Source organism: Bos indicus, chromosome 4 (assembly GCF_029378745.1).
Source record: "Bos indicus isolate NIAB-ARS_2022 breed Sahiwal x Tharparkar chromosome 4, NIAB-ARS_B.indTharparkar_mat_pri_1.0, whole genome shotgun sequence".
NCBI classification, from domain to species: domain Eukaryota; kingdom Metazoa; phylum Chordata; class Mammalia; order Artiodactyla; family Bovidae; genus Bos; species Bos indicus.
The window spans coordinates 73,637,627-73,781,805 of NC_091763.1; the positions used below are offsets into that span (position 1 = coordinate 73,637,627).

General features: G+C 37.1%; 1 protein-coding gene across 1 annotated transcript; it reads left to right on the forward strand.

Annotated features, from left to right (window-relative positions):
- The first annotated feature begins 14,831 nt into the window (after positions 1-14,831).
- ZNF804B (zinc finger protein 804B) lies at positions 14,832-118,858 on the forward strand. The gene is made up of 4 exons (XM_070787128.1): positions 14,832-14,897; positions 15,388-15,531; positions 107,349-107,479; positions 115,195-118,858. The coding sequence occupies exons 1-4, from the start codon at positions 14,832-14,834 to the stop codon at positions 118,856-118,858; spliced, it is 4,005 nt and encodes a 1,334-aa protein (XP_070643229.1).
- Positions 118,859-144,179: the final 25,321 nt, after the last annotated feature.

Below are 144,179 nucleotides of genomic sequence, written 5' to 3' on the forward strand. Positions count from 1 at the left end.
CATAGTACATCACTCAGCTGGGAAGATAACTTCATCTCTTCCCTATTGGGGGGAAAAATACTTTTTATTGAATTTTGTGGACCCATTCTTTATACATTGTTTAGGTTTCAGTTATGGGAAGTTAGGCTCCCCTTCCCCAACAGAGCCAGCATTTTTTAGTTCAGTCCTCATGGACCACCTTCCACCCAACTCCGGTCAAATCTCCATTCCCAATCCAGACACTTCTTGTTCTCATGAGCCAGATGTCTGTCTTCAGCTGTCACAGTGTACTGCATTCAAATCTAATGCCATGTTTTTGTCTTTCCTGTTAAACTCTATAAAAACAAAATGGAACAAAACAAAATTGAGAAAGTATAAACAAATAGCAGTATACAGCCGGTACTATGCGAAGCATTTCATTTGATTTGTTTTCACAATCAATGTCACAGTCCTATGAGTTGTTACTGTTATCAAGCACTCCTGATTTGAGTGAAGACACAGATAAAGATGAAATTTCTGGGTGCCCCTCATGAAGAATAGACCTTTGATTTAAACTCAGTCCATCTGATTCAGAACTATATTCCTAACCACGAGGACATATCACCTTATCTATTTTTAATGGACTTCCCTGGTGGTTCAGATGATAAAGAATCTGCCTGTGGAGTGGGAGACCTGGGTTCAGTCCCTGGGTTAGGAAGATCCCCTGGAGAAGGTAACAGCTACCCACTCAAGTATTCTGGCCTGGAGAATTCCATGGATAGGGAGCATGATTCTTACTAATTAATTTCAAAACTTAGAACTCCTAGACACCCTTCCTCCTGGCATATTTTCATTTTGGCCACTGCTTCAGCATTTAACACTATAGTTGGAGACCTGGGTTCAATCCCTGGGTGAGGAAGATCCTCTGGAGAAGGAAATAACAACCCACTCCAGTACTCTTCCCTGGAAAATCCCATGGACAGACAAGCCTGGTAGACTGCAGTCCATGGGATCGCAAAGAGTCGGACACGACTGAGTGACTTCACTTTCTTTTCACTTTTCAGCGTTTAACACTATAGTTGTTGTTGTTTTTTTAAATCTATAGCTATAGATGATAAGTATGTAGGTAGGTTGGTAGGTAGGTCAGTAAACAGATAGATAATGTGACTGCTGAGTGATACCTAGAAGGGTATTGAATGTGAACGTGTTAGTGACTCCATTGTGTCTGGCTCTGCCACCTCATGAACTGTAGCCAGCCATGCTCTTCCGTCATGGAATTTTTCAGGCAAGAATACTGGAGTGGGTTGCCGTTCCCTTCTCCAGGGCATCTTCTTGACCCTGGGATGGAACTCAAGTCTTTGCATTACAGACAAATTCTTTAATGTCTGCTCCACCAAGAATGATTTTAGGTCATTTTTATGTTTGAACTTATTTAATCATTATACTCATTATGGGAAGGTGACATTATTATCCTTGCTGTACAGAGTTTCCCTGATAGCTCAGTTGGTAAAGAATCCAACTTCAGTGCAGGACCTCAGTTTGATTCCTGGGTCTGGAAGATCTGCTGGAGAAAGGATAGGCTATCCACTCCAGTATTCTTGGGTTTCCCTTGTGGCTCATCTGGTAAAGAATCCACCTGCAATACAGGAGACCTGGGTTCAGTCCTTGTTTCGGGAACATTGCCTGGAATGGATAAAGGCTATACCACTCCAGTATTCTTGCTTGGAGAATTCCATGGACTAGTCTGCTGGGTCACCAAGAGTCAGGCACGACTGAATGACTTTCACTTTTTCACTGTTGAAAACCATGGAGTTTGCAAGCAGTTGATCAAGGATTCAGAGTCTTACCCTGATCCTGTTCCTCCCTAGATGGGCATCAAAGTGCCTGCTTATGGTATTTGGGCACACAATAGACCAAGAGGACTGCTCCTTTGTGAGTGTTTGCTGCTACCCCTATGGAGTGCCCTAAGGGTATTTAGAAGTTTAAGGGCATTGTCATTTCTTATCAGTGAAATTTGTATTTTTTAATACTATAATGACTTTTTTTCCTACTAAAGGGTTTATATGCATCCCTGCCATCACTGCAGCTGGCACAGAAGAGAGATTTGCTGAGGAATGGCCACTACTGAGAACATAGATTCCAGCCCAGAGTTGTAATAGGATATTCAGACAGCAGTCAGTCAAGATTTTCCAGGGCATAATGAGTGGAGGGGGAAATTATATATATATATATGAATCAATTAAAAAAATAACTTAATTATGCTTTAGTGTTCAAAGTGAATTCAGACTTTGTGTAAACACTCTGAAACACGAGCAGACAGTCCAAGAGAGATGTCCAGGGAAAATAATCACAAGGAGAACACTGAGGAACAATATGGGCAGAATCATAATTCCTGTGTTAACTATTGCTCAGAAATGACACCAGCTGTAATAGGAGTCAGAGAATAGGAATTCATCCTCTCTCTAAAGTGTGTATGACTTCCTGTTTATCAATACGTAGAGTAAAATCTATATTACTCTCATTGCAAAATGTGAGTTTATTCATTCTCAGCAATATTTTATGTCACCTTCTTAAACTCCAGAATTAGATCATCAACTGCCATTTATGTTTTGTATGTAAGAGTGGAATGCAAGACAACTAATTTAGTCTTTTTGTAAAATTCTCTTAATAGGTTTATTCTGCTCTGGTATGTAGGCACCTTATAAAGAATCAAGTTATTTCCCTTCTTTGAAAATACATAGCACTTAAAATCCCCACCATGTGACTGTATATTCCTTTCTACTGTCACTTGCAATTTGTGAATTAATTCTATCCCTTCGGGTGGTCTGAGAGCCTCTTGAAAATAGGAGTAATGTGTTATTATTACCTTGCACAGTAGAATAACACAGCAAATAATCCAAACGTTTATAATATAACTAAATCTCCGCCATATGCTAAATTGCTTCAAGGGCAACACAGGAGTTAAAAAAAATCATTTTAGAAATAAATTCTTTTTTCTTCTGCTTTTCCTTCCTTTTTATCTAAGATATCCCTCCAATATTAGAAAAGAAGGTAGCTTCTCCCTTTCTAAAGCCAGTTTTAGTACTGGCTCAGTTCAGTGTTCAATCCACTGAAACTATCTATAACTAACAATCTATAGACTAGCAAAGCTCTTAATAGTTTTTTAAACCTTAGGAAAATAAAAGGAGGAAGAAGTCCTCTACTGAGAGTGATTCTATCTCCTTCTGTAAGAAGTAACAAAGTATTTTATTTCTGGCATTTCAGGAGTAAGAACATACTTTCTAAATAAGTTCTTAGATTTTGATTGTGTTAAGAAGAGAAAGAGTATATATTAGTATCTAATATATCAGCTTAAATACTATATACTCATTTATATATGTTAAGTTTCAGAGATGCAAAAGCTCATCCTTTAGATCAATCTCCTCTTCCAAGAAAGAAAATAGACTTCATAGAATTTGTGGCTCTGCTGTTTTTCTCAGAAGTTGAAGTCAAGGAGTTGAATTAGTCCAGATCTACTATTTATCATTCTACATCAATCTGGGCAAAACCAAAGAACTTCTGGATTAAATATCTTTTAATTAGAAAAGAATTTCTGAAGTCCCATGCGTGCCTACAAGATGATTCTAACTTTCTTTTCCACTTCTTTTACAATAGACCCACAATTTCTGGTCTGTGTAGCTGACTTTCTTTTTAGTCTAGCTCTACACAGTGAGAACACACACAATAGATTATGACACAGCTATATGGCTTATTGAATTGGTGCTCATGTTAACAATAAGTACAGATGCTCCAACTGCTCAAGCAACTGTGAAAATCTGTTTCAACTCTTCACCAAAGTCTAGATAGGCTGTACTATGGGTTCTGCTATTGTGACACATATTAACTTTTACTCCAGTTTTCAGCTCATCAGACTTTGACTTCAATTGACAATTGTATTTGTTTTCAATAAAGCAAAAGTGTGTCTATAAAACTGGTATGCACAATTTCTTTTAAGGATTTGTAAAGTCAGTGACCCAAGTTTTACAAAGTTCTATGAGAATAATAATAGATAAAATATGTGACAAATATTTCTTCCAAAATATCTGAAAGCAGACCCAAGCTTTTGTACATCAGTTCATGATCTTAAAATGAATATAATGTAGTTTAGAGCATTTCCTTTAGTCCATATGAATGACTTCCTCTCAAAGAAAACTAGCATTCTAATAGACTTTCCTCACTTTTGAGACATTTTTCCCAGCTTGAAGTTAATATTTCAAGATTTGAGACACCGAGCTTTTGTATAGCATACTTCTTTCACAATTGCTAGTTTTCTCTAAGTTTGAAAGTAAATTACCTATTAGAATTTCAATAGATAGAAACTTGCAGCAGCCAGTTTGAAACAATGAAGTGCCTTTGTGAGCACAATCACTTTTTAAACATTTCTGGTTATAGAACAAGTAAACCAAATGTAGCTGACTTTTTATCAAACAAGATAGCAAACATTCAGAAAAACAGAGGGAAAGTCCTTGGAGTTTTGGCATTTATCTGGCTCGTATGTCCTTTTTTAAAAGCAAAGACTTTGGCTTTATATTATTTTAGCCCATCATTTTAGGAGTTGCTAAGCCTATTTTAGTGAAAGGGGATGGGAAACAGGGCTTTTTAGAAATGTACAGATTGATTCCAGAACCACCTGAGAAGGCCTTAGAACAGGAATTTATTTGACAATAACCTGGATCTTTTTGAAGGGAACTTGTTTGCAGTTAATTCTCAAGCAAAAGTGAAACAATGTCTAGGTCAACATCACTTAATGACCATTTCTCCCCTAGACAGCTGTTGCAGATGTTGAATTTTTAAAAAATGATTTGTAATTGAGCCGGTGTCACTAGCAACTTTCCAGAAAACTTAGTTACCTGACAGTTTTCATTGATTTCTCCTATATTAGAAAATGAAATGTCAGACACTATTAATTGCATTTTTACAATAAGTAGTTACAGCAGGAGTAATGGCTAAATGAAAGTATTTCCTGTCTAATGCACAATAGTTTATTAATTTCAATGTATTCTATTTAGATGAATGTAATATGTCTATATTCATTACAGTTATACATATCTGTGGGCTGAATTGATGTGGTAGTAATTACTACATTTATAAATGGGGCACTATTGTCATTCTGGAGGAAGAAAATACATTTTATTACCATATTTTACACACCTGCATAATAGACACATTCCAAAATCTTTCTTTTGAATGTATAAATTTCACCCTTTGAATTTCCAGTGTATCTAATGATTGTAAATACGATCTGTCAGTAGTTCTGCTTTGCTCAAGGGTTGCTGAGGGTCTCTCTCTCTCTCATGAAAAATAACAGAACAGAACTGGGGATTTCAAGATATCTCCATAAAGAGGAGCTCTCTTTGTCATCTGGTCCACCTGGAACTCAGACATGTACATTACATAACAAGAATTATTTTTATACCATCCATTGTTCTTCCTGAGTTCAGTGAAGGTAGGACTATCAAAATGTGATTTCATTGTACATTTTTATTTTTTTAAGTAATAGGCAATTTATTATAATTTTCTTTATTTTTGGCTTTGCTGGGTCTTCATTGTTGCACAGACTTTTCTCTAGTTGTGATGAACATGGGCTACTCTGTAATTGCCATGCATAGGCTTCTCATTGTGGTGGCTTCTCTCATTGAGTAGCATGGGCTCTAGGGCATGCAGGCTTCAGTACTCTAGGGCATGTGGGCTCGGTAGTTGCGGCTCCCAGGCTCTGGAGCACTGGAATAGGCTGAGTAGCTGTGGCACGCAGGCTTGGTTGCTCCGCAGCATGTGGGATCTTGCCAGATCAGGGGTCCCACCCATGTCTCCTGCACTGGTAGGTGGATTCTTTACCATGAACCACCAAGGCTTTAGGCTCATAGAAATATAGATCAGAAAGTACAGAGACTACCCATATACTCTGTTCTAATTTTATACATAGTTTCCCTTAGTATTAACATTTTACATTAGTGTGTTAGATGAACCTGTTACAGTTGATGAACTGATATCAATGTGTTATTATTAGCTAAAGTCTATGGAGAAGGACCTAGATAGCATATTCAAAAGCAGAGACATTACTTTGCCAACAAAGGTCCGTCTAGTCAAGGCTATGGTTTTTCCTGTGGTCATGTATGGATGTGAGAGTTGGACTGTGAAGAAGGATGAGCGCCGAAGAATTGATGCTTTTGAACTGTGGTGTTGGAGAAGACTCTTGAGAGTCCCTTGGACTGCAAGGAGATCCAACCAGTCCATTCTGAAGGAGATCATCCCTGGGATTTCTTTGGAGGGAATGATGCTAAAGCTGAAACTCCAGTACTTAGGCCACCTCATGCGAAGATCTGACTCATTGGAAAAGACCCTGATGCCAGGAGGGATTGGGGTCAGGAGGAGAAGGGGACACCAGAGGATGGGATGGCTGGATGGCATCACTGACTCGATGGATGTGAGTCTGAGTGAAATCCAGGAGTTGGTGATGCACAGGGAGGCCTGGCGTGCTGCAATTCATGGGGTCGCAAAGAGTCGGACACGACTGAGCGACTGAACTGAACTGATGGAGAAGGAAATGGCAACCCACTCCAGTACTCTTGCCTTGAAAATCCCATGGATGGAGGAGCTTGGTGCAGACTACTATCCATGGGGTCGCAAAGAGTCAGGCATGACTGAGCAACTTCACTTCACTTCATAGGTCACATTAGGGTTCACTCTTTAAAGCATACAATTATATGGGTTTTGATATCACCATACTCATTTCAGACTTTCTGGTTCTCTCCCTTTTGACAAAAAGTTAGAAGGACATTAAATGTATTTATTCCTTCACTTACTACATATATTCATTCATGAATTCGTTAATGGGTTTTGATAGGCATGAACTCTAGGCCAAGGACTGCTATTTAATAGATTCAACCTTGTTTCTGACCTTGGGCAAATTTACACATATTTTCATGCACCCTCTTTTTCCACCCCACCTTAGAATATTGCCTATTTTTACTGGTGAGGGCTGATGTTCTCTGTAAGAGACTGGTAGTCCTTGCATCTTCATGGGCTCATACTACATGGTGTCCAGTTAAATCTCATTGGTTTACATGTGTTTTACTATTTCAGAGATTGCTAGAAATACTCTGGAAACCAGTTCATAACCCTTATGAACTTGTGCAATGCAGTATCTGTAAGCGATATGGAAATTATACCTGCCCCCTTTTTTTCCTTTATGTCAGACATTCACAAGTAATAGAGCAATAGCTACTCTTATGATTATTTTAGGGTGCAACTGGAACTGCATTATATGCTTATGTGTTTTTCTAATAGAAGAATTGTATATTAATTTATACTGAGAAAGATGAAGTTGGTAGTATAGAATACTGATGAACAAAATATGTGCTTTTCAAAAATAATCTCTGTTCAGATGCAGCCATTAGGAATCTTCTCCAAAATAAGTAAGCAGTTATATAAGCAAGTTTTAAATATTTAATTGTTGTTTCATGAATATAAAGGCAATCATCACTCTGGCATCTTGCCAGTGAGTTAGAAATGTGTCATTCTTTCCAAATTAGAAATGATACTAAGATGTACCCAAAGCATGCTACCCGGTGACAAGTTCATATATTTAATATGGTTGTCTTCTGATCAGCTTGAATGAATCACTAATAACAGAGGAAAGCTCTTTTTTTTAAAATCCAGGATGTGGCTGATGTTATATTTACCTGGCCATTGATGGAAAGGTCTAAATTTAGTTATGTCCAGTTTCAGTCTGGGAAACCAATACTTGATTCTTAAGAAATTGTAAGGAGAACTATTGGTTATGGTAAAATGAGAAGAGCATTGGAAATCAGTAATCTATAGATCTGATTATGAATCTGTATGCAGTTGCCACCCAGTATTACTTTAGGATAATTCTTTAGTAGGCTCCGTAGGATCTATAGTTTTTAAAAGGATTGTTCCAAAAGTTCCATATGTTTAGAATCATACTCATCTATTTATTCTGCCATAGGTTCAACAGTTTAATTCCCTATGATATGATTTAACATTGCCAAGGTAAGCCAAGCTATCTGTTACATAGTAGGAAGTTATACTTCTTATCATTAATTTAATTTATTCAACAAATACTGAGTATTTTCTAAGTAACAGGTAACAAACTAGATACAATACAAGACCATTTTTTAATAAAATAAGCCAGTCACATATTTAGGGAAATCAATATTAGTAATATTAATGTTAGGGCATCCAATGCTCATTTGCCTATTTGTGGAATTTCTAAACAGTCCAAATGTTAAAAAGAAATTGTGAGATAAAAACACCCTGAAAATTCTATTCAAATAAACCAGGTTTGAATTTACTATCAGGGATTGTGCTTTCATATGAGATGGTGGGTTGAAGAGGATAAGGACTCCTATCACTTGCTCATATTTTCATCAGAAAATGAAAGTTACTTTGTAGACTTGTAGGAGAATGGTATGATATTTTTAAAAAATTAATGTCACATGAATACAGTGATACACACAAAAGACAGACACATACACACACAAAATGTCCAAAAACATCAAGTACCCACTTTTAGCATATACTCTAGTAAGTGCTTCATGAAACTGATCTCATTTTATACTCTCAACAATCCTACAAGCTACTCATTATTCCCCTTAATTTCTAATACTGATAAAACTAAAAACTTAAGAATTTAAACTTTTAAGAAAGAGGCTGAGATCCAAGTTAGTCAGTCTTCAAGGATTATTTTTCCCTGTCACAAACATAAAATAAACACATAAAGAAAACTGCCTAAAGCAAGTGTTTCATTACCCAAACTGTTACAGAGATCCAGGAAGACAGTGGGGACCTAGAGAGGGTTTTCAATCAGCGTTAGTCACTTGGTCAGAGGAGGAGGAAAATTCACTGTCTTTGAAACAGGATTTTATTCGTGGCCAGTGTAACAGAACAAATTAGAGAATATTAAAATTCTTAAAGCAGTCTCTTACACATAACAGTGAAAGGTCAAATATGAAACTTTCATGGAAAGAATATGAATTCAATCCTCAAAGCTCCAATACCATCAAGGAGATACTAAGAAGAGCAGTTGATTCCTTCTTTTCCTTTTCAATAATCAGGACACATATGTACATCCAGTAGAAACAGGACTGCCACTTTGTTCTTTCCTAGTGCCTGTCTCAGCTTCAAGAGCTTTATAGATTTTAAAAATTATAATCAGTCCTCTGACTCTTTCTGGGACCTAGGGGTTCTGTATCATTTCAAATCTACTAAAACAGGTAGCAGAGGTACCTCAGAATTAGGCAGCATCTAGATACAGGCTAAGTAATTAGGGCAGCCATGAGCCTGGTGATTAATAGCTCTGAAGTCAGATGGATCTGAGTCTGAATCCTGTCCCTGCTCATCAACATTGAGTGAATTTCTAGATGTGTTTTTGGCTTGCCTTCTTTATATGGGATAAGAAGAGATGATATTTTATAAAGTTGCTGTGAAGACTAAAAGAGTCAACAAGTGTGAAGTGCTTGACAGTTTTCTGTTTATCAAAAAGAGGTTTTAGAGTGTAAGCATCATCATTACAATAATAAGAATAATTTGGTAGAAAGCACTCATGTTTCTAACTAAATGCTTTATGCTAGTCAGAACACTTGCCACCTTACAGGCATCCCTGTTATATGTATGAATATGAAATTCTTGGTGTGAAAAAGTGTATTTTCTCTCATTGCACCCAAAATATGAGTTATGAAAAGTAATTAATTACTACAAAATTCTTACTGAATTGTAACATAAATGCCTACTGGCAATGCATACTGTTTTAAAATGACTTATTCAGATAACTCATATTAAATTTATGATACTTTTTCAACATTTAATGAATCATTGAGAATGTTTAACAAGTTTTCTTTTATTTAATAAATGTTATTTTTTTATTGAATAAGCTTCCAGTCTCCTCTTCTAGGCAGTCTTTGAGAAGGGAGCTTTTTATGACTAGCAAATCAATGATGGAACTTTACATCATATGTTATATATCTACTGTATTACTATGAATTTTATTCATTTTTATTTTTAAAAATACTGATACTGAGAATAGGTGGGTATTTTTGCTCCTTTCATATTTAATCCATACCTGCAATTGCACTCATCTCACACGCTAGTAAAGTAATGCTCAAAATTCTCCAAGCCAGGCTTCAGCAATACGTGAACCGTGAACTTGCAGATGTTCAAGCTGGTTTTAGAAAAGGCAGAGGAACCAGAGATCAAATTGCCAACATCCGCTGGATCATGGAAAAAGCAAGAGAGTTCCAGAAAAACATCTATTTCTGCTTTATTGACTATGCCAAAGCCTTTGACTATGTGGATCACAATACACTGTGGAAAGTTCTAAAAGAGATGGGAATACCAGACCACCTGACCTGCCTCTCGAGAAACCTATATGCAGGTCAGGAAGCAACAGTTAGAACTGGACATGGAACAACAGACTGGTTCCAAATAGGAAAAGAAGTATGTCAAGGCTGTATATTGTCACTCTGCTTATTTAACTTATATGCAGAGTACATCATGAGAAACGCTGGGCTGGAAGAAACACAAGCTGGAATCAAGATTGCTGGGAGAAATATCAATAACCTCAGATATGCAGATGACACCACCCTTATGGCAGAAAGTGAAGAGGAACTAAAGACCCACTTGATGAAAGTGAAAGAGGAGAGTGAAAAAGTTGGCCTAAAGCTCAACATTCAGAAAACAAAGATCATGGCATGTGGTCCCATCACTTCACAGGAAATAGATGGGGAAACAGTGACAGACTTTATTTTTTGGGGCTCCAAAATCACTGCAGATGGTGACTGCAGCCATGAAATTAAAAGACGCTTATTCCTTGGAAGGAAAGTTATGACCAACCTAGATAGCATATTCAAAAACAGAGACATAACTTTGCCAACAAAGGTCTGTCTAGTCAAGGCTATGGTTTTTCCAGTAGTCATGTATGGATGTGAGAGTTGGACTGTGAAGAAAGCTGAGCACCAAAGAATTGATGCTTTTGAACTGTGGTATTGGAGAAGACTCTTGAGAGTTCCTTGGACTGCAAGGAGATCCAACAAGTCCATTCTAAGGGAGATCAGTCTTGGGTGTTCTTTGGAAGGAATGATGCTAAAGCTGAAACTCCAATACTTTGGCCACCTCATGCAAAGAGTTGACTCATTGGAAAAGACCCTGATGCTGGGAGGAACTGGGGGCAGGAGAAGAAGGGGACGACAGAGAAAGAGATGGCTGGATGGCATCACCAACTCGACGGACATGAGTTTGAGTGAACTCCAGGATTTGGTTATGGACAGGGAGGCCTGGTGTGCTGCGATTCATGGGATCGCAAAGAGTCGGACACGACTGAGTGACTGAACTGAACTTAACTGTGAATATGTTTAAGACTGTGTAATTATTTCAGATAGTAAATCTCACCTTAATTTGCCTTCAGGGGTATTTGACCAGCAAAAATATCTTGTCATTCAACAAAGAAGGCAAGGAATGCCAAGAATTTGCAGCATATCTAACGCTATGTGTGAAAAAGAGAGGAAAAAGACTCTGACATTTTCTTCAATTATTCTTAACTAGTGTGAACTAGGTACATTCTATAACAGCTTATGATTATTACTGTATTGCAATTTACAGTGTTCATCTCTTCACATGTAATTCTTCCACTTTGCTGCTGTTTTTGTTTAGGTGCTGAGTTATGTCTGAATCTTTTGTGACCCTGTGAAGTGTAGCCCACCAGGCTTCTCTGTCCATGGGATTTCCCAGGCAAGAATACTGGAGTTGGTTGCCACTTCCTTCTCCAGGGGATCTTTCCAAACCAGGGATCGAATGAACACGTCCTGCATTGCAGGTGGATCTTTTACCACTGAGATATCGGTTGTTGTTCAGTCGCTCAGTTGTGTCCGACTCTTTGAGATTCCACGGTCTTTAGCATACCAAGCTTCCCTGTCCTTCACGATCACCTGGGGTTTGCTTAAACTCATGTCCATTGAGTTGATGATGCCACTAGGGAAGCCTGTAATTCTCCCATGCTACACTGTTAAAGTCTGAAGAAAGACTTATTAAGAAATTAACTGTTAAAGTTGCCTAATAAGAGATTCTTGCCTGTACAAGTGCTTGATAATAGCAGGATGAAAGTATGGTTAGACAAGTGGAAAAATGAGTGGATGACAGCATGATACAATGGAAAATGCACCCCTGCTTTAATGTTACCTGATTTTATTAAAATCATTAAATTACTAAGTATTTGTTGCCTGTTCTGCTATTAATAAATTGCAAGATTAAATTACATGATGGCTTCTCTACTAGTCTGAGACCTTACGCTCCAGCCTGCTGGCACATATACGACTGGACCAACTCAGCTTCATCTCCATAGTCTACTTTCACACATCAGAACTGGTCTACTTTATTCCAAGCAATGCCATGAACGACTAGATTGTGGTTCTTTTGCTGAAAGTCAGCTCTTGCTCTATTCTCAGTTTCAAGTTTTGCCAAAAATCCTTAAGAAATCTTCTTTTTTTTCTTTTTTTTCCTTTTCTTTTTCCTGCTATGCCTACCCAACTCTTGGATTGTAGTCTCCTCTGCCTGAGACTCTCAGGTTTTTTCCCATTTCTATTCCTAGTCTCTGCTCTTGGGCTTATGCGTTTACTTCTGGCTTTGAAGGACAAACTGTATTGTGAACCCTGTATAGTTTGCTAATTTATCCACTTATGTATCCTTCCTCTTTTAATCAGGGGACTAGGATATGCCATGGGGAATATCAATAGTCTCTTAGAGGGAAGAGATATATCAGCCCCATATCCTGACAAGAAAAATTAAGCAAGAAACAGGGTATTTAATTTAGTCAGATGGCTTTGTAAAATGTGAATATTTATAGGGAATGATATAGACTAAAATATTGGTAGAACTCTCATAACTTTTTTCATTGAGAGCCATGTAATATCATAATTAAAGGGTGTTTTAGAAATAAAAGATGTTTAGATATAGATGTTGAGACTAACTGGAAAAGCTCTACTCTGGCCATGGAGCTATTGTCATAAAATCCTCTGTGTAATACATAATCTGGAATAATATGAAAATACATCTTTAATGACAAATTCACCCTGAATTCTCAGTTGCTACCCCTACTGCAACTCCAGTTAATGAAGCTGAGGCAGAGTTGCTTAATGTCCAAGCACATGGTCAATTTTCTGAGGCTGTGTCATTGTAGAGTAAGAACTATGGGTAAACCAACGTAGACCCTCTTTCCAATCCAATTGCTAAAATTATACTGAGAAAGACCGTAATTTTTAGTGAGAGAGACTGGATGAAAAAATAATTATTTCCCCTGATTCTAAGTCTACTACTAAATAGTAGCCTACTACTACTGCTCCCACAGTTATTAAGTAACTGTATGATCTCAATTCCTTCAACAACTGGTTTTTTGGTCTTAAAATTGGTGTCCACATTCTTGTTTCTGAATATATCCTATCAAGTAGCTTTGATATGCCCCATTAACCTAGAATGTAACCAGATTTTTACTTCAACTCTCTTAGCTAGGCACTCTAGATATTTAGTCTAATTTGCTCTTTATGAATGTACTAATGCCCTTCCTGCTTCTTGCCATATTGGGACTTGAATCACTATGTTCCCATATCTAGATTAATTGCCTCATCAGTTCATCCAACCCTGTGAGAATCTGCCCAGATTGCTTTTTTGTCTGGGCGATGATACCACTATGATTTAAACTTATGGCCCAGTTTCTTTTCATAGAAGGTTAGTCATTTTGGAGAAACAAAGCTAAAATCCATTCTTTATTTTGTTCACCCATTCTTTATGCATATTTATTTGGCGTTCTTTATGTGCCAGCCATTCTTTCATCTAGGCACTGGGATAATAGAGCAGAACTTGCAGGATGGTAAGAGGCATGAATATGTAAGCCATCATTATCCATTAATTTATGTCATGCATATTAAGTAAGGACCTATTCTGGGCTAGATAATATGTTTGGTACTGTTGACACAAAAATGAATAAAACAGTTCTTGCCTTTAAAAGATTTATGGGAACCATAGACATGAAAACAATTTTTTTAATATCATATGGCATGTCTGATGATAAAATTAAAGAGGGTAATATGGGAACATATGCATTTGTCACTACTATTCTATAGGCAATGAGCGAATTCAAGAGGATTTTAAGTGGGGGAATTATGTGGCCAGAATTCTGTTTGAGATAGAGCATAGTTAAAATTGTAAACACTTAACTAATGGGAATTTACTATATAGCTCAGGGAGCTCTCTATTCAATGCTCTCTGTTGACCTAAATAGGAAGGAAACCCAAAAAAGAGGGGATATATATATACATATAGCTGATTCACGTTGCTGTACAATAGAAACTAACAACATTTTAAAAATAGCAATTATACCCCAATGAAAATTAATTAAAAATAACTTTGAAAATTGTAACACACTCATTAGCAATCCTAGCAGGAGCTAATGTTTGTGGAAGAAGCTTAGGCCGAAGTTAGAGGTTTTGGATAAATAAGGCTCTAACTGTGGTATAACATGAGTTTGAGTGAACTCTGGGCGTTGGTGATGGACAGGGAGGCCTGGCGTGCTGTGATTCGTGGGGTCACAAAGAGTTGGATACGACTGAGTGACTGAACTAAACTGAACTATGGTATGAAAGGGATCACCCTGGGAGAGTGTGTGGATTGGATAAATTTGTTGACTGAGGATGGAATTGTGTGGAATACAAAAATATAAGGGGTAATATCAAAGAAAGAAATGTCTGTGAAAAAAACAAAGTAGGCATGATCATAGATGTGTTTGGTAATAAGAAACATAATGGAGGCTTTCTCCTCCCTGAAATACCATGGAAAAGGATTCCAAGAGGGTCCAAGAACTGGGTGTTGAGAAAAGGCTCTCACCAGTTATCAAGGTGGGGAATGCATAATGTAAAGAGAGAATAGTAATCCCAACACTTAAGATCTCAGGTAGGCTAAAGTACATGAAGCAGTAGGTGAATAATACAAAAGAATGCAATCAATGCCCGATAAAATATGATAGTAGAGAGGTCACAGTTTCGGGATGGGTCACTGGATAGGTAGAGGACATAGTGGTGATATTATAGTTAGATGGGTCAGCAGTACCACACCCGGAAACAGGTGGCAGGAAGACAAAGAGTAATGACCATACTGAAGCTGAGGGCTCAGCTCCTTTAGGATAAGTCACTATATGTTCATTGATAATTTAGTATTAGGCCAGGCTGAAAGTTGCTTCCATTGTGCCATAGAGTTCTTAAATGTAACGAGGCTAACCATTTCCTTTGAGTCACAGTAAAATTAAATTACCAACTTGATTAATATGAGATCTGGTTATGCTATTAGAAATATAACCAACATTTTTACCTTTTTTTTTTTTTTCCAAAGGATTTTCCAGAAAAGGAGAAGTCCACAGCAAAGGCCCTGGAAGATGTAAAGGCGAACTTTTACTGTGAGTTATGTGACAAGCAGTACCACAAACACCAGGAGTTTGACAATCATATTAATTCCTATGACCATGCTCATAAGCAGGTAAGTTGAAGTGGGAAATAACCTTCGTATTCCTGGATTTCTACTTTCAGAATACAACGTATGTAACTGGCCTTATTTATCCTCATCTAAGTTCCTGAGATGTTATACCATTTTTTTTTCCTCAAAAGTTGTGTTTTTTTGTTTAAATATTAAGTGAAATACTTTTTCCTAGAAAGAATATAGGATCCAATAGTAGACTGACATTTATTTTAGGATTATATGTGTGAGGAAACCAGGACTCAGTAAAAATAAGGCGAGATTCAAAACCACCTAGCTACTTAGTGGCAGATCTAGAATATTGGACAAGTATTAGGATAAGATGTAGCATAGAATATTTTTGAGTTCCAAGGTATAGGGAATACTAAGTTTTGGGAGAAAATTTTTTCAAGAGAATGTTATATTTTTCGCAAGAATATCCTTTTAGGAAAATCAAAGTGATTACTTAATAAATGAACCATTGCAGACAAGCTAACGAAGACAATCTCAGACAAAGGCAAAGTTGGGGGGTAATGGAAGATATATAAATATATAAATAAAATCAGTGTTGACATTCTACACAAAATTCTAAGATTATCTTTTTCCATTTGTCTGTTAAAGAGCAGGTTATTGTTCTTATCTGTTAAATTTTATCATTGCTGCATGATATATGAGGATATTAGCACTTTAGGAATTATAGGTATCAAACACCACTAAGAAAGAAATCCCATATGGCCATAGAATTATTGCTAAAAGCTGCACAATCCTAATATCATGGAATATATGGATAAATCATGTATAATCTAGACCTATAATATTTATTCAGAGTGAAAAGCAATAAATATTTTGAATAACATCACTAATATGTATTGAGTACATATAAAATATATGGCTTTTACAGTTTCTATTAATATCCTTAAAGCTAGAGCATGAGTATATAATTGACTGGATGTCTCTGACAAGAACAAGAACAACAGGAATCATTGTTCAGGATTGAGATTTCCAAATCTTAATGTGCGTAATCATCACTTTGGAATCTGTTAATAATGCAGATATCTAGATTCTCCTTTAGCTATTCTAACTCAGTAGTTCTAAGATAGGGCTCAGGAACTTACATTTTAAAGTGATACAAAATATAATTTTTCAAATGTATATATAAAAATGAAGTATGTGACTACCATCCAACTCCAACAACAATCTGTCTTGTTTCATTCATAGTACCACAATTTACTCCTCACACCTGCCACCACCTTGGATTATTTTGAAGCACGCTCCAGATATCGTATCATTTCATGTGAAAATATTTCAAGATGTTTAATTATGCTTAGACAACATAGCCATCATCATACCTAAAGTTAACAGTGTCTTGGTATAGGTCATTTGTCTCATAAATGATTTGTAAGTTTGGATTTGTTGAAATCCAAATGTGTCACAATTTTAGCTGATACATAAGTTTCTTTTAATATTTATTTAAACTATGGGTTTTCCACTCCCCCTTTAAATTGTGCCCCTTGCAGTTTGTTTGTTGAAAAATTGGATTGTTTCACACATTTGAGATTTTGCTGAATATGAATCAGTGTTGTCTTTTCACATTTTTTCTGTCTTCTGTATTTCCTTTAAACTGATTGTTACAGATAAAACCTGTCAAATGCTGGTTCCTTAGCAAAAAACAGAGTAGAGAGTGTGTTGTATCTTTCCATAAGGAAGTATATGAGATCAAGTTTTCTTTCTTTCTATGACTTGCCGTTTATGAGTGGGTTTAGGTACAATTGCCTTGATCGTTAATTACCCCACCTACAGTTTGCTTAAATCTATTACTTCATTTGGAGCTGTAAAATGATTATATTATCTCTGTGTCTTTTATTAGATAAAATATGTCTATAAAGACAAATTTCCCGAAAGTATCACCCGAAGTGAATTTTATGTAGGAGTGCTTCAGGCTGCATTTTAAGAAAAAATTTATTCTGGAGGTTTGGAGAAATCTCCAAAAGTGACCATGGAAGGTCTCATGGGACAGTGATATTTGATCTGTGTTTTAGATATATACAAGTAAATATGGAAAAAGAGATTCAAGATGGGATAGCATTCTTGATAGTGGAAACACAAGGAGCTAAGGTGAGGAAATGGAGGAGTACAAGGCCTCTTTTGTAGAAAGTATTGGACTCCAGGAGGGTGAATTGTCCACACTTGATCTGCCTTCTACAGCCTGCCTTTCACTCTGGAATTCTGCCTCATCAGTTCCCTTTTTTATCACTTTCCTTAATTTTATTTCTATTGTCTTTCTCACATTTTGATAAAACAACCCTTCCTCAATCCTTATATTCCATCTATTTCCCCATTTCTGCTTTTGTTTTTTTGTGTGTTTTTTTAGGCTTCCTAGCTTTCTAACATTCCTAGGCATGCTCCTTGTTCAAGCAGTGATTGAGTTTCCATTATTTATTTTTGTGCTGATTATAGAGAGTGGAAAAAATGATCCCTAATTTCAGGAGGCCTATTATCTTGCCTGGAAAATTCCATGGACAGAGTAGTTTAGTAGGTTACAGTCCATGCAGTGGCAAAGATTCAATATTAGAGAAATTATTATCTAGGATACTAAGAGAACATATAAAAATTATTTAGCAATGACGAGTTGACAAATGAAATAGAAATCCTAAAAATGAATTAGAAGTTAGCCATGTTAACCAACTACGAATGGAAAGTTACCTTTATGGTAGAAAGGCATGGGGGCAGTTATAAAGCATGACCCACACATAAAGAAGCTGCAAAAGGATACATTGTGATCACTAAAGTCATCATCAGTGTCTTGGGGACTTTAAAAATCTTTGAAGCTCTCCTTCATCCCTCCCATTCTTCTCTTGCAATAGACCTCATTCTCCGTCTTCCCTTTGCATTCTCTTTTCACCATCTATGTTAATCTCACTCCTGATTCTTTGCTAGCGCCTTCTAACTGGACTCCCTGCTTCTAGTATTTTCCATGTTCTACACTGACCTATCCATTTCCAGCCAGATTGATCTTCCCAAACTCTCACATTTATACAATCACTCCCCTTGGAAATCTTCAATGACTGCTGGCTGACATTTTGTAAAAGTATGAATTACTTAGTTTGTCATTCAAGATACCCACGGTTTGGCTCTGGCATCTATTTCCAGATTTATCTCCTTCAAACCCAGAATTTTCCTAGTTTCTTAAAAAATTCATTATGCTTTTCCACCTGCTCATATTGGCTCATAATCTTCCCTCTGTCTGGGATCCCCTCCTGTCTTATGGCTGTATTTCAACATATGCTTCAGTAGATTTAATACACAGATTGATGACTTACATTTTGATATGAAAAAAGCTGAGATCTCATGGTAAGCGGACTTATCAACATTTTCTAAATTCCTTTTGATCAAAGGATCATTAATATTGTGCAGAATTTTGTACTTGCTGCCCACTTTGGGTAACACTGAAATAATTAAATTTACCACAGACCTTGTAAGATTACTTTCCTAGATCAATATTGAAATACTTCCATCTAAAGATTTATTTTGGCCCAAAATATTTTGAAAATTACCTGAACTCTAAATGAAGCTGAGTTTACAATTTGCCTTTTAAATGAAACAATTTTAGATACAGAAAATAGGAAGTATGCACTAAAGTAAAATATACAAAAACTTTTTTTTTTGTTTTCAAATTCCAAAGCTAAATATGTCTATTTGGTTCTTGCTTCACTAACAGCTCTTCTTGATTGTGATGCTGATTATAATAACGGTAGTAGGGTTTTGGATGGGAGTATTTTCTAGCCTAACAGGAACAGTTGCCTTAATTTTATGTTCCATGGGGATTCAGAGTAAATATCTGGCCTCTTCTGTTGACAGGGTAACCCTCTCTACTTTCCTCTTCTCATTTATAATTACTCAGGATCCTGCAGTTTAATAAGTGATTTCTAAAGCATTTATGTTACCTTGTATCTAAATAGCAGTCCTATGTGTTTAATTCACTTTATTGCAAATATCATATTATTCACAGATTTATTGTAATTATAGAGAAGTAAGTTAACACTTATGATTATACAGTGGAAGGGACAAATAGATTTAAAGGACTAGATCTGATAGACAGAATGCTTGATGAACTATGGACAGATGTTCATGACATTGTACAGGAGACAGGGATCAAGACTAACCCCAGGAAAAAGAAATGCAAAAAAGCAAAATGGCTGTCTGCAGAGGCCTTAAAAAATAGCTGAGAAAAGAAGAGAAGCAAAGGAGAAAAGGATAGATATATCCATTTGAATGCAGAGTTCCAAAGAATAGCAAGGAGACATAAGAAAGACTTCCTCAGTGATCAATGCCAAGAAATAGAGGAAAACAATAGAATGGAAAAGACTAGAGATCTCTTCAAGAAAATTAGAGATACCAAGGGAAAACATTTCATGCAAAGATGGGCTCTAAAGGACAGAAATGGTATGCACCTGACAGACACAGAAGATATTAAGAAGAGGTGGCAAGAATACACAGATCAGATCAGATCAGATCATTCGCTCAGTTATGTCCGACTCTTTGCGATCCCATGAATCGCAGAACGCCAGGCTTCCCTGTCCATCACCAACTCCCGGGGTTCACTGAGACTCACGTCCATCGAGTCAGTGATGCCATCCAGCCCTCTCATCCTCTGTCGTCCCCTTCTCCTCCTGCCCCCAATCCCTCCCAGCATCAGAGTCTTTTCCAATGAGTCAACTCTTCACATGAGGTGGCCAAAGTACTGGAGTTTCAGCTTTAGCATCATTCCTTCCAAAGAAATCCCAGGGCTGATCTCCTTCAGAATGGACTGGTTGGATCTCCTTGCAGTCCAAGGGACTCTCAAGAGTGTTCTCCAACACCACAGTTCAAACGCATCAATTATTCAGCATTCATCTTTTTTATAATCCAACTCTCACATCCATACATGATCACAGGAAAAACCATAGCCTTGATTAGACGAACCTTTGTTGGCAAAGTAATGTCTCTGCTTTTGAATATGCTATCTAGGTTGGTCATAACTTTCCTTCCAAGGAGTAAGTGTCTTTTAATTTCATGGCTGCAGTCACCATCTGTAGTGATTTTGGAGCCCAGAAAAATAAAGTCTGACACTGTTTCCACTGTATCCCCATCTATTTCCCATGAAGTGGTGGGACCAGATGCCATGATCTTCGTTTTCTGAATGTTGAGCTTTAAGCCGACTTTTTCACTCTCCACTTTTACTTTCATCAAGAGGCTTTTTAGTTCCTCTTCACTTTCTGCCATCTTTACAAAAAAGATCTTCAGACACCAGTTAATGACAATGGTGTGATCACTCACCTAGAGCCACATTCTGGAATGTGAAGTGGGTCTTAGGAAGCACCACTACAAACAAAGCGAGTGGAGGTGATGGAATCCCAGTTGAGCTATTTCATATCCTGAAAGATGATGCTGTGAAAGTGCTGCACTCAATATGCCAGCAAATCTGGAAAACTCAGCAGTGGCCACAGGACTGGAAAAGGTCAATTTTCATTCCAATCCCAAAGAAAGGCAATGCCAAAGAATGCTCAAACTACCGCATAATTGCCCTCATCTCACACGCTAGTAAAGAAATGCTCAAAATTATCCAAGTCAGGCTTCAGCAATATGTGAACCATGAACTTGCAGATGTTCAAGCTGGTTTTAGAAAAGGCAGAGGAACCAGAGATCAAATTGCCAACATCTGCTGGATCATGGAAAAAGCAAGAGAATTCCAGAAAAACATCTATTTCTGCTTTACTGACTATGCCAAAGCTTTGATTATGTGGGTCACAATAAACTGTGGAAAATTCTGAAAGAGATGGGATTACCAGACCACCTGACCTGCCTCTTGAGAAACCTGTGTGCAGGTCAGGAAGCAACAGTGAGAACTGGACATGGAACAACACACTGGTTCAAAATTGGGAAAGGAGTATGTCAAGGCTGTATATTGTCACCCTGCTTATTTAACTTATATACAGAGTACATCATGAGAAATGGTGGGCTGGGTGAAGCACAAGCTGGAATAAAGATTGTCACGAGAAATATCAATAACCTCAGATATGCAGATGACACCACCCTTATGGCAGAAAGTGAAGAACTATGGAGCCTCTTGATAAAAGTGAAAGAGGAGAGTGAAAAAGTTGGCTTAAACATTAACATTCAGAAAACTAAGATCATGGCATTTGGTCCCATCACTTCATGGCAAATAGATGGGGAAACAGTGGAAACAATGAGATAATTTATTTGGGGGGGGGGGGGCTCCAAAATCACTGCAGATGGTGATTGCAGCCCTGAAATTAAAAGATGCTTACTCCTTGAAAGGAAAGTTATGACCAACCTTGCCAGCATATTAAAAAAGCAGAGACATTACTTTGCCAACAAAGGTCTGTCTAGTCAAGGCTATGGTTTTTCCAGTAGTTATGTATGGATGTGAGAGTTGGACTATAAAAAAGATGAATGCTGAATAATTGATGCGTTTGAACTGTGGTGTTGGAGAACACTCTTGAGAGTCCCTTGGACTGCAAGGAGATCCAACCATTCAGTCCTCAAGGAGATCAGTCCTGGGTATTCATTGGAAGGACTGATGTTGAAGCTGAAACTCCAATACTTTGGCCATCTGATTCGAAGAGCTGACTCATTTGAAAAGACCCTGATGCTGGGAAAGATTGAGGGCAGGAGGAAAAGTGGACAATGGGGAATGAGATGGTTGGATGGCATCATGGATTCAATGGACATGAATTTGGGTAGGCTCCAGGCATTGGTGATGGACAGGGAGGCCTGGCGTACTGCAGGTCATGGGGTGGCAAAGAGCCGGGCACAAGTGAGTGACTGAACTGAACTGAACTGAACTGAATTGAAGTTAACACATAACTTTTATGAATGAAGTAAAATAATCTGGGACTCATAGCTTTGAACTAATTCCACTGGACATTTAATAATGTTTTCTGCTGCCGCTGCTGTTGCTACTAAGTCTCTTCAATCGTGTCCGACTCTGTGTGACCCCATAGATGGCAGCCCACCAGGCTCCTCCATCCCTGGGATTCTCCAGGCAAGAACACTGGAGTGGGTTGCTATTTCCTTCCCCAATGAATGAAAGTGAAGAGTGAAAGTGAAGTCACTCAGTCACGTCTGACTCTTAGCGCCCCCATGGACTGCAGCGTAGGAGGCTCCTCTGTCCAGGGGATTTTCCAGGCAAGAGTACTGGAATGGGTTGCCTTTGCCTTCTCCAAATAATGTTTTCTATAATTTAATAAAAATTGAGATATGCTTCTTTTAGAAAAAGCTTATCAATAATTACAAAGCTATTTTTTTTCAATTTCAACAATAAAAAATGAATTTCTAGATTTGACAATCATGTTCTACATGTAACTCAAGTTTTTAGAAATAATGATTTTTTTAGCTATTGCCTTGAACTTCTTAAAATTTTGTGTGAAATACTGGGCATTAATACTAAAGCAATTTGAATGTGTATACAAATTACTATTGCTTGGATAAAGAAAATATTGTAACTATTAATATAACTACCATGTCAATAACACTTAATTCCTTCTGAGACTATCAAGTTATAATCTTTTTTTCGGGACTGTTAGCTGCAAATGCATAATACTGAAACAAATAATACACATTCTCAGAAGGAATACAAGTTTCTTCTGCCCCAGAGACATTCTGACTCATCTCAGTTTAGAAAACACAAATGAGCCGAATCTCCGTACAATTAACCCATAAATATATCTTCAGTAATAAAAAACAAATCCACTTTTAGATCCTCCACATGTGACATTTAATCCTACTAATCTTCATTTGCTTCTCAATAGGATTTATTTTCACTCAGGAGTAGCTGTTCACTTCTCAAGCTTGGATTTGAACTCCAACTGATTCATTCTTAAATTACTGTCTCAGATTTTCCTCCATCTTTACTTGCTGCAGATAAAATAAGCAAAACAAAATTATCTCTTTTTATCTTGACTCCAAGTGGAAAAGATTCTCAAAGATGCTAAATGAATTCGATTTAATTACCCTTGCATTGTTCCTATAATTTGATTTATGTTTTATCCAAATACTGCTCAATGATGCATTTCATTATATCATATTTAAACTACTACTCATCTTATATGGCAACAGCATTTCAAAGTATATTTTATTTGTATGGTTTGTAAGATTAAAGAAGAAATACAAATTATAGTGTCTAGAATGAACACTCTCAGAACCATAAATGTTGGTAAAACAAAATCATACTTATTTCCTGCTGTATTTTGCATTCTATAACCTGAGGTTTCTTGTAGATTTTAAATTCCTATATCTGATCCACACCCCTCTCACCCAAGAATTACCCACCAGTAATTGGAAACTCTATTAGCAAAGAAGTATAAAAGAACCAAGACTGATCTTATAATAGCTTCTGGATCATAATACTGGTTTCACCCTAGTTAGAGGCTTTTTAATCTTAAGATTACCTCCTAACTGAAAAATCAATTTAAAAATCTATGTTCTGGCTTTGTTTTTCAGATGTGCTAAGTGATTTCTTGCCTTAGTGCATTTGTCATATCTCTTTCTTCCATAAATTTTCTTTCAGATGATTTTCAAATTTCTGATTCCTCTCTTCATTTGAACCTTAGCTCCGTGTCATCTATTATGCATGGTCTTTCTTTTACATTCTAACTTGGGTAGTCAGTTGCCAGTTTTCCAAATTCCAGTACCTTATTGGTATTGTCTATGGGTTGGAATCAACTTATTCTGGCTCTCCAGAGCCAACCGTCTAATATTTAAGAATTTTGTGAACTGGTTCTTAAACCATTGGTAGCTTGAAATTATCCATGTTAGGAGATCCACAAACATACAAATAGGGCTTTATATATTTCATTTGATTTTTCCTTAGACTTGATATACCAGCACACCATTGTTTAATACTCTTTTAAAAAGAAAAAAAATTTTGCCTTTTGAAATTTTTGCCCCTTACCCTGTTCCCTGCCATTAACTTCACAAAGAGAAGAACGAGACATCATTGTCTCTATTGGCTATGTATCCCCGTACTTCTGGAATTAGAGCAGGTCTAGCACATAGGAACCCACTCCAGTGTTCTTGCCTGGAAAATCCCAGGGACGGGGGAGCCTGGTGGGCTGCCGTCTATGGGGTCACACAGAGTCGGACACGACTGAAGCGACTTAGCAGCAGCAGCAGCAGCACATAGGAAAGACTTAATAAAAATTTTTTAATGAATGAGTAGTTGAATAAGTGAGTTTCTAGAATTTATCATGCTACTCGGTCCTATATCAATATATTCACACATCATTGATTAATCACAGCTTCTTTTTTCTGCTGATTTTATTGAAATATAATTGTTGTACATCAATGTGTAAGTTTTAGGTTACAGCATGATTTGATTTACATATACTATGAAATGATAACCACAATAGATGGTATTGAGCTTTTTACTAAGTTATATGAGTTCTTCATATATGTTAGATATTAATCCCTTATCAGAAAGATAACTTGAAAATGTTTTTCCCATTTCATCGGTTATCTTTTCACTTTGTTATTGATTAGGATTTCTACTTGGGCACTGTAGGTATGAACTCAGTCTGCCAAGTCCAAGTGCTGGCTGTTTTAAGACCCTCCACCTCACTTCTCTGTCATAATAAGATTCCCAGTGGTCGAGCCCTACAGATTCCCTTGCAATTTGGGGCAAGATCAAGGAACGGGCTCCCACAAAGTGACACACAGTGTTGGGGGTAGGGGTTGGCTGTCCACCCTGGATTGTCCTTGCTCACCGGAGAACCTGAAGACTGAGGGGAGACCCTTCCACGTGGTAAGTGCTGGCCTCCTAGGGAAGGGACAGTAATATCCATGAGTAACTGCTTCTCTCACCTTGCAATTCAGCATCATGGTCTCCATGGTGCAAGGGGTGCTTTAGCCTCACCTCTTTATTCTAGGATTTTCTCAGTGATGTCTTGTTCTTGGATGGTTATTAGCTGTTCTCACCAGAGGGAACAAAGTCAGGAATGACCTATGTCACTATCTTTGTGATGTTACCCTTAATCACTCCTTAGGTAAGTAACGTGAATGTAGTGAGCAACATCACAAGTTCTTTATAATTGTTAAGAAAAGGCTGTCATGAAAATCCATTTTTACAATTTTAGAAAATGCTTGGACCTATATTAATGTTGGGCACGACTGTGTGACTTCACTTTCAATTTTCACTTTCATGCATTGGAGAAGGAAATGGCAACCCACTCCAGTGTTCTTGCCTGGAGAATCCCAGGGACGGGGGAGCCTGGTGGGATGCCTTCTATGGGGTCACACAGAGTCGGACATGACTGAAGTGACTTAGCAGCAGCAGCAGTGTTCTGCTGTAAGACTTTTAGACTTTACTCTGTGGGAAATTACTAGTCTCCATGGGCTTTTAAGTAAGCAAATGATAGTATCAGATTAGTGATTTAGAAGAAAAAACCTAAAAGCAGTTTAAGGATCAGAAGGTAAGAGAGCTCAGTTCTGCAGTCAGAAGGGAGCCTAAGAGAGATGACTCAAGTATTTACAGCAGTGACAAGGAGAGGAAGGGAGAAGGGTACATCTAGAACGTTGTCCATGGCTTGCAGTATGTGAACACATGATCTTATATCACTTGTGATCAGATAAATAAAAATTTGGAGAGTTTTCAAAATGTCAAATAGGAAAATAGAATTTTACTACCCACTGTTGACATGATGTAAGACACTAGAAACTGTAAAACATTACTGGGGGGATATAAATTGTTTCAGTCTTTGATGTTCAGCTTTGGATTATTTATCAAAAGACTTAAAATGTGAATTTTTCCTATTAACATTTCCATCTTGCATATATTCTAGAAGAATAATCGCATTAATGCCAAAGACTTATACACAAGGATATATAAAATAGAAAAATACCAAAAGTAATCTAAACATAGAGTGAAAAGAGAATAACTAAATTATGATACACATAAACCAAAGTTCTGTGTACAATTTAAAATCATTTTGGATCTATATTTTATATAAAATTAATTCTTAAAAGGAATGCTTGGATACTTGTTCATATTAAAAAATTAAGGAATACATAAATACGAAACACTGAGTAATAGTACTTAATTGCAATTTGGTCCATAAGTTTCTAAATGCTTATTATCAAATCATAAACTTTGTATAAAAGATAGACATAAAATATGATTATATTACACATATTAATCTGCCTCATATGTTTTTGTTTATATCTTATCAATCCATAGGACTTATATTTTATTGTGTTAATTCAGTGCTCAGAATTTATGTCATTGTGACTTGTAAATATTTTTAATTTGATCTGCATAAGGTACTATGCTTACTTTATGATCATATTTTCTTTCTTTTACACTTATTTTATTGCTGGAGTTAGAAACTGCCTTATTCTTATATGTGCTTCATTATTTAAAGTTGCTGCCTATTTCTAATTCATCTCTGACCTATCTACCATAAATAAGAAAAAAGTATCATTACAAAATATCAGATAAATGAAATACTAGGTCAATCAGTCCTAGTCCAGCCCCTCCCCTTTCGGACGAAGTCCTCTGTCTTTCTGCTCCAGTGTTACCAGGTTGCTCTCCAGATCTGCACAGATCTTCTTTCAGGATTTATCTTTGTCACCATCCTATGAATGCTTTTATTTCTCTCCTAGATTGCTTTTATTTCTCTCCTAGATTATATTCCTTGTTTCCTTGATCTCATGACTTTCTATATCATATTTCCTCTTTTGGTGGAATCTATTCTGCAGAAGCTTCCTAAGCGCATACTTACAAGGTAAAATTTTACGGCCCTTGTCTATCAGTAAATATAAATGTGTTTATTCTACACTTACATTTTATTTATTTTTCAACTGGCTTTTAGCCTTTAGTGTTGCTCCTGAAAAGTTATATGTCCTTTGGGATCCTAATTCTTCCTTTCAGAAACTTATAGACTCTACTCTTCCTCATTTCATTTTACGGAGAAGGCAATGGCACCCCACTGTAGTACTCTTGCCTAGAAAATCCCATGGATGGAGGAGCCTGGTAGGCTGCAGTCCATGGGGTTGCCAGGAGTTGGACACGACTGAGCAACTTCACTTTCACTTTTCACTTTCATGCATTGGAGAAGGAAATGGCAACCCACTCCAGTGTTCTTGCCTGGAGAATTCCAGGGACAGGGGAGCCTGGTGGGCTGCCGTCTATGGGGTCGCACAGAGTCGGACACGACTGAAGCGACTTAGCAGCAACAGCAGCAGCATTTCATTTTATATCAAACATTTTCATAGTGCCTGCTAGGAGGTACCAGTTCAGTTCAGTTCAGGCACTCAGTCGTGTCCGACTCTGTGACCACATGGACTACAGCATGCTAGGACTCCCTGTCCATTACCAACTCCCGGAGTTTACTCAAACTCATGTCCATTCAGTTGGTGATGCTATCCAACCATTTCATCCTTTGTCGTCCCCTTCTCCTCCTGCCTTCAACCTTTCCCAGCATCAAGGTCTCTAAAATGAGTCTGTTCTTCACATCAAGTGGCCAAAGTATTGGAGTTTCAGCTTCAGCATCAGTCTTTCCAATGAATATTCAAGACTGATTTCCTTTAGGATGGATGGTTTGATCTCCTTGCAGTCCAAGGGACTCTCAAGAGTCTTCTCCAAGACCACAGTTCAAAAGCATCAATTCTTTGGTGCTCAGCTCTCTTTATAGTCCAGCTCTCACACCCATAAATGCTACTGGAAAAACTATAGCTTTGACTAGACAGACCTTTGTTGGCAAAGTAATGTCTCTGCTTTTTAAAATGCTATCTATGTTGGTCATAACTTTTCTTCCAAGTAGCAAGCACCTTTTAATTTCATGGCTACAGTCACCATCTGCAGTGATTTTGGAGCCCAAGAAAATAAAGTCTGACACTGTTCCCACTGTTTCCCCATCTACTTGCCATGAAGAGATGGGACCAGATGCCATGATCTTAGTTTTCTGAATGTTGAGCTTTAAGCCAACTTTTTCACTCTCCTCTTTCACTTTCATCAAGAGGTTCTTTAGTTCTTTTTCGCTTTCTGCCATAAGGGTGGTATCATCTGCATATCTGAGGTTATTGATATTTCTCCCAGCAATCTTGATTCCAGCCTGTGCTTCATCCATCCCAGCATTTCTCATGAGGTACTCTGCATATAAGTTAAATAAGCAGGGTGACAATGAGGTACTCTGCATATAAGTTAAATAAGCAGGGTGACAATATACAGCCTCGACATACTCCTTTCCCAATTTTGAACCAGTCTGTTGTTCCATGTCCAGTTCTAACTGTTGCTTCCTGACCTGCATACAGGTTTCTCAACAGGCAGGTCAGGTGGTCTGGTATTCCCAGCTCTTTCAGAATTTTCCACAGCTTATTGTGATCCACACAGTCAAAGGTTTTGGCATAGTCAATACAGCAGAAATAGATGTTTTTCTGGAACTCTCTTGCCTTTTTGATGATCCAGCAGATGTTGGCAATTTGATCTCTGGTTCCTCTGCATTTTCTAAAACCAGCTTGAACATCTGGAAGTTCATGGTTCATGTATTGCTGAAGCCTGGCTTAAAGAATTTTTTTTTTTTTTTGGCTTAAAGAATTTTGAGCATTACTTTATCAGTGTGTGAAATGAGTAAAATTGTGCAGTAGTTTGAGCATTCTTTGGCATTGCCTTTCTTTGGGATTGTATTGAATACTGACCTTTTCCAGTCCTGTGGCCACTGCTGAGTTTTCCAAATTTGCTGGCATGTTGAGTGCAGCACTTTCACAGCATCATCTTTTAGGATTTGAAATAGCTCAACTGGAATTTCATCCCTCCACTAGCTTTGTTTGTAATGAAGCTTTCTAAGGCCCATTTGACTTCACATTCCAGGATGTCTGGCTCCAAGTGAATGATCACACCATCATCGTGAAGGTCTTTTTTATATAGTTCTTCTGTGTTTTCTTGACACCTCTTCTTAATATCTTCTGTGTCTATTAGATCCATACAATTTCTGTCCTTTATTTTGCCCATCTTTGCATGAAATGTTCCTTTGGTATCTCTAATTTTCTTGAAGAGATCTTTAGTCCTTCCCATTCTATTATTTTTGTCTATTTCTTTGCACTGATTGCTAAGGAATGCTTTCTTATCTCTCCTTTCCATTCTTTGGAACTTTGCATTCAAATGGGTATATCTTTCCTTGTCTCCATTGCCTTTCAGTTCTCTTCTTTTCACAGCTATTTGTAAGGCCTCCTCAGACAACATTTTGCCATTTTGCATTTCTTTTTCATTAAGATGGTCTTGATCACTGCCTCCTATACAATGTCATGAACCTCCATCCATAGTTCTTCAGGCACTCTATCAGATCTAATCCCTTGAATCTATTTGTCACTTCCACTCTATATTCATAGTTTAGGTCATACCTAAATGGTCTAGTGGTTTTCCCTACTTTCTTCAATTTCACTATGCATTTGGCAATAAGGAGTTCATGATCTGAGCCACAGTCAGCTCCCAGTCTTGTTTTTGCTGACTGTATAGAGCTTCTCCATCTTTGGCTGCAAAGAATATAATCAATCTGATTGTGGTATTGACCATATGGTAATATCCATGTGTAAAGTCTTCTCTTGTGTTGTTGGAAGAGGGTGTTTGCTATGACCAGTGCATCGTCTTGTAAAACTCAATAGCCTTTGCCTTGCTTCATTCTTACTCCAAGGCCAAATTTGCCTGTTACTCCAGGTGTTTCTTGATTTCCTACTTTTGCATTCCAGTGCCCTATAATGAAAAGTACATCTTTTTTGGGTGTTAGTTCTAGATGGTCATGTAGGTCTTCATCAGTTCAGTTCAGTTCACTCACTAAGTCATGTCCGACTCTTTGCGACCCCATGAATCGCAGCACACCAGGCCTCCCTGTCCATCACCAACTCTCGGAGTTCACTCAGACTCATGTCCATCAAGTCAGTATGCCATCCAGCCATCTCATCCTCGATCATCCCCTTTTCCTCCTGCCCCTAATCCCTCCCAGCATCAGAGTCTTTTCCAATGAGTCGACTCTTTGCATGAGGTGGCCAAAGTACTGGAGTTTCAGCCTTAGCATCAGTCCTTCCAATGAACAGCCAGGACTGATTTCCTTTAGGATGGACTGGTTGGATCTCCTTGCCGTCCAAAGGACTCTCAGGAGTCTTCTCCAACACCACAGTTCAAAAGGATCAGTTCTTCAATGCTCAGCTTTCTTCACAGTCCAACTCTCACATCCATACATGACTACTGGAAAAACCATAGCCTTGACTAGACAGACCTTTGTTGGCAAAGTAATGTCTCTGCTTTTGAATATACTATCTAGGTTGGTCATAACTTTCCTTCCAAGGAGTAAGCATCTTTTAATTTCATGGCTGCAATCACTATCTGCAGTGATTTTGGAGCCCCAAAAAATAAAGTCTGCCACTGTTTCCAATGTTTCCCCATCTATTTCCCATGAAGTGATGGGACCAGATGCCATGATCTTCATTTTCTGAATGTTGAGTTTTAAGCCAACTTTTTCACTCTCCTCTTTCACTTTCAAGAGGCTCTTTAGTTCCTCTTCACTTTCTGCCATAAGGGTGGTGTCATCTGCATATCTGAGGTTATTGATATTTCTCCCAGCAGTCTTGATTCCAGCTTGTGCTTCTTCCAGCCTAGCATTTCTCATGATATACTCTGCATATAAGTTAAATAAGCAAGGTGACAATACACAGCCTTGACATACTCCTTTTTCTATTTGGAACCAGTCTGTTGTTCCATGTCCAGTTCTAACTGTTGCTTCCTGACCTGCATACAGGTTTCTCAACAGGCAGGTCAGGTGGTCTGGTATTCCCATCTCTTTCAGAATTTTCCACAGTTTATTGTGATCCACACAGTCAAAGGCTTTGGCATAGTCAATAAAGCAGAAATAGATGTTTTTCTGGAACTCTCTTGCTTTTTCTATGATCCATCAGATGTTGGCAATTTGATCTCTGGTTCCTCTGCCTTTTCTAAAACCAGCTTGAACATCTGCAAGTTCATAGTTCACGTATTGCTAAAGTCTGGATTGGAGAATTTTGAGCATTTCTTTACTAGCGTGTGATGTGAGTGCAATTGTGCAGTAGTATGAGCATTCTTTGGCATTGCCTTTCTTTGAGATTGGAATGAAAACTGACCTTTTCCAGTCCTGTGGCCACTGCTGAGTTTTCCAAATTTGCTGGCATATTGAGTGCAGCACTTTCACAGCATCATCTTTCAGGATTTGAAATAGGTCTTCATAGAACCATTCAATTTCAGCTTCTTCAGCATTATTGTTTGGGGCATAGACTTGGATTACTGTGATATTGAATGGTTTGCCTTGGAAACGAACAGAGATCATTCCGCCACTTTTGAGATTGTATCCGAGCACTGCATTTCAAACTCTTGTTGACTATGGTGGCTACTCCATTTCTTCTAAGGGATTCTTGCCCCCAGTATTAGATATAAGGGTCATCTGAATTAAATTCACCCATTCCAGTCCATTTTAGTTCACTGATTCCTAGAATGTCCATATTCACTCTTGCTGTTTCCTGTCTGACCACTTCCAATTTTCCTTGATTCATGTACCTAACATTCCAGGTTCCTATGTAATATTACTCTTTACAGTATTAGACTTTATTTCCATCACCAGTCACAGAATCAGATATTCCTAAACCTAGATTTCTAGCTGGTTTTCTCTCTCAAGAGAGTAGGCCTGCTCAGAACAGGATATCTGTCAGAACAGGATAGGAGCCTGGTGGCTCATTTATTCTTGTGTACTTTAGCCAGTTCTCTGGTTTTTAGTCCCAGTCTCTGCTTTTCCACTTCTACTTTCATAGCAGGGGTTTGTTAGATTAATGTCAACTTATCCTCATCTCAGCAGTCTGGTCTGCCTTGATGCACATCTTCTTTCCCCTCCCTGCCTGCCTCTGTCCCTTCCACCCTCTTCTTCTCTGCCTCCCTCTTACTCTCCTTCCCTCCCTCTCTCTCTCATTCTCTTTCTTTCCATGTACCCCACTATCTCCTTTATTTCTTAGTAAAACTGAACCAATGCTATGTTCCTCAGAGAGGTACTGTGACAATTAAATTTAAAAATGCACAACAACCCCTAACCCATGTCTAGCATAAGTACACAGTAGAGCTGATGGAGGCGTATTTTATTAGGTATGCTTTCCCAGGGAAATTCATACTGTCTTCATGTCTGGCTCTTTTTGACCCCATGGACTGTAGCCCACCAGGCTCCTCTGTCCATTGGATTTTCCAGGCAAGAATACTGGAGTGGGTTGCCCTTTTCTTCACCAGGGATCTTCTCAGCCCAGTGATTGAACTCATATCTCCTGCACCTACTGCATTGGTAGGAAGATTCTTTACCACTGAGCCACCTGGGAAGCCCTCATCAAAGGGAGGCTAGAGGGTGATTTTTTAAGAATAATGTATGAGAAATTTTTTCATCAAATGGAAAGTAAACTGAAAAAAAACCTCGAATGTATCTTTTATCTCTGAAGTTATATAACTTTGTGGTTAAATACAACTTTCTCTCATTTAATTTAATCTTGAGCCTGGACTAGGCAGTGAGAAAAAAATAGTAATTTGCTACTGCTCTTCAGTCCCTAGAGCCATAACATCTACTGGCCTTTTACTTCATGAACATAATTTAGCAACTTCACTTGGGTGTAGGTCAGATTTCAGACAGCATGAAAAACTGTATGGCAGAGTCTTGGTTCTAAAACATGCATATGCTTTTTGTGTTTGCAGATCTATAGGTTCCATTTTCCTAGCTTAATTTTTAGTTTTTTCAGCTTCCATTATAGCTTCCTGACACAATATTCCAGCATATTATGACAGCTCCATACTAAGTGAGTATTGCATGAAATTAATTCTGCAGTGTTTAATGATAGCATCTATTATCTCATTGTTCAAAATTTACAAGTGACAATATTATTCTTTTTACCTCCTGAGTGGTACTATATTTTGAATATCTGGTTCTAGATGAGATTCTCCATACAACAATATAAATTAACTGCTGGTAATTTAGGTAATAAAATAATACCCAGTATAATAAAATAGCTAAAATATTCCAGAGGTGTAGGTCAGGCCTGAGCTCACTGCAAACATATGTTAATGATAAAGCCAGAGGATAGAAAGAGGAGCAATACTTTATATGTAAATCATTTTTAATTCATTGTTTTTATCCTATAGTCATGTAATTCTACCAGGCATACATGGCAATCATTCAGTAATTCACTATTTTAGGCATTTGTTCAAAAATCATTTGTGCTGTGTATATAGAACTGTGTGTTCTATAAATATAAAAATAAATAAGCACCTCTAATTTCTAGTTCATTATATATGGAACTTGGAATTTGTCACTCCTATCCACATAACCAGGAAAAAAATTGAACAACCTGAAAATCAGCAACATTTCTTTGATCCATCAGAGAACTAAGATTCCGGGGAAAATTGCTCCACTCAAAACTGGAGAGATAGATGAGTGGATACAGGAATCACAACTTGTTGAAGTATAGGAATTCAGAAGGAATACCAGAATGAGTAGCCATTCCCTTCTCGAGGGGGGTCTTTCTGATCCAGGGATTAAACCCGAGTCTCCTGCATTGCAGGGGAATTTATTTTACTGTCTGAGCCACCAGGGAAACCCAAGGAATCGGTAGCAGGGTAGGAAAAAATAAACTATAGTTGAGGAAATGCCAGAAGCTCAAAGTAGAAGAGTTTGAATTAAAACTCTAGTGGGGAGGGTGCAACCTTAGGTAGACCATCATGAGTTTATGCATTTTACCTTTGGAAGCTCTATTTTATAGTGAAGATGGGGTGGGGGGATTCCCTTGTGCTTTTGGCAGAGGTAGAGGAAAGGTAGCCATTTAAAAATGTCAGAGAATTCTGGTGTTCTTAACAGGATTTGTCCTCAAGAAAAGCTGTTTTACCAGAGCCTAACCAACATTGGAGGAGAAGGCAATGGCACCCCACTCCAGTACTCTTGCCTGGGAAATCCCATAGATGGAGGAGCCTGGTGGACTGCAGTCCATGGGGTCGCGAAGAGTCGGACACGACTGAGTGACTTCACTTTCACGCATTGGAGAAGGAAATGGCAACCCACTCCAGTATTCTTGCCTGGAGAATCCCAGAGACTTGGGAGCCTGGTGGGCTGCTGTCTATGGGGTTGCACAGAGTCGGACACGACTGACGTGACTTAGCAGCAGCAACCAACATTGGAAATAGAAATACCCATCTCTGTCTCTAACCTTCCTCTCTCAACCAGTGGTGGTGTGGAGGGGGATAGCCAGCCCTGAGAAGCATTTATGAAGGTTATAGCCCAGGGGATCACTAGAGACTGAGACATAATTAGAGGACTACAGAACTCCTTGTCTTTTCCCACCAAGCTTTTACCATCACATCAGTAGGGCTCCTACAAAATAATAGAAGAATACATCAGAAAGAATATATTTCTAACCTTACTTAAGAAGTCTCTAAGAAAACCTGAAGTGTGACAGAGGAAATAAAAACATGTATATCAGATGAAATTTAGCTCCTTATAGCTGCAGTTGTACCAAACAGTAAAGACAACCAAACTACTTGCCAAATAACTGCAAAACCTTACTCTAAAGATCTGTTTGTTTCTGTTCCATTTACCCAGTACGGTATGTCTGGCTTTCAAGAAAATAATTGCAAGACATACTAAAAAACAAAAAGCACAATTTGAAGAAACAGATCCAAAATCAGCACAAGACTCAAATATGCAAAGTTGTTGGAGTTCTAAGATTAGGAATTTAAATTAGGAATTTAAAGCAACTATGATTATTTTGCTAATGATTCTAATGGTAACAGTGGATACATAAAGACAGGTGAGTAATGAAAGCAGATACGGCTAAGGAAATAATCAGTGAGCTTGGGAAAAAATGCTAATAGAAGCTCCCAAAACTGAATGGGAAAAAGAAAAAAATGAAAAGGAGAAGACAGAGTATCCAAGACTCAATGGACAATTACAGAAGGAATAATTACAGAAGAAAAAAAAACAAGATGTTTGAAGTAATCATGACTGAGAATTTCCCAAAATTAATTACAGACAATAAACTAAAGATTCAGGTAGCTCAGAAATACCAAAATGCTCAACAGATACATATATATTTATGTCTCAGCAGTAAAGGTTCCACCCAATGCAGGAAGTAGGGTTCAATCCCTGGGTTGGGAAGATTCTCTGGGCAAGGAAATGACAACCTACTTCAGTATTCTTGCCTGGGAAATCCCATGGACAGAAGAGCCTTGTAGTATGTAGTCATTGGAGTCACAAAAGAGTTGGACATGACTTAGGACTAAACAACAACACATATCCAGGCATATCATATTCAAACTGCATAAATTTAAGAACAAAGAGAGAACCTTGAAAGAAGCCATTGGTCAGTGGAAAACACCTTAGATATAGAGAAGCAAGGATAAGAATTACACTACATCTCTCCTTAGAAACCATGCAATCAGGAAGAACAGAGTGAAATATTAAAGTTGAAAGAAAAAAAAAAAATGCCAGTTTAGAATCTGTGTTCAGTAAAACTGTCCTTTAAAAGTGGTGGCTAAGTAAACACTTTCTCAGGCAAAGAAAAATTGAGGGAATTTGTTGCCAGTAGATTTAGCTTATAAGAAGTGTTAAATGTGTCAGAAAGAAGGAAAATATATGTCAGAAATTCCATTTATATAATGAAAGGAAGAGCATTCAAGAAGAGATAATGAAAAATCAAAGAAATAATGAAGGTAAAATAAACCATATTTTCTTATTCTTGTTTTAACAAATAACTATTCAAAATAATAATAGTATCAACCATGTAGTCAATAATTAAGGCTTATGGATAAGAGCCATGAATGACAGCAGGAAAGAACTGGAAATAAGTGACAGGAGGGAGGAGTTGGAAATATTGTGCTATAAGATAATTGCACTACCCAGGAAGTAGCTAGAGTGTTATCTGAAAGACTTGGATTTCTTGTAAATATTTTTTTTTATAGACTCAAGGGAAACTGCTAAAAGAAGTTAAAGAAGTATAACTGATATGCTAAGAAAGGAAAAAAAATAGAATCCCAATTAAAACTAGAAAAGGCAGAAAAAGAGTTAAAACCAAAAAATAAGAACAATAAGAGCAGTTAATAGAAAAGAGTCACAAGTATGATAGATATTAATCCAACTATATCAATAATCACTTTAAATGTTAATGTTCTGAATTTATCAATTAAAAGACAGAGACTGTCAGTGTTCATTAAAAAAGAAAAAAAAAGAGAGACCCAAATATATTTTGTTTGAAAGAAACCCACTTTAAATAGGAAGACAGATTAAAAGTGATGGAGAAGTATATGCCTTGATAACACTAATCAAAAGAAAGTTTGAGTAACTATGTTAATTTTAGACAAAGCTGCCATTAAAGAAAGGAAAATTATCAGATAAAAAGACAGGCATTACATAACAATAAAGAGGTCAAAACATAAGTGAAAGTGAAAGTCACTCAGTCGTGTCTGAAGTCTGACTCTCTATGACCTCATGGACTATACAGTCCATGAAATTCTCCCGGCCAGAATACTGGAGTGGGTAGTCTTTCCCTTCTCCAGGGGATCTTCCCAACCCAGGGATTGAACCCAGGTGTCCCACATTGCAAGCAGATTCTTTAATTCTCTACCAGCTGAGACACCAGGGAAGCCCAAGAATACTGGAGAAAATAACCTATTCCTTCTCCAGTGGATCTTTCTGACTCAGGAATCGAACCAGGGTCGCCTGCATTTCAGGCATATTCTTTACCAGCTGGGCCACAAGGGAAGCCCCAAACCATCAAAGACATAATAATACTTGATGTGTGTGTGCCTAACAACAAAGCATCAAAATACATGAGCCAGAATCTGACAGAACTACAAAGAGAAACTGATAACCCACTACTAACACTTTTAGTGTTTCTATTAGTAATTGATATATCAAACAGGGAGAAAATCCATAAACACATGGCTGAACTGAATCCTGACAGGTCCAAGTGTCATCTATACACTACTTCGTCCAACAGCATGAAAATGCATACTCCTCACAAGCTCACATGGAACATTCACCAAGATATTCTAGTCATAAAACACAACTTATATTAAAAAAATAGAAATCACACAAAATATGCTCTCAGATAAAAATGAAATTAAGCTAGAAATCAATAATGGAAAGATACTGGAACCTCCCCCCAAAATAATTGGAGGCTAAAGCTATTTCTAAATAAATTGAATCAAAGAAGAAAGTCTCAATGAAAAAAATTTAAATATTTTGACATGTTCAAATAAAAGGTAATTTATCAAGATTTGTGGGCTGCAATCAAAACAGAGCCTAGAAAAAATTATAGAATTGAATGTTATTTTAGAAGATCTAAAATCAACAATTTAAGCTTTTACCTTAGGAAACTACAGAAAAGAGCAAATTAATTTCAAAGTAAATGAAAATTAGAGCAAACCAATGAAATTAAAAACAGGAAAGCAATAAATTTAATAAAACCTAAAGTCAAGGCTATGGTTTTTCCTGTGGTCATGTATGGATGTGAGAGTTGGACTGTGAAGAAGGCTGAGTGCCGAAGAACTGATGCTTTTGAACTGTGGTGTTGGAGAAGACTCTTGAGAGTCCCTTGGACTGCAAGGAGATCCAACCAGTCCATTCTGAAGGAGATCAGCCCTGGAATTTCTTTGGAAGGAATGATGCTAAAGCTGAAACTACAGTACTTTGGCCACCTCATGAGAAGAGTTGACTCATTGGAGAAGACTCTGATGCTGGGAGGGATTGGGGGCAGGAGGAGAAGGGGACGGCAGAGGATGAGATGGCTGGATGGCATCACCGACTCGATGGACATGAGGCTGGGTGAACTCCAGGAGTTGTTGATGGACAGGGAGGCCTGGCATGCTGTGATTTATGGGGTCGCAAAGAGTCGGACACAACTGAGTGACTGAACTGAACTGAACTGAAAGCTGGTTCTTGAAAAAAAGATCAATCAAATTGGTGCACCTCCAGCCAGGCTAACTGAAAAAAAGAGAGAGCCTAGACACAAATTACTAATATTAAAAATGAAATATCAAAATAATATTAAAAATTAAACAGGAAACATCTCTACTGATCTCATGGACTTTGAAAGGATAATAAAGGAGTATTATGAACAACTATATGCCTATAAAATTGATAACTTTTTTCTTTCTTAAAATATTTTTCACCAATTCTGATTCTTTGAGCAATAGTAGCAATGGCTTTCATAAAGTTAATTCAGTGGGAGAACCAAAGAAATTATGCCAGGGTATAAATATATGTGGACTTCCCTGGTCGTTCACCTGGTAAAGAATCAGCCTGCAATGGAGGAGACCTCAGTTTGATTCATGGGTTGGGAAGATCCCCTGGAGGAGGGCATGGCAACCCACTCCAGTATTGTCCAGAGAATCCCCAGGGACAGAGTACCTGGAGGGCGATAGTCCGTGGGGTCGCAAAAAGTTGGACATGACTTAGTCGGAGTGACTAAGCATAGCACACATAAATATATGTGATTGTATGAGTTGCTCAGAAATTAATTCTGAGCAGAACAGTAAGTGCATAGTGAAGTTTTCTTTCAATAGCCATAAATTTGAGGTGTTTTTGTTAAGTATGAACATAGTCATTTCATTTGCAGACTAAAGACATACCCCTATGCTTTGGTTCTGTGAGAGAAACAAACTCAAGTTCATCTCAGTGTGGAAATGGGCTTCTGTTTGAGGACTAGTTTGGAGGAACACTGAAAAACATAGCCAAGATTTTTCTTAAGAGGTAGTTTTATATCTATTCTGGTGCAGAGAGTAAAATTCTCAATATTTTATAAGTGAGTTTGACTCAATTTTAGACAGAAAACTTTTAGAAATGAAGTCTGAACAACTTGTAAAAAAGTGAACTATATTTTCAATGTAGTAATAAAGTCATCTCAGTCAATAGCCATTAAAATTTTTAGCTCAGTGATATAGCTTTCTGACTTATACCCCAAGATGAACTATGAAATGCATACCTAGTTAATATAATGAGCTTGTTATCAAAGTGGAGTTATTAAATACAAGCCAATTAATGGTTAAAGTATATAAACTTGCATTTACTCCTTTTGATTGAAATTATGATTCTGTAGTAGATTTTCCCCCTTTTCTTTCTTTTTTTTAAATTTTTTAATTGTGGTAAAAAATCTTTTGTTTTGTAATAATCAACTAAATGGGAAGAATTATATTGAATTGACTTTGAGTAAAATAGCTTTTCATACTTTTCATGGGGTTTTCAAGGCAAGAACACTGAAGTGGTTTGCCATTCCCTTCTTCAGTGGACCCTGCTTTGTCAGAACTCTCCATCTTGGGTGGCCCTACATGGTATGGCTCATAGTTTCATTGAGTTAGACAAGGCTGCATCCCTGTGATCAGTTCAGTTAGTTTTCAGCGATTGTGGTTTTCATTCTGTTTGCCCTCTGATGAAAGAAGAGAGTGAAAAAGTTGGCTTTAATTTCAATATTGAAAAACCTAAGATCATAGCATCTAGTCCCAACACTTCATGGCAGATAGCTGGGGAAACAATGGAAACAGTGACAGACTTTATTTTCTTGGGCTTCAAAATCACTGCAGATGGTGACTTCAGCCATGAAATTTAAAAAATGCTTGCTCCTTGGAAGAAAAGCTCTGACCACCTAGACAGCATATTAAAAAGCAGAGACATTACTTTGCTGACAAAGGCCCATCTAGTCAAAGCTATGGTTTTTCCAGTAGTCATGCATGGATGTGAGTGAGAGTTGGATCATAAAGAAAGCTGAGCACTGAAGAATTAATGCTTTTGCACTGTGGTGTTAGAGAACATTCTTGAGAGTCCCTTGGACTGCAAGGAGATCAAACCAGTCAATCCTACAGGAGATCAGTCCTGAATATTCATTGGAAGGATGATGCCGCAACTCCAATACTTTGGCCACCTGATGTGAAGAACTGACTCATTAGAGAAGACCATGATGCTGGGAAAGATTGAAGGCAGGAGAAGAAGGGGACGACAGCAGATGAGATGGTTGGATGGCATAACTGACTTGATGGACATGAGTTTGAGCAAGTTCCAGGAGTTGGTGATGGACAGGGAGACCTGGCATGCTGCAGTCCATGGGGTTGGAAAGAGTCGGACACGACTGAATGAAAGAAATGAACTGAACCAAACTGAAAAAAACTCTTGCAATCAGACTAGGTTCTAACCCAAGATATAATAATCTACTCAGCCTCTTTGAGCTGTAATGATACCTACTTCATAGAATTAAAAAAAATCATAATAAAATTGCTGAATGCAGTTCTTGATCCAAATAAATGCTACTTGTATAAAGACACTCTTAAAATTATGTGTATAGTAGAATTTTTATCTTGCTCTTTTCTATTGAGAGTTTCAGTTTTAAATCTCGTAGAATATCATCAAATGACAAACCTAAAAATTAAAAATATAATCAAATTCTTATTCCAGAGGAATATCAAAGAATTTGAATCTTAAAGACTTTTGAGGTATAAAAGCTTCATGAGCATTAACAGATAGTAGTTTATTGAGCATTCATTTCTTATACCATATCCAAATCCTCTTCATAAATTCAAAAGCTAAAGGGAAATAAACAAAATGAGATTTTTTTTTCCCCACAAAGTAATGGTGATAAATATGGCCTTGATCTATAATAAAGTCTGAATGATCTTCAGACTTTATGGAAGTCCATATGTTCAATGCATCATTAAAGAAACTGAAATCAATTTGAGATTCAATTTTGAATAAGCTAATGTGTATAAAATTTGAAGTGTAAAAGTTGCCCTTTGCAAGAAAGTATTCTGAATCCAGACATATGACTTAAAAAAATAATTTAATTGATCATAATACTAAGAGTCATGGTCACCTATTCTTCAAAACAGTTTTTTTTTTTTTTATGATTATGGATGACAAAGTTATTCTTCTTATACAGGAAAAACTTGATGACCACCTTAATTTGGGCCAACATTATTATTTTGAAGAACTGAACAATTGGCAAAACTGAAATAAATTTGCTTTCTTTTTAAATTTTTTTCTGAACTAATTACAAAATATTAACTTTATTGGCTATATAAAATGGTCTTCTTATCACTTTCCATAATGTGTACTCAGAACAAATGTTTAGTAATAGGTACTAAATGAATATTTGTTTAAAACCTAAAATTTTAAAATATTTTTAATCAAAGCTACCTTCGAAAGTCACTTTCATTCTGAGTAATTATTTGAGAACCACATATGTATTCTTAAAGTTCATTGCCAAGTTTATGTAGCTCCTTAAATACAAATAAAATTGTAATGTATGTAAGGCTAAGTGCCTTTGCTAATGACTGTAATGGGTAAATTCTTCCTACTCTTATAGTCAACCTTCAAATTCAATTCAACAAACATTTGTTTAGCCCCTGCTATTTGCCAATACCTGCCCAAATTGATTCATGAGGAAAATCTGAGGAAGACATGTTGCCAGTCTTCAGGAAGTAGATATATGCGTAGTAAACAACTATCCAGATTTTATTTTTGAAACTGGTGAACAGAAACTGTGAGGTGCCTAGAAAAGTAAGATGAGGAGAGTAAGACAGATATCCACATATTCTAATATGCTAAGTGGAGTATTATGACAGATACAAAATTTTCCGTGGAGACTGAAAGAAGGGAGGAGAAGTCAATATGCAGTTCAATGTCTGTGTGTGCTCAGTCACGTCTGACTCTGTGACCCCATGGACTGTAACCCATCAGACTCCTCTGTCCATGGAATTTTCCAGACAAGAATACTGGAGTGGGTATCTTCCCAACACAGGAATCAAACCTGTGTCTCCTGTGTCTGCAGATGATTTTCTTACCACCGCGCCCCCTGGCAAGCCCAATAATGTATAGCAAAGGTCCATTCACACAGGGAAAATTGGTTCCCTCTCAAGATTAACAGTGGAACATTCCAGTTTATCTGCAGTACATGCGGCATTCAACTGTTCACTTAGTATTATTAGAAATGTTTATTTTATTGTATTCATTTTTTTGCAAGCTATAAGGCTTTTAGGATCCTAGACTGTCATGAGATTTGAATTTATACTTATTTTATATATTTATTATATATAATGAATTCATTAATTATAAGTGAATTATATATATGTGTGTGTGTATATATATATATATAAGCACGTATAATTTTAAATTTCAGAGTTGGTGCTATTATACAAGGAAATAAGCATGGCTTATGTTAGTAAATCATATCTCACGATATAATTTTTGGATTTCCATTGAAGTGTTCTGATGAGTAAGTTTAGAATCCTGCAATCTTATTTTTAGGGTTAGGATACTGTTTTCCAATTAATTAAAATTGGATTCAAATTTTAAAATTCAAATCTGTTTTTCAGACTTTATATGCCAAATATCAGGAAGGATTTTAACATTGTGAAGGATATAAAGGTAATGTGGAAAGTGGGCAAACGGCCTGGCCAGAGGCTAAAATTATGACTCCGCCACTAATGAGCCATGAGAATTTGGGAAAGTCACATAGCTTCTCTTAGTTACAGTTCTTCGTCTGAAAACTATGATAATAATACCTGTCTCCCCTATCCCACAGGGAAAGAGTAATTGTGAAAAAGCTTAGGAGGGTTCTAAAAATATAAGGTATTATGTAAACCTGAATAACAATAAAATTTATAACTCAATATTTGTGTAGAGCTAGTAATTTTCAAAATATATTCTTAAAATCCTAGCTGGCTAGTAGAAAACGTGCTTACAGCTGACTCAGGAGTATGGAAGAGGCTGACACGGTGAAAAGGCCTTGCTTTCACAGTCAGAAGACAGGGCGGTTCCCTGGCTCATTCACTTTTTGACTTCATTATTTCAGCCAAGTCTTTTAAGCTTCTGTGTCCTCAGATGTGAAGCTGGGCTTGCAGACTGGCCCCATCCATCTGAGAAAGTTGATGTGATGATGATGATGAATTAAGATGATGTGTGTTAAAGTACTCCATCAACTCTGAAACAAAAACAGACTTTATTTTTCTCATCTTAACTTTCAAAACAAGTCTAGCTGCATAATATCTTAACTTGAGGCAGGAACTACAGAGATGAGAGCAGTCCAGAAAAGCTGGGATGAGGTAGTTAGTAGATCCTGGGCCCAACTCAGATCTGCCGAATTTTAGGTTCAAAGCCGGGGATGTTCCAGAGAAGCTGGACCACAGGCACTGCCTGTCATGAAGTTGTCAACTATTTCAGTTATTCAATGCATGCTGACTGCTGCCAGCACTAAGCTATGAGATTCAGAAAAAAGTATGTACTAATGATAGGCAGTTTCTACTCTCAAAGCACTTACAAGTCCTGGCAGATAAATAATAAATAAACATAAAACTATGATAAAAAATAAATTCTTTAAATCACTTGTCAGGAGTCACAAAGAATATAAATTAATTGGCAAATGATATTAATAAGGCTGACTCAAAACAAGGCTCTTTTTTCCCCCCAAATTATGAGCAAACTGACCTGAGTATATTTATCTATAAAGTGGGAGATCCAAGTTGGGGAAGGTGAAGTTTAAGAGGATGAGGGTAGTGGTAATAATCAAACAAAAAGTTGTCAGTAGTCAAAATGGGATTGGATCAAAGCATGAACAAAGGAGATTGGAAAGGAGGAGAGGAGCAGAACACTGAGAACCAAAGCATTAGTAGAAGACTGTTTATAACAATGCATATTTGACATGTAGAAGAGAAGGATGAAGAAACTTAAATCTTAGCATCTTGACTTTCACTGCATTTTACCGAGCATACATGCCTAAATCATAAAACTAGAAGTTTTCCACACATAAAGTTATGATCAATTCCTGGGTCATAACTCATTTTCAGATCATAAAATCATTTCAGTGGGCTGCAAATGAAATGTTCAAAATAAAATTGTATATTCAAAAATAGAATTAAAAAAATATCAGAATACATTTTGTAAGGGTAACTCAAGCAATTTTATTGCTGTTCAATGCAGCAATTTAATTGAACAGTTTAATTGCTGTCAAACATATATGTATGGGTATCTGGGATCATGATATAAAATAGATTGTTTTTCTGTGGAGTATAATAAAAAAAAATTCAAAGGCCACTGAACTGCAGGATCTCTATGAATGGAATAAAAATGTTGCCAAAAGGCAAATAGAGCTGGGATATAGTTTGCTGATATAGATCACTGGGCTAGAGACTGTGATGCCCTGCCTTTCTGTAGTGATTGCCAGGAAGCCAGAGCACAAATACAGAAAGAAAGTAATGATGTTGATCTAAGGTTAGAAATTAGGCCCAGTGGAAGCAAAATCGTTAGTGACGATATCCTGCTGGTTGTTGTGTCCTGGTCTAAGGTGGCAGAACTGAGCTTCTAGACTAGTATAGGGTAATCATCTATTTTAAACAACTTTAGCTGTTAGAAAATAGCTTTTCCTTTGAACCTCAAGTCTACCTTCTTTTAAAGTCTACCTGTACTATCTATAGTTCTCTCTTCTGGTGCCACACTATAAATCTAATCACTTCTGTACAATAAGGATTTTTATGTATTTGAAAACAGAACCTGTCATTCGGATCAATTTGTGTCTAAATGTAGGGGCTCAATCTGAAAGCCTCAGAGGCTCTGATATTCAGAATGGCAGGTACAAGTTGGCTGAAGTTCTAAGCATGGTAAGGGGCTGGTCTATATAGGACAGAGTCCGGTGGATTTGAAGATTCCCAAAGTGAATGGAATATGTACATGGATCAGTAGAGGCCAGAATGTAAAATTAAATGCATATCATGAAATGAAACTGAAGCCACAGCATCATTATCTGAACCCTTCCCTCTCTTTGAAGAGGTCCTGGGTGGAGAGATGACATAGTGCTCCAGAGGTCAGAAGTGTGACCCTTTTATATCCTAAGTCCTCCTAGTTCTTCAGCTTTTTCTCAAATCATAGTTTTTCAGCCCTTCTCACATTCTCAGAACAACATAGCACTTTAACTTTTCTAAATCCTATTCTCAACCTTATTCTTTCTACAGCACGTCAAGTGTCTGTTACTGGCTGATTTATTATGTGTGTGAACATGTAAGGTATTTATCAGTTGAATTTCAAATTAAGCTATTGAAAAGTATTGAGCTATGTAAGCTTTTATTTTTTTAATGACTTATTCTGTGTTTGGCATTATTGGTAGCCCATCTAGTCATAGGGGCTCCTTAACACAGATCAGTTTATTTATACCTAGAGACACAATGACATGAATAGATGTTTTGCTAATACTTTTACTAAGCTTTTAACAATATGGAATTTCTTGATACACGTGGAATTTAACTGACTGACTTTTTATTCCAATGGTTTCAGAACTATTATTGAAAATATTCAAAGTTTTATGGATATCACTTTCAATATATATGATTTCTTTTTATTCATGAGTATTCAATATTGGGCAAGCACATTCTCACATTGGTAAATCAGATCTAAATTCTAAATTAAAATAAATACTTCTCCATCCTTACAACTGTAAATTATTCATTAAACAGGGATGAAATAACAGTTCATTAAGTATTATAAATATGTTGAATAAGCTATTCTGGTTTCCAATTACTAATATGTTTAAAAAGGTTCCCTTTTATCTTATATATCATCATAATCAAACTATCATTTTACAAGTAGAAAACAGTTCTTTAGAAACTGGGTTCTTTTAATAATTTTCTAAAGTCATTTTGCTTGTGAGTATTGACAGAACCTGACATTTATTTCTAGTTTGAAAATAATTTTTATCTTCCTCCAGTTTTTATGAGGTATTTTTGAAGTACTTTTAGAAAGAATATGTCTATAGATCCCCTCATGATTATGTGAGCTTTGCCTGTACTTGTTTATACAAAGCCTATGATGGGGTGAAAGGCCTTTCCCCTCTCTTCTTTTTCTATAAAAAGTGTGTTTTGTGCCACTGGCATTGTCTTGTGGTTACTTTTTTAACTGAAAACTCAGTATGTAGTGGACCATGTATCTCGTCCCTCCCTAAATAACCTCTGCTATTTATAAGTTAGAAATGAATTTTCTCTTTGCTGACCTCTTGCTTGATTTATAATTGACATGGTTCTTATATTTTCTGCTTATACCCGTATTTCATATTAGGTACATCTCTATTTTATTTTGATACATCTCAGCTTTATTTTATTTTGGTACATCTCAGGTTTATTTTTTACTTTACCTTAGATTTTTTTCTCATTCATATTCATCTTCAATGCTCTCCTCCAAATATTATTATTAAAACATAGTCTCAAACCTTGGGGGCAGAGCATAATTTCTTACTCAGCACTTAAAATTTTCCTATTAAATTTTAATCTAAAATTACTTTATCCACTGGTTAGTAAGATGATAAGACTTCAGTATTTCAGAATGGGCTTAGTACATTGCTTTAAAGACATGATAGACTCAACTTATTTTAGCCCATTTGTAGTTGTGATTTAGTCTTTATTTAGATTTAATTACTCTTCCAAACTGTACAGTTTCTGTCACAGATGCCCACAGTGCCCCATCCTCATCATTCAGAATTTCCAATGTTCCCTGAATTTCTCTCAACTGTCAATACCTATCTCTCAACCTGAATTGTTTATTTCCATTTCTCTACCTGAAACAACAGAAACCCAATCTTACGTATAAAAGAGACTGTGCTAACACTGACCCATCCCCAGGAATCCCAAACAAATGACTCTCCTGAGTATAAATATCCCAGTCCCTTTCTCTACTTACAGGAGAATTCCCAGGCATGGGTTTCATCTCTTTCCCAGTACAGGTGTCCCCTGCCTTTTGAAAGTTTACATTGCATCACTTTGCTTTTCTGAATCACTTATATTTGTATCTGTTTTCTGCTAACTGAAAGAAATCAAAAGAGGTTTTTTTGCTTTTGTTAAAAAAAAAATATGTAAAGGAAAAATAGTGTTTAGCATTGTTTCACTGTGAGCACTTAATAAAGGCCCTGTGCACCCCAAGCATCAGAATGGCGCCACCAGGCTTCTTCCTTGGGAACTGCACTCAGCATTTAAGCCTGCACACCTTTGAACTCTGCCTGTGGGCATCTATGCTTTATCTTAGTCTTATATCCATTGGGCTTCTCTGATGGCACAGTTGGTAAAGAATCTGCCTATAAACTACCCTGGGTCAGGAAGATTCCCTGGAGAAGGGAATGGATACCCACTCCAGTATTCTATCCTGAAGAATTCCATGGACAGAGATGCCTGGCGAGCTACATACAGGCAATGGCATCTCAAAGAGTCAGACTCGACTGAATGACTAACACTTTCACTTTTTACTTGCATCCATTAGCAAGGTGTGTCCTAAGATCACGCTTTAAACCATTTTAACGTACAAGAGTTTTCATAGGAACAGACTAGTTTCAGATACAGGGGGAAACCTGTACTTTCTCTGAAATGAAGCTTCAGCTGCTCACTAGATCAACGGTTAAATAGCGTCAGTCAGTCAGTCAGTTCAGTTGCTCAGTGTTCGACTCTTTGTGACCCCATGAACTGCAGCACGCCAGGCCTCCCTGTCAATTACCAACTCCCAGAATTTACCCAAACTCAGGTCCATTAAGTCAGTGATGCCATCCAACCATCTCATCCTCTGTCCTTCCCTTCTCCTCCTGCCCTCAATCTTTCCCAGCATCAGGGTCTTTTCATATGAGTCAGTTCTTCACATAAGGTGGCCAAAGTACTAGAGTTTCAGCTTCAACATCAGTCCTTCCAATGAACACCCAGGACTGATCTCCTTTAGGATGGACTGATTGGATCTCCTTGCAGTCCATGGGACTCTCAAGAGTCTTCTCCAACACCACAGTTCAAAAGCATCAATTCTTCGGCACTCAGCTTTCTTTACAGTTCAACTCGTACATTCATACATGACCACTGGAAAAACCATAGCCTTGACTAGATGGACATACCCTTTATTTATTGGCTTTCTTCTCTCTCTACCACTATACTTATTCCCTGCCAGTTTTCCTGGCTCTCCTAAATACAGTGCTTGCCTTCTAATCCTTGTCTTGGCATCTCCTTCAGCATTTTCTTGCAGTCACAGTTCCCTCATCTGTAAAGGAGTAAATTTGGGTAGAAGTATTGTACAGAGCCTAACGTACTAGTACATGCTCTAAAGTCATTGCATCTAGTTAAAATAAGTTTTATAATCTCTTGCTTCTAAGTATTCTCTCCTAGATATAACTCTGGTTCTTCTGTGTCTCAATAGGATGAGTTATTTCACATTGGGTGGATAGGACCATCCCAGTGTTCACCAGTGTGACAAAACTCACGGTTGCCTATGAGAAGCTTGCACACTGTCATCGATGTCTGTGATTCCATCAACAGTAATACAATGTCATGTGGTGAGAATAGTCTTTCTCTTGCAGTTCTGTCTGAATCACTACAAACACTACAGAAAAAGAAGTTCCAATGAAAGGCTATGGAAGAGCCTATCTTTTTAATTTTCTTTTTTATCCCCATAGAAGAACAATATACTATGATCTTTTACACTTTTCACCAACTTCTCTTCACCAGACTATTTCCCACACATAATGTAAAACTCAGTTTACAGGTCTTCTACAAACCTTGTCCTACTCTTTCAAATCTTTTGAGTTACCTTTGTTTATAAACTGCCATAGCCTCCAATATTTATTCCTTTCATGGCATATTATCTACTGAATTACAAACTTCCTGTTTATCCCATTAGCAATGTCCTAAATTGGTTGGACTGGATTTGTTATTATTGTGAATCCAGCACCTAGACCAGTATTTAGCATGTCCAGACACTAAACAGATAATAAATTATACTTATCAATAGTGTGAAAAAGAAATAAGTTATTGTTAGATTTTGAAATGGTTTTAATGAAATCTGTACAGTTATGGAATATTTTCTATCCTACTGCCTCAAATGAGCACAGTTAATACTGGCCTTCTCATTTATTGACTTTACTTTTATGGTATCATGCAATTAACCATATCCCTTCATTTCCAATTTGTAACCAACATTAAACTTGCTGGCAGATAATCTCTGAATATTTTTGGTTTTATATACAAAGAAGGCATTAAATCATCTCTTGCACTATTAAAAAAGGTAAAAACAACTTAAAACATTAGAATTTTATTTAATTTCTGCATAAGTGAAAGCAGAGAAAACTAGATGTCAAAATATGTACTATTTCCAAAGCCTATATGACATGAAAATAACATTTAATTATTTCATTTCTTATATTTATATTATTGACTCAACGGACATGAATTTGAGCAAACTCTGGGAAATAATTAAAGACAGGGAAGGCTGGGATGCTGCAGCCCATGGGGTTGCAAAAAGACATGACGTAGCAAACTGAAAAACAATTATTTATCACTTAAATTTTTATCTACTGATCTTCTAAATGCTGGAACATAGAATTTATTAGTTTGATAAAGGGTTAAATGATGTGCTTTATTTGCTTATTAAATAACTATGTATCAGAGCAGTGCTGTAGGAGAAAAACTTAAATAATCAAATGCCACTGAACACAGGGCAGTGATTGCTTTTGCCTTAAGGGAACAAATTTCAGTTTTAAATGTCAGCTTGCACAATTTGTTTTTAATTTTAAATATATGCATTTGTGAAGACAGCTGGGTTTTATTAAGAAATGCTATACCTGCCACACTGGGAACATTTTCTTTTATGGCGAAGAAAACAAATAAATTGGCAGTTTTAATATTTGGAAACAGTATGTTTGGAATAAGAAGTTTATTTTGATCATTACTTTCTAAGAAATATCTAGCAAACAGAACAGTGATCTCTTTATATTTAATGGCTAGATAAGCTAAGTTTGTCATTAAATGTTGGATACAGAGGAATTAAATTTGCCACATTTTTTAAGTGAATACTAATCAACATGCAAATAAGCAATTTAACCCTCTTTAAATTGGGAAAAAAACCCTTGGGACAGTTAATTTCATAGTTGTTAGCGACAGCCAAATCACTGTCAGATGATTCTTCATATTTCATTATATAAAAAATTACAGAAGCACATTATCAGACTTCTGTATTTAGAACAGAATGAATGACAAGTCCTGCCTGGCAGAAAATGTTTTATTATTTTGTTTGTGTACTGATGTTTAATTCTTCTGGAAGAGTGGAAACAAAAACACCCAGATGGAAACTGTGGATGTGTTAAGTGGGGATGGTACAAGAGAAAGAGTTGTTGCAATAATGTTCTGCATCATTTGGTGAACTGCTTAAGATCTGAGTAAGTTCAGGTAACAACATTACCTAAAGCACTGAAATTTTACCCAAATGCTGTTCTATCCCAGATCTGAAAAGCAAGCCTATTCTGTGCCTTTCTGCTTCTTAGTTAGGTCTTGGGGTTCCTGCAGAGAGGATCAACAGAGCCCAAAGAGAAATATTTGAATAAACAATATAACTCCCTGATGGCTAATAAAAAAGGCCCCCCAAACACACTAATTTGAAACACAAAATAGTTACATCTGGAGATGCTATTGGTATTATATAGCTAATAAAACAATATTATGAAAACTTTATACATATGGAAACTTAGAAGCAATGAACAAATTCTTTTAAGAATCCATTCAAACTGATTCCAGAAGACATAGTAAATCTGAGTGGTTTTATTACCATCAAGAAATAAGCAATTTCTTTTCAACATTCTCATCGTGATAATGCTAGGTCTGCTGCTGCTGCTAAGTCGCTTCAGTCGTGTCTGACTCTGTGCGACCCCATAGACGGCAGCCCACCAGGCTCCCAGACAAGAATACTGGAGTGGGTCTAGGTAGTTACAAAAGCAAGCTTTTTTATTCAGATAATTTCAATTGACACCATTTCTTCTAGACCATATTAAAAAAGAAAGATTGACAACGAAGAGTAAAGAATATAAAAAGTTTAAAAAGAAATTGCAGGCCAAAATGACTCATAAGCAGAAACAAAAATGTTAAATATATTATTTGCACCTAAATCCACTTATGAAATAAAAATATATGATCTGGACTAAATTTTTCCCAAGAATGCAAAATCCATTTACTACTAGAAAATGAATCAAATAATTCATCTCATTATTCCTATAGTAGATGTAGGGGGAAATTTTAACATTCAATATTGCTTCAGGATAAAAATTCTTAGCCCACTAAAAATAGAAGGAAACATTGTTAGAATGGTAAATGATTCTTATTAAATATATATGTATAATATGTACTGTCATGTTAATGGTACATGTTGAAAGCTCCCAGTTCAAATAGGAATAAGAAACAAATATCCTAGTATCACAGTTTCTATTAAAAATTGTATTAACCCAAGTTAATGCAGACAGATAAAATACAGAGAGATGAATTAGAAAGGAAGATACAATGCTGTCATTATATCTAACACATAATTGAACAAACTGAAAATAGAATTTAGTCAGGTTATTGTTTAAACATAAATATTCAGGAGGAAACTACATGGTATACAACAGTAAACATCAATTGTTGTTCATTTGCTCAGTCGTGTCTGACTCTTTGTAACCCCCATGGACTGCAGCATGCCAGGCTTCCCTGTCATTTACCATTTCTTGGAGCTTGCTCAAATTCATGTCCATTGAGTTGGTGATGCTGTCCAGCTATCTCATCCTCTGTCATCCCCTTCTTCTCCTGCCTTCAATCTTTCCCAGCATCAGGGTCTTTTTCAATGATTTGGGTCTTCACATCAAGTGGCCAAAGTATTGGAGCTTCAGCTTCAATATCAGTCCTTCTGATGAATATTCAGAGTTGATTTCCTTTAGGATTATCTGGCTTGATTTCCTTGCAGTCCAAGGGATTCTCAAGAGTCTTCTCCAATACTAAAGTTTGAAAGCATCAATTCTTCTGCATTCAGACTTCTTTGTGATCCAATCCTCACATCCACACATGACTACTGGAAAAACCATAGTTTTGGCTACATGGACCTTTGTTGGCAAAGTACTGTCTCTGCTTTTTTATACCCTGTCTTGGTTTGTCATAACTTGTCTTCATGGATGTAGTCACCATCTGCAGTGATTTTGGAGCCCAAGAAAATAGTCTCTCACTGTTTCCATTGTTTCCCCATCTACTTGCCATGAAGTGATGGGACCAGATGCCATGATCTTCATTTTTTGAATGTTGAGTTTTATGCCAGCTTTTCACTTTCCTCTTTCATCAAGAGGCTCTTTAGTTCTTCTTCACTTTCTGCCATAAGGGTGGTGTCATCTGCATATCTAAGGTTATTGATATTTCTCCCAGCAAACTTGATTCCAGCTTGTGCTTCATCCAGTCTGGCATTTCACATGATGTATTCTGCATAAAAGTTAAATAAGCAGGGTGACAATATACAGCCTTGATGTACTCCTTTCCTAATTTGGAACCAGTACATTGTTCCATGTCCAGTTCTAACTGATGCTTCTTGAGCTGCATACAGATTTCTCAGGAGGCACATAAGGTGGTCTGGTATTCCCATCTCTTTAAGAGTTTTCCACAGTTTGTTGTGATCCACACAGTCAAAGGCTTTGGTATCATCAATAAAGCAGAAGTAGATGTTTTTCTCAGGAGACAGGTAAGGTAGTCTGGTATTCCCATCAATTGGAGAATATAATTTTATTAAAAGATACACATGCATGCATGCTCAGTTGTGTCCTACTCTTTTGGAGCTTGCCAGGCTCCTCTGTCCAAGGGATTTTCCAGTCAAGAATACTGGAGTGAGTTGCCACATCCTCCTCCAGGGGATCTTCCTGACCCAAGGATTGAACTCATGTGTCCTGCATCTCCTACATTGGTAGGTAGATTCTTTACTATCAAGCCACCTGGGAGAAATCCATATAAAAATATAGTAATTGCAATTATATCAAAAATATAAAATACCTAAAGTGGAAATTATGATAGATTTTATTTTCTTAAGCTCCAATATCACTGCAGATGGTGACTACAGCCATGAAATTAAAGGACACTTACCCCTTGAAAGAAAAATCTAGACAGCATATTAAAAAGTAGAGACATCACATTGCTGACAAAGGTCCATATAGTCAAAGCTATGGTTTTTCCATTAGTCATGTATGGATACGAGAGTTGGGCGATAAAGAAGGTTGAGTGCCAAAGAACTGATGCTTTCAAACTGTAGTGCTAGAGTAGGCTCTTGAAATCAACCTTGAATATTCATTGGAAGAATTCATACTGAAGTTCTAATATCTGGCCATTTGATGGGAAAAACTGACTCACTGGAAAAGACTCTGAAGCTGCAAAAAATTGAAGGTGAGAGGAGAAGCAGGCCACGGAGGATAAGATGGTTGGATGGCATCATGGACTCAATGGACATGAATATGAGCAAACTCTGGGAGATAGTGAAAGACAGGGAAGCCTGGCATGCTGCAGTTCACGGGGTCACAAAGAGTCAGACACAACTAAGCTACTGAACAACAATATTAACTAAACTACCAAGAAATAAGCAAGCTCTTTGGGAAGAAAAATACATATGATTTTATTGAAAGATATTAGAAAAACACCCAAATAAAGGAAACAACATGACCTTAGATATAAAATTTTGGTATTGCATATGTCAATACTCTGTCAACTTATGATACTCAAAAAGTAACAATAACAACAACAACAACTCAACAGTATTTTCTGTCGAATGTGGTAAAGTGATTCTATATAAAAGAGTGAATGATTGAAAACACCCAGGGAACCATTTAAGATGAAAAGTAAGGTGAGGGAATTTCCTTTTAGGCAGCAGGTTTTATTGAATACTGCAGTTACTAAGACAGAAAAATGTTGATGAAGAGAGAGGCAAGTAAACAAATGGAATAAAACAACAAGCCCAGAAACCATCTTTTTCATGAATGCAAATTTGTTTTATATCAGAGTGGGCATTGCAAATCTATGGGCAAAAAAAGAGACTATTAAATAAATAATATTGGGAAATTTGGTCATCTATTTTAATAATAAAATGAAATTAGATTTCTGTCTCATATTCTATACAAATAAATGTATTAAAGATTTATATATATGCACAATTATATGAAAATATTTTATAATTATAATGGAGGGAATTTTGAAATCAAATTATGGGAAGTATAAAGTCCAAAGGAAGAAATTGATAATTTTAGCATTTATCAAAAGACACTTTATAGATAAGCAAAATACAAGTAATAATTTAAAAGATATTTCTGGTATTTACAACTGGCAGAAAATCAATATTAAGAATACAAGCAGTAATAATAGGTAGTTAATAAAAAATAGATGAAAAACTTGGATAGGCATTTTGTACAAGAAGAAATATAAATGGTCCATAAACTTATTTTACAAATACTTAAACTTTAGTAGTCATCAGAAAACTTGACATTAAAACCCCACCCATTTCCAAAACATAGACAACAGATTGCAAAAGTTAATAATTTTTCAATATTTATGTTGAGATGAGTATAGATGATAGAAACCACTTTGGTGATGTTAACTAAAAATAGTTAAGCATGAATATACTTTGTGCACAAGCAAATTTTTTCCCATGCATATAGACTAATTCACATTTGTTTCAAGAGATATTTTTCTACTATGAAGTGTATATTCTTTTTTTTTTAATTTTATTTTATTTTTAAACTTTACAAATTGTATTAGTTTTGCCAAATATCAAAATGAATCCATCACAGGTATACATGTGTTCCCTATCCTGAACCCTCCTCCCCGCTCCCACCCCATATCATCCCTCTGGGTCGTCCCAGTGCACTAGCCCCAAGCATCCAGTATTGTGCGGAAGGGTATATTCTTAACAAGATTACTTGTAATGGCAAGAAACTGGAAACAACTCAAATAAACTATCAAAAATGACTGACAAAAAGTACTGAGGAAGAGCTATGCATTGAAATGCTGTAAAATATAGTAAATAAACATTCTATCACTATTATATCCAGATGGATAAACTTCAAATACATACTGATCAAACCAAGTCAATTCATAGGAGAAGGCACACAATATACTTTGATTCACATAAATCTGCAAACCATGTGAAGCAACAGCATATTGTCTAGGCTTACATGCTTTGGTGGTAAAATTATAATGCAAGTTAGGTGAATGATTTATACTCTTCAGAAGAATGGTTACCTCTGGGACGGGGGGTGGGGGGCAGGTTAGAGGTGCAGTGTTGGTACAACGGAGACATTTATAGTGCTGGCAGCTGATGATACCTTTTTAAGTTTGGTAGTGATTGCACAGGTCCTTTTAAACTTATTCTCTAAGCTGCATGTCTTAAGTTTACTTTTGAAAGTGAAAGTTGCTCAGTAGCGTCCAACTCTCTGCAACCCCATATACAGTCCATGGAATTCTCCAGATCAGAATACTAGAGTAGGTAGCCTCTCCCTGCTCCAGGGAATCTTCCCAACCTAAGGATCAAACCCATGACTCCCACATGGCAGGTGGATTCTTCACCACTGAGCCATCTACTTTTAATTTATGACAAATATTAGAATTACTATTTTTTAGTATAGTAAATGCTTATGAAATATAAAATGCCATTGTGGGCCAGACGTTTGAGTTAGACAAGTTGCTACTTTTCCTAGTGTGTTAGTACTCTGCAAAATGGCTTATTAAAGAACAAATTTTAGAATATTTTCTTCTCATCAGTTGTTCTGAGTTTAATTAAAATTGCACATAATTACCTGAACTAAGAGGCTGGATTCTCTCTTGTAGCAGAAGAAATTTCCCTCAATTACACAACAGCATTATATCCTGAAATTAATTCCTAAAAGAAATTATCAAACATCCTTCTATGAATCTTTTTAAAATTTGCTTTGAAATCAGCATATGATATATATAAAGTTCTATATGGTTGGCCCTAAACAAAATGCCATATATCATGGTGTGGCGGAAAGAATACTGAAAGAAGAATTTCAGTTCATGTTGGGTTTGTGTATTATAAATCTAATTTCTGAACCCTAATTTCATCATATAATATCCATACTTTTGTTATGTAAATAGTCACACAGAATTAAGCTAACAATAATGTCCTTTACATATGAAGCAGATTACGACTCTTTAGCTGTAATCACTATTTTTTTTTTTTTTTTCAATGAGAAACTCTACCTGTCTTTCAGGTACAATATACATTGGTATATCATAATCACCCCATCCAAATGTGCCAACCTTGAATGATCCCTCATCAAAAGACATTTTTATTCCCCTTAGCTGCTCAGTGTCCTGTTCTCCCAGGCTAATAAGTATTTAACATTTAGCCATGTCAGAGAGGTATGAGTAATAATGTCACGGTATGCTTATTGATTTTGATTGTATAGTTGTATTGTAACAAAATAATTTAGAAAAAATCATATAGGATGAATCTTTGCAACCCTATGAACTATAGATTGCCAGGCTCCTCTGTCCCTGGGATTCTCCATGCAAGAATACTCGAGTGGGTTGCCACACCTCCTCTAGGGGAACTTCTCCACCTAGGGCCCAGGTATCGAACATACATCTCTTACATCTCCTATATTGGCAGTTAGGTTCTTTACCACTAGTGCCGCCTTGGAAGCCCAAATAAATAGGCAAGACAACACTTTTGTAATTGGAGAATAAAATACAGGTGTAAATAGTAAGAAAATTTATAGATATAATCAGCTAGGGCTTCTCTGGTGGCTCAGACAGTAAAGAATCCACCAGCAATGCAGGAGACCTTGGTTTGATCCCTGGATCAGGAAGATCCCCTGGAGGAGGGCATGGCAACCCATTCTAGTATTCTTGCCTGGAGAATTCCTATGGACAGAGGAGCCTGGCAGGCTACAGTCCGTGGGTTGCAAAGAGTCAGACAGGACTAAGCAACTAAGCACATCACATAATGAGAGAGTATCCCATGGCCTATTCATTTGAATCTTCTTTCCATGTGAATCACTCTCTCTGGGTGTATTTATGTTTTAATGTTGATTATCTAGAAATAATATTTTGGAAAATGCAACTCCAGGATTTAAGAATCTTTCCCTAATTAATCTTAATTTGAAAGAAGAAAGAGGTTTTTAGTAAATCTTTTAAGGGAATAAAAACACCTTGTGAATTACAGAAACACACATTCTTCCATTATCAACTTTGTTGATTCTCCTGGGCCCTACAAAAGAAGATAAAAATAGAGTAGAGATAGGGCATTTGTCATTTTGGGTTTTTAAACTTTTTAATCAGTTTTGCTCTCAGAGAAGTTCTATGTCTTTCTTCAGTTAAGAGAGTTTCTCTACTATCATTTATTCAATTAGGCCTCCTGTCCAAGCTTGTTATTTTCATGCTCTAACAGTTAAGCATGATGACTAAGACTGCTATGAGGATGATATCATCCTCTAGCTCTCTGTTACTATTAATATATATTTTAAAAACTCTATTTGAATTACTCTTAACTCTCCGGACACAGGTAAGTTATCCGTTGATTAGATTTCCTGTCTTTCTTTCAGGATTGTTTAGTATTTGTGACTCATTTGTGCACTTATCTCTGTAGCTGAAGAGTCCTAAAATGGCTGTCTCCTCTTTTTTGTTTAGAGAGATGCATGCAGGCTGGTTTGCGGCTGTCCTCTTTTTAAGTGACTGAGAGAGTGGCATCCCTTGGCAGTTGGCTTTCTGAGGCTGGTTATTCAAAAATATTGTTAGCCATTTGTGATTCGTCTGTGCCTCCCTTTCTCTAATCTCCTTCACTTACCATTTCTACCTGGAAAACTTTTCTTCGCTGTTGCCAAGGGTAATCTAGCTGGCTGCTTCTATGATACCATAGCTAATAACTCAGAGGGTTCTTTCTCAGGCCCCTCCTGCTCATGAGCTTCATATCCTCCCTGTAGATTATCATGATGTTGTTTGTATATTTCACCACTATGGTTTGCTCTGTGGCATTTTCTCTTTTTGCTTTCTATTCCTCAGGGATTCTCTAGTTTCTGGTTTATGCAGAGTGACTTTTTTGAGTGGTGCTATGTATTTCTTTATTTCGGTATATGATAACAATCATATCCTGTCCTCCTATATCTTACCACTGTATCTGATTTAAGCAATTATTTTTTATGGTGTAGGGGATGTTCAAATTGGATCTAGAATGATATATCATTTTTATCTCAAGCACTATATCCTATTGACTTGTAGAGGCTGCCTAAAGTGAGGGTTGAGAAGGAGAGAGAGGTCACTTCCAGAGTCAGAAGAAAAACTGCTACGATTGATGACAGACGGACAAAATGGCAAGGCAGCATCTGGCCCTGAATTTATTTTCCAGGATTATAGATTATAAAAATCATAGGACAAGTATGTATTTGTATGTTTGTGATTTATGATAAATTATTACAGCAAATAAATGGATGAACCCCAAAAGCAAGTGTTAGGCAGTGGGAACAAAACCAGAAAGGATTGGAGGCGGGGAAAGGAGACATTAAGGAGAAATTCAGAACTTAATTTGTGTGGAGCCAAAGCTCCTGTTCAAATATAAGTGATGGGAGAAAGTCAGGTTGGGCCCTAACTGGTTAAGGCCATCCATGCTAAGTTAAAGAGTTGATATTTAAAATAATATGAAAAGATAGACCCCTGTCCTTTCTTGCATTGCTGAAATTTACTGTTTTATTTCACTTGAACTTTGCATTTTTTAAAACCATTTTTATAGGATAATTTGAAAGAATGAAATGATACATTAATAATATTAGAAGAAAATAGAAGTATTTTGTGAAAATGCAGATGATTTTTCCACATTAATTAAGAACCAAGAGCAACAGGAATAAGGCATTTTCTGTCTGCAGTGTGACCTGCCATCTGTTTGTCCCTTGATCCTTGGCAATAGTTCCAGGCAGAGATAAAAACCAGCCCCTGGAGTGGATACAGCCACATTAATTTGCATTAAGGGCTCAGAGTAAGTTCCCACATTGCAGTCCTTTCAGGGCATGACTTCTGGTCACTCCACTTTGCGACAGACATCTTGGCTAGTGGAAGAAGTAAGAATTTTAAGGATTCTTTGTAACAATGAGCACAAGTAATTGATGCCAGTGTTCTACTGGTACCTGTGCTTATATTTTTTTCCTCCCACTACTTGTCAGAGGGTTTGAGGTTTACAAATCTGTTCCTGAAGATGCCATTCGGGGCTTTCACTGACCTCAGAAATGGTCATTTCTATTCCTCTTCTGAACCACTTGTCTATTTGTCTTAAACAAACCACCAGAATAGCTGCCCTCACTGCCCTGCTGTTGCTATTTCTGATGTTACCAGTCTAGCACCAAGGTTGACATCTTTCCTCTTCACATAATCATTTAGGACAAAAGAAGTGTTCTTCACAACAAAGGCCATATTTACATTTCGGAATTTTGAGTGACCGCATTGCCACATGTTAATGCATATAGTAGATAAGATGGACTCTCACATTTCTGAGTATCAATGACCATAAATAATTACACCACAGCAAGAATTATAGGAGGGCTACATACCACTGATTCTATCTAGTTACAAAAATGTAGATTTAACCTAGAACATTCTTTTATTTAATATGTAATACAATTCAACATATGCAGCCAAAATGAGACGTGCAGTCCAAATGAGAAGTGCAGTCCAAATAATCCCAAAGTTCTTCTTGGACGAATCACCTTCCTACAGATGTTATCCTAATATTGATCTCTCTTTTAACTTCAAGGTGAGCTAAATTGTCACTCTGAGGAATCAGACTTTGTACTTCTTTTGCCACTTTAGCCACACAACCTTTTTCATTATCTTTCCTTATTTGATTCCAGAAGTATTGTAATTGTGATAAGAATAGTTTTCATCAGGTGTTATAAAAAGATTTATTTCTCCTTTTCCAGAAATAAAAAAGTTGAAAAATGGTTCTAAAAACTTATGAGCAATGCAGAAAATTTTACTAAAGCTGCATATAATGAGTTGTATCAGTATCTTGTAAATCAACTGGAATAAATTTGTGCTACCTAGATATATTGGGGAAATTACTTACTTGAAAGTTTTTTGTTTTTTTTTTTCATAATTAAGAAGTTCATTGGTTGGAGTGATCTGCATTTGTGCTTGCTCAGTCACTCAGTCATATCCAACTCTTTTTGAGCCCATGGACTGTAGTCCACCAAGCTTCTCTGTCCATGGAATTTCCCAGGGAAGAATGCTGGAGTGTCTTACCATTTCCTCCTCCAGGGGATCCTTTCAACCTAGGGATCAAATCCACGTCTCCTGCATTTCAGGCATTGGCAGGCAGATTCTTTACCACTGCACCACCTGGGAAGCTGGCCAACTGGTTATTTTATCCTTCTTTAGACCTTGATTTAAGCCCTATTTTATATCCTTGCATTCCCTGACTTGATTTTTTTGATATAGATACTTTGTTTCCTCTTATTGGTACCTCTAGACTATGGAATACCCCTACTTCTTTTCAAAGATACATTTCTCACTGCTGGAAATTAGATCTCCCTTATCCTCTGTGAACTTCATTCTATCCATTAGTAATATTTCTCTTCTGTATATTTGACATTGGCTGATATTGTCAGGATTCTGGTGGTTGCAAATGTCAAATCAAAATAGTGTGATTATCTATGAAATTTACTGGTTTAAAAATTTGAGAAGCCAAAGAAAAACCTAGTTTTAGACATGACTGCATTCAGGTACTCAAATGATTATATCTTTCTTTCATCTACTCATTCTACTTCTCTATTTTGGTTAAACTTGCTTCCACCAAATATGGTCTAGTTCCACATGGGTCACTTGTAGGTACCTAGATACTTTGTTTCTCCAAGCCAGTAGCTTAAGAAAAGAGAGAATTTCCAGATGTCTGATATATTCTTTAGGTTGGGGCTTCCCTTCCCTAGTGGCTCAGATGGTAAAGCATCTGCCCGCAATGTAGGAGATCCAGTTTCGATCCCTGGGGCAGGACGATCCCTTGGACAAAGGAATGGCAACCCATTTCTAGTATTCTTGCCTGGAGAATTCCATGGACAGAGCAGCCTGGAGAGTGACCGTCCATGGGGTCGCAAAGAGTCAGACATGATTGAGTGATTGACACACATTCTTAGGTTAGAACTACTGCGAGAATTAAAAAAAAATGAATAGTGGGGAAGAAGTTGTTTTCTAATAGAAGGATTTTTCTTATTGAGAGAAGAGAGGGAGGAATATGCAAGCAACAGAAATCCTTTAAATATGTTTGTTTCTCAACCCTCCTTCATTATGATTTCATTCTTACTTTTTCTGCAAGTGATTCTCTCTCTTGTCATATAAATGGTGGCACATTTCACCTTACTCTTTCTATTCATCTTGCTGAGATGGATACTTTGACCCAAAATCTACTGAAAGGTTTTTTTTTTCCTATATTTTATTAAGGACATCATCCTTCCTACAATTATTGCCTGTTTTTTCTTTTTTTTTACATAGTACCTGATCACATCATCTTTGTTCGAGGCTAAGTCTTAGCCTTTATAATACATCTCTATACTACAGGATACTTTCTAACTTGTACCTCCTTTTGAATTTCTTTCTTTTCCTCCTCTATCCATTAAATAAATCTTCCCCTGAGTTCTGTTTTTATTCCAGCATGCAATGTCCTTTCATATTTGATATAATTTTCATAGCTTTTATTAAAAAACAGAGACAATACTTTGCCAACAATGGTCCGTCTAATCAAGGCTATGGTTTTTCCAGTGGTCATGTATGGATGTGAGAGTTGGACTGTGAATAAAGCTGAGCACCGAAGAGTTGATGCTTTTGAACTGTGGTGTTGGAGAAGACTCTTGAGAGTCCCTTGGACTGCAAGGAGATCCAACCAGTCCATCCTAAAGGAAATCAGTCCTGGGTGTTCATTGGAAGGACTGATGCTAAAGCTGAAACTCCAATACTTTGGCCACCTCATGCAAAGAGTTGACTCATTGGAAAAGACCCTGATGCTGGGAGGGATTGGGGGCAGGAGGAGAAGGGGACAACAGAGGATGAGATGGCTGGATGGCATCACTGACGCTATGGACATGAATTTCGGTAGACTCCACGAGTTGGTGATGGACAGGGAGGCCTGGCGTGCTGCGATTCATGGAGTTGCAAAGAGTCGGACATGACTGAATGACTGAACTGAACTGAACTGAACTGATTATCCCTAAAGGACAATACACACAAATTCATTATCTGTTTCCCAGGACATTATCCAAAAGTACAAGCGAGTTTTTCCAACTGCACATCAATGGGTACAAACAAAAAACAACCTATATAAAAAAAAATCAGACTTTTTGTAATAACCTCTCTCTTTCCCTCTTCTTTTTCCACATGATTGAATGACCACTGAATTCCTAATTAAAGCACCTAAGAATATAAGAATCAATATTGGCTTCTTACTTTTTCATCTGCACATGAAAAATGTCAGCAAATCTTATCTGGAGACTATTTCCTATTTCCCATAAACATTGAAGCCATCTCATCAATAGAACTTCCTTAAACTATTTCAATAGCTTTCTATTGTGTCAACAGTTTCCAATCTTCCCTCATTCTAGGTAGCAGGCATAATGCACCTAAACCAGATGGCTGTCTTTTAGGAAACTGAGGATTATTAAAACATTTCAATGTGTCTCTTTGGCTTACAGGGTAAGGTTCAAACTGCTTAACATTAAATTTTTCTTTTAGTGTCTCATTTTCTCAGTCCCACAATTGCCCATTCCATATTTCATCCACCTTAAAATATTTGCCATTTTCCCAACATGTTATTTTTTTGGACAGCTTCATTTCTTTGCTCATACTGTTCCTTCTGCCAGGAAACCCTTCCCCACTGAACTCATACTCAAATGATGTAGAAAGGTCCTTAGCACATAGTAGATGCTCAAAAAATATATATTGATTTATGAATAAATGAATTAGATAGTACTTAACTTATCTTCATTTTCATAGTTTCTAAGTTCGGATAAAAAAGTATAAGGTTTTTTTTTTTCAAAATTGGTTACAATTTATTAACTGAAATACATATTTTAATCAGGTGGTGATGTGATACCTAATGTGGTAAACTTGTCCCTTAAACAAGTAAAACAGGAGCGAAAAAAAAAAACTGTGCACATATTTACAGCTTAATTAATTGGAGAAATGTTCTTAATAATTTTAAATAAAGTTAATGAAAGTCAAAAACAGGGTTCAAAATAAAGATTCCTTCTCAGAGTATTATCCTTTAATATATTCCATAAAATGACTATTGAGATTTTGTTACTGAACTCGGGTTTAGTTGCTTACTGTTCAGAAGCCAATAATTGAGAGGCAAGAGTCCATAGAAAGGAAAAATGATTTAATCAGAAAAACCAGTAATCTTAGCAGTAAATGCACTCATGTCCCAAGGAGACTAACTCCAAAGATTCTGCTCAGCTATGATAGTTTTTAAAAAGAATAGAGTGTGTAAGAATTGGTGCAAATCACTGAGGCAGGAGTTTGGATTCTGGATCATTCTCCATTACATGCAGAATGCCTGACTCTCTTCAGATGTTATCTTGCTGCATGATCTACGGCATGCAGAATTGCTAAGGGGGCTGTCGGCGCCAGAGAACTCAGGTCAGTTGCTCAGTCATGTCCGACTCTTTGCAACCCTATGGATTGCAGCGTGCCAGGCCTCCCTATCCATCACCAACTCCCAGAGCTTATTCAAACTCATGTCTATCGAGTCAGTGATGCTATCCACCCACTTCATCCTCTGTCATCCTCTTCTTCTCCTGCCTTCAATCTTTTCCAGAATCAGGGTCTTTTCTAGAGAGTCACTTCACATCCGGTGGCCAAAATATTGGAGTTCCAGCTTTAGCATCAGTCCTTCCAATGAATATTCAGGACTGATTTCCTTTAGGATGGACTAGTTGGATCTCCTTGCAGTCCAAGAGACTCTCAAGAGTCTTCTCCAACATCACAGTTCAAAAGCATCAGTTCCTCAGGACTCAGCTTTCTTTATAGTCCCACTCTCACATCCATAAATGACTACTGGCAAAGGTACTTGTTGGCAAAGTAATGTCTCTGCTTTTCAATATGCTGTCTAGGTTGGTCATAGGTTTTCTTCCAAGGATCAAATGTCTTAATTTCATGGCTGCAGTCACCATCTGCAGTGATTTTGGAGCCCAAGAAAATAAAGTCTGTCACTGTTTCCATTGTTTCCCCATCTATTTGCCATGAAGTGTTTGGACGGGATGCCATGATCTTAGTTGTCTAAATGTTGAGTTTTAAGCCAACTTTTTCACTCTCCTCTTTCACTTTCATCAAGAGGCTCTTTAGTTCTTCTTCACTTTCTGCCATAAGTGTGGTGTCATCTGCATATCTGAGGTTATTGATATTTCTCCCAGCAATCTTGATTCCAGCTTGTGCTTCATCCAGCCTAGCACTTGGCATGATGTACTCTGCATATAATTTAAACAACCTGGGTGACAATATGCAGTTTGGAAATAGTCTGTCATTCCACATCCAGTTCTAACTGTTGCTTCTTGACCTGCACATAGATTTCTCAGGTGGTCTGGTATTCCCATCTCTTTAAGAATTTTCCACAGTTTGTTGTGATCCACACAAAGGCTTTGGCGTAGTCAATAAAGCAGAAGTAGATGTTTCTCTGGAGCTCTCTTGCTTTTTCGATGATCCAATGGATGTTGGCAATTTGATCCTTGGTTTCTCTGCATTTTCTAAATCCAGCTTCATTCTTTACTTAATTCTTTATTCTTTTAACCCAGGAAAAGAATCAATAGGTTAGGTAAGTCATGATGTGCATTCAGGAGAGCATAAGCCAGGAGTCAGGTTAAATTCCCTACTGATCTCATTCATAAAATTAGGTGTTTTAAGGTTAGAGGGGAGCAGAAATGGGCAAACAGGAAAGGAGCAAAAGAAGTTGCTTTCATTTTGTGGCTATCCCTTTATTTTCCTGTCACTTCTTAAAATGATCATTTGAACTTTATTTGTAGCACATCAACACTCTGAGAGTTATAGAAGAAAAGTATTATTTCATCCTCTCTGTTTCTCTCTCTCAGATTTATAGGTGAAATTTTTTTTTTTTTAAGAAACAATATATATACCACCCACCATCAGATCAAGCAAACTAAACAAGCATTTAATTAACTCTCTCAGACAGAACATTGGAAAGGCCAACTCCAGTTCTGTTTACCTACTCCTTGGCTTTTGGACAAACATTGCATTTATACTGCCTTCATGTCTTCTGACAGCGTTTGTGAAGCAGAGAAAAACAAATACTATTAAATTGATTTTCAAATGCTTGTGTAGCTTCAGGTTTAAAAACTAAAACAGCTCTTTCTTTTGATTCTAGAAAATGTTTTAACTGATTAAAAGACTGTTTCTCAATTTTTATAACAACCCTAAGCACTGTGTCCCTATATATGGAAATTCCAGCCTTTTAGTCACTCAAGCTGAAAACTTTGACTTCTTTTTTTTTCTCTTATTGAATATAAAGTCAGGAAAACATGCTGTAACTATAAAAAGATAGCAACTATTTACCACCTTCTTGATTATTACCTTGGCCTAACTGTAATAGCATTTCAACCAGTCCGCCTGCTTCTGCTCTTGCCCATTCCCCACTTACTGTACTCTCAAAAAAATAGTCAAATCATTCTTATCATTGTATCAAAACCTTCACCTCTTGCATCTGCCTCAAAGTAGAAGCCAAAGCTGAGAAGGATTCACCCCCTCTTACTCATTTATTCTATTTCATTGCTCTCTAAGCCCTAGCTGCTCTGTCCTCAGTACTCCAGCACTTAGTTTTATCTGGCTGGAATGTTTGTTCCCCACACGGCAAATTCATCAGTTTATTTCAGATCTTTGATTTAATTCCATCTTTTGCAAAAGGGCCTTTTCTGATTGTCTATTTGGAGAAGGCAATGGTAACCCACTCCAGTACTCTTGCCTGGAAAATCCCATGGATGGAGGGGCCTGGTGGGCTGTAGTCCTTGGGGTCCCTAGGAGTCGGACACGACTGAGTGACTTCACTTTCACTTTTCACTTTCATGCATTGGAGAAGGAAATGGCAGTCCACTCCAGTGTTCTTGCCTGGAGAATCCCAGGGATGGGGGAGCCTGGTGGGCTGCCGTCTATGGGGTCGCACAGAGTTGGACACGACTGAAGCGACTTAGCAGCAGCAGCAGCAGCAGCCCATCCATTTGTTATTTCACATCGCTCATTTCCTACTTTGTTATTTTTTAGAGTTTTCATCATCTGTTATTCTGTATATTTTTCTTATGAATTTATTTTTTTGTTTTCCTCCTACAAGAAAGTAAGTGCCACAAGGACGAAGATTATTTCCTGTTGTGATACTGTTTTCCCAACACCTAGACAGTTTACCTATACCTATTAGGCTTTATAAAAGTGACCTAGTCAAGGCTATGGTTTTTCCAGTGGTCATGTATGGATGTGAGAGTTGGACTGTGAAGAAGGCTGAGTGCTGAAGAATTGATGCTTTTGAACTGTGGTGTTGGAGAAGACTCTTGAGAGTCCCTTGGACTGCAAGGAGATCCAACCAGTCCATTCTGAAGGAAATCAACCCTGGGATTTCTTTGGAAGGAATGATGCTAAAGCTGAAACTCCAGTACTTTGGCCACCTCATGCGAAGAGTTGACTCAGTGGAAAAGACTCTGATGCTGGGAGGGATTGGGGGCAGGAGGTGAAGGGGACGACAGACGATGAGATGGCTGGATGGCATCGCTGACTTGATGGACGTGAGTCTAGGTGAACTCCGGGAGTTGGTGATGGACAGGGAGGCCTGGCGTGCTGCAATTCATGGGGTCACAAAGAGTCGGACACGACTGAGCACCTGAACTGAACTGAACTGAACTGAAAAGTGACCTACTGGCTTTGTATAAATTGCCCAAAGCTAGTTACATGGGTAACCAGGCTCAAAAAGTGCTTTTAGATATACGCATCGCTAATCAGCTGCATGTTATTCCCAAAAGCTCTGTTGTGTTTTAATGGGGAAGATTTAGTAAAAATAAATACTTAATTTTAAATTTACCAAAAACGTATGTTTTTTTTTTTTAAGAGTACAGTAGATTGAAAATTCTGAGATAAACTGAAGATATATTTAAAAAGCTATTTTATGCATGTTTAAAGGTGAAATTTTAAATATATTGTGACAGTCAAACTAAAATCATAAAAATTTAATTCAGTACTTAGGAGTGTGAGGCTCTCTGAAATGATTTTTATTATAATCATAAGACCTAACTGGACACTTGACCATATTTAGATAAATTTTGAACTTAGCTTGTATTAACATATTTGGAGAATTGACCATTTTAAAACTTTCTTTTGTGTTTGTACTTAATATGAATCTATAGGTGTTGCAATACGCCTCAGAGTCTTTTTAGTACATCAATCTGTTTAACAACAGAGATAGAATTCTCTAAATCATAGAAGCTGTATTAATAAGTTTTTTCACTTTTCCTAAAAATTATTGTGTGTGTTTCAGTGTATATATTTTTGTTTGAGGGTTGTGTGTATATCCTGAATTTGCTTGCATGGGCAATAGAAATGTACACTCAAATAATTTAATATAATTTGGTTGACTGTCAAATTTAGTTGAATTTTTCAGTTTAGTACTGGTAGTTTGTGTGCTATAATTCATATTTTATGCTAAAGATCCACCATCAACAACATGTAAAAGAATTTTTTAAGATGCTTATATTTTAATATCTGTGATATAATAGCTAATCTGAATTCAATTATTAGGCTTTATATGAAACTTCAAAAGTATCGTGACCATCTGCACCTTTAACTTCATGACTGATGCTGAGATTTTAGCAGCATAATTGTGTCTGGTGGATCTACTCATATATCCTGGTGCTCATGGGTTTGTATTATAGAATATTTTTTCTTTAAAGGACACTTCTTTAAGGTGTGCATACTATTATAATAGCTATAGGTGATAGGCTGGGATGGTATTAAATTTATTTTCTAAGTTGGACTGCAAACATTAATTAGTAATCTTTATTTTGCTCTCAGGGGAGAAAAAAACAACAGCTCTACATTAATTACCTTATGTGGGAGTCTTAGAAACTTCTGGAGGACTGGATTTCCATCAGTATTCTCTCAAATATTAAGATAACATTTTAAGTGCCCATCAGATCAGATCAGTCGCTCAGTCGTGTCCGACTCTTTGCGACCCCATGAGTCGCAGCACGCCAGGCCTCCCTGTCTATCACCAACTCCCGGAGTTCACTCAGACTCACGTCCATCAAGTCAGTGATGCCATCCAGCCATCTCATCCTCTATCGTCCCCTTCTCCTCCTGCCCCCAATCCCTCCCAGCATCAGAGTCTTTTCCACTGAGTCAACTCTTCGCATGAGGTGGCCAAAGTACTGGAGTTTCAGCTTTAGCATCATTCCTTCCAAAGAAATCCCAGGGCTGATCTCCTTCAGACAGAGGCAGAGACTGGAGTGATGCAGCCACAATCCAGGAAGCTTGGGGCTACCAGAAGCTGGAAGTAAAAAGGAACACATTCTCCCCAAGGCCCAGTGGAGAATGCTTGGGCCTCTCAGCACATAGATTTCAGCCCAGTGAAACTGATTACAAACTTCTGGCTGCCAGAAAGGGAGATAGTACATTTCTCTTGTTTTCAAGCCACAGAGTTTGTGGAAGTTTATTACAGCAGCCATAGGAAACTAATATAATAACCAATACAGCTAACAAAATGAATCAAAGTATGAAATGAAAGGGAACTTATTTCATTGAAATTTTCTAATCCCTTTTCTCCTGGTTGTTGGGAATAATGACATTGTCAAATTTCTACATTTTAAGCAGAACCCAGTCTATTTTAGATTTTAATTTCAATATCTTTGAAAATATTTGTATTTTGCCCTCAAATATGAATGCTGATTTAATAAAGTACAAAATTCAAGATTCAAAATCATTTTCCCTCAGACCATTAATGATACAGCTCCATTGTCACCTAGTAATGAATATTGATAATGATAATTGCAGTTTTTCAAGTTCAGTGCAAAGATTTTCATGACACTAGTTCTCAATTATGATGATTCTTGGCAGGGAGTAATTTTTGTGTTTGCATGTTCCTGCTGCCTGGTCTTTGGATGGTAGTTCAACAGATCTTATTCTATCTCTGATAGTAATGTAGAAGATCAGCCTGTGTCATTATGTGAGATTTCTGATAGGTTTTATTTTGAAGGTGAGGGCTTCTTGCTTCTCCTAAAAGCCAGCAACTCTCTGGGCTCATTTTTACAGCTCTCTGCTCTCAATGTCTGTATCCCACCCTAAAGTAGGAGTAAATATCACTGTTGTCCACTGTTCAACACAAGATGCTGGGTAGCATAGTTACTCAAAATGCAATTCTGCAGTGATTCACTTTTTGGATTTCTGTGAAGCTCTCTTATTGACTCTGACTTTGCATATTACCTGGAAACTTTCTCACCCCGAAGACTATTTTTCTGCAAATGTTTTGTGTTTCAGTTTCCTACTGAATGATTTCCCTTAATTTATTGTCTTTCTGAAATGGTCAAAATAATCAGTCTCATTTTTGTTTGATTGTTTTCCACTGTTAAATTTTGTATCATAAAGTTGTGTTGTCTCATTTCATTGGATTTGGGTCAGGATGGAAAATACAGATTATGTTAAATATGCAAATTTGAATCATCTCAAGTTCAAATATATTATTTGATTATAATGATGTCTATTCATTTCCAAGGCAAACCATTCAATATCACAGTAAACTAAGTCTATGCCCTGACCAGTAATGCTGAAGAAGCTGAAGTTGACTGGTTCTATGAAGACCTACAAGAACTTCTAGAACTAATACCAAAAAAAGATGTACTTTTCATTATAGGGGATGGGAATGCAAAAGTAGGGAGTCAAGAAATACCTGGAGTAACAGGCAAATTTGGCCTTGGACTACAGAATGAAGCAGGGCAAAGGCTAACAGAGTTTTGCCAAGAAAATGCACTGGCCATATCAAACACACTCTACCAACAACACAAGAGAAGACTCTACATATGGACATCACCGAAATCAGATTGATTATATTCTTTGTAGCCAAAGATGGAGAAGCTCTATCCAGTCAGCAAAAAAAAAAGACCAGGAGGTGACTGTGGCTCAGATCATGAACTCCTTATTGCCAAAATCAGACTGAAATTGAAGAAAGTAGAGAAAACCACTAGACCATTCAGGTATAACCTAAATCAAACCCCTTATGATTATATAGTGAAAGTGACAAATAGATTCAAGGGATTAGATCTGATAGAGTGCCTGAAGAACTATGCACAGAGGTTCATGACATTGTACAGGAGACAGGGATCAAGATCATCCCCAAGAAAAGGAAATGCAAAAATGCAAAATGGTTGTCTGAGGAGGCCTTACAAATAGCTGTGAATAAAAGAGAAGTGAAAGGCAAAGGAGAAAAGGAAAGATATACCCATTTGAATGCAGAGTTCTAAAGAATAGCAAGGCAAGATAAGAAAACCTTCCTCAGTGATCATTGCAAAAAAATAGGAGAAAACAATAGAATGGGAAAGTCTAGAGATCTCTTCAAGAAAATTAGAGATACCAAGGGAACATTTCATGCAAAGATGGGCACAATAAAGGACAGAAATGGTATGGACCTAAAAGAAACAGAAGACATTAAGAAGAGGTGGCAAGAATGCACAGAAGAACTGTACAAAAAAGATCTTCATGACCCAAACAATCAAGATGGTGTAATCACCATCCTAGAGCCAGATATTCTGGAATGCAAAGTCAAGTGGGCCTTAGGAAGGCATCACTACGAGCAAAGCTAATGGAGGTGATGGAATTCCAGTTGAGCTATTTCAAATCCTAAAAGATGCTGCTGTGAAAGTATCATCTGTTGCACTCAATGTGCCAGCAGATTTGGAAAACTCGGCAGTAGCCATAGGACTGGAAAAAGTCAGCTTTGATTCCAATCCCAAAGAAAGGCAATGCCAAAGAATGCTCAAACTACCACACAATTGCACTCATCTCACATGCTAGTAAAGTAATGTTCAAAATTCTCCAAGCCAGGCTTCAATAGTACATGAAATATGAAATTCCATGGTTGAAGCTGAATTAACAAAAGACAGAGGAATCAGAGATCAAATTGCCAACATCTGTTGCATCACTGAAAAAAGCAAGAGATTTCCAGAGAAACATCTACTTCTGCTTTATTGACTATGCCAAAGTCTTGATTGTGTGGACCACAACAAACTCTGGAAAATTCTGGAAGAGATGGGAATACCAGACCACCTGACCTGACTCTTGAGAAATCTGTATGCAGGACAGGAAGCAACCAGACATGGTTAGACCTGGACATGGAACAACAGACTGGTTCCAAATAGGAAAAGGAATACATCAGGCTGTATATTATCACTCTGCTTATTTAACTTATATGCAGTGTACATTATGAGAAATGCTGGGCTGTATGAAGCACAAGCTGGAATCAAGATTGCCGGGAGAAATATCAATAACCTCAGATATGCAGATGATACCACCCTTATGGCAGAAAGTGAAGAAGAACTAAAGAGCCTCTTGATGAAAGGAGAGTGAAAAAGTTGACTTAAAGCTCAACATTCAGGAAACTAAGATCATGGCATCTGGTCCCGTCACTTCATGGCAAATAGATGGGAAAACAATGATAGACTTTATTTTGGGGGGGCTCCAAAACCACTGCAGATGGTGACTGTAGCCATGAAATTAAAAGACGCTTGTACCTTGGAAGAAAAGTTATGACCAACCTAGACAGCATTTTAAAAAGTAGAGACATTATTTTGCCAACAGAGGTCCATCTAGTCAAGGCTATGGTTTTTCCAGTAGTCATGTATGGATATGAGAGTTGGTCTATAAAGAAAGCTGAGCACTCCAGAATTGATGCTTGTGAACTGTGGTGTTGGAGAATACTCTTGAGAGTCCCTTGGACTGCAAGGAGGTTCAACCAGTCCATTGTAAAGGAGATCAGTCCTGAATATTCATTGGAAGGACTGATGCTGAAGCTGACACTCTAAGACTTTGGCCACCTGATATGAAGAACTGACTCATTTGAAAAGACCCTGGTGCTGGGAAACATGCAAGGTGGGAGGAGAGGGGAAGGACAGAGGATCAGATGGTTGGATGGCATCACCAACTCAATGGACATGAGTTTGAGCAAACTCCAGGAGCTGGCACTGGATAGGGAGGCCTGGTGTGCTGCAGTCTATGGGGTTGCAAAGAGTTGGACACGACTGAGCAACTGATCTGAACTGATAATAAAAAATTGGCTTTTTTAGAGTATGGCAGACTCCCTTCATGAAATTATTGAATGTTTAAAATTGGACTATTCAAGACAAGGTAAAACTCTGGATCTATTAATATCATCCTCATTTATCTAGATTTTCATTATTTTTCCTGACCTTTTTATTTTCATCTAATTTTTAGTATTATGAAGTTTTATGATGGGTGATAATCAAGGGCTAAGAAAGAAGGTATATTTTAAGATATACTCATTTATGGTGTCTTTAGCTAGGGAATATTTAAGTGCACAAAACTTTTTTAAACTTTTTAGAGCCATACAACTTTTTCCCTAATGAGCTGCTGGCCCATCTCTCCTATCTCCTGCCTTAAATGTGGGAGCCTGAGTTTCCAAAGAAAGTATTTTAATATTAATTTGTTATGTACTCACTTTGTTGGAAAATCATTTGAGTCAAGTATGACTACTTGTAGTTTTTGCTGCTCTATATTAGCTAAATAATTGTGAGCATGTAATTGGACTGATTCAAGTGGTATGCAGTTAACATAGTTCTTCAGGTGTTAACATTCTCATGAAATCTAAATCTTTCAATACCATCTTAACTGGTATAGGTAAAAAATGTTGTGGCTGACATAGTCACTATTTCAAATAATGTATGCTAGGACTATGTTTTAATTCCCTTTCACTATATTTCCTTTTAAATGACCTTATACTAAGTCAATTAATTGCACACATGCTAACCTGGAGTAATAAAACTAGAAATATATGCATTTCTTTGTATTGATGAAATGCTTTCTCTTTAGGGATGGCTGGTCATCCCTGGAGATAACTGGTCTTGTTATCTAAATAGAAAAGAATCACTTACTCTTAAACTACTAAGTTATAATCATCACCTTTGAAAGCTATTTTCCAAAAATAAATTGTCTATTTCAGTGTATCCCACTTCCAGAAATATAACCATAAGTTTAATCACAGTTCAGAGAAGCTTGTCTGAGATTCTGTTCTGTCTGTGATACATAAATTGTGAAATAGTTTCTGAAAGGAGTTGTGCCCAAATTAACTCTGATGTATATAATATATCCCTTAGAACTTTGAAATTTCAATTTTACATTTGTCACTTTTCTTTGGTGTTGTATGTGGACACTTTTTATTTTAATATAATTTTAAATTTATACTTGAAAGATATATATATATATATGTTTTTATATATGTATATATAAGAATTATATATATTTATAAGAATAGTGCAAAGAATTATGATATATCCAATTCACGAATTGTTTGTATTTCTATTATTTTGTTTGTTTGTTTTCTTTCTCTAGAAATGCAACTATATTTTTTCCTGTAACCATTTAAGAATAAGTTGGAGACCTCATGTCCCTATAAGTCGAGTGTGAATTATTGAAGAGTAGGAACATTGTCTTTATTTCAGTTCAGTTCAGTCCCTCAGTCGTGTCTGACTCTTTGCGACCCAATGGACTTCAGCACACCAGGCCTCCCTGTCCATCACGAACTCCCAGAGTTTACCCAAAATTATGTCCATTGAATCGGTAATGCCATCCAACCATCTCATCCTCTGTCCTCCTCTTCTCCTCCTGCCTTCAATCTTTCCCAGCATCAGGGTCTTTTCATATGAATCAGTTCTTCATATCAGGTGGCCAAAGCATTGGAGTTTCAGCTTCAACATCAGTCCTTCCAATGAACATTCAGGACTGATCTCCTTTAGGATAGACTGGTTGTATCTCCTTGCAGTCCAAGGGACTCTCAAGAGTTTTCTCCAACACCACAGTTCAAAAGCATCAATTCTTTGGTGCTCAGCTTTCTTTATAGTCCAACTCTTACATCCATACATGACTACTGGAAAAACCATAACCTCAACTAGACAGACCTTTGTTGGCAAAGTAATGTCTCTGCTTTTTATTATGCAGTCTAAGCTGGTCATAACTTTTCTTCCAAGGAGCAAGTGTCTTTTAATTTCATGGCTGCAGTCACTATCTACAGTGATTTTGGAGCCCCCCAAAATAAAGCCTGTCACTGTTTCCACAGTTTCCCCATCTATTTGCCGTGAAGTGATGGGACCAGATGCCATGATTAGTTTTCTGAATGTTGAGCTTTAAGCCAACTTTTTCACTCTCCACTTTCACCTTCATCAAGAGGCTCTTTAGTTCTCTTCACTTTCTGCCATAAGGGTGGTGTCATCTGCATATCTGAGGTTATTGATATTTCTCCCAGCAATCTTGATTCCAGCTTGTGTTCCATCCAGCCCAGTGTTTCTCATGATGTACTCTGCATATATGTTAAATAAGCAGGGTGACAATATACAGCCTTGACGTACTCCTTTTCCTATTTGGAACCAGTGTGTTCCATGTCTAGTTCTAACTGTTGCTTCCTGACCTGCATACAGATTTCTCACAAGGCAGGTCAGGTGGTCTGGTATTCCCATCTCTTTCAGGATTTTCCAGAGTTTGCTGTGGTCCACACAGTCAAAGGCTTTGACATAGTCAATAGAGCAGAAATAGATGTTTTTCTGGAACTCTCTTGCTTTTTTGATGATCCAGCAGATGTTGGCAATTTGATCTCTGGTTCCTCTGCTTTTTCTAAAACCAGCTTGAACATCTGGAAGTTCACAGTTCATGTATTGTTGAAGCCTGGCTTGGAGAATTTTGAGCATCTGACATAAACATAAATGAGTTACCAATACAGAAAATTAAAGATTGAGATAGCAATGTTTTCTAATGCCCATATTCAAATTTCATCAATTGTATTAATAATATCCTTTAGAACTGTTTTTTTCCTGGGACTAGGATCCAAACAGGGATCAGAGATCACATTTCCCTGCATCTTTTCTGGTCCCTTCTAATTTGAAATACTGCTAATCCATGATCCTTTTGTGTATAGTTCTTTTCTTGGATGGGGAGGTAAAATTTTTGTGTAGTAGACTGCATATATTTAATTTTGATGAATGCCTGTGATCAGCACTACCTCAATACATAAGATATCCCCATCATCTCAGTCCTCCTTATAGCTGCAAACATAGTTTTTATATCTTGTGTTCGGCTTCTTGAGCTCCGCATAATGACTTTGTAATGTGCTCATGTCTTTGCAGAGAGCAGTTGTTCACACTGTGTGTTACTGTTATATTATTTGTATATATTTTATGTTTATTTAGCAGTTTGAATTGGTGGGAAATTGTTACTTTTTTGGATGTTGTGATTAATTGAATTTAAATATTTTGTGCAAGTTCTTTTTAATTTAATTTTGTGTATGTCCATTTAAAATTATTTTGAGTAAATACTTAAGAATAAATTGCTATATCATAGGATAAATACTGTTTTACTTTTACAAAAACTTGCCTAAACTGTTTCTGAAGTGGTTGTTTAATTTTGTATTCCTACCAAATATGTATGAGAGTTGCCAGTACTAGAATAGGTAAAATTAATCGATGATTTAAAAAAAAAATTTTTTTTTTTAGAGTTGGAATAATTCCACAACAATTACTTTTGTAGCCAATGCCCATTTTCACAGATAACACCCCTGTACCTTGATAAGATTACTAGTCAGATTTCTAGAACTCCCTAATAAATATTCAGCCCTTCTTTCCACCTCTGTTTTCTGAAGCTTATGATCTGTCAATTATACAGTTATGCAGATTGCCAAGCTCTTCTCCAAGATCTTAAGAGTTGTCTGCTTTTCAACTTTTTCACAAGTTTAACTGAGGGACTTAATATTCAGGTTGAATAGTCCATTCAACCAACTATTCATGCATTATTGTAGGAATTCTATGTTATGTTTGATTATCAAGTTAGACAGCCCTTAATACAGTTATCTGGAATATGTTATTTTGCCACTCACAAATTTCCTTTGCAATTTAAAATAATATTTTTCTTAATGTTGTTATTTTGAAGGTGAAACTTCATTGAATTTTTTCAGCTTTATTGACATATAACTGGCATATAACATGATACAATCAAGGTGAACAATGTGAATTCAATACCCATTTATGTCTTGATAATACCTATTCTAACAGGTTAGAAGTGATATCTCACTGCATTTTTTATTTGCTTTTGATGATTATTAGTAATTCTAAGTATATTTTCATACTTGTTGGATATTTGTCTGCTTTCTTTGGGAAAATTTCTATTCAAGTCCACTACCAATTTTAAAAATCAGGTTGTTCATTTTTTATTAATGATGTTTATGGATTTCTTATGTATTTTGCATATTAACCCTTTGTCATATGTGTGTGTGCTAAGTCACTTCAGTCATGTCTGACTCTTATCAACCCTATGGACTGTAGCCCACCTGTCCATTGAATTCTCCAGGTATGAATACTTGAGTGGGTTGCCATGCCCTTCTCGAGAGAATCTTCCCAACCCAGGGATTGAACCTGCATCTCTTGCATTTCCTGCAGTGGTAGGTGCGTTCTTTACCATTAGTGCCTCCTGGGAAGCCCATCATATATAGTTTGTCAATAGTTTCTTTCATTTCATACATTGCCTTTTAATGTTGTTGACTGTTTCTTTTGTTGTGGAGAAGATTTTTAGTTTAATGGTTTAATGTACTACCATTTGTTGATTTTTGCATTGTGGCTTATGTTTTAGATGGCATAGCCATAAAGTCATTGCCAAGACTCTTATCAAGATTATTCTCTCTGCTTTCTTTTGGGAGTTGTGGTTTCACGTCTTACATTAAATCTTCAACCCATTTTGAGTTAATTTTTATATGTACTATAGAATAGGAATCCAACTCCACTATTTTGCCTGTGAATATCTACTTTCTCTAACACCATTTATCAGAGAATCTTATTTCCCAGTAGAGAATTATTGGCTTCCTTATCAAATATTGGTTGACCATATGTGTGTAAATTTATTTCTGAGGTCTTGAATATGTTCCATGGGTCGTTATGTCTATTTTTATACCAGTGTCCATTGGTCTATGTGTCTGTTTTAATGCCACGTTTTGATTACTATAATTTTGTAATATAGTTTGAAATCAGGAAGTTTGATACCTCCAACTTCATTCTAGCTCATGAATACTTTGTCTATTTTGAGTCTGTTATAGTTATATATATGTATTTCATTGCTTTTCTGTTACTGTGAAAAATGTCATTGGAATTTTTATAGGAATTGCAATTGAATCTATAGATGACTTTGGATAGTATAGACATTTTAATGATGTTAATTCTTCTGAATGTGAACATAAGGTATCCTTCCAGTTATTTGTGTATTCATTTCTTTCTTCAACATTCTGTATTTTTTGTACATAAATCTTCTGTTTCCTTGTTTAAATTTATTCATAAGAACTTTATTGTTTCTGATGATATAAGCTAGATTGCCTTTTTTATTTCTCTTTTAAATAGCTCATTATTAGTGTATAGCAGTGCAATTGATTTTTGTACATTAATTTAGTATCTTGAAACTTTACTGAATTTGTTTTTTATGTCTGACAGGTTTTTGGTAGTCTTTAGGATTTCCTATGTACAGGAATATGTCATCAGCAAAGACAGAACTTATACTTCAACATCTATACACTCTTCGTAGCTAGGGAGTTCAGTTTCATGCCAAGCAGTGCCAACTTAGGGAATAGGGTGTTGCAGGCAAAACAAGCCAACTTCTTCCCTTGTTTGTGCTGTTATTCTCAAGTCTTTAGTTCTGTCATGTTGCTGAAATTTCTTATGTGGACTGTAGAGCTCTCCCAGAGCTGTTTTCATTCATGGATAGCTGTCTAGTTGTTACTTTGTAAGGGAGAAAGGGAAATAGAGACTGAAGTCTCCCATGTCTCCGTCTTGGTGATGTCACTCTTGAAATTGAACTTTATAAATGGGAGAAGTTGTTTCTTTCTTCTTTCTGGGATTATGATATCTGATTCTGCCTTAAGTTTTATCATGTTTGACAACTAAATGCATTTTTAAAGAAGTGAGATATCATGTATTTAAACCTTCAAAAACAAATGCAAACAAAAATTCCAAGAATAGTAACAACAAAACTCATCTGCTTCATTCTGAACTTCTTCAGCAACATTGTCATTTGGGGAGTGTCTAGTTTTCATTGTGGACTAAACACCTTTGACCTGACTTACTGCTTTAAAATCTCCAGTGCCTGATAACAGGCTTAGTTTTATTTTCCCTAAGGGTCTGAGGTTTAACTGCATTTTAGCTCTTAAAAATAAAATACATGTGTCTATTTACAATATCTCTTTGTCATTATCAGAGAAGAGTTTCTTGTTTAACTAGACCACTAATGGCCTTAACCAAAGGAAAATATCTTACTGAAACAAATTATTTGTTTTGAAAATAGTAGTGTCAAGAGTACAGATCAGATCAGTCGCTCAGTCATGTCTGACTCTTTGCGACCCCATGAATCGCAGCACGCCAGGCCTCCCTGTCCAGCACCAACTCCCGGAGTTCACTCAGACTCACGTCCATCGAGTCAGTGACGCCATCCAGCCATCTCATCCTCTGTCGTCCCCTTCTCCTCCTGCCCCCAATCCCTCCCAGCATCAGAGTCTTTTCCAATGAGTCAACTCTTCCCATGAGGTGGCCAAAGTACTGGAGTTTCAGCTTTAGCATCATTCCTTCCAAAGAAATCCCAGGGCTGATCTCCTTCAGAATGGACTGGTTGGATCTCCTTGCAGTCCAAGGGACTCTCAAGTGTCTTCTCCAACACCACAGTTCAAAAGCATCAATTCTTCGGCACTCAGCCTTCTTGACAGTCCAACTCTCACATCCATACATGACCACAGGAAAATCCATAGCCTTGACTAGACGGACCTTTGTTGGCAAAGTAATGTCTCTGCTTTTGAATATGCTATCTAGGTTGGTCATAACTTTCCTTCCAAGGAGTAAGCGTCTTTTAATTTCATGGCTGCAGTCACCATCTGCAGGGATTTTGGAGCCCAGAAAAATAAAGTCTGACACTGTTTCCACTGTTTCCCCATCTATTTCCCATGAAGTGATGGGACCAGATGCCATGATCTTCGTTTTCTGAATGCTGAGCTTTAAGCCAACTTTTTCACTCTCCACTTTCACTTTCATCAAGAGGCTTCTGAGTTCCTCTTCACTTTCTGCCATCAGGGTGGTGTCATCTGCATATCTGAGGTTATTGATGTTTCTCTTGGCAATCTTCATTTCAGCTTGTGTTTCTTCCAGTCCAGCATTTCTCAGATGTACTCTGCATATAAGTTAAATAAACAGGGTGACAATATACAGCCTTGACGAACTCCTTTTCCTATTTGGAACCAGTCTGTTGTTCCATGTCCAGTTCTAACTGTTGCTTCCTGACCTGCATACAAATTTCTCAAGAGGCAGATCAGGTGATCTGGTATTCCCATCTCTTTCAGAATTTTCCACAGTTTATTGTGATCCGCACAGTCAAAGGCTTTGGCATAGTCAATGAAGCAGAAATAGATGTTTTTCTGGAACTCTCTTGCTTTTTCCATGATCCAGCGGATGTTGGCAATTTGATCTCTGGTTCCTCTGCCTTTTCTAAAACCAGCTTGAACATCAGGAAGTTCACGGTTCACATATTACTCAAGCCTGGCTTGGAGAATTTTGAGCATTACTTTACTAGCGTGTGAGATGAATGCAATTGTGTGGTACTTTGAGCATTCTTTGGCATTGCTTTTCTTTGGGATTAGAATGAAAACTGACCTTTTCCAGTCCTGTGGCCACTGCTGAGTTTTCAAAATTTGCTGGCATATTGAGTGCAGCACTTTCACAGCATCATCTTTCAGGATTTGAAATAGCTCAACTGGAATTCCATCACCTCCACTAGCTTTGTTCGTAGTGATGCTTTCTAGGGCCCACTTGACTTCACATTCCAGGATGTCTGGCTCTAGGTCAGTGATCACACCATCGTGATTATCTGGTTCATGAAGCTCTTTTTTGTACAGTTCTTCTGTGTATTCTTGCCATCTCTTCTTAATATCTTCTGCTTCTGTTAGGTCCATACCATTTCTGTCCTTTATCAAGCTCATCTTTGCATGAAATGTTCCTTTGGTATCTCTGATTTTCTTGAAGAGATCCCTAGTCTTTCCCATTCTGTTGTTTTCCTCTATTTCTTTGCATTGATCACTGAAGAAGGCTTTCTTATCTCTTCCCGCCATTCTTTGGAACTCTGCATTCAGATGTTTATATCTTTCCTTTTCTCCTTTGCTTTCTGCTTCTCTTCTTTTCACAGCTATTTGTAAGGCCTCCCCAGACAGCCATTTTGCTTTTTTGCATTTCTTTTCCATGGGAATGGTCTTGATCCCTGTCTCCTGTACAATGTCACGAACCTCATTCCATAGTTCATCAGGCACTCTATCTATCAGATCTAGGCCCTTAAATCTATTTCTCACTTCCACTGTATAATCATAAGGGATTTGATTTAGGTCATACCTGAATGGTCTAGTGGTTTTCCCTACTTTCTTCAATTTAAGTCTGAATTTGGCAATAAGGAGTTCATGATCTGAGCCACAGTCAGCTCCTGGTCTTGTTTTTGCTGACTGTATAGAGCTTCTCCATCTCTGGCTACAAAGAATATAATCAATCTGATTTCAGTGTTGACCATCTGGTGATATCCATGTATAGAGTCTTCTCTTGTGCTGTTGGAAGAGGGTGTTTGTTATGACCAGTGCATTTTCTTGGCAAAACTCTATCAGTCTTTGCCCTGCTTCATTCCATATTCCAAGGCCAAATTTGCCTGTTAATCCAGGTGTTTCTTGACTTCCTACTTTTGCATTCCAGTCCGCTATAATGCAAAGGACATCTGGAGAAGGAAATGGCAAACCACTTCAGTATTCTTGCCTTGAGAACCCCATGAACAGCATGAAAAGGCAAAATGATAGGATACTGAAAGAGAACCTCCCCAGATCAGTAGGTGCCTAATATGCTACTGGAGATCAGTGGAGAAATAACTCCAGAAAGAATGAAGGGATGGAGCCAAAGCAAAAAGAATACCCAGCTGTGGATGTGACTGGTGATAGAAGCAAGGTCCGATGCTGTAAAGAGCAATATTGCATAGGAACCTGGAATGTCAGGTCCATGAATCAAGGCAAATTGGAAGTGGTCAAACAAGAGATGGCAAGAGTGAATGTCGACATTCTAGGAATCAGCGAACTGAAATGGACTGGAATGGGTGAATTTAACTCAGATGACCATTATATCTACTACTGTGGGCAGGAATCCCTCAGAAGAAATGGAGTGGCCATCATGGTCAATGAAAGAGTCCGAAATGCAGTACTTGGATGCAATCTCAAAAACGACAGAATGATCTCTGTTCGTTTCCAAGGCAAACCATTCAATATCACAGTAATCCAAGTCTATGCCCCAACCAGTAACGCTGAAGAAGCTGAAGTTGAATAATTCTATGAAGACCTACAAGACCTTTTTAGAACTAACACCCAAAAAAAGATGTCAAGAGTACAAATAGATCTTTAATTGATGAGCAATATCCCAACAATTAGTTCTGCGCCTAAGTATTCCCCTTCTGCTAACCACTCATCACACTGCTTCTCATCTTAGGTCAGGACCCATCATCTCCTGCTTGGTTAGTTTTTTTGGCTCCCATCTTGTGCCCCATTCCCCAACCCCCCCCCCCACCAGCAGCCAAACTCATCTTTCTAAAATGCTGTTATATCTATATCCCACTTCTCTGCTTACAACATTTCATTACATTCCTTCCCAAGTACCTCTCTATAATTCAAAATAATGCTTAACCTTCTTGAAAAGTGAAATAGCTCAGTCGTGTCTGACTCTTTGCTACCCCGTGGACTGTAGCCTACCAGGGTTCTCTGTTCATGGGATTTTCCAGGTAAGAGTACCGGAGTGGGTTACCATTTCCTTCTCCAGGGGGTCTTCCTGACCCAGGGATCGAATCCAGGTCTCCTGCATTGTAGGCAGACGCTTTACCCTCTGAGCCAAAACTCTGCAGATCCCATCTTACCTCTCCTATCTCCTCTCTTACCTTTGCCTACTTTTCACCCCTAATCTGCTTGCAACTGTACTCTATAGCCTTATAGGTGCACTTATGTGTATGGAACTGTGTGCATGTTCTTTCTTTGATCCGGAAAACTCCACAGTGTTTTTGCCCTTTACCAGTTAATTATTCTTCCTTGATGTACTTACTAGTGACTAGGGGAAGGAGCTGATGATTATTTTTAATTGGCCATGTATACATCTCTGACTCTGGGATCTTGTATTCCAAAGATGAGAATACATTAGCATCTAGGGAAAAAATGAAGATATTCCAGAAAGGGCATGATTCTTGAGTTCAAAAAGATTATGGAGCACTAAAGCAATAGAAAGAAGCCAGCCGAGCTGAAGAGCTATAGAATGGAATAACCAGGGTAGGAAAAATGGTAAAATATAAAGCTGGAGAGGGATAGAGTGTTTAAATCATGTATAGAGTTACAGACTATTCAAAGGATTTGGATTTAGTCGATGATCATTTCTAAATCACTGATAAGTTTTAATCAGACAAGAGGCTTAGTCTAAAGATATTTTAAATGATTTATCTGTTTGCTTTATTAATAGTGGGTAAATGTGAGGGAGAATGAAATTGGCAGGTGAGAGCCCAGCTAGAAAGTTTCTATGATGTTTGGAAAGGATATGATGATAGCTTGGGTTAGAGTGGAAGTATTGGATCAAAAAAGCTATTAATATAAGCTATAATTTAGAAGTAGAGTCAAATAGATGTGCTAATGGATAGAGAGTTGAAGAAAATTGTCTTACATTTAGGTAGAGAATTTAAAGACTAGTATTTTTCAAGTTTTTCCCTTTTTCCCCCTGAAATAACAGCTGATAGACAAGAAACTGTAATAGATGCCTGAAGCTTACACGCTCACTTATTTTAACAACTTTCCACCTTGCTAGACTTTAGCTGATCTCTTGGCTATCCAGGTGCATTCATGTATGACTACAAGATGCTCGTTATTTATATTATCTAATAAAGTGGACTGCAATAGATGATCTTGTCAGGACAATGCATTGCTCTCCTTGCCGAATTGATATGACATGTTATTCTACCTTCCAACCCAAACTGTAAACCTGTCTCACTACCATCACATTAATTTTCCTCAGTAACAAATTCTATTAATGTTCTCTCCTGCTAAACATGGTTTTCATGACCCACAATGTTCAGGACAAAATTTATCTTTCAGGCTTGGTATCACTTATACATCCCATGTTTCAGCAAAAAATAACTACTCTGTGTTCCTTAAGCACTCCAGAATCTTGCTATCCTCTCGCTTTGTTCTGTAGTCTTCAGTAAGACATATTAGAATCCTATCTGTCTAATAAAATTCTACCATCATCAGGGATTGGAATGATGATAATGCATAGTGAGTAAGAGAATTAATGAAGAAACATGGGTTAGAATCTGCCCCTCTAACTTATTGGATATGTGGCCTTCAACTAATACTTGTGCTCAGTTGTGTCTGACTCTCTACAACCACCATGGACTAGCCCACCAGGCTCTTATATCTGTGGGGTTTTTCAGGGAAGAACACTGGCGTGAGTTGCCATTTATTCCTCCAAGAAATCTTCCTAACTCAGGGACTGAACCCACATCTCCTGCATCTCCTGTGTTGCAGGCAGGTCGAACCTGCTGAGCCACATTCTTACCTTCTCCTAAGGGTCAATTTCCCTTTTTCTAAGATGGGGAAAAAAGCAGTATCTATCTTATAATCTTGCTTTAAAAATTAAGTGGCATATTGTAATAACAGATTTCACAAGAGTGACATAAAAATAAGCATGTAATGATTGATATTGATAGCTTTATTAAGACTCACTTTAAATGCTATGGAAGTGTTAGTCACTCAGTTGTGTCCAACTCTTGGGAATACCATGGAATGTAACCCACCAGGCTCCTCTGTCCATGGGATTCTCCAGGCAAAAATACTGGAGTGGGTTGCCATGTCCTTCTCCAGAGGATCTTTGTGACCCAGGGATCGAACCAGCATTTCCTATATCTCCTGCATTGCAGGCGGATTCTTTACCACTGAGCCACCAGAGAAGCCTTAAATGTTATAACTATATTATAAAAATCTCATGATATTGGTTTGAACTATCAACTTAAATGGAATGTTATATATTACAATTCTTTATACACATCCACATAAGCACACACACACACACACTCATATGTATGTGACCAAAAATAACCTCTTACATTTTCACTATCATAACAATTTTATCATCTGTGACATACTTATCTTATTCTGATGAACATTAAGTGTGTGTATATACCACTGAATAATTTCAGGTGCTGAACATTTTTTCCTCTGCTCTACACCAAGTTTTTAGAAGACTTGTTTCCTTTTTCCAAATTGCTTGTACTCACAACTTCTACTAAATGAGAGTAAGCCACAGCTCTCACTCCTCTGTTACAGGTAACTGGGACTTGGCTAGAACCCTGGCCCTTGTTTTGTGTGGTATATTCTTTCCCTTCTTGACATAGAAATTAAAGTTCACACCAGTCAGAATGGCTGCGATCCAAAAGTCTACAAATAATAAATGCTGGAGAGGGTGTGGAGAAAAGGGAACCCTCTTACACTGTTGGTGGGAATGCAAACTAGTACAGCCACTATGGAGAACAGTGTGGAGATTCCTTAAAAAACTGGAAATAGAACTGCCTTATGATCCAGCAATCCCACTGCTGGGCATACACACTGAGGAAACCAGAAGGGAAAGAGACACGTGTACCCCAATGTTCATCGCAGCACTGTTTATAATAGCCAGGACATGGAAGCAACCTAGATGCCCATCAGCAGATGAATGGATAAGAAAGCAGTGGTACATATACACAATGGAGTATTACTCAGCCATTAAAAAGAATACATTTGAATCAGTTCTAATGAGGTGGATGAAACTGGAGCCTATTATACAGAGTGAAGTAAGCCAGAAGGAAAAACACCAATACAGTATACTAACGCATATATATGGAATTTAGAAAGATGGTAACAATAACCCTGTGAACGAGACAGCAAAAGAGACAGTGATGTATAGAACAGTCTTATGGACTCTGTGGGAGAGGGAGAGGGTGGGAAGATTTGGGAGAATGGCATTGAAACATGTAAAATATCATGTATGAAACGAGATGCCAGTCCAGGTTCGATGCACGATACTGGACGCTTGGGGCTAGTGCACTGGGATGACCCAGAGGGATGGTATGGGGAGGGAGGAGGGAGGAGGGTTCAGGATGGGGAACACATGTATACATGTGGTGGATTCATTTTGATATTTGGCAAAACTAATACAATTATGTAAAGTTTAAAAATTAAATAAAATTAAAAAAAAAAAAAAAGAAATTAAAGTTAGAGAATCTGTCACTTTGAGCCCAGTAAAGCCAGAGCCTGGAGTGGCCATGTTAAAGTCTAATATGTTCCAACACAGACAAAGGCATGATGGAAAGACATACTAGAATGGCATTTGAGTGCCCAAAGAAGGAGAGATGGAAATCATCTAATCTATTGACAGATAAAATCATCTAAATTCAAAACTTTCTTTTTTCTAGTGTCAGTACGTTCTGAAGCCTAACCACACTTCCTGCCAGGTCTTTAAATTGAGGTATCCTATGCCCTTGCATGAAATCATCTCTACTTTGAGCAAGTTTCTGTTACTAACAAGGAAGTCATCCTTGTTGGAGACTACATCCATATCTTCTTTCCTTTTATGTGCTAGTAGCCATATGAGCATCTTTTTCAACTTCTTTTATGCACAACCCCTAGCTCAGTGCCTCACACAGAACGGTATTAACAATCTGGATAACCCTTAATTGTTTTGAAAGTGAAAGTGCTAGTTTCTCAGTCATGTCGGATTTTGCAATCCCATAGACTGTAGCCCACCAGACTCCTCTGTCCGTGGAATTCTCCAGGCAAGAATACTAGAGTGGGTAGCCATTCCCTTCCTCAAGGGACTTTCCCGACCAAGGCATTAAACCTGGGTCTCCTGCATTGCAGGCAGATTCTTAACTGTCTGAGCCACCAGGGAAGTCGATTGTTTTTACCATTTATAATCTTGAATTTAATACCGTGCTGCTCAGAGTACTGAATCAGACATATTTAACAAGAGAATTAAATTGATTTTCTTTGAGAACTTTGGTAGCATTTTATAAAAATCCTTGAGATTTTCTCTAAGCCCCTGGATTTGGATAAACCTGTGCTGGGAATTACTAAATTTGACTCAAGTATAATAAGGAGCATAATTGGCTTTTCATATTAGTAATTTACATGCATTTGGAAAAAGCAAAGCTATTTCCTGAATAGGAACCTTAGTAAATAATAATTTTTATGCAGTAGAATTGTATTCCAAAGGTTTTACTTGTTAACCAAGGAGAAGGCAGATGTTCTTAGGTTGTTGGCCCAGAGACATTCTAAGTTTCGGATGTTAAATCCCAAGTGAACATTTCAAAGCTTTCACAGATGCATGTTTTTAAAACTACAATTTAAGTGAAATGAAAAATATAACATGAAATGTAATGTAAAAATCTTGGCCCTGTGAGGATGGCAATGGCATGGTGCTAAGGGAAAGTGATGCTGGGTAACAAAGTACGTAAAGAATCTATAAGGGAAAATAGAGTGTAGAGGTTACCAGCCAGATGGAGTCAAGCAGCATGGACTTCAGGTAAATTCTGTAAAACTGGTTTTTAGTTGTATACTCCTGGGCAAGTTACTCAGCATCTCTCAGCCTCAGTTTTCTCCTCAGAAAAAAGTAAGTTGTGGGTACAAATAGTAGCTACAGGGCTTCATGGGAAATTAAATCATATTATTTAAGTAAAGGGCTTAGTGTAATGCCTAACATGTGAAAATCTCGTAATTTATGTGGGCGGGTGCTGTTCTTGCTTTGTTGTAGCCATTACAGGCAGATTTTCATCTTATGACTCTTATAAATTGGTTGGAAAGGACTATAAAACTTCATCATTTATTTATAAATAAATGGTACTTGAAACTTGAAAGGGCAAACATCAAAATGTTAACAAGGATCTTTGCTAATAAATTAGCTGAATGAATATTTTTAATTCTTTCTATTTTGTGCAATCAAAATGGCCATAAAGCTCCCCTCAGTTTTTACTGAACTTTAGACAAGTTTCTTCCTTGCTATAGACCCCTGACCTTCCTTTCCTTAGAGCATTTATTTTGGAAAACATGCAATTGTAAGTGTTTTCTGTCAGTTTAAGATGTAAATGTTCTATATTCCAGAAATGTCTTTCTTAAGACCTGAGAGTCAGTCCTTTGAAATACAATCATGGGATGAGAAAGAGTCCCTGTCACCTAGTCTTTGGGGGAGGATGGAAGCCTAATTTCAAGATGGGACAGTTAATAAACACAGATGGCCTGCTTCCATTGATGGGCCTCCCTGGAGTATCCTTTAGTACTATTTCATTAGCACATCCTAGCCTTTGAAACGGAGAAGGCAATGGCACCCCACTCCAGTACTCTTGCCTGGAAAATCCCACGGATGGAGGAGCCTGGTAGGCTGCAGTCCATGGGGTCGCTGAGAGTCAGACATGACTGAGGGACTTCACTTTCACTTTTCACTTTCCTGCATTGGAGAAGGAAATGGCAACCCACTCCAGTGTTCTTGCCTGGAGAATCCCAGGGACGGGGGAGCCTGGTGGGCTGCCGTCTATGGGGTCACACAGAGTCGGACACAACTGAAGTGACTTAGCAGCAGCAGCAGCAGCCTTTGAAAATCCTCCTGCTTTTTGTTTCACTGGATTTACCTTCAGTGTCTCTCCCCTGTTGCAACAGTCCACCTCCTTTATTGAATACAATCTTCCTTGATTATTCAGCTTGTCTGGTGCAGTCTTTTCTTTTATATCACAAGCATATTTATGGTAAAAATGAAAACACAAGGGGGACATGTTTGTCTCTGTGTACATAAGAGAATGTTTGCTAACTAAAATATCTAAAGAAGACCTGAAGTTCGGTCTCTTAAAGCATTTGCCTTCAGACAGACTTGTTTCTTAGCAGATTATAGTAGTTGTATTTCTGCACAACCTGCTGGCTTCCAACACTTAGCTCTAGGGATGAGGGGAGTGTCAGCCCCAAAGACCTAGTAACTGATTTTCAATATTTCATCATAATAAGTATGATAAACATAAATATTATATATCCCCAAGGAAAAAAAGGGCTTTGCTAATAAGGTTTCAAGCTCCACCAGATTATTTTATATATTCATATTTTCCTTTTTCTGGTATTATTTTTTAAAAAGAGATTTTTTTTCAGCTCACTTATGTTTGAACTTCATATGAAATTGATTCACTTATGGTTTCATACCTGTTATACTTGAATATTGATGTATGCTATTTTATGATCATATTTATTCTAATAAATTTGTAAAGCAGCTAATGGTCACAAAGAGTCAGGCATGACTGAGCACACATGCACACACACACACAATGGTTGGATGATTTTGTTTAGGAAAAATGACATATGTGGCCTTCTGAACTTATCATTTCTAATATATTTAATAATTTTTGCCCAAGTTTTGAATTACCATAGTTAATAAGGTTTAGGAAATTTGATTAAAAATAGACTAAATGAAATAATGGGTAAATAGAAAACACCATTAAATAGCTGTTGATAGCTGAATTATCTAAACAGATTTCATTTTGTGAGGCATAATTTATCTCCAAATTTCAGTTCATTGCATAATCAAATTATAGTTGTATCTTCATGATATTTTTTGATTTGAATGTGAAAGCAGGTCAAATACTAATAAGGAAGGAAATAGAAGAAAAAGATAACCTTTGCCAAGGTCAAGAATCTCACTTTGCCTATCTCTTCTGTTATTCTGTCAAGTCCTGAAATCTTTCCACTGTACTTTGACTCACAACTGTAAATTGTATTTATTTATTTTGCTTGAAATATGCTCATATCAACTGGTGTTCTTTTTTTTTATAGGCATATTAAACACTATAATATTATGTGACTCTTACATTGAGAAGATAAAATTTTGAGGCACTGAATTCATTAGTTTCAAATGTTTCTTAAGACAACAAAAACAGCAGAAATAATGTGGTAGACTTTCTCTTTTTTAAGTCAGCTAATTTCAGAACTGATGGTAAAGATACTATTATATGAAGGAATTAAAGCAAGACATCTTATGACATGACTATAACTTGCATATCATTCCCAGAAAGAAGCTATCATAGGCAATTTGAGTAGTTGTTAAGAACAAAGATTCAAGAATTAGACTTTTTTCCCAAAACTTATTAATAATCCTGGCAATATTATTACAAGGAACAGATTTTGTTCATTTGTACAGTTTTATCTAGGGATGAATTTCTAGATAAGGAATTGCACAGCCAATGGGATAGTATATATAGAAATATAATTGCTGTTGCCAAATTCCCTTCTGAAGGGATTGCACCCTTTTTGACTCACACCAAAAGTGAATGGATGTGCCGTTTCCTCATACATCCAGTACTACTGCGGAAATCCCATGGACAGAGGAGCCTGATGGGTTACAGTTCATGCGGTTGCAAAAAGAGTCAGACACGACTTAGTAACTAACCAGCAACAGTAATTATAAAACACAATGACAGGTCTGTTCCCTATGTCTGTGTCTCCATTGCTGCCCTGCAAATAGGTTCATCAGTACCGTCTTTCTAGATTCCACATCAGGGGAAGGAGAGGGCAGGACAAATTGAGAGGATAGCATGGAAACACTTATATTACCAAATGTAAAATAGATAGCAAGTGGGAATTTGCTATGTGACACAGGAGCTCAACCCAGTGCTCTGTGACAATCTAGAGGGGTGGGATGGGGTGAGAGATGGGAGCAGGGTTCAGGAGGGAGGGGACATATGTATACCTGTGGCTGATTCTTGTTGATATATGGTAGAGGCCAATGCAATATTGTAAAGCATTTATCCTCCGATTAAAAAAAAAAAAAAAGTTAAAAAACAAAATGACTGTTAGTTTGAAAAGTGAGAAAAATGGAGTCTCTTTGATGGATATATTTCTTTATGAATATGATTATTTTATTTTTAACAGTAAAAATGAATCTAGGTCACCTTTCTTAGTACTTCTGCATTTCAACCTAGAAGTTTGAGTAATAAACACATTTGGAGATATTAATACAAAACACACAATGAATAATGCAGTTTTAGAAAAAATTATGAATATAACCCTTTGTTTTAATATTTTTAAAACAGTAAATAGCATTCCTCAAAATTTTAAGTCATTTAAACCCTGGACAAATTTTATATAAATGTTATACATTTAAAGGCACACTAATGATTATATTCTACTTACATATCAAAATTTACTGAAAAACCTGAGAAAACTAATTTTGAAAAAACTTCTTTCAATGTTTTAAAAGTTTAAAATTTGTAAAGTATCTTGCTATTTCAAAGTAAAGTATAAGTTTGATCTCGGTGGTAATTCATCCACTTGGAATACTTTTCCAAGAAGATTTTGCAATCACTAAGAGAAAAAGAAAGAACATATGAAGTGCTATTTTTGATTAGCAATGGCTATGGATGTCGATAAAATTTTATTCAAGTAATTTCAATTTTGCAAGGACTACATTGCCAATCAAATTATTTGCTTGTCAAAAAAGTGCCAATTATTGAGAAAATAGCTAATGTGAACCTAACTTTCTATTATCTAGGAAGTAAAATTTTTGAAAATAAACTCTTCTCTACAAATAAATAAAATCCAGTTTATTTTAGGAGATAAATCGAGTTAATATTGAAAGAGAAGACGTTTGCCCAACCTTGCCCAAAATCCACTTTCAATCAAGTATATATTCAGTTACAACTGTGGTCTCCCAGACTCTTAAAATTAGCAACAAGGCATGTGATATGGTTTCTCACAATGCATCTAATAAATGGAGCTATATTTTTGAAAAACAAAAACAAAATAAAAGTATTTTAAAAGACCACTTATCATTTTCACTTGCAAAAAACAAAGACGTCTGACTTTTTTTTTTTTTTTTAGTGTTATGCAAAATCAATGCTTCTTTTTATTTTTGGCTGAATTGGAGTGGGGCTGGATGTCCAAACACTTAACTATATTTCTCTTATTTCTTTTCTCTGCAGTACCTCCAGGCAAAGATAGGCAAGGTATAAAAAAAGACCATGAATCTCATATCTGCTTAATGTTTTGTGTGAACAATGCTGGAGAAACACTTGAAATAAGAGATGATTCTATCTGTTGAGTTCTGAAATTAGTTGTGCATTAAGTTGCTCTGGGGGATTCTATCCAGCAAGAATGCTCAGGGCTTGATCTGTTAACAAAGCCAGGCTTTATTCAGTTAGACTAGCCATAGGAAAGTTGGGAATGTTAAAGGTAAGTCAACATGTTAATAGAAATACAAACGTATCTCATGTTATTATTCTTTACAGATTTTATACTTTTTAGAAATTGAAGGTTTGTAGGACCCCCTGAGCTATCAGATAATGTTTAACCTGTTTTGCAACAAAGTTTTGTTAACTAAGGTATGTGTATTTTTAAAGACACAACGTTGTTGCACACTTAATAGAGTTCAGTAGAGTATAAACAGAACTTTTATGTGGAATAGGAAACCAAAAAAATTATTGTGACTTGCTTTATTTTGATATTCACCTTATTGTAGTCATCTGAAATTGAAGCTGTGGTATCTCCGAGGTATGCCTATTCTAGAAGTTATCCCAGAAGCACTGGAGGTTCTTGAGTTTCATATTTATTACTATCAGTTAAATGAAACTGGATATTCCTCCAAATACCGTATGTCTTTCTCCCACCACTACTATCCGCTTCTTTACTGCTTTCCTTGACTGTGTTATGTATTTCTCACTGGGAAAATGTCTCATGTGGCGTGTAGATATGGAATTAATATTGCCCTTAACCTGAACTTACAAGAACAGGGTGGTTTCTCTCCCTGCAGTTGGCAAACTTTCTAGAAAAGGTCACATAGTACCTATTTTGAACTTGTATGTACGTGGTGTGTCTCAGGGACTTTACCTCCACCATTATAGCTTGACAGTAACCAGAGAGGAGACGTAATCAACTGGTTGTGGCTATATTCCAGTGATACTTCATTGACAAAGATGGGCTGAAGGCCAAATTTGACTCAGGGACCTAACACTGTATACCTAAGTAGAAAATCAATTCCAAACCTTCTTGAAATAATTAGTAATTTTAAATTAAGGCCTTTATAATGTTGTGGAGTAAAAGGATCTGGAAATTTCTCTCTATCCTGCATTGCTGTCCAATGCCTTAGATCGTTTAGAGGAGAATTTTATATGTGAAGGAAGCCATGCTCTTAATTGAACACTAACTGCACTCATCTCTTTTGACAACATTTGGCAACTTCATTTGGGCAGACGCTACTAGTCAGCTACTCACTGACTATTCCACTCTTTTTCCTTATGAAAAAATCCAGATTTGTATAAGGCATGGCCACACACCTCACTAAAATCTTGAATTTCTCATACCGCTTGCTTAAATGTTAATAGCATGTGACAACCTCTAGCAAATGATATTGCAATGAAGTCTACTTGGTCCAGTTTCCAAAACACTGCTGTCTTTAAGAAAAAATAGTAGAGTCAGCTTTTATTCTTGGCTCTTCCAAAGCCTTTGACTGTGTGGATCACAATAAATTGTGGAAAATTCTGAAAGAGATGGGAATACCAGACCACCTGACCTACCTCTTGAGAAATCTATATGCAGGGCAGGAACCAACAGTTAGAACTGGACATAGAACAACAGACTGGTTCCAAATAGGAAAAGGAGTACGTCAAGGCTGTATATTGTCACCCTGCTTATTTAACTTATATGTAGAGTTCATCATGAGAAACGCTGGGCTGGATGAAGCACAAGCTGGAATCAAGATTGCTGGAAGAAATATCAATAACCTCAGATATGCAGATGACACCACCCTTATGGCAGAAAGTGAAGAGGAACTAAAAAGCCTCTTGATGAAAGTGAAAGAGGAGAGTGAAAAAGTTGGCTTAAAGCTCAAGATTCAGAAAACAAAGATCAGGGCATCCGGTCGAATCACTTCATGGGAAATAGATGGGGAAACAGTGGAAACAGTGTTAGACTTTATTTTGGGGGGCTCCAAAAATCACCACAGATGGTGATTGCAGCCATAAAATTAAAAGACGCTTACTCCTTGGAAGGAAAGTTATGACCAACCTAGACAGCGTATTCAAAAGCAGAGACATTACTTTGCCAACAAAGGTTCATCTAGTCAAGGCTATGGTTTTTCCAGTGGTCATGTATGGATGTGAGAGTTGGACTGTGAAGAAAGCTGAGCGCTGAAGAATTGATGCTTTTGAACTGTGGTGTTGGAGAAGACTCTTGAGAGTCCCTTGGACTGCAAGGAGATCCAACCAGTCTATTCTGAAGGAGATCAGCCCTGGAATTTCTTTGTAAGGAATGATGCTAAAGCTGAAACTCCAGTACTTTTACACCTCATGTGAAGAGTTGACTCATTGGAAAAGACTCTGATGCTGGGAGGGATTGGGGGCAGGCGGAGAAGGGGACAACAGAGGATGAGATGGCTGGATGGCATCACCGACTCGATGGATGTGAGTCTGAGTGAACTCCGGGAGTTGGTGATGGACAGGGAGGCATGACGTGCTGCAGTTCATGCGGTTGCAAAGAGTCAGACACAACTGAGCAACTGAACTGAACTGAACTTCTTTCTTTCTTCTTACTTGGAGAGCAATTCTGATAACTGATATTTCTCAAGTATATTGCAACCAGAAGGATAAAATTGCTAAAAACTGATTGCTGAAAGAAGATTGGGCTGTGGACTTCCTTAAGAAGGCATAAGTACCATGGTTTGCTTGAATATAGATTCTTGGTTAAGAGTGAAATAAACTTCATTTGATTATGTCACTATAGCCAAGTTTCTGATACATATAGCTCTACTCATTATTAACTGGTATCTGGTATCATGAGCTTTAAAACATCAACTCTATTTGTATGAGTCACATGATACAAAATTCAATTTTATACCAGAGTCTAATTTCATTGATTTCTCATGTCTGTTCTATCTTTATTTTAATAGTTTCTTCTTAAAGACAGTTCTATTTCAGAAAAGCATTTAGACAGGGAATTGAAGGAAAAAAAATCTCAGAAACACTTTCTCTGTGCTAAGACATGAAAAAAATCTCAGAAACACTTTCTCTGTGCTAAGACAATCTTAGTTTGCAGGTTTGTTCAAGTTAAGTACTTTCACCTGCAATATTCTCAGCAGGCATTGCTGGCCCTAAACTAGGGTATGAAAGAGTGGGAGGATGAAGTGGAAGCGGAAAGAGCTTTTAAAAATCAATATAATGCTAGGTTGTATAAGATGCTGAAATACAAGAAATTGCTCTTAAAGAAACAGCTGGAGAGCTGGGTCAGAGTGCATTAGGTCAAGTTTTCTCTATGAACTGAACTAGGAGGAGCTGACCGTGGAGGCGTTACACAGCTGGGAAAGAAAGCTACAGAGCAGATAATAACCTGCTAAATAAAGATTGTGTCACGACGGAAACCGAGCAGCCTTCCAGGAGGGCAGAGGTTGTCCATGGGGTTTCTTAAGATTTTCTTTTGAGACTCCTAGAACCTAGTGTAGAAACATTTATTTCCTAAAATGTCCCCAAAAGGAATGTGGTTAATTCTCTTTATGTTTAAAAATAAATAGTTTCTTTTAATGCCTTGGTCTTTTACACATGTAACTGAGAGTGATAGAAATAAAAATTAGCCTCACAGAAAAATCTCCATAATGATTTTTCTCACAATACTCATTCTAACTCTCCTGATAACCAAAATCTCCTGATACCCATTCTAACTCTGTATTTTGATATTTGGAAGTATTTATAAAAGAAAGAGGTTTATAAAATATTTGAGCACTTTTTGGCACAAATAACATTTTTAAGAGAAATTATATGTAATTTCCAAAATAGACTGTAATGTATGAAACATTCTGACACTTTCCAGTATTTTTCTACGGAAATAATTTTGAAATTTTGTTGCATGAAGAAAAGTGTGTGGATTTTCCTGGTCTAGAATTGTTCTTTTGTTTCCCATATTGAGTTTATTCTCCATGGCCTAGGCTGTTATAGAATGCAAAATGGTTTTTTCTGAGGTCTTATTAACTATTAGTCTAATCCATGTTTACTCAAGACTTAATCTTTAATTAATGAATTTTCATTTGCTCATTTCAGAAATTGTAGATTTCTCCAAATCTGAACATACTATCTGTAGATAGTTCATGGGAATTAATAGTATTCTAACGTGGCAGGTGTGTTCTTATCACACTATGAACATCAAGAAGAGTAGAGATTGAAAGCCCTTTAACTTCTCCTACAAAACCAGTATAAAAAGCAATTTTAGCGCCCAATCACCAAAGTACTTCCTTTGTATTGCTGTTAATTATTTCACAACAGCAATCACTAGGGATATTTGTATAGTATTGGCTATATTCCTACCTGATTTAATGTGGCTTACAAAGGTATAACAAACCTTAGATTTAGTTATGCCATGGTGCAGAAAATAAACCTTGCAGTTAAACCAAATGAAAGTCTGTGCCTGTATCACTGCTGACTTGGATCCTGACCATAATATTTAGAGAATGGAAGGATCTGGCTAACTTCTCAGAAATAATGGGAACACTGCAGCCGTCCATTTTCTATTTGAAGACAGGGAATCATGGGCCTTGGAATGGGATGGTTGGTTGCCTTGCTTGGGGCATATACTTTAATTACCTAGTTATATGCTCCTCTGTAAGCTGTGGAAGTGTCACAAGCTACTTTGAGTTAGAAACAATATTATTTTCTGCATGAACCACATTTTCAGGTTGTCCTAGAATCTAGAAACATCCCCATCCTAGAATTTAGACAGTGGTGTCTTCAGGCTTGGCTCTGTCTGTTCGGAACATCAGATTCAGCCCATCAAAGAATCCATATATGAGCCCAATATGGCATCTCCAGATCCTAATTGTCGAAGTACAGTTGACTGACTACCAGCAATTAAATCTAGAGACCAGAAATTCATGTTCCAACATGTGTAAGAAGAAACTTCCAGATCCTGTTTTAAGTATTTAACTTAGTGCTTGAATGTGAAGAAGTTTGAGACAGAGTATCTATCCCAGGTTCATTTCTTCTCAGCTATTTTTAGCTTGCTTGTGGCATGACTGGTCCTTGGAGCAGGGAATCACATTGAGAGATTATACTTAAATGATCACATTGAGAGATTATACTTAAAGGACCAGGGACCTCCTTCTGGTCAGTAGACTGAACTGTAGCTTCAAAAATGGGGGATGGGGAACACATGTATACCTGTGGTGGATTCATTTTGATATTTGGCAAAACTAATACAATTATGTAAAGTTTAAAAATTAAATAAAATTTTAAAAAAATAAATAAAAAAATAATAATAAAATGTAAAGAAAAAAAAAAAAAGGGAGGATAGTGAATTACCCAGGGCTTCCTAGGTGGCCTAATGGTGAAGAATCTGCCTGCCAATGCAGGAGATGCAGGAGGTACAGATTCCATCCCTTGGTCTGGAAGATGCCCTGGAGGAGGAAATGGCAACCCACTTTGTATTCTTGCCTGGGAAATCCCATGGACAGAGGAGCCTGGTGGGCTACAGTCCCTGGGGCCTCAAAGAGTTGGACACGAATGAGCAACTGAGCACAGTGAATTCCCAAGTGCTCCAGTGCTTAGGACCCCACACTTCCACTGTAGAGGGCACAGGTTCAATCCCTGCTTGGGGAACTGAGATTCTGCATGCTGCATGGGGTGGCCAAAAAAACACTTTTTTTTTAATAAGGGCTTTTTAAAACAACAAATGTGAAGTGAAAGTGAAGTTGCTCAGTCGTGTCTGACTCTTTAAGAACCCATGGACTGTAGCCTACCAGGCTCCTCTGTCCATGGGATTTTCCAGGCAATAGTACTGGAGTGGATTGCCATTTCCTTCTCCAGGGGATCTTCCCAACCCAGGGATTGAACCCGGGTCTCCCTCATTGTAGACAGACGCTTTACCATCTGAGCCACCAGGGAAGTCCCTTTAAAACAACAAAGGGATCTATATATATATCCCTATATATAGCACAGGGATCTATGTTCACTATCCTGTGATAAACCATAATGGAAAAGAACATGAAAAGGAATTGTACATATATGTACAACTGAATCACTTTGCTGTACAACAGAAATTAACATAACATTGCAAATCAACTACATGTCAATAAAAATGTATTTAAAATAAAATGGGAGACTTAAAAATAATATTTTATTTTATTTTACTATCTGTATTTCTACAGCTTCTAGACTGCAGTAAAAATGATGGCATGCAAAAAAAACAGGAAATAAGGAAAGTCCCATTTCAACATGGAGAATTTTTTGACACATACTACTTTTTATATAATTTAATTCTTATATCATGACCATATTGCTGTTCAAATTATATCCACTCTTGTTCTCAATTATTGTTTAACGATCTATAAATGTCTTCCAAATCATTTTGGTACAAAACATTTCAAGGCAATTAATTAAACATTTCAAGACTTTTAATTTCACAAAGTGGAACTGTTTTCAGTGTCTAGACTTTAAACTCTTCTCATTTTTCTTTACTCTAATGAAGATTAGATCTCCTGTTTTCAAGTCACAGTTCTTTCCTTGGCCTATTCTTTGATGTGGATCAAGTCATTTAACCTTCTATGTCTTTGGTTCTTCATATCTAATATGAGGTTAATCATTTTAACCTTTTGCATTGGGGTTTTGCTCCACTGTGAAGAAAAACATTAATGTCTGCAAAGTGCCCTGGGATCTATGGATGAGAGTCTAGAGATGGAAGGAATTATTCTATATCAGAGAGGAAAACGTAAATACGCTTGAGTAAATTCATCTCACATGTGTGTTCTGCTTCACTGAAGGTGAACGGAGAGTGTTCACTGGAGTGGGATGCTGTTTGCAGGCATGTTCTGACTCAGAAGCAATAATATTGGGAGTATTGCTATTCAAAACACATGGAAACTCACTGCCCTGATCAATTTGCCTCTTTATTTATTCATAGCTGAATTCCACTTTCGCAATGCATGTGCCAAGAACTCTTGTTGGCAGGTAGGGAAGTAAAGATTGCTTAATTTGTGCTGTTAAAATGAACCTGAGAAAGAAATTAAATTGCACATATTTCATAAAGGTATTTAAACAAGTTTGCCTCCCTAAGCCTTATTTTGTTTATTGCTGAGAGAGAATAAAATGCACTGTGAAAGTTGGAGAAGATATCTAAGAGCTGTCGATACTTTTCTTTACCTTGACCTCTGCATTAGTCTTTTACTGCACTGCTTTTATCTGGCCAAAGACCAAGTTAGGTAGCTGCCATTCAGGACCATGAAGAATATCTCTCTACCATTTCTCTTAAATTCCTTTTACAAATACAAGGATATGAACTGGATGTCCCTGTTTTCCTCTAGAAAATATTAGACATCTGGTCTTTTACCCTCTTCCCTGATTGAGTTCTATTTTGGATAATATTAATAACCCTATGCTGAGGTTTTTATGTAGGAGCTAAAAATTTAGACAAGATGCTTATGTTTACAGTGCTTTATTTAAAATGTGTCTGGGACAGAGAAGCTCATCAAGAGTAGGAGACCACCTGAGATGAGATTAAGGGAGTGCAAAGCTGCGCACACACAGAGATCCCTGCCTTGAACCACTGTTACAAAGTCCCTCATCAATTCTTTAAGCTTGAGGCACTTAGTTTTTCAGGCAAGAGCCAGCTATGTCCCCCTTTACCTGGCAAAACAATAAAGCTATCCTTTTCTACTTAAAAATATGGGAGGAGCATTCAAATTTTAGCTAATTGGGCAGTGATAAAGGGTGAAGCATATTTGGGGGTGTTTTTTTAAGAAAAATTGTTGTTGTTTAGTTTCCAAGTCATGTCCGACTCTTTGTGACCCCATGGTCTGCAGCACGCCAGGCTTCCCTGCCTTTCACTGTCCCCTGAAGTTTGCTCAACGTCCTGTCCATTGAGTCAGTGATGCTATCCAGGCATCTTTTTCCCAATCATAAGACATGTCTATTCAGTGACAGCTTCTGAAAGGAAAATTTCAGTAGTGATGTTAAACCTAAGCAGTCTGTTTGGCAGAGATGTGATTTTGTGTTTACCCATAGACAAAACCATTTTATCTCTTACTTTGGCAGGTGTGGCCATGTCTCTTTAAACTCTTGGGCAATAGGTGGAAATTAAAGGCCAAGTTTAAATGTAATATGTACCAACTGTATCCACAAGAAAATTCATCTTCCTACCAGCCTTTAATTCAGTTCAGTCTCTCAGTCATGTTCGACTCTTTGCTACCCCATGCACTGTAGCACGCCAGGCCTCCCTGTCAATCAACTCCCAGAGTTTATTCAAACTCACGTTCATTGAGTTGGTGATGCCATCCAATCATCTCACCCTCTGTCGTCCCCTTCTCCTCCCACCTTCAATCTTTCCCAACATCAGGGCTTTTTCAAATGAGTCAGCTTTTTGCATGGTGGCCAAAGTATTGGAGTTTGGGCTTCAACATCAGTCCTTCCAATGAACATTCAGGACTGATTTCCTTTAGGATGGACTGGTTGGATCTCCTTGCAGTCCAAGGGACTCTCAAGAGTCTTCTCCAACACCACAGTTCAAAAGCATCAATTCTTCGGTGCTCAGCTTTCTTTATAGTCCAACTCTCACATCCATACATGACTACTGGTAAAACCATAGCTTTTTTTTTTTTTTTCTTTAATAGAAAATTATTTAATTAGTATACATGTGTTCCCCATCCTGAACCCTCCTCCCTCCTCCCTCCCCATACCATCCCTCTGTGTCGTCCCAGTGCACCAGCCCCAAGCATCCAGCATCGTGCATTGAACCTGGACTGGCATCTCGTTTCATACATGACGTTTCACATGTTTCAATGCTATTCTCCCAAATCTTCCCACCCTCTCCCTCTCCCACAGAGTCCATAAGACTGTTCTATACATCAGTGTCTCTTTTGCTGTCTCGTATACAGGGTTATCGTTACCATCTTTCTAAATTCCATATATATGCGTTAGTATACTGTATTGGTGTTTTTCCTTCTGGCTTACTTCACTCTACTGGAGCCTATTATACAAAACCATAGCTTTGACTCAATGGACCTTTGTTGACAAAGTAGTGTTTCTGCTTTTTAATACGCCTACCAGCTTTAGAAAGATCTCAATTGTTTTTTGTTTTGTTTTTTTCTTCTCTAGGTTTATCCAGCTGTGAACCAAAGAACAGGCAGGACTTATCACCTAGCTATAATAGAGGAAGTTCTGTATTCTTTACGCAAAGGGATCTAACTTAATCCCTAGTAGCTGCTATCAGCATAAGGACGTTTTCCATAATGCTTTACTTATCTCTAAAAACATGCACATAAATGATCTCTTTGATGTTTGCAATAGCCTAGTGAACTTGTTCCAAGAAGGCAATGGCAACCCACTCCAGTACTCTTTCTTGGAAAATCCCATGGATGGAGGAGCCTGGTAGGCTCCAGTCCATGGGGTCACCATGAGTTGGAAACGACTAAAGCAATTTAGCAGCAGCAGCAGTAGTGAACTTGTTAGGGACCTGCATCATCTCCACTGGGCAAATAAGGAAATTGTAATACAAAGAAACATATCCAATATCATTACTGTTCTATGACACACACATATGCATAAGATACATTCCGTTTTACAGAGAAATATTGAGGAACACAAATTTTTACTTTTCATCACAGACAGACAGCTATCTAAAGGTTTAAAAGGGAAATGTTTTGTTTTGGTAGTGCAAATATGATATCCTATATATTGGAAGGCGTAGGATATCATAGGGCCTTCTTGGTGGCTCAGATGGTAAGGTGTCTGCCTTCAATGCAGGAGACCTGGGTTCAATCCCTGGGTTGAGAAGATCTCCTGGAGAAGGAAATGGCAACCCCCTCCAGTACACTTGCCTGGAAAATCCCATGGACAGAGGAGCCTAGTAGGTTACAGTCCATGGGGTTGCAAAGAGTCAGACACAACTGAGCGATAGGTTTGATAGGTTCTAATAACCAAGGGCAAGAGTGAAAGAAATGAAAGTTGCTCAGTCGTGTCCAACTCTTTGTGACCCCATGGATTGTAGCCTTCCCGGATCCTTTGTCCATGGAATTCTTCAGGCAAAAATGCTGGAGTGGGTAGCCATTCCCTTCTCCAGGGGATCTTCCCAACCCAGGGATCAAACTCAGGTCTCCTTGCAGACAGGTTCTTTACCGTCTGAGCCACCAGGGAAGCCCAAGAATACTGGGGTGGGTAACCTATCCCTTCTCCAGGGGAACTTCCTGACCCAGGGATAGAACCAGGGTCTCCTTCATTGCAGGTGGATTCTTTACCAGCTGAGCTACCAGAGAAGCCCAAGGACAAGCTTCAGATAAAATTTATCAAGGAAAAATTTGACAACAAATCAATGCTGTAATCCTAAATTTATTATTTTCTTCAGTAGTTACATATGATCTTGGATTCACAGAAAATACAAATATTTCCATGAAACATTATAAATTATTCAACACAAGGTGAGGAATATACTCAACATACTCAACATGCTTCCCTTTTCTGTCCTCTCCTTTAGAAAAGTCTCCACCCACTGACCTTGTAAAACTGTCCCGATGTCTTAGTCATCATTATGGCTACTCTTTCTAGTGTCATTGTTTTCTGTATATATATATATATATATATATATATATATATATCCATCTACCTGTTAATGTTTTACTTTTGTCCAATGATATTATGTTCACTGGGTCTGGAATTTGATTTTTAAAAGTTTTGTATTTTCTTTCAGAAATTTGAAAATGTTGCTCCACTATATCCTCAATTGCTTGTTTCTAGTGAGAATTCTGCCATCCTCATATTCATTCTTCTGTACAGAAATATGTCTTTTCTCTCTGGATACTTTTTTAAAATTTTCACTTTTTTCCTGGCTTTGAAAAATTTGATTATGCTGAGCCTTGGTGTAGTTGTCTTCACATCACTTGTGTTTGAAGTTTTTTTTAGAGGAGAGGGGAGAGAATCTGTGTATTTATAATTTTGACAAAATTTGAAATATTATCACCCACTGTATTTTCAAATATTCCCTCCTCTTTCTTCAGAGACTCCAACCACACATTTGTCCACTGTCTCTTTTCTACTTTTTTGAATATATGGTATGCAGTTATAACTGTCTTAATATACTTTTCTGCCAATTCTAGCATCTGTGTTGGTTCTGTATTGGTTTTGATTGGTTGACTTCCTCATTTTTTGATGTGTTTTCTCACTTCTTTGCATGCCTAAAAATCTTTGATTAGATGTCATTTAGTTTTCCTTGTTTGTGAAAGTTTATATTTTTATTAATATTCTTGAGATTGGTTGTGAAATGCAGTTTAGTTGCTTGGAATCAGATTTATACTTTTAGCTTTGATAAAATGATAAAAATCATTTCTTAGGCAAATGTAATGTAGTGCTCAATATGTGGCTAATTATCCTCTGCTGAAGCAAGACTCCCTGAATTCTCTACTCATTGTCCCAAGAGCTTTTCCAATTTTGTTGGCAACAACAGGCACTATTTCTGGTTCTATATGAATGCTAGGCATTGTTTCCTTTAGTTATTTCAGTTGGTTATTTTCTTGACCTGGAATAGTTTTCTCATACACATGTAGTGCTAATGAGTGCTGAACTTTGAAGGGCCCCCTCTGCAGATCTCTAAAGGGATTTACTTGTATAGTCTTGAGCACTCTGCTTTGGCCAAGACAAGACTGTGCCTTCAGGTCATTTTCTAGTTTTCTGTGTTCCTTAAAAATATTTTAGCTTTGCTGATTTCCTCAACACAGCAGTTCTCCATCCCCACCTCCCAGTCTATCTTAACTTTTCCTGTATACTTCTAAAGCAACTTGTCCACTCTTAAGAAACTCAATACCATATTATAAAAATATCTGTTCACTTGTTTGTCTCCCTTGAGGGAAATATAGTTGATTTGTGCATTTCTGTATCTGCAGTACATAGTAGAAATTAACAGTATTTGTTGTAGGATGAATGAGACAAAATTCTCAATCATCTCTGTAACTCGGAAATAGGAGTACAATATTGGAATCTGAAAGGCTATTGAAAGAACCAGGTATACCTGGAAATTTCAAACAAGATTTGAATAATGAGATTCATCAGATATTGTGAGTAAATGAGAACAGGTTTCCTCTTGTAGGCTATTCAGGTTTTACATCCTAGTAATATGACCAACCTAGACAGTATATTGAAAAGCAGAGACATTACTTTGCCAACAAAGGTCCATCTAGTCAAGGCTATGGTTTTCCAGTGATCATGTATGGATGTGAGATTTGGACTTTGAAGAAAGCCGAGCACCGAAGAACTTTTGAACTGTGGTGTTGAAGACAACTCTTGAGAGTCCCTTGGACTGCAAGGAGATCCAACCAGTCCATTCTAAAGGAGATCAGCCCTGGGTGTTCCTTGGAAGGAATGATGCTAAAGCTGAAACTCCAGTACTTTGGCCACCTCAGGCAAGGAGTTGACTCATTGGAAAAGACTCTGATGCTGGGAGGGATTGGAGGCAGGAGGAAAAGGGGACAACAGAGGATGATATGGCTGGATGGCATCACCGACTCAATGGACATGAGTTTGAACTCCAGGAGATGGTGATGGACAGGGAGGACTGGCATGCTGCGATTCATGGGGTTGAAAGAGTCGGACACAACTGAGTGACTGAACTGAGCTGAACTGAACTGAATCTCAAATATTAAATAAATATATCACAGAGTATTTTATGTTCAGTAGTAATTAAGAGTAAAAAATAAAATAAATCCCTCTCCTCTTTATCAAAGTAGCCATGGTCTGTCTTTCACTCAGTTGAACTGCATTCTCTGTGGTCTCTTATATTGGACAATTTCCAAAATGTCTTTGCTCATAAGATAATTTAACCCAGTAACTAGATAATTATGCATATGGGGGCTGAGGAGGTGAAAGTAGGAGGGTAAGTAGAAATGGGTTTTTTTATAAGCCTCTCAGTCTTCTGACGGAGAAGGCAATGGCACCCCACTCTAGTACTCTTGCCTGGAAAATCCCATGGATGGAGGAGCCTGGTGGGCTACAGTCCATGGGGTCGCACAGAGTTGGACACTGCTGAGTGACTTCACTTTCACTTTTCACGTTCATGCACTGGAGAAGGAAATGGCAACCCACTCCAGTGTTCTTGCCTGGAGAATCCCAGGGACGGGGGAGCCTGGTGGGCTGCTGTCTATGGGGTCGCACAGAGTCGGACATGACTGAAGCGACTTAGCAGCAGTCTTCTGACCAAGGCTAGCCTTTAAGGTTTAGGTCGTGCAGCTCTAGAGAGTTATCAGCTCTAGAGAATTGTTGATCCTTTTTTTTTTTTTTTTTTCTGATAATACATGGGCCATACTTTTATTTTTTGAAGTCTCTTGCTTTTTAAAAGGCCTTGAAGCATTTGTCAAAAACCAAATTTAGGTTAACTCTACTTTTCTCTCTGTGGTTGTTTCTAGTTTTGTGAAACTCTTGCTCTTTCTGCTCAGAATATTTTCTTTGGAAGAGTATTCTGTTTCCCTCCTTAAATACTTAGCCTGGGAACAGTGATTTGACTACAATCTCCTCTGAGCATGTTCCCTTTCAAAAAGGAAACTAATGATCATTAAAGGTCTTGGCCCTTATTCTATAGGTGAGAAATAGTCTACCACAATGTAATTGCCTATTTTGCCTTTCCTGGAAAATGTCTTCTTATACTTGATTTGGCAAATAAAAGCAGATTAAATGACACAGATTTCAGGTGGTTTAAAATCATTTTATATGGGTTAAGAGGACTACTCTTCAAATATACTCTTAAATCAGGATTAAGCCCCAAACTTCAAGATGCTCATTTGATTGTGTCTGTATCTCAATTTGTTCATTATCATTAGGCTTTCCTGGTGGCTCATGTGGTAAAAGAATCTGCCTGCAGTGTGGGAGATCTGGGTTCAATCCCTGGGTTGGGAAGATCCCCTGGAGGAGGGCATGTCAACCCACTGCAGTATTCTTGCCTGGAGAATCCCCATGGACAGACGAGCCTAGCAGGATATAGTCCATGGGGTTGCAAAGAGTTGGACACAACTGAGCGGCTAAGCACAATGGCATATTCTGAAGTAGTGATCCAAACAGGTAATGAGTAGCATCCAGTCTTCACATAAGCCAATTGTTTTAGAGACAAGATTAATTAAAAGAAGTTGTAGGCCAAACCTCTATCCTGAATTTAAATCCCTGACCCATTCTTGTCCTCCTGGTTACAATATAGAAATGCAAATCAAAACCACAATGAGGTACCATTTCATGCCAGTCAGAATGGCTGCTATCCAAAAGTCTACAAGCAATAAATACTGAGAGCGTGTGGAGAAAAGGGAACCCTCTTACACTGTTGGTGGGAATGCAAACTAGCACAGCCACTATGGAGAACAGTGTGGAGATTCCTTAAAACTGGACATAGAACTGCCTTATGACCCAGCAGTCCCACTGCTGGGCATACACACCGAGGAAACCAGAATTGAAAGAGACACGTGTACCCCAATGTTCGTCGCAGTGCTGTTTGTAATAGTCAGGACATGGAAGCAACTTAGATGTCCATCAGCAGATGAATGGATAAGAAAGCTGTGGTACGTATACACAATGGAGTATTACTCAGCCATTAAAAAGAATACATTTGAATCAATTCTAATGAGGTAGATGAAACTGTAGCCTATTATACAGAGTGAAGTAAGCCAGAAAGAAAAACACCAATACAGTACACTAACGCATATATATGGAATTTAGTAAAACGGTAACGATAGCCCTGTATGCAATATAGCAAAAGAGACACAGATGTATAGAACAGTCTTTTGGACTCTGTGGGAGAGGGAGAGGGTGGGATGATTTGGGAGAATGGCATTGAAACATGTATAATATCATATAAGAAATGAATCACCAGTCCAGGTTCTATGCAGGATGCAGGATACAGGATGCTCGGGGCTGGTGCACTGGGATGACCCAGAGGGATGGTACAGGGAGGGAGATGGGAGGGGTGTTCAGGATGGGGAACACGTGTACACTCGTGGTGGATTCATGTTGATGTATGGCAAAACCAATACAATATTGTAAAGTAATTATCCTCCAATTAAAATAAATAAATTTAAATTTTAAAAAAAGAACATAGTGAGAAATAAAATGATATATTTATGACAAAAAAAAAAAGAAATCAGAGTTGGATAAATATCTCCATGAGAGAAAAAAATGAATTAAGAATTGCATTTAGAGCTTTGAACTAAATCTTACACAATAACATATTTCTTTACTGAAATAAACTCATTTTACCCAGTGTATTTCATTATGTCAATTTTCAGGAATAAGAGTATTTATGTTTTATAAGCCAGAGAGCTGGTGACATTGCATGGAGGAAAGTGCATTGCATAACTTTCTCTCCCTTTATACCCATTCATATACTGCACAGTATCCTCCATTTATGTTTTCACAGGCACAGAGATGATTGCAATTACATACCCAGGGTGGTCCTGGTAAAGACTGGGGTCCAGCTTTGCAGTACAATTCTGTAGTGATTGTGACAAGCTTTGATAAATATCCCAGTTGACAACTTAATTGATCTTGGAGCAGAGAAGAGAATTGATGGAAAAAGTGCTTCCCTATCCAGAAAGTCACCTCTGTATCCTGGACCGAGTTTAACAATGAATCTTTTGGATGGAAAAAAGATATATTACTTATTCATAGCGTCCTTTCTGTTTTGCTTCTTTGTCCACAGAGACTGAAAGAATTAAAGCAACGTGAATTTGCTCGAAATGTAGCTTCCAAGTCATGGAAAGATGAAAAGAAACAAGAAAAAGCACTTAAGCGACTTCATCAGCTGGCTGAGTTAAGGCAACAGTCTGAATGGTAAGAATTCAAGGTGCCTCAGGTTGTTCTTGCCTGGAGAATCCCAGGGACGGAGGAGCCTGGTGGGCTGCCATCTATGGGGTTGCACAGAGTCGGACACGACTGAAGTGACTTAGCAGCAGCAGCAGGTTGTTCAAAACCCTCTTCAGCTTCTCAGGAAATTTCAATGATATATTTTTTTGGTTCTCTAAACATTGTAAACAAATATAATTAATCAAAGATACATCTGAAGGTACATATTCCTAATAGCTAAAGCGTTATAAATTAATGAGTTTGACATCTGAGTTTTTTCTTGTCTAATATTGTTAATGTGTTCTTTAACGAAACGACCCAAGAATGATTCTAATATACAGGCATTTATTGTATCCAGGTGATTTATATGTATCTTATGTATCTCTTGGTGCTTCACAGTTATTTTGTCTTATAATGTTAATTTTTAAAAAATCATAAGTAACAATGCATATTCTGGGAGAGGAAATAAATCTGTACATTCCTCTGTACACACCTGAAACTAGAATAAATGGCACTATCCTCTGTATGACAAACAAGATGTAATTAATGCAGTTAAATTTACCACATGGTGCCATTTAAATTGATAATTGTAACAAGTATTACACTGATACATTCTTGTAGCTGAAAAATAGCAGTTTTACATGAGCTCGGAACTCCTGAATGTTTTGTAGTAAGAAGATTGTTACCTGGAGCTCAATTACATTTGCAGATTGTGATTTGTGTTCATATGAATCATAATGTAGAACACTAATGTAGCTAATTAATGTAGCTGACAGCAAGCTGGTGAATTGTGACATTTGTAGTTCTGTGCCAAAATTTAAACTCCTATTGTTTAAATGAGAAACAATATACAGTAAGCTTGGGAGTGAATGACTCAATTATAGTAGCATAAAATATTAGATTTCATATTTACTTTAAGAAAATATTTTTTAAGATCAACTTTGAATTGTTTCAGTTAGCATTCACCTTGCAAGTTCTCAAGTATTTTTGTCACTAGAATATTTTAATTTGCTTATAAAGATATAAAAAGGTAATATGAAAAAATAAGTGAGAAATTTAGTATAAAGAAAAAAAATAATAAAGGTTAGAAGACCATGTGTCTAGAGGTGAGGTTAATACAAAAATGCATGATTTTAGGGCACATGCGATCACAGAAACAGGACACATAACTGGTACTGAACTTATTACTTGTCAACACAATAGAGATCAAACACATTGCCAATAAGATATCAGACAGTATATCTTGTCAAAGCAGGGCTTAGAAGGAAAGGTCTAATGGTCATTAGGATCGTATTCAGGAGATAATTGAGGGAATGTGTTAATTCCTGAGTGATTAATTATGAAGTACAAAAAGTCAAATTATAAAAGCAGGGCGAGTCTCACTGAAGACAGACCCTTTAGGTAGGTTCTTTAAAGTCACACAACAAAAAAGAAATCCTAGTAGTCTTAATATACAGAATTTTGATTCCTTTGTTATTATGAAAGTTGTCACATTTCTACATTTCTCCTCACTCATTCCTTATTTTCTTTTGGAAGAGGTAGACAAAGGATCAGAGGAGCCTTGATGGTGAGGACAATGATGGTGATGATGCTTTTATTTAAAAGTTCTAAGTATACAGAGTTATCTAGGAAGTGTCTTGAAAATTAAAATAAGTGATAAACTCTATTGGGGTTGATCTGCCTTTGGAAATCTTAATAACTAAATGAAAACAAAACTAGGCATTTTCTTCCATAGAGTAGTTAGGCTCTCTGGGTCCCAACCTGATCATATTGTTAGGAAATGATAGGTATTCAACTTCCCAGATACTTGTTCCTAATTTCCAGAACTTGGAACTAGGAAAATTACTTCTTTTTTTTTTTTTTCTATTACCCACCATCTGCCCTCCAGACAATTGTTCTCTCAGATTAGTAGCCGCTTGCTCTAAGGGAGGTCTGTTCATAGCATTATTAAATATTTTCATTTTGGCAACGGAATTGACAAGGGAAAAAAGTCATCTGTGTTACTTCTCCTCGGATAACCCTTCTTTGTCCTTTGTTCTCATAATGAGGGCTTCTGAGTAAGATGACATAGATAATAGAATTCTTCCATGACCCTATGGAGATGAGAGGTGAATTTACAGGTAGTAAGAATATTTGAATAAGATTAATTAAAAGAAATGATGGCAGAAAATTGTTAATGAATCTTATAAAGGGCAGTCAACCTTAGCGACCTCTTAGGTAGATCAACACAACATGATTCTTCAGTAAAACTAATTCTCTTATTGGGAGAGGAAGGAGATTCACTCTGTTCATAAATTTCTACTATGTATAAGTCTAATGCATCTTGATATGGATTTTTTTTTCAAGTTTTAAAAGTTGTGACCATGCTTCTGAGAGTATGACATTCTTTATATAAGAGCTGGATAATGTGGAACATTAGGAAATTACATCACTTAAAGAAATCATGTTATTTTGATATGCTTTGCTTCCTATTTGAAAAGTGTACTTTTTGCCCAGGAGAGAATTAAATTATGCATGTGTTGAGTTACCAAGTGAAATGGACAATCCATTAATAAGAACTAAAGGGTAACTAATGTCATTTCAAAATTATAAATAAAAATAATTAGGTAAAAATACAGAAATAAACTAAAAATTATTCTAGAGGAGAGAGTGAAATTGTAAATGGGAGGATGACAGCAAAGATTAAGCTTTTAATTATGTCACAAGGCATAAACTTGAATTAAAATAATAAAGTTTAAAATATCACAGAGATAGAAAACTAGAGTCTTCAAAAGTAATAAAAATAAATTAGATTTAAGGTATAGGAAATTAAATTTTATAAAACAATGAGATAAAAAGTTTAAAGCATAAATATAAGATATAGATATGAATAATAAGGATGACATGTTAACATTGTGAAAATATAATCATAAATGTATATTGAATTGTAAAGTGAACAGAATAAGGACAAGAAGAGCAGAATGTAACATATAAGAGCAAAGAAGTTTAAACATATTTGGAATACTACAAAAGGAAGAAGCTTTTACCCATATTAGAAAGATAAATGGTGAACTGAAACAGCAATATAGAAAAGAATATTTAGACTAACATAAAGTAAAGAAAGAAAATGCACAAAACAGTGCCAGAATAATAAGCAAAACCATTATTAAGGAAAAAGAGAATATAAAAAATAGTTCAGTATCTAGATCATAATGGAATAATTCAAGAAAGGAGATCAATGTGATGAATAAGAGAAAACTTTTCATTATGAAATAGTTACACTTTAAAGGAGTAAGGAGCAGACACTTTAAAATTTTTCCAAATTTAGTTTTCTACAATATTCAAGAATACAACTCTAAAGTTTCAGGCATTATTAATTCATGGAAAAAGAGCCATCTGAAATTATTAACTGGTGACTAAATTTATTGTTTGTAAAACAAAATCCATATGGATATAATAAACAACAGATTGGACATTGAAAAATATTGAATCCATAAAATAGAAATTAAAAACAAATTCTTTTTCTGAACAAGAGACTAAAACAATTAGAGTATTAATATAAGTAAAAAGACCCAAGCATATCATGAGAGCAAATAAATTTAATGTATAAATTCTAGGATAAGATACTAGGACAGGGAAGGGCAATAATCAGATAAATCAGAGAAGAAAATGTATCTAAGCTGAAGAAGTTGAATTGAAAGTTCCCAGAAATGCTGGCAAAAATTAACCAAAAGAAATCAGTTTGTAACTATAGCTTGGTAAAGTGAGATATACACATAATTATTTGTATGTATTAAGTATACCAAAATACATATACATAAAACAAAAGAATGGGAAAGAATAGAGATCTCTTCAGGAAAATTAGAGATACCAAGGGAACATTTCATGCAAAGATGGGCTCGATAAAGGACAGAAATGGTATGGATCTAACAGAAGCAGAAGATATTAAAAAGAGGTAGAAAGAATACACAGACGAACTGTACAAAAACCAGCTTCATGACCCAGATAATCACGATGGTGTGATCACTGACCTAGAGCCAGACATCCTGGAATGTGAAGTCAAGTGGGCCTTAGAATGCATCACTACGAACAAAGCTAGTGGAGGTGGGAATTCCAGTAGAGCTATTTCAAATCCTGAAAGATGATGCTGTGAAAGTGCTGCACTCAACATGCCAGCAAATTTGGAAAACTCAGCAGTGGCCACAGGACTGGAAAAGGTCAGTTTTCATTCCAATCCCAAAGAAAGGCAATGCCAAAGAATGCTCAAACTACCGAATAATTGCACTCATCTCACACTCTAGTAAAGTAATGCTCAAAATTCTCCAAGCCAGGCTTCAGCAATACATGAACCATGAACTTCCAGTGTTCAAGCTGGTTTTAGCAAAGGCAGAGGAACCAGAGATCAAATTGCCAACATCCGCTGGGTCATGTAAAAAAGCAAGAGAGCTCCAGAAAAACATCTATTTCTGCTTTATTGACTATGCCAAAGCCTTTGACTGTGTGCATTACAATAAACTGTGGAAAATTCTATAAGAGATGGGAATACCAGACCACCTGACCTTCCTCTTGAGAAATCTGTATGCAGGTCAGAAGCAACAGTTAGAACTGGACATGGAACAACAGACTGGTTCCAAATAGGAAAAGGTGTACATCAAGGCTGTATATTGTCACCCTGCTTATTTAACTTATATGCAGAGTACATCATGAGAAACGCTGGGCTGGAAGAACACAAGCTGGAATCAAGATTGCCAGGATAAATATCAATAACCTCAGATATGCAGATGACACCACCCTTATGGCAGAAAATGAAGAGGAACTAAAGACCCTCTTGATGAAAGTGAAAGTGGAGAGTGAAAAAGTTGGCTTAAAGCTCAACATTCAGAAAACGAAGATCATGGCATCTGGTCCCATCACTTCACGGAAAATAGATGGGGAAACAGTGGAAACAGTGTCAGACTTTATTTTTCTGGGCTCCAAAATCACTGCAGATGGTGACTGCAGCCATGAAATTAAAAGACGCTTACTCCTTGGAAGGAAAGTTATGACCAACCTAGATAGCATATTCAAAAGCAGAGACATTACTTTGCCAACAAAGGTCCGTCTAGTCAAGACTATGGTTTTTCCAATGGTCATGTATGGATGTGAGAGTTGGACTGTGAAGAAATCTGAGTGCTGAAGAATTGATACTTTTGAAGTGTGGTGTTGCAAGGAGATCCAACCAGTCCATCCTAAAGGAGATCAGTCCTGGGTGTTCATTGGAAGGACTGATACTAAAGCTGAAACTCCAATACTTTGGCCGCCTCATGTGAAGAGTTGACTCATTGGAAAAGACTCGGATGCTGGGAGGGATTGGGGGCAGGAGGAGAAGGGGACGACGGAGGATGAGATGGCTGGATGACATCACCAACTCGATGGACATGAGTTTGGGTGAACTCCGGGAGTTGGTGATGGACAGGGAGGCCTGGCGTGCTGGGATTCCTGGAGTCTCAAAGAGTCGGACACAACTGAGCGACTGAACTGAACTGATATGTATGTGTGAGTGTGAAAGTGAAAGTTGCTCAGTCGTGTCCAACTCTTTGTGACCCCGTGGACTGTAGCCCATGGAATTCTCCAGACAGAATGCTGGAGTGGCTAACCTTTCCCTTCTCCAGGGGATCTTCCCAACCCAGGGATCAAACCCAAGTCTCCTGCATTGCAGGCAGATTCTTTACCAGCTGAGCCACCAGGGAAGCCCAAGAATACTGGAGTGGGTAGCCTAGCCCTTCTCCAGCGAATCTTCCCAACCTAGGAATCAAACTGGGGTATCCTGCATTGCAGGTGGATTCTTTACCAACTGAGCTATCAGGGAAGCCCCACATATATGTATATGTATGCTGCTGTTGCTAAGTTGCTTCAGTCATGTCCGACTCTGTGTGACCCCAGAGATAGCAGCCCATCAGGCTCCCCCGTCCCTGGGATTCTCCAGGCAAGAACACTGGAATGGGTTGCCATTTCCTTCTCCAATGCATGAAAGTGAAAAGTGAAAGTGAAGTCGCTCAGTCATGTCTGACTCCTAGCGGCCCCATGGACTGCAGCCTACCAGGCTCTTCCATCCATGGGATTTTCCAGGCAAGAGTACTGGAGTGGGGTGCCATTGCCTTCTCCGATGTATATATAATAAAATATATATATGTAAATTATGTATAATACATAGTTCATTGTTTGAAATCAGTATAAAAATATATTATGTATACAGAAAAAGGAAAGTTTATAAAATCATGCGAATACATAAGTGGATTTGTTTCAATATGAATAAAAGTAGGCTAATTAAATATGTTTCTGTAATATTAAACATATAAAGACAGTGAAGGAAAGCAATGAAATTTGGTGAACACAAAGAATATCAGGAGACCAGAGTTCTATGGCAGTTGATCAAATAGTTAAGTAAAAACAATAAGAAAGAATTTGTCAGAACAAAGGCTAGGAAAGGACTCCTCCCCATTAGAAGTTATGCTACATGTGAAAAAGATATCTGTTATTTTAGTACTATTTGCGCATGCGATAAATGACTGTATAAAAATGAAGTAAAAATCTAAAATAGGAAAAAGCCAACAAAGCATGTCCAAAAATGTGGAGGGAAATAAAAAAGGAAAAGAAAGCCAGCTCAAAACCAACAAGCAAAGCAGCTGAAAGCAAGTCAGCTCAAAGCAAGAAAAAGGAAAACAAAGCCAGCTCACAATTATGCAATTTGTATTGTTTCCCCTGCAATAAGATTTGTTTTGTAGTAGATGTTTCACAGAACATTAGAGAAAATTTTAATCTAAAGAGTTTCATCTATTTTATGTATCACCCTTTCCAGTTTCTGATTGAATTGCTAGTCAAGCTCAAAAGAATAATCTTTAAAAATCTGTCAAAAGATAAAACATATATATGCAAAAAAGATACAAGGAAAATATTATGATGAGTAAGAAGCTAAAAAAAGGGTTTTAGACTAATTGAAGACATTGAGGTGGCATGTAAAAATGTGTGTTACTTTCTTAGAATTGATCAAATTAGTGACAAGTCATAAAGACAGAACTAATCACCCTGTTTTGTAAGAAAACAAACATGAAGGGGTTTTAAGACTGAGGAAACAAAAATTATATAGTGCTTGAACTTGGCATCACCAACTCAATGAACATGAGTTTGAGAAGCTCTGGGAGTTGGTGATGAACAGGGAAGCCTGGCCTGTTGCAATCCATGGGGTCGCAAAGAGTCGAACATGACTGAGCAAATGAACTGAACTGAACTGAACTTTAAACTAAAAAAGTGAATAAAAGAGATATGTTTATGCTTTGTGAGTGACTTTCAGTTCCATTTTTTTTCCTATTTAGGTGAAGGCACTGACTGGAAAACTCTTTGCAAAATAAGGTTAAATCTATATTCCAAAGAATTAGTAGTCTCTGGGGGACATATTGTGATGTAAATACAATGCTTTATTTTCTTTAGCAGCACTAGCATAAGATATTCACTTGCTATTGCTTTTTGCTAATTTCAAAAAAACTGACTTAAGCAAAGCATTTTAGAAATAGCTACTATAAGACATAGAGATACTAAGTTACATAAATGCAGTGAAATTGTTATACTGCAATAGATGTAGTTCAAAAATAGTATCAGAACCCATCATCATACACTATGAATGTTCATATATAGATAAGATTTCAAATCTGATGTCTTAATCATTTAAATATTTGTTTTATTTGCAGTGTTTCTGAAAATGGACCAGCATACAAAGCCTCCAAAGTACCTATAGAAAAACAACTTCAGCAAGGAATTTTCCCAGTTAAGAATGGCAGAAAGGTATCATGCATGAAAAATGCTCTTCTCCTTAAAGGAAAAAATCTCTCCAGAAGCATTGCCGATAAGCAGCGGTCCACCACAGCAAATCGACACCAGTTGCAAACAGACCGACGTCGTTTGTTTGGAAATAGGGTACCACAAACATCCTCAGATCTCAGCAATGCAAATCAAAGGACGGGAGTGTCATTTTCTTTTTCCAAAAAAGTGCATCTAAAATTAGAATCTTCAGCATCAGTTTTCAGTGAGAACACAGAAGAAACCCACGATTGTAACAAGTCACCCATCTATAAGACAAAATCAACTGCAGAGAAATGCATGTGTTGCAGGTTTGCAAATGAAGATACACATCTCACTAAGGAAAAAGATATAAACATCTCATCAAACCATCTGGAAAGTATTTTACACAATACCCTCCCCATAAACTCTCAAATTTTGCAAGACAAGAATGACTTTGTTGATGAAATGCTGGAAAATTCGATTGGCATTCATGCTTCATTCAGTAAATCTAACATTCATCTTTCAGATGTGGATTTTACTCCTTCAAGCAGAGCAAAGGAAACCAGAAATACATTGAAGAACACTTCAGAAAACCGCATTAGTCACTCATGCCAAGCCAATGTTTCCTCTAGCCCAACAAACATTTACAAGCATAGTGATGCCAGGGTGTTTGGATGTCTGGGTGAGATTCCATCAATAGAGCCAAGCGAACAAAGCAGTTCAGTTCATCTGAATCCCAACTCCAGAAAACAGAAGAGAGAAAAATCATTAGATAAAACAGAAAGAGTTAGCAGAAATGCACAAAGTTTTATAAGAGAAGCATATCCCCATGATGTGAAGGCCAAAGCATTGCCTTTTCTCCACGTAAAAAGCAAGGATGGCCATACCACTCTCCAATGGCCAACAGAACTTCTTCTCTTTACAAAAACAGAGCCCTGTATCTCTTATGGCTGCAACCCATTATATTTTGATTTTAAGCTTTCTCGAAAGACAAAGGATGGCCGTGATCCAGAGGATTTAAAAACAGAATTGCAGAAAGAGGCGTCAGAAATGAAGACTACAATGGAGAATCAAGTCTCAGGTTTAATTAAAGACCAACAAAAATTGATCCAAGAAGATAATCGGTCTCTGAAACCAAAGATGAAGATAGCTAATCCAGATTGGGAAAATTTCCAGAGGAAATATAATTTGGGTGGCAACAATTCTGAGCCCAGTATGAGTGAACGCAATTTTAGTGCAAGCGATTTGGAAATGAAAAATCCTGAAGTGCCTGCTTACCTTGATATCTCTCTAAAGAATTGCGTAGGAAACAATAAAAATGGTGGTAATGAACTTCAAGAACCTTCAAGGGCCCATTGGCAAAGCTGTCAAAGGGTAATTTTAAATGATGCAAATAAGGGCCTATCTTTTTCTCCTTGCACCTCTAGGACGAAAAAACATAAACTGATTTCTTGTGATCCTCATCTGGATGTTGAAGAAGTGAATCAGTTCACCTGGAAGTCTAGTCCTTACACAATAAGGGATCACAGTGACCATGGGAAGGATTTCAGTGTAATTTTGAATAGTAACTACATCAGTACGACCAGCAGGGTTTCTGGATGTGGAAGAGCAAGTTACAAGATAAGTTCTCCAAAGGTGTCTCTGAATAGATGTTCTAGCCCTTCAGACACATCCCATGTCAGTACATCCAGCTTGAGAAGTTCTCATTCCAATTATGGGTCCAGTGGACATGATAGAGGTAATTTGCTCTACTTTTGCAAGCGAGAGCATAACTCAGTTGAAAGACACAAACGGAAACGCCGAAAGCACAGCTGTTTCTGCTTTTCTGAGGAGCTAGCAAAGAGTGACTGCCCACAGTCTGAAACCGAGAGAGGCAGGAGCTGCAAATTGTGGGAATCAATTAAAAATGAAAAATATTCAAAACATGCTTATGGTTATTGCAGAGAAAAACATAAACTGGGCAAAAATCAACAATTTTCAGGGCAAAAATCCAAAAGAATCACCCAGTGTGATTTTAGCTCACAGGTTTTTTGTGCTGGAAACAGTGAAAATCCACCTAATTGCCAGGGACCTCAGCACAGCAGATTGGGCTCTCACTCAAGAGAGAAAATGTATTACTTAAATAAAAGTAAAATGAATCAACAGTCTTTGGACAGCCCTCATATTTGTGATCTGGGAAAAGTAAAACCCATGCAATGTAACTCTGGGAATATCAGCTACCTTCTAAGGAACTGTTCAAGAAGTCCTTCAGATACCACAGAGTTGAACCCTATAGAAGGAGAGAGGACCTCCCTGACAGCCAAAAGCCTTTTAGAAAGAGTACAAGCCAAGAAATGTCAGGAACAATCAATTCAGTTTGAGATCTCATCAAACAGCTGTAAAAATGAATCAGATACTCTTTCACAAATCCAATGTGTAATTCCATTTACGCCACCAGGCTGTAACAGACCTTCATTGCCTTTGCCTGAAAAAACACCAAACAAAGGCAGAAGAAGAAAGGATAAAGGCAGTGCGATGCAAAGAACTATTGATAAAAACAAAGTCAAAAGTTCCCCAACAAATGATTTGACTGTTTTAGTGGGCACTGATTGTGATAATCATTTTTCTAAAGGTATAATTCATGTAGTAGCAGAATCTCACTCACCAAACATGAAAAAGAACCCAACAACAAAAGAACAACCAAAATCATTAATTAATGAAGTCCAACCTTCTATTCAAAGCTGTGACCCAGTACCAAATGGTTTCCCTGGTGCTTTTCCATCTAACAGATATAGTGGTATTACTGATTCAATGGAGACCAAAGAGAACGATATGAATCTAGACTTACAGGATGGAAGCATGCAAATGAATCAGATAGAGGGGAATATAAACTCTTACTATGACAGAACTATGCAGAAGCATGACAAAGTAGCAGATGACTTAGAAGTGTGTCATAAATCTCTCTCTCCTCCATTAATTCAACAGCCTATAACATATTCTCCTGATGAAATAGATAAATATAAGCTCCTACAGCTACAAGCCCAGCAGCATATGCAGAAACAGCTCCTATCAAAGCATCTTCGAGTTTTGCCTGCTGCAGGGCCCACCGCTTTTTCTTCGGCCTCCACTGTACAGACAGTTCCAGGTCACCAGCAGGCTTCTATAACCACCATCCACCACACATTCCTGCAGCATATTGTTTCTGCTTCCATAAATGCCCATAGCAGTCATCTTCCTATAGCTCATCTACATCCTCTTTCCCAGCCACGTTTTAATCCATTCACATTTTCACCTTTGACCCCAACCATCATCCCTGCACACCCCACTTTCTTAGCAGGTCATCCCCTGCATTTAGTCACCACTGCTCCCTTCCACCCATCTCACATAACATTTCAGCCCTTGCCCCCTGCAGCATTTATCCCCACCTTGTTTGGCCCTCACTTCAACCCAGCTACAACTTCTATCATCCACTTGAATCCTCTAATTCAACCAGTGTTTCAAGGTCAAGATCTTTGCCATCATTCTTGCTCCAGTCAGATGCAACCATTAAATGGAGTGAAAGAGGCCTTAAATGTGTCAGCTCGCTTGAACTAAAAGCCCTTCTTCTGGATAAATAAAACAAATTGTCAGTACCTACAAAGTGATGTATTTAAAGTGGTCTGATTATTATTATATTTAAAAGAGTGGTACCCCAATGCAAAATGTGACCAATATAGAAATGTAAACTGAATTGCCAATATTGTAATAGAAGCATTTTAAGAATCTCTTAATTTGCTGAAATTAATTAGACAAATTTAAAGTCATTTGACGGAGAAGGCAATGGTACTCTTGCCTGGAGAATCCCAGGGACAGAGGAGCCTGGTGGGCTGCCGTCTGTGGAGTCGCACAGAGTCAGACACGACTGAAGCGACTTAGGAGCAGCAGCAGCAGCAGCAAAGTAATTTGATAGAAAGGCAGAGGAGTATTTTTGGATGAGTTCTCATGTAATGTAAAAAAACAAAAAATTTAGGCATATTAATATGAAAAAAATTAAATGGAACATAATACTCTTATCTTCTAGGTGTTCATTGAACGAGTGAGTGAATGAATGAATGAATGCACATTTGTTTTTATTCATCAGGTAATAATAGAAGGTCAGTGAAACAAACTAATTATGTGGTAATAATAGTTCCTATGGTTCACTATTTACTAAGCTTTCAATCAATGTAATCTGTTTCAACCAATATAAACTATATTTTCATAAGAAATGAGAGATGGCAAGAAATTTTCTAACTAATTCAGATTAAAAATTACTCTTCAATGCAAAACAATCTTATCCACATTGTATGGCTGAGTTTATGTGGAAAATTGAGTTATCTTCATTTCACACACTTCTATGTTAAGAGAATTTTGTAATTGTAAGAATCACCAATATCTGAAGTTAAGAATATTTAATTTTTGTATAAGAAAACACATATTTGCAATCTTTAGTATTTGATCATGCAAAATAAAACTAAAATATACTATGAATAATATTTTAATACATTGGTCAAACTTCCAAATATTATTGGGATTAAAATATTAAGTTTTCTTTATTCTCAGAAATCTGTGTTCAGCCAACATATGTATATCAATTACATACAGAGGTAAAGGTTTGACAATGTCAAAAGTTTTACCTGATATTTATTGAGAAAACTTTAAAGTATTTGGTGTGTTTTGTTCAATTTTATTAGAAACTAATAAAATACAGTGAATTATGAATAAAATCACCATTCCTGTAATTTTGCAAACAATTTTAAACATTCATTCAAAATACTTTCTGACCCACAGAATTTGCATTTCTTGCATCTATATTTCTGACTGGCCCTTCAGTTCATTGTTTTATATTCTTAAAAGCATAGAAAACTTGTGTGACTACACAGCTCCCACAAGCACAGGTTTCAGAGCGATTCAAATTAAACAAAACTGGAGGTAATCAGCCATCACCACAGTGTGTATGATGATGCAAACTCCTCTATCACTAAAACATGAGAATGATGGCTTACTCAGCCTTGGCTTCACAGGTAAGAGAGCTGTCCTTACAGAAACTCTCCTGTGTATCAAGAGAGTCAGGCTGAGCACTAGACCCTCATTATCTCATTTAATCTTCATAAATGTATTTTGAGATCAATATTATCATTCCTCTGTACAGATGAGGAAAAATGAAGTTGAAGGATTAAGTCCTTAACACTTGCTAACAATTGATGCTGGTAAGGGAGAGATAGAGAATAAATTGAATAAAAAATTTTAGCATAAAGAAGTGACATAGTTTCCTAGATACCACCAGAAACTTGTGGGATGGAAGTTTTGACTGGAGTATGGCAGTGAAAAATCCTATTTTATCTAAAAGAAATAGAAAAAAATGGGAAAAAAAATCATCAAATAGCAAAAAATTCTATACTTGTGTGGAACTCCATAAAAGTTATTATGAAAGACCTTTGATAAACATAAATGATTTTTAAAAAAATAGATGACAAATGACCCAACACATAAAAGGAAAACTAAAGTGAATGACTGTTTCCTAAAACATTATAAAGTTGACATAGAGCCAAGACAGAATTACAGGAACTCACCAGGAGACTTATCATGAAAAAAACAGCACCTGATTAATATTTATAATTGTCTTGGTGACAATTTAATATCTCAGAAGGTTAAAACAGGGAACTTCTACTTGGGCACTTAATTTTGACTACCAAGGGTAGACTGATAAGAATTGATGGCATGGAAATGACTATCTTATACTATCAATGATGAAAATGTTCATTGGATATACTTACTCTCTTGGACGGTGAGAAGACAGACCTTGCAATCTAAATAAAAGATAACTTGTACTCTGGGTAGGAAATTATAAAAGTTGTAGCATAACATGAGCAAATCTACCATTACAAAAGATTTCAATGAAAAGAAAAATGTAGTCCTTTACACATCCCAGTATAAACAGAATAAGAAAAACATTCAGAGTAACAGAAAAATTCTTGTACATTCATAAACAGTAAGACAATAGCCATAAATCAAAAATGAACAGAGAGACCAAGTTAAAACCACTTAGGTAACCCAAATATTGGGAAAATCAAAACAAATTGCTTTTTTAATTTTGATGAATGAAGAGATGATCTAATAATAATAATGTCACTTCAATCTGATTTTGTTTTGCTTTCCTTATTAAGGAGACACGTTATTTAAAGTGGAAATTGTAGAACCAACATGGAGAGGAAGTTTGGGACATACAGAGAAAATTATTTCTGGGTTGTGAAGATCTTTTTTGTACAGTTCCTCTGTGTATTCTTGCCACCTCTTCTTAATATCTTCTGCTTCTGTTGGGTCCATACCATTTCTGTCCTTTATCGAGCCCATCTTTGCATGAAATGTTCCCTTGGTATCTCTAATTTTCATGAAGAGTTCTCTAGTCTTTCCCATTCTGTTGTTTTCCTCTATTTCTTTGCATTGATCGCTGAGGAAGGCTTTCTTATCTCTCCTTGCTATTCTTTGGAACTCTGCATTCAGAGGCTTATATCATCCCTTTTCTCCTTTTCTTTTCACTTCTCTTCTTTTCACAGCTATTTGTAAGGCCTCCCCAGACAGCCATTTTGCTTTTTTGCATTTCTTTTCCACGGGGATTGTCTTGATCCCTGTCTCCTGTACAACGTCACGAACCTCATTCCATAGTTCATCAGGCACTCTGTCTATCAGATCTAGTCCCTTAAATCTATTTCTCACTTCCACTGTATAATCATAAGGGATTTGATTTAGGTCATACCTGTATGGTCTAGTGGTTTTCCCTACTTTTTTCAATTTAAGTCTGAATTTGGTAATAAGGAGTTCATGATCTGAGCCACAGTCAGGTCCTGGTCTTGTTTTTGCTGACTGTATAGAGCTTCTCCATCTTTGGCTGCAAAGAATATAATCAATCTGATTTCGGTGTTGACCATCTGGTGATGTATAGAGTCTTCTCGTGTTGTTGGAAGAGGGTGTTCATTATGATCTGTGCAATTTCTTGGCAAAACTCTATTAGTCTTTGCCCTGCTTTATTCCGTACCCCAAGGCCAAATTTGCCTGTTACTCCAGGTGTTTCTTGACTTCCTATTTTTGCATTCCAGTCCCCTATAATGAAAAGGACATCTTTTTTGGGTGTTAGTTCTAAAAGATCTTGTAGGTTTTCATAGAACCGTTCAACTTCAGCTTCTTCAGCATTACTGGTTGGGGCATAGACTTAGATTACTTTGATATTGTATGGTTTGCCTTGGAAATGAACAGAGATCATTCTGTTGCTTTTGAGATTGCATCCAAGTACTACATTTCAGACTCTTTTGTTGACCATGATGGCCACTCCATTTCTTCTGAGGGATTCCTGCCTGCAGTAGTAGATATAATGGTCATCTGAGTTAAATTCACTCATTCCAGTCCATTTTAGTTCACTGATTCCTAGAATGTCGACTTGTCATCTCTTGTTTGACCACTTCCAATTTGCCTTGATTCATGGACCCTTCATTCCAGGTTCCTATGCAATATTGCTCTTTACAGCATCGGACCTTGCTTCTATCACCAGTCACATCCACAGCTGGGTATTGTTTTTGCTTTGGCTCCATTCCTTCATTCTTTCTGGAGTTATTTCTCCACTGATCTCCAGTAGCATATTGGGCACCTACTGACCTGGGGAGTTCCTCTTTCAGTATCCTATCATTTTGCCATTTTGTACTGTTCATGGGGTTCTCAAGGCAAGATAACTGAAGTGGTTTGCCATTCCCTTCTCCAGTGGACCACATTCTGTCAGATCTCTCCACCATGACCCGCCCATCTTGGGTTGCCCCACGGGCACGGCTTAGTTTCATTGAGTTAGACAAGACTGTGGTCCTAGTGTGATTAGATTGACTAGTTTTCTGTGAGTATGGTTTCAGTGTGTCTGCCCTTTGATGCCCTCTTGCAACACCTACCATCTTACTTGGATTTCTCTTACCTTGGGTGTGGGGAATCTCTTCACGGCTGCTCCAGCAAAGCACAGCCGCTGCTCCTTACCTTTGACGAGGGCTATCTCCTCACCGCCTCCCTTCCTGACCTTCAACCTGGTATAGCAGTGATTTTATATCCCCCCAAAATAAAGTCTGTCACTATTTCCACTGTTTCCCCATCTATTTGCCATGAAGTGATGGGATCAGATGCCATGATCTTAGGTTTCTGAATGTTGAGTTTTAAGCCAACTTTTTTACTCTTCTATTTCACTTTCATCAAGAGGATCTTTAGTTCCTCTTCACTTTCTGCCATAAGGGTGGTGTCATCTGCATATCTGAGGTTATTGATATTTCTTCTAGGAATCTTGATACCAGCTTATGCTGCATTCAGCCCAGCGTTTCTCATGGTGTTCTCTTTGTAAAAGATAAATAAGCAAGGTGACAATATATAGCCTTGATATACTCCTTTCCCTATTTGGAACCAGTCTCTTGTTTCGTGTCCAGTTCTAACTGTTGCTTCCTGAACCACACACAGATTTCTCAGGAGGCAAGTCAGTTGGTCTGGTATTTCCATCTCTTTCAGAATTTTCCACAGTTTTTTGTGATCCACACAGTCAAAGGCTTTGGCATAGTCAATAAAGCAGAAGTAGATGTTCTTCTGGAACTCTCTTGCTTTTTCAATGATCCAATAGATGTTGGCAATTTGATCTCTGGTTCCTCTGCCTTTTCTAAATCCAGTTTGAATCTCTGGAATTTCATGGTTCATGTACTGTTGAAGCCTGGCTTGGAGAATTTTGAGCATTACTCTACTAGCATGTGAGATGAGTGCAATTGTGTGGTGGTTTGAGCATTCTTTGGCATTGCCTTTCTTTGGGATTGGAATGAAGACTGACCTTTTCCTGTCCTGTCGCCACTGCTGAGTTATCCAAATTTGCTGGCATAGTGAGTGCAGCACTTTCATAGCATCATCTTTTAGGATTTGAAATAGCTCAACTGGGATTCCATCACCTCCACTAGCTTTGTTCATAGTGATGCTTCCTAAGACCCACTTGACTTCACATTCCAGTATGTCTGGCTCTAAGTGAGCGATCACACCATCATGATTATCTTGGTCATGAAGATCTTTTTTGTACAGTTCTTCTGTGTATTCTTGCCACCTCTTCTTAATATCTTCTGCTTCTGTTAGGTCCATACCATTTCTGTCTTTTATTGTGCCCATCTTTGCATGAAATATTCCCTTTGTATCTCTAATTTTCTTGAAGAGATCTCTAGTCTTTCCATTCTACTGTTTTCCTCTATTTCTTTGCACTGATCACTGAAGAAGGCTTTCTTATCTCTCCTTGCTATTCTTTGGAACTCTGCATTCAAATGGTTTGTCTTTCCTTTTGTTCTTTGCCTTTTGCTTCTCTTCTTTTCTCAGCTATTTGTAAGGCCTTCTCAGACAAGCATTTTTCTTTTTGCATTTCTTTTTTGGGGATGGTCTTGATCCCTATCTCCTGTACAATGTTATGAACCTCCGTCCATAGTTCTTCAGGCACTATGTCTACCAAATCTAGTCCCTTGAATCTATTTGTCACTTCCACTGTATAATTGTAAGAGATTTGATTTTGGTCATACCTGAATGGTCTAGTGGTTTTCCCTACTTTCTCCAATTTAGTCTGAATTTGGAAATAAGGAGTTCATGATCTGAGCCACAGTCAGCTCCCAGTCTTGTTTCTGCTGATTGTATAGATCTTCTCCATCTTTGGCTGCAAAGAATATAATCAATCTGATTTTGGTGTTGACCATCTGGTGATGTCCATGTGTAAAGTCTTCTCTTGTGTTGTTGGAAGAGGGTGTTTGCTATGACCAGTGCATTCTCTTGGCAAAACTCTTAGCCTTTGCTCTGCTTCATTCTGTACTACAATACCAAATTTGCTTAAGCAGAATATTTAATGATGGTCTTTAATTAAAAGACAGTCACTAGTAACTCTAAAGTTAGAGTTAGAGTTAATAACTAGTTAGAGTGGTCTAACACTAAGACCAAATAATATGAAAGCAAAATTATTTTTTTCTCATGTATTCATTTTATTTCTTATTTAACAAATATGTACTAAGGACCATGTGCTAGGCAGTAATCTGACTAGTGTGGATATAATAATAATCAAAACTAAAAATAATACCATAATGTAATTTAATTCTAATTGAGTTATAGAAATAAAAACCAGAATAGACAACTAATATAATATAATACTATGCTAGATGGTGATAAATACTACTGAGGAAAATAAATAGGGAAAGTAAATAAAGATGCTTGGTCAGGAGTAGTAGCTAAAATACAATTTTAGGTAGGTTAGTTAGAGGAAGCTGTACTGTGACAGTGATATTTCACAATAACCTGAAGGAAGTGAGCATTCTAGGCTAAGATCAGGTTTCAACAAGTCTTTGCATGTGTTCATCAAACATCAACTATGAGAACACTGTGACTAGAAAAGAGGGTTTCAGAGAATTATGGGAGATAAGGTTAGAGAAGTAATTTTGGAGCAAAATCATGTGGGAATCACACCAACCATTATAATTACTGGCTTTTACTGTGAGATGAGAATCTATTGGATAATTTTAGCAGATGAGCAACATGATTCTCACTAGATTTTACCGGGCTCATTCAGCTATTGCATTGTGAATAGCTGCTGGGGAAGTGAATTTGGAGAACAGAGACCAATATGTAGATTGCAGGTCAGGAAGATCCCCTGGAGAAGGAAATGTCAACCCACTCCAGTATTCTTGCCTGGACAATACCACAGACGGAGGAGCCTGGAGGTCCACAGTCCATGGAGTCACAAAGAGTTAAACATGACTGAGTGCCTAATACTTTGATTTTTTGACTGTTTCTGGCAAGAGAATGCAAAGACTTGCTCAGTGTTAGTCTAGTGGAAATATTGAGAAAGGTAAAATGTAGGGCTGAGAAAATGTGCTTCCTATTGGGTGTAAAGTATAAGACAAAGAAAGAAATCAGAGGTAACATCATACTTTTTGTACAAGCGACTAGAAGGATGGATTTACTGTTAACTGAAATGCAGAACACTGCAGGAGGATAATTAGTTTAACTATTCTGAGATCCCTTTAAATATTGAAGTAGAAACATTGCATTGGTAGTTGGTAATAAGAATCTAAAGTTTGAGTAGAGGTGTGAAAGGACAAATAATTTCTGAAATTATTAATTTATTGAAAGAGTCTGCAGCCATTACCCTGAATAATACCAAAGGGATAGGTAGGATGGATAAGAGGTTCAGAGACTGAACCCTAGGTCACTCTGACTTTAAGAGTGGAAGTAGAAGGAACCATATATCCAGTTCTTTTTCAGAATTTTTTTTTTTCCATAAAAACAAGACCGTGATGAACTTCCAGGTTTCATAGGAAAAAATCAGAAAAATGTGTGTGCCTATCAGGCAAGTAAAGAAAGTGACTCAAAGAAGTGAGAATAATCATTTCTGTCACATGTTGCTAAGTCAGGTAAGAAGACAGAAAATTAAGTATCTCGTTAGTCACGTAGTTTTTCTTTGTTACCTTCACCAGAGATGTGGTGAAGTGACTGGGAGCGAAATACATTAAAATGTATGGGTATTTTATAGAGAGACATTTTATAAATATTCTTATGAACTGTAGTCAGCCCTGTATGACAAATGTGCTCGTTAAACAAGGTATATTGAGACCTGGACTAATTTCAAATTTGAGAGAGGGTTATAGAGACTGCTTATAAGTCTTTGTGCAGTACTCTGTTACAGTCAACCTTTTATAAACAAGGACAAAATCATGGAAGACATGTCTATCAAATAGGGAAACACAAACCCAAGACTAGGAATGTAGTGAATGCACAATGCAATGTGAAATAAATTCGAAAGGATAAAAATGGGACAAAATTTGAAAGGAGAAATTTGGCAAAAATAAATGTCAAATTCTACATTTATCTTTAATTAACAGAGCTTTGTACATGTAGATTATTGGGGAGACAGAGCCTAACTCTAGTTCATCAATAAAATGAAAGATTTAGTAGGCTCAAGGTGCATATGATTCAATGATGTTTAAGAAGTTGCAAAAAGTTATGAAATATTAAGTTATAGCATAGGAATTATACAAAATTAGTAAAAAGGGGTTCATGTTTTTAAGACTTTATTAATATATAACTTATATAACATTAACTTAAGGTATAAACCATAATCATTTGCTATTTGCTATATTACAAAATGGTCATCATAATAAGTCCAGTTACCATTCATCATCATTACAAATTTTTTCTGATGAGTACTTTCAAGATCCACTCTCCTAGCTACTTTCACATATGCAATTCAGTATTATTAACTATAGTCACCATTCTGTACATTATACACCCTTGATTTATTCACTTTATAACTGGAAATTTTTACTTTTAAACCCTTTCTTTTTGACAACCTCTGAGCCCTACTTCCCTGCCTCCGGCAACCATCAATCTGTTCTCTATATCCACGAGTTTAAGGTTTTTATGTGTTGATTGTTGCTTTGTTTTGATTTTTAGATTTCACTTGTAAGTGCGATCACATGGTATTTACTTTCTCTGAATTATTTTGCTTTGTATAATGCCCTCTAGTTTCACCCCTGTTGTTGCAGATGTCAAGATTTCATTCTTTTTTATTGATAAATAATATTCCATTGTATACATATACATATATATATGTATACATATATGTATATATATATATACACACACACGCACACACATTTATATATATATCACGTTTCCTTATCCATTCATCTGTCAATGGACATTTAGGGTGTTTCCATGTCTTGGCTATTGTAAATAATACTGCTATGAACATGGAAGTGCATGCATCTTTTCAAATTAGTGTTTTTTATGTTGCTTTTTCAAATACCTAGAGGTAGAACTAGTAGATCATATGGTAGTTCTATTTTTAATTTTTTGAAGAGCTTCTATACTCTTTTCCATAATGGCTACACCAATTTATATTCCCACTATAGGTGTATGAGGGTTCCCTTTTCTACATTTCTTTGATCTCTTGTCTTTTTAAATATCGGCCATTCTAACAAATGTGAGGTGATACCTCATTGTGGTTTTTATTTTTATTTCTGATGATTAGTGACGTTGCAAGTCTTTCCATACACATGTGGGCTATCTGTATACCTTCTGAAAATTGTTTGTTCAGATCCTCTGCCCATTTTTTAATAACTTTATTTTGCTATTGAGTTGTATGAATTCTTTATATATTTTGAATGTTAACACCTTATCAGATATATGACTTACAAATATTTTCTCTAATTCAATAGGTTAGACTTTTCATTTTGTCAATGGTTTCCTTTACTGTGCAGAAAAATTTTAGTTTGATGAACTGTTTATTTTTGCTTTTATTTGCCTTAGGTTTTGGTGTCATATCCAAAAAAATCATTGTAAAGACCTATGTCAAGAAATTTACATACTATGTTTTCTTCAAGGTGTTGCATGTTTTCCAGTCTTACATTCAAGTCTCTAATCCTCTTTGAGTTAATATTTTTGTGTAGTATAAGATAGCACTTTTTATTCTTTAAGGATTTTTTTTTTTTTTTGGAAACTGGGATAGAATAGACCATTTGTGGAAAACTCTGTGCTGTTCCAGGACACAATTTAAGAGAGTTGTTGGCAAACTGAATTGGATGCCTAAGTGGCAGATGTGACCAGTTAAGAGATCAGATTAATTTTATGCTTTTACACTGATGAATAACATCAGCTCTGTGAATTAACAAAAATTATTAACTAAATACAAGTTAAATTTTTAAATATTCTAGAGAAATAATGGGCTAAATAGTTTTACTTTACTTTGGTGTATCTCAGAATAATTGACAAGCAGCATGCACTAGACATTTCCAGGAGAAGGATAGAATATGTTGAATTTCCAAAAGTAATGAAAACAGATTTTTTTTTTTTGCCTGTGCACTCTCTTATGGAATTAATGCTTTGTAGAACAGACTCTGGTAATTGCCATATGAAAAATAAAGAAATCAATATGTGCACTGCAAAGAAAAGAACACTTGTTGTAAAAGAAATATATGAGAATAACTTTCTAACTTTAAATATCTAAAAGTTAGCACAGAAATGTATACAGTGGAAGATCATATTTATTATCTTTAAGGCAGAAACAGTAAATACTACAAAAATGTAGATGTTGACTCAACATGAAAAATAACTCAACAATTTAAGTTATTTGTATAAAGTTGTAAAAATCTCCATCCTGAAATATTCAAGAACTTTTGCATATTTGGATGAGCAAAAAAAAAAAAAAAAAATAGAGCTTTTCAGAATACTTTTTCTAGAATTTTGCTTATGATCAATGACATATCCAGTTATTCTCTAGTATAATTTCCAAATGTTGATTCATAGGGCTTCTTTTTAAATTAACATTTTTTTCATCTGATTATACTCAAAATATTCCTGCTCTAGAGAACATTCTGAGCCATTCTCTTACTTCCCCCAAATTAGTTTGTGGGCTCAATTTTCTTTTTTTCACTTGAAGCATACTTTGGAAGAAAATTAAATAAAAATTCTAATTATATATTGAATTATAAAATAGATTATTTTTAAATAATTTCCACTGTGACAGATTTTATTTTCAACTTTGTTTCTTTCACTTGCATAATTATTTAACAGTTGACTTTCCTTTTGTGCCTATTACTTGTTTTTTATGGAATTATTCTCTTTATGGGATTACTCTTTCACACTTGGATCATAGAGACAAGTTTTTGTGTGTCTTAAGCTATAAATGCTTAATTAAAAATGAAAATGTTTTAAGAAAGACTATAAAATCTTTACACACACAAATACATGCACACAGCTATCAATATATTTTTCTTGGAGATTGAGAAGGAATCCAGCCTCAGTGGATTCAAGGGATCATTAAATAAAATAAGTGCTTTGTATAAAGAACTGTAAATTTGGAAAACTTCATCTACATTTTCATTCCCTGTCATATTCAGCAAGAATAATTAGAGTGGGTTATAAAAAACTGTATTTCAATATTTCCTTTGAGTTCACTTTTATGTATGTTATAAAATAAAGGAAGTAATTAGAACACAGGGAGTAGTTTGGAACATTCCAAGCTCCCAGGAATTTTTCACTCAGGCAGGCATTTCGTAGAATGATCCCCTGAAATTTCTATTTCACTTATAGAAAATGGATTTTGACAGTGACTCCTTTTCTTCAGTTTCTGCCAGGACTTAATGGAATCTCCCTGTTATTTCTGAATAGAAATATATCCAAAGAAATTAATCCTATACAGCCTTCCCATTAGACAGAATATGTAATAAGCAAAAATTACTCTGGATCATATTTCCAGCTCTGGCTATCTCCCTCATGCATGAAATTTTTGGTTACTTATAAAGTTCCCAATAACAGCAGCAACACAGCTTCTGAATTTTACCATAGTACTTTCAAGCTGATCTAAAGACTTGTATTTCAAGCATTTGGATCAATAACTGGAGATAGTGAAGATGGCTCTCCCTCGTGGAAAGCATACCATTCCCAATGTTCTAGATGTCCATAAATGAAACGTCTAGTGCCCTCCCCAGGCTGTATGGAGAATTCACTGCTATTTAAATAGTGAAATGATCGTCTATAATATTGTTTTTTTTTTTTTAATCTTATTTATGTTTGTTGAAGTCTAGTTGATTTCAGATGTTGTTAATTCCTGTTATACAACAGAGTGATTCAGTTATTCATATACATATATTCTTTATTTTATTTTTTTTCAATGCTTCTCTCATATCATTTTATTTTATTTTATTTTTAAACTTTACATAATTGTATTAGTTTTGCCAAATATCAAAATGAATCCGCCACAGGTATACATGTGTTCCCCATCCTGAACCCTCCTCCCTCCTCCCTCCCCATACCATCCCTCTGGGTCGTCCCAGTGCACTAGCCCCAAGCATCCAGTATCGTGCATCGAACCTGGACTGGCATCTTGTTTCATACATGATATTTTACATGTTTCAGTGCCATTCTCCCAAGTCTTCCCACCCTCTCCCTCTCCATTGTAAAGTAATTAAACTCCAATTAAAATAAATAAATTTATATAAAAAATAAATAGTGAAATGACATTGCCAAACATTTTGAATCAGTAGCATATTTTTCTATCTTCCCTAAAAACTTTTCCATGACTTCTCAGAAAGATGGTTTTCTGAAACATTCTGAAGACATATATGTGAGTATCAGATCCAAAGAATACAAATCTCACACATCTGTGTATGTAGCTAATGTACTTAGGAGCAAAACTGACCTAGGGCTTATCTCTGGCCCAGCAGGGGTCAGGAAGAATTTTAATTTTGATTCCTTAAATGAATAAATGCCTGAAAAGAAATGTCCTCTCATTAGAAACTAAAGTATTAAAAAGCAAGTATGTGACCACATGCACACAAGTAGTTAGGAAAACAGTTGACTGCCCTTGTGTCTCAGACTGAAACTAAATTTCCTCCTAAAGTATATTTTCCTGGGTCTAGAGGATTTTCAAAGGTTATCATTTCATACCAGCAAAAACATTATCCACTTCTATTATGTAGACATTTGAAGGTGATTGCTGTGTTGCTTTGGATTAAGCTGTATTAAAATGGAAACAGTGGCTGAATCAGTTAGGTTTAGAATAAGCCAATATTAGAAAGATAACCCAAAAGGTCTTTTTCTCATTTTATGCAGTCTTGAATCAGAGGGAGACCTCCCAATCCTTCTCTTAAATCCTTTCCCAAAGTCAATGCCTCCTTTTGCACCCCACCCCCTTTTCTTAAATAGCGAGAATAGGAAAGAAAGATAAATCAGGCAAATTGGAATCTGTAAAATGTGTGTGTGTGTGTGTGTACATATGAGTGTGCATATGAGTGTGTGTTCTTAGAAATATACTCTTTAGTCTTTAAAGATCTTGACGTTTGTTCAGAATAATGTTTTTCAAAACACAGCTACATTTTAAAACAGTCAACGTCTAGATATATTTATTTTCTTCCAACCGAAATTGTCACTTCCTTCTATTTGTGAGAAATTATAAAATAGCTAATAATGTAAACTGGTTATGTAGCTTTTTAAAACAAATTCTCAGTTTAATTCTATTTAAAGTATTTACTTTGTAACTAAACTGGACAATAATCCAGCAATATCATACACAATCCAATAATTTTATTTTGTATCCTCTGTACAAAACATTTTTTATTATACTGTGGTGAAGTAACTTGCACTATTGTACATACAAAGCAGCTTTTTTAGTTATTTAGTAAATTACCTGGACTGTAGTTCAATGCAATAATATTTTTTTTCAATAAAAAGCATAATGGTATAAAAGTGTTAGTCATGTATTTCTAACAAAAAACATACCAAAATAAAAGAACAAAAATCAGAAGCAAAATGATATGGAAATATGCTGTATTTTACATTGCTGAATTTAAAATGCATTTAACATTTTATTTATTATTGTATATATTTATATTATATATTTAAAGACTGAAATTTCTTAGAATATTTCTTAAAATTTTAGTGTTACAAAATAAAGCTGTTTCCTCAAGCTGAAAATAAATATGACTTTAAAAGTTACCTAGATGTATTCTTTGTTGAAATGTAATATACTATGTGAAGCCCTGTTTCTGTCTGCTTATATAAAAAACAAACAAACTGTGATCTAATAGTTTTTAAAGGTCCGACAAAGCTTTATAAACACTCTCTGGAATATATTCTAGACACACTGGAATTCTGCCTGTTACAATAATTTTAATGTAAACTTAGAAAAATAATTAATGACCCCAATCAATTGTTATCCTCAGAAGGACTCAACTCACTAGGAAATCTCTTTAATCAAGCACGACCAATGATGTGGGATTACAAATTTAGACTTCACTTAACTGTCACTCCTCACTTTATTTTCTTTGCCTTTGCTTTTCCCAAGACAACAATCAGTTCGGTTTAGTCACCCAGTCAAGTACAACTCTATGTGACCCTATGAATTGCAGCACGCCAGGCCTCCCTGTCCATCACCAACTCCCGGAGTTCACTTAAACTCACGTCCATCGAGTCGATGATGCCATCCAGCCATCTCATCCTCTGTCATCCCCTTCTCCTCCTGCTCCCAATCCCTCCAAGCATCATGGTCTTTTCCAATGAGTCAACTCTTCACGTGAGATGGCCAAAGTATTGGAGTTTCAGCTTTAGCATCAGTCCTTCCAATGAACACCCAGGACTGATCTTCTTTAAGATGGACTGGTTGGACCTCCTTTCAGTCTAAGGGACTCTCAAGAGTCTTCTCCAACACTACAGTTCAAAAGCATCAACTTCAGCACTCAGCTTTCTTCACAGTCCAAGTCTCACATCCATACATGACCACTGGAAAAACCATAGCCTTGACTAGACGGACCTTTGTTGGCAAAGTAATGTCTCTGCTTTTGAATATGCTATCTAGGTTGGTCATAACTTTCCTTCCAAGGAGTAAGCATGGCAACCCACTCCAGTTCTCTTGCCTGGAAAATCCCATGGGCGGAGGAGCCTGGTAGGTTGCAGTCCATGGGGTCCCTAAGAGTTGGACACAACTGAATGACTTCAGTTTCACTTTTCACTTTCATGCATTGGAGAAGGAAATGCCAACCCACTCCAGCGTTCTTGCCTGGAGAATCCCAGGTACGGGGAGCCTGGTGGGCTGCCGTCTATGGGGTTGCACAGAGTTGGACACGACTGAAGTGATTTAGCAGCAAGGAGTAAGCGTCTTTTAATTTCATGGCTGCAATCACCATCTGCAGTGATTTTGGAGCCCCAAAAAATAAAGTCAGCCACTGTTTCCACTGTTTTCCCATCTATTTCCCATGAAGTGATGGGACCAGATGCCATGATCTTAGTTTTCTGAATGTTGAGCTTTAAGCCAACTTTTTCATTCTCCTCTTTCACTTTCATCAAGAGACTTTTTAGTTCCTCTTCAATTTCTGCCATAAGGGTGGTGTCATCTGCATATCTGAGGTTATTGATATTTCTCCCAGCAATCTTGATTCCAGCTTGTGCTTCTTCCAGCCCAGCGTTTCTCATGATGTACTCTGCATAGAAGTTAAATAAGCAGGGTGACAATACACAGCCTTGACGTACTCCTTTTCCTATTTGGAACCAGTCTGTTGTTCCATGTCCAGTTCTAACTGTTGCTTCCTGCATATAGGTTTCTCAAGAGGCAGGTCAGGTCGTCTGGTATTCCCATCTCTTTCACAATTTTCCACAGTTTATTGTGATCCAACACAGTCAAAGGCTTTGGCATAGTCAATAAAGCAGAAAGAGATGTTTTTCTGGAACTCTCTTGCTCTTTCCATGATCCAGCAGATGTTGGGAATTTGATCTCTGGTTCCTCTGCCTTTTCTAAAACCAGCTTGAACATCTGGAATTTCACAGTTCACGTATTGCTGAAGCCTGGCTTGGAGAATTTTGAGCATTACTTTACTAGCATGTGAGATGAATGCAATTGTGCAGTAGTTTGAGCATTCTTTGGCATTGCCTTTCTTTGGGATTGGAATGAAAACTGACCTTTTCCAGTCCTGTGGCCACTGCTGAGTTTTCCAAATTTGCTGGCATATTGAGTGTAGCACTTTCACAGCATCATCTTTCAAGATCTGAAAGAGCTCAACTGGAATTCCATCACCTCCACTAGCTTTGTTCGTAGTGATGCTTTCTAAGGCCCACTTGACTTCACATTCCAGGATGTCTGGCTCTAGGTCAGTGATCACACCATCGTGATTATCTGCATCATGAGGATCTTTTTTGTACAGTCCTCCTGTGTATTCTTGCCACATCTTTTAGCCCTTATCTGCTAGATTTTAGTATAATTTATTCTGTGCAAAAACTCAGACTAGGTGTTCCTAGAAATTAACACTAGTTGCTCTCTTGTTCTTAAATCATGTTGATCCTTATTCTTTCTCCTACCCTCTACCAAGCTTTATCCAAGTCCAAAAGCTTCTTGCTTCTGCACTTTAATTGGATGCCGTGTTGCTGCCTGTGTATTAATGGAAAAGAACTCTGCTTTGCGAGCGCAAACCTGGTGTTAAACCCAAGCTTTCAATGGAGAAATTCTTCAGTTGCCAATTATCTGTCTCCCCAGACTTCATCCTACTTTCTCTATTTCTATTCGGATGCTTTTTCAGAAATCTCCTAAGGATTAAGAATTACCTTTCACACAACACACACACACACACACACACACACACACACACACACTCACACATACATACATTGGTTATTGACAAGAGTCATGATAGGAACTCTCATTTCTTAGTCAATTTGTCACCATTTATTGATCACCTGTGAGGATCATGTCTTGTTCAGCTATCCTCCACACTAACTAATATCCTGAATTTCCCTTGAGTACGAAAGCCAATTTTGCTTGAAAATAAAAAATGATATTACTAATTGCACAGAGATGTAGAAGCAAATGGTGATGCTTGACCTGTATACTCAGTGTCTTCTCCTCCCTCATATGTGAAGCTTTCACTGTCTTTGTTCACCATCTGTGTAATTTTCTGTTCATCACGGAAATATTTGGCTCTGACATAAGATGGGTATTACATACTCTTGAGGTTGTGTTCTCTTATTACATCTAGTAGAATTGAGTCAGTTCCCAAATGGCAATTTTTAATGGTTTGAATCATAGAGATAAAATTATGTGAACTTGTGAATTTTCTCCAGAGAAGGCAATGGCACCCCACTCCAGTACTCTTGCCTGGAAAATCCCATGGATGGAGGAGCCTGGTAGGCTGTAGTCCATGGGGTCACTAAGAGTCGGACACGACTGAGCAACTTCCCTTTCACTTTTCACTTCCATGCATTGGAGAAGGAAATGGCAACCCACTCCAGTGTTCTTGCCTGGAGAATCCCAAGGACGGGGGAGCCTGGTGAGCTTCCGTCTATGGGGTTGCACAGAGTTGGACATGACTGAGGCGACTTAGCAGCAGTAGCAGCAGTGAATTTGCTCAGCCATAAATAAATGAGAGGTACTTCACAGCCCTGGCACACTCATCAGAGTGCTATGTTACTTTAAAAAGTCTTAGGGGAAACAATTTATAAATTAAATATTTTCCTCACTTCCATTTTATCAGAGACATAGTTCAAATACATCATATTTCAATTATTTGGCATGGGTATAGCATATAACATCTTCAGAGAAGTCTCTTCATGAGACTGTTCATGAGTCTCTTCATGAGACTGTTTCATTCTTTAAGAAAATATTTTAATAAGCTCTCATCCTTTGTCATTAGTTATTCATAGTTTCTGGGCAAAAAGATTACCTACATATTTCTAAGACTTTGAGAAACTAAAGATAATTTGTTATAGAAATAGTTCATTAGGAAACAACTAACATAGTCTTCGAATTACTCATTCCTTATATAGTTGTTAGGTATATTCAACATTGACTGAAACAAAGGCAAAATTAATGTTGAGTGGAAAAAATTGTGTGATGAGTCTAGTCATTGTGGATTATTTTTTTATCTGGATGTGCATCCTTATCTGTATACACTGATGTTGACTATCAAGCTCTCAATTTAGTTTAATGACATTACATTATCCTGTTAGAACTAACATTTACCTTCAACTTGACTTAATTTTAATCTTAAAACAAGTATTTAATCTTAATATTTATCATAAGTAATAAAATACTTAATTTTAATCTTAATGCAAGAAATTTCAATAGGCTTCATGGAGTTTGTAGAATTCTAAAAATTATCTGTATACAATACATGAAGTATGTAATATTGGAAACAGTGCTATAATTGAATTTCAGAAATGAATTCAAATACATTGTATTTAAAGTACTCAGGACATGAGATGAACTCAAATAACACATCTTATTCAGCCAGAACATTCCCAAGAAAGGTCCTGTTCAAACCTCATAATAATCTGTTCTCAACAGCATTTATTGATCTTCTTATTTGGAACAATTTCTTCATTTTTGACTCGAACAGGATGTATTTATATTTTGTCCTTAAGCCTGCTTGGTTTCTTATTTGTAGCTTTTTTCTCTTCCAGAGCCTCTTTATATCCCCAGTCTTTAAATGTTGGCGTAACCCAGGGCTTAGTCTTCAGATATCATCTTGTCTCTATTACACAAACTATGTTATCTTATTCAGTATCTGGGCTTAAAGAATCCTTTATACACTGCTGGTACTTAACTTTGTTTCTTTGGGTATGACTTTCCTTGTGTATTCAACAGCCAACTCAAAACCACCATTTAATGCCTCCTAGTAATCAGGAACTTAAGGTCCAAAATGAACTCTCGGTTTGCCTTCACAAATTCATTCCTTCCCCAGTGCTCCACATCTCAGAAAAGAGCTCGATCAGCCCCTCAAGTTCTCATTTTAAACTGTTGAGCATCCTCTTGGATCTGCCTCTTATGAATCACACATCCTTATCACCAACTTATCATCATGTCCCTCTAATCCTACCTTCACAATATATCCCAAGCTGATCTATCTCTTTTCCTCATCTCTATTACTACCACCATAGTATAGTTCATCATCTTTTCCCACTTGCTATTGTTAAGATAGAAATAACCTCCTACCTTGTCGCCCTGCATCTCACGGTCCTAGAGCTTAAATTACAGTGAGAAGACAGATTACTATCATAAAAGTAGAAATCTTTTAAATTGCTTCACACTGTTTTGGAATAAAATCCAGTGTTCTCACAACACCCTTTAAGATTCTGTTTCATCTGCAATCTCTACAACTTCCTCTTCTTCAACTGTCTTTTGGTCACAGGGACCTTGCAGTTTCTCAAACAGACCACGCATTTCCCATGCAGGTACTGTTTTCTCTGACTAGAAGGTTCTTTTCTGAAGTACTCTCATTATTCCTTTCTCTTTTCAATAAAGTATTTTTACAAATATCTCCTCCCCTGAGGATTTTTTTAACCACCAGTCTAACAGAATATTTACTTTATTATTCATACATTTAGCCTTGAATTATTTATTCCAGCAATTTGTAATCTACTATTTTACTATATGGGTTCCCTCATAGTTCAGTTGGTAAAGAATCCTCCTATAATGCAGAAGACCCTGGTTCAATTTCTGGGTCAGGAAGATCCCTTGGAGAAAGGATTGGTTACCCAGTCCAATATTCTTGGGCTTCCCTTGTGGCTCAGCTGGTAATACATTTACTTTTGTATTTGTGTTTATATATTTTTTTAATTGTCTCATCCTAGAAATACATTTTTGAGAGGAGACATTTTATGAGAGCAGGAATTTTTCCTCTCTTGTTCAATGTTATTTTTTAATTTCTTAGACTCGTATGAGGAACACAGGAGACCTTATAAATATTTGTTGAGTAATAGAATGAGATGAAAAACTTTCTTAGCTTGTCAGTTGATTTGGGGTAATACAAATTTACAGAGCACCAGTCTGCAAAGTTTCATGCAATTTATTAAATACATTATATAATTTATATATTAAAGCCTAGATTTTCAACCAAAGAGTAGATGTGAAAAAAAAACTTTCTTGATTAATTGATAAAATATTTAATGGATGTGAGGTGTTGTTTAGTTATTTTAATTTTCAGATTATCCACAGGTATGATGTATTTTCTTGAAGATATAAAATTCACAGGCCTACATAAAGCTTTAACACATACTTGAGAGTTTACATTGATTTGTAGAGATATTTATCATATAATCTCTATAAATTCCAGGATTTTGTTTGATCCTGTTGGTCAGAGACAGTATCACTATTATCATCTGGGTGCATATTTCTACTCCTCCATACATAATGCTTCTACTGCTCTCTGCAAGTGGTGAGACAAGCTGGAATTTCTCCTGGATATTGATTTCCTCAATTATTCAATAAAAATAAAGTTTTTAGCTACTATATGCAAGACAGATATAGTGATATACCTTGTTCTTATGGAGCTTCATTTTACTGGAGGAGGAAGAAAACTAAATAAGCAAACTATGTGTTAAGAAAATGATAGCAAATGCTGAAAAGTTATTGGCAGTCTGTGCACAATGGAAGAGGCTGTATTTGTACCTACGTATCTGTTTGGTTCCCAAATCCATGTTTCTTCTATTACCTGACATGGTGTAAGATAGACATCCATGTCTGGTTAATAAATAATGCTTCTTTGTTTGGTTACTTCCTTCAAAGAAGAATGATGAGTAGAAGAAAATCCATTTCTTTTGAATGGCCTTCAGAGAATCTTTAGAGAATTTACCCGAATGTTATCTACATATTGACTTTGAGACTGTAATTATACTAGTTCAAAATCTGTTGGTACTGAATAATTAAAAATGCGATGGCTATGTATGGGAGAGGTAATAATGAAATATGGACTCATGACATATTTACATAGATAGGGGAATGTGCTATGGTAGATTCTTCTGCTGTCATTGGCAACTACTGCACGTCCAGGAAGGGGAAATCCAATATTAGAAAAGGACTGGTGAAGTTGTCTTTTGAGATGTCTATTTTAGGGAAGTAGTTTTGTATGAGGCAAACTTAAAGCTTTTGGAACTTTCCGGAGAAATCTCATTTTATTAAGAGGCTAGGCACTCTAGGATTTGTTGCTACTCAATTCAAATAGTTGCTGTACTTATTCAAGTGTGACCGTTTCTTATGTCTCTGATATGCAGCTATTGTCTTACATATTTTATAACCAGCAGCCCTCTACTAAGTGTTTTTTATTGTCTATTATCCCAATCATTTTATTTTTTCTCACCAACTTGAATAATAGCCAGATTCCTTTTTATTCTAACTTGAGCAGAAGGAAAATAGAAAAAAAAAAAAAAAAAAAGCCATATGAAAATCTGAACTCTTTAGGAAAAGTCTCTTCCAGATTTCCTAACTTCTGATTAGTTGTCTTTGCCAATGAGAAAGAAATGTGCTGTCGATAAAGTCTGACTGATAAATGAGGCTCTTTTGGCAATACTGTTTTAAAGGGAATGGTGTTGTTTGGTCCATATCCAGTAAGCCTCCTTGGAAGATCATACTTTGAATTGCAGCACCAGCCTTGACTCCCTTGTTTCCAATTGAGCTATTTCACCTGGTTTGGCAGCATGAAATTGGTTCTTTTGCTGCTTATAGAGATGTTTCAATGCTTCTGGCTGATTTCTGGCACAAGCTTGAAGCATTACACTGCCCATCCTGGAGGCCTCTTCCGTTTCTTAGATATTCTGCTGCCCTCATCAATTTTCTTCACATGCCAGTCCTGTCAGAGTTGTGTTTTCACAATCACGTTGTCAATTTGAAGAAGCAAATGCATCCTGAACCATGACCGGTGGGGATTTTATTCTGCCTGCTGAGATTGTGGGGGTGGTATTTGCCTTAGAATTCAGAAACTGGCTGTGACATGTAGAAAAATTCTCATAAATTGTTTGGGGCCACATAGTCACTTTGTCTCCTTGGTTCTTGATATAGGACACAGTGCCAGGGATAGTGTTCCTTAAGAGACAATGGGTTCAGATGCCAATTTGAGGGGACTATCACTAACAAAGACTTCAGAGATAAGGGTATTTAAATATTTTAATAGAAGAGTTAGTTAATCCAGAAGTTGTCAGTGTTCTATCTCCTCAGTCAAGATCTGCAGCTCTACAGTAGGAAAGAGCATAGCAACCCGAGTTGATGGTTAAAACATAGTTGGCACAGTCTCCTTGTCTCATCTTGACTCAGAGGAATGATAGAAACATTACTGCACTATGCCACAATTCTCAAGATCTAGAGCAGTGGTGTACTGGTGACTATTTTTTTACTTACTATTATAACTTTCATAATACATTATTTCTTAGCTAGCATTTTAAATTACACAGAAAATTTCATGGAGTGAGAATACCACAACTTACACAGTCATTTCTCATTTTATTGTTCTTTAGACTCTCCCTCCAGCTTTTTGCATCAGTGTCATGTAGTTTTAAGTAAAGAAATCTTTCATTTCTTTGGTTAAATTTAATTTTCAGCATTATATTATTTTTATTCTATTGTAAATAGGGTTATTTTATTTATTACTTTTTCAGAAAATTTATTGTTAGTAACACTACTGATTTTTGCATGTTAACTTCTACCTGCAACTTTATTGAATTTCTTTACTAGATCTAGCAATTTTCTGGTGAAGTCAGGACTGTAAGGCCTGATCCAAACAAACTTCAGGTGTTCCTACTTAGGCTTTTTGGCTGCTAAGGACCTGGAGCTACACTCAGCAGTGGGAGGGGCTATGGATTAGCTCTTCTGCTTGGTGAAGTAAGGGAAGCCTCCAAGCTTGGCAAGGCTTTTAATCTTTAGTCTTGACTCAAGCTCACCTGCTCTCAAAGTTCACTGGTCGAGTACTGTCACTGACTTTGCTCTGTAGACTGCAAGTTCTGCTTGTTATATCCTTGGCTGAAGCATTGTTGGGCTATGCAGTGTCCAGGTGTTGCTGATCAGGCTTTCAATTTGGGAAGAAGCCAGGGAGCTTACTTTAGCAGGGAGCCAGGCTATGACTCAGCAACTTTGCCTGATGACCCCTGCATCCCACCGCGTTTTCTCCCGAGACTTCCACCATCTTGGCTCTGCAAACAGCAGAGCTACTGGCTGAGACAACAACTTGGATGCTGCAGGTAGGAATCCCCATTTATCAAGATTCTAGTTCTGGTTGTTGCAAACCCCTTCCCCCATCTCTCCCCACAGATTCCCCTTCAATCCTTGTAAGGGTAAGACCAGAATGGACACTCCCCCAAAGTGACGCTAGTCTCTCTTTTCCCACTGGAGGAAAGGTAGACTTGGGTAGACCTCTGACCATACTGCTGTGCAGGCCTGGGGGAGAGATAGTGCTATCAACCTAAAACTGCTTTTCTTACCCTTCTAAAGTAGTCTGTCTTGGTCTTTGTGTTACAACCCCTGTGTTCTAGGATTTTCTCCATGGCACCTGGTCCATAAATAGTTCTTGTAAAAGGATGTTAAGTCAGGAAGGACCTGTGTGGCCCTCTCCATGTGTTCACTCCTGTTCCTATAAATGTAAAAAATTTTCCTAGCTGTGGGTCCTACTTAGTGTATAGATGTATATGTATATGAGTTATAGTTATATATTTTGGGTAGCTCAGACAGTAAAGCGTCTGCCTGCAATGTAGGAGACCTGGGTTCAATCCCTGGGTCGGGAAGATCCCCTGGAGAAGGAAATGGCAACCTACTCCAGTACTCTTGCCTGGAAAATTCCATGGATAGAGGAGCCTGGTAGGCTACAGTCCTTGAGATCACAGAGAGCTGGAAATGACTGTGAGCAGCTTCACCAGTTCACTGGTTTGGAATTTACATAAAATGAGAATGCTTGTGAGAGCATGTGGTTTCTGTTTTTTAATGGACTACAAATAATGCTGTGCCTTAATCATCATGCTGTGTGTTTTTATTCCTTGACTTGCATGCAGGTACTTTATACACCATCCAAATATGTAATTGCCTGACTAGGAATCAAATATTCTCCTCTAGGGTCTTGTTTCTTGGCATGGTATTTTTTGTATTTCTTTTAAGAAGAGAAAATTGCACCAAAAATAAGTTTAGACTAGCCGTTTCAGAGCTATTTGTAATGGAAAACTGCTGTACCGGTATAGTGGAGTATCATGTGTTCTTACAGTTAAGAGACTTCAGAGCTCATTTAGACCCAGAACAGTGGCTACTACCTTGTAGACACTAAGTAAAATTCTCTTGACTTAATGGATAAAGTACCAGGTTTAACTTTGTACATACTGTTTTTAAAAGTTTGTCCCAGAAGTACAAATGACTTTGCCCAGATGAAGTGGTATTCCATAAAAAAATAAACTAGTTCATTACAATACTCTGCCATCTATTTATTAATAGATTTGAATGAATGGTTTTATTTGAGTATTAGTAATAAAAGCTCAAAGTTTGGACTTCAGTATCAAATTGTGCAACTTCAAAACATCTCTTTTGCTTCCCAGCTGTGTGACCTGAGGTAAGTCCCTTAACCACTTTGAGCCTCAATTTCTTCATTTAAAAGTGTAGATAATGATAGCACATATCTGTGTAATAGGAAATTTGGCTCAGAGATAGACTCCTAACCCTTAGGAAAAAGAATTTGGCTGGTGTTTGACCTGGGTTCCTAGGAAATCCCACAAATACTACTTCCTAAGTAATAGAAATGTCTTTGCTATTCATTGTAACCCCTGATAATTTATCCTAATAAGGTCACTCAGATCTGTTCCTAGAAAGTTTAAGCTCTTGACTCAGGATAGAAGTTAGCTGTGCCAAGAAGACCAATCATGTTATTAGAAGGTTGGGGCTTTGAGCCACATGATATGGGGTCAACCTCTAGGGAGAAGTAGATTGGAGATTGAGTTACATGGCTAAGATTTCAATCAATCATGCTTATATGAAGAAGCCTCATTGTAACTGTGGACAAATAAGCTATGTTCCCTGTTTGGTAACAATCTATGTCCTGACTCCACAGAAGGCACAAAAGGATAGTGGAAGCTTCACATTTGGAACCCTTCTTGACCTTGCTCTATATGCCTCTGTTTTTGGATGGTTCTGATGTGCTTGTTTTTTGACTGTAATAAAGCTATGCTCACATATATAGTATTTTCTTAAGTTCTGTAAGTCATTAAACCTGAAGGGGTAGTAAAAATATCTGAATTTGTAGCCAGTTGGTCAGGAGTAAGGATGGCCTGTGGACCCTTGAACTTGAAGCTGGTGTCTGAAGTGAGGGGCAGTATCATGGAGGATGGTGCACTTTATCTATGGTGTCTGTTGTAGGTGATGTCAAAAGTTACCACAATATCTCAGAGTTATTGTGAGACTTAAATGGTTCAGAGTATGTGAAATACTAAGAATAGGAACTGGATGCAATGATTGTTACAAGTGTTCTCTATTATAATTAAAGGTTCAGGTTCTTCATGATCGATAAATATTATGACAATAAGGGCTAGTCATTTTTTAATATGTTTTATTTAGCCTTTAGGAACACTCTAAGATGTTACTATAAAGCTA

Bases quoted from the DNA above. Each gene is read 5' to 3' on its own strand.
- ZNF804B (XM_070787128.1), top strand. From the start codon at position 14,832: ATGGAAAAGGATTCCAAGAGGGTCCAAGAACTGGGTGTTGAGAAAAGG. The intron at 14,898-15,387 runs GTGGGGAATGCA...TTTTTTCCAAAG, and splicing joins GGCTCTCACCAGTTATCAAG to GATTTTCCAGAAAAGGAGAA. The intron at 15,532-107,348 runs GTAAGTTGAAGT...CTTTGTCCACAG, and splicing joins ATGACCATGCTCATAAGCAG to AGACTGAAAGAATTAAAGCA.